Source organism: Nycticebus coucang, chromosome 9, assembly GCF_027406575.1.
Source record: "Nycticebus coucang isolate mNycCou1 chromosome 9, mNycCou1.pri, whole genome shotgun sequence".
Classification (NCBI taxonomy): domain Eukaryota; kingdom Metazoa; phylum Chordata; class Mammalia; order Primates; family Lorisidae; genus Nycticebus; species Nycticebus coucang.
The window spans coordinates 134,600,485-134,744,663 of NC_069788.1; the positions used below are offsets into that span (position 1 = coordinate 134,600,485).

At 38.9% G+C, this 144,179-nt stretch overlaps 2 protein-coding genes and 1 non-coding gene across 3 annotated transcripts; 2 read left to right on the top strand and 1 right to left on the bottom strand.

The window, feature by feature from the left end:
- Nucleotides 1-1,024: 1,024 nt before the first annotated feature.
- On the bottom strand, nucleotides 1,025-1,960 carry LOC128594397 (olfactory receptor 7D4-like). Its single transcript, XM_053603159.1, has one exon. It carries the CDS (start codon nucleotides 1,958-1,960, stop codon nucleotides 1,025-1,027), a length of 936 nt encoding a protein of 311 aa, XP_053459134.1.
- Nucleotides 1,961-34,114: 32,154 nt separating this feature from the next.
- Nucleotides 34,115-104,803, top strand: LOC128594206 (POTE ankyrin domain family member B-like). Its single transcript, XM_053602795.1, has 13 exons — nucleotides 34,115-34,194; nucleotides 34,353-34,467; nucleotides 34,627-34,800; nucleotides 38,510-38,616; nucleotides 39,975-40,109; nucleotides 47,368-47,426; nucleotides 66,333-66,472; nucleotides 72,713-72,791; nucleotides 73,387-73,448; nucleotides 76,090-76,183; nucleotides 78,277-78,347; nucleotides 101,816-101,909; nucleotides 104,579-104,803. Exons 2-13 carry the CDS (start codon nucleotides 34,402-34,404, stop codon nucleotides 104,767-104,769), a joined length of 1,272 nt encoding a protein of 423 aa, XP_053458770.1. The 5' UTR covers nucleotides 34,115-34,194; nucleotides 34,353-34,401; the 3' UTR covers nucleotides 104,770-104,803.
- LOC128595081 (U6 spliceosomal RNA) lies at nucleotides 42,873-42,979 on the top strand. Its single transcript, XR_008382769.1, has one exon. It is a non-coding gene; the product is annotated as a U6 spliceosomal RNA (small nuclear RNA).
- Nucleotides 104,804-144,179: the final 39,376 nt, after the last annotated feature.

Consider the following 144,179-nt stretch of genomic DNA (forward strand, 5'->3'; position numbering starts at 1 on the left):
AGGCTACGTAGTATTCCATGGTATACATATACCACAGTTTATTAATCAATTCATGGGTGGATTGACACTTGGTCTTCTTCCATGACTTGGCAATTATTAATTGAACTGCAGTGAACAATCTGGTGCAAATATCTTTGTTACATAGTGATTTTTTGTCTTTTGGATATACACCTAGTATAGGAATTGCAGGGTCAAATGGCAGGTCTACTTTTAGATCCCTAAGTGTTCTCCAATCTTCTTTCCAAAAGGAATGTATTAGCTTGCATTTCCCCCAAAAGTGCAGAAGTGTTCCCTTTTATCTAAATCCATATGTTTCTGACAAAGGTTTGATAACCAGAATCGATGGAGAAATCAAACTTATTAATAAGAAAAGAACAAATGATCCCATTTCATTGTGGGCAAGAGACTTGAACAGAATCTTCACTGAAGAAGAAAAGTGCATGGCCTACAGACATATAAAAACTGCTCATCATCTTTAATCATCAGTGAAATGCAAATCAAAACCACTTTGAGATATCATCTAATTCCAGTAAGAGCAGCCCACATAACAAAATCTCAAAGGCATGCTTTTAGAATTATTTTCATACATGTAAAGCAACAAGCAGAATTCTAGTAGAGGAAGACTACAGCTTTCAGTATTGTCATTTTTATTACATTTATTTCATAAATAGCAAGAGCACATATAAATTAGAGAAGAATAGTAACAGGAAAGAGGATAATTTTTCAGAAAACTGCACCAGTATCCAATATGAAATCCTTTTGTCAAGTTATAAATCTCAGGAATGGCTCTATGAAAACTTAATAAAATTAGCACTTTAAGGCCCAGTTATAGACGAGAGATATTAAATTACTGAGTCATTTGTTTAACAAAAACAAAAATGTAAAAAAGCAGAGAACTGGTTGCTTTGGCAAAAAAACAAAAGAACCATATCATTAAAAGGAGAAATACAACAAGGATATGGAAATTCACATTTGCTTTTGAGGACCACAATGTCCACTGAGTTCTGAACCAGTGATCTGTGTGTCACAGGCAAGAGGCTGTTCTGATGAGAAGTCTTCCCAGGGGCCCCTTCACATGCTTATTACTCAGGCTGTAGATGAAGGGATTCAGCATGGGGGTGACCACTGTGTACATCACTGAGGCAATAGAAGTTCTCTGGGAAGAATTTGTCCCAGAAGAACTCAGGTAGACCCCAAGTCCTGTTCCATAGAGCAAGCAGACCACACAGAGGTGAGACCCACAGGTGGAAAATGCTTTATACTTGCCTGCCATGGATGACAACCTCATTAAGGAGGAGAATATCTGAAAATAAGAGAATAGGATCCTCATGACAGGAAACACCCCCAGAAACACATTTGACACATACAATATGATGGTATCAATGAGGGGATCAGAGCAGGTCATCTTGAGGAGATGAGCCATTTCACAGAAGAAATGTGGAATTTCAGTGCCTACAGAGGTCAGTCTTGTGATCAGTAGAACATGAACCGTGGCAACCAGAGACATGATGAATAAAGGCATCAGAACCAGGAGGCCACAGAGGTAGGGGTTCATGATGACCATATAGTGAAGAGGGTGGCAGATGGCTACAAACCAGTCACAGACCATCACAGTCAGCAGGAAATTATCCAGTCCACCAAACATCATTACAAAATACATCTGAGTGAGGCATCCTATGTAGTAGATGTCTTTGCTTTGCGTTTGGATGTTCCCTAACATCTTTGGAATCGTGGTGGAGGTAAAACAGATGTCAGCCAAGGAAAGGATGGAAAGGAAGAAGTACATGGGGGTGTGCAGGTGAGAGTCAGAGCATATGGGCAGGATTACAAGCAGATTCCTGAGCATTGTGACCAGGTACATGGATTGGAACAGCCCAGAGGGAAGGGGCTGCAGTTCAGGATCTTCTGAGAGGCCCATGAGGAGGAATTGTGATACTTCTGTGTGTTTTTCTGCTTCCATGTAGCTAGTAGTGTGTCTGTCAGGGAGGAAGATAAATGGAACATTTTATAAAATGCCAGGTTACACCTTGGCTAGTTATCACAGTATAATGATTCTTCACAGTCAGTAGAGTCTTTTCAAAGACTGTATTTACTTTGTTGAGCAGGCGGCCACTTGTATTTGAAATGTGAAGAATTGCTTAGACTTCCTTCCAATTAGCAGCAATCCCTCTATTTTCTCATCTATTCACTAGATTTGATTCTCATATTAAACCTCTTGTCATTAACCGATTTCTTCCTTGATAGAATCTTTCAAGTTATTGCAGACATAGCGCATCTTTTTTTTTTTTTTCATAATCCATTTTTTCAGAATCCTTTTATTCTACTGGGTCTCCAGTGGTGATTATCACATGGATTTTCAACTCACTCCTTTTTCTGTTATGTGACATTTCCTATTGATATGAAAGTAACCTCTTAGGATCTTGTTATTTTTCTAAATATATGATCATTAGTATACCTCATGTGTGAGGTTTAAGAGTAGTTTTTTGTACAAATAATCTCAATAAATAATACTTGTCATTGTTATTATTAAAGTTTTCTTTTTAGTAAAATTATTTTAGATATTTTAAGTTTTCCATCATACAGGATAATAATAATGAAAAAAAGTTTTAATTAGTCAGTCTTTCTAGAGATAAATATTTATAGAACAGCTTACTAAGGAGTGACCTGAGAAAGTTATTTAAACTATTATCTGCAGGTACCTCACCTCTATAGTAGGAGCAGTAAATATATCCAATATCTATCAAAGAATGAAATTAAACACGGTGGGATAGTTATCATTTTTCTATTCTGGTTACTGAATCTTCCATTTTTAACATAACAATAAATCTGCCATTCATGCCTATGTTTTATATCAAGACCCCATATACAAGAATCAACCATCAGGATGTATTTCCTCACTGTTCCAATGCCTTAAGGATGTAATTCTGATCATTCTGAAAATATCAGGTCAGGTCTCTTACCTGTTTTGATTGCCATATAGTACTTGTAACTAGTGAAGATCCTTATATCTCCTTCTTTCAGAATATGCACACCAAGTGAATTCTCCAAAGAAGAAAAAATGAGTAGACCATATACATAAAAGGAGGGAATTAAAGCACACAAACAAATTGAAATAAAATACAAGGTATATGTCAGAAGTTTTGCTCATGTGGATATTCTCTCAGTAGGAGATGTATTAGAATCAGCAAAGTTAGTCACCAACATATATAACTGATAGATTCAATTGAAGGTTTCCAAAATGTGTATAAATTTAATCATCTAGAAAAACCAAAAGCCAAATTTGATATTTTAAAGTAATTTTTACATCTTGATGATAGAACAATATTCTGTGTTACATGTTATGACTCATAGAGTGGGTCACTAAATTAAAAGCAGAAAAAAAATCATGAAGAAAAATTTAGATGGGAATGTTGTGAAGGCAGGAATTCTCTGATATATGTATATATGATCTGAAAGAGGAAGTGTGGGTCAGAGTTAATCAAGGGAGTAAGGACAGAATAAACTTCCTAGGCAAGAGAACAGGATGCTACACACATATGGTTCGGTGAGTATTGTAGTGGGAATTTGAGGGTGAGTGAAATGGAGAGCAAAGGATGAGTGTCATGAGGGCAGAGGTGTGAGGCCCACAGCAGAGTATCCTGTGATATCTCTTAAAGTTCATTTCATGTTGATAATTTTATGTTTGTTTGAAGTCTGAGGCTGTGACAGTTTTTTCTCATTATTTTTCTTTCCAGGCATGTTGATACACTTTGTGCCTGTCATGTTGTCAGGGCCCAACAAATACAAATCTTGCATGTGTAATAATGAGTGAGACCAAATGTGTAAAAGCAACATGAACAGAAATCTTGAACCTCATTACATGCCTGAATATAGATTCAAAGTGGAGTGGTAAGGTTAAATAAAATACATTCATTTCCATTTTATAGGACTAATAAATAATGAGCAGGTAACACTTTAGTAAGGGGAACGAAGTTTGTCTTATAATGTTTGTTAACATAGAATAGCACACATTTTCATCACAATGGTTAACATAGCCTTCTCAAATGGTCTATGAAGCGAGTGTATGATGCCCCATGATCATATCAATGTATACAGTTATGATTTAATAAAAAAATAAAATAAAAAAAAGAATAGCACACATACAGGTTCATAAGTAGATTCACAATCACAAGGAAAAAAATGTGTTTGAGAATATGGAATAACCATTTCTGCAGTTAGCAGGCAGGGCAGAGAATCTTCAGACATACACAAAAGTACACAGGCAACTTCTGAACCAAGTAAAGAATGGTGATTTAAAACCCACAGGTAACATTATATCCTACATTAACATATTAGAACAATTGTGCAACATTTATGATTAGGGAAACGCGGACTACTTTAAATTATATTACTCAGTATTCTCCCAAACATTTAAAGAGATTGGTGAATGGTGAACGGAAAGTGGCCTGAGTGCCAAGTGTCAAAAATAAGTATATTATTTCCATCATATTTTGCACACTTTAATAAAAACTGATGATGACAACGTATAGGAACTATTCAGTGATTTTAGTAATAGGGAAGTAAATTTAAAAATGTGATCAAATTGAAAACACCACATACAATACCTGGTGAATAAGAGGTCCTTAAACAGTAGTTAATGAATGAGTGTTTGGATCAAGGAAATCTAGCAGGAACCTACAATGTTTAGGAGACAGGAGAAGCTCTAAAGACTGTCCAGGAAAAGATACATTCTAGAATTGGCCATTTCTAGCTCTTACTAGAAAGAGATTCTATTATCAATTCCATAAAGAAAGAACAGGAAACTGAAGGAGAGTGGGAAAAGACCAGTCTCAAAGTATCTTATCTTCTAAGGATAGAGATTGTACCCTCATAGATTAAATACCTGCAGAACTGTCCCCATCTCATTGCTGTAAAGGCAAAGCCTGTGCCCACTTTTCTTTCTTTTTTCTCCACCAGCCCCCCTGCTCACACTGACTCTCTCTGCTGGTGTCACTGAAGATTTATTTTTCTCCAGAGTCTTTCCCTGGGAAGCCCTCCTGGGTTTTCACAAAATCAGAAATCAAAGAATTACAGGTGGGGGCCAGCAGGGGCATGTTTAACATTTCTTGTGTCTCAAGAGTTGCATTCCCAGAGTGACTCATTAAATGAATTGTTCTATTGTCTCTGCACTCTGCAAACCGTTTGGCTCCCTTAGGATACAAAGGTGACAGCAGAATTCAAACTTTCCAGTCAATTTTGTGTCTACAAAGACCGTAATAGAGAAAGCTGGATGTATTTCCCCTAAAGAGTAACTCTTCTTCCTTTGGTTTTATTTAAAAGTCACAAGGTTTCCCCTAAGGAAAGTTTAATTTCTATAAGCAACAAAACTCAGGAATCATCTCTCTGTTATGCTATGCTTTGGAAAAGGTTATGTAATATAGGTACTGGTTCCTTTTTTGAAGGTTTGGTAGAATTGTGATCTGAAATCATTTGGTCCTGGACTTTTATTTTTTGAGAGATTTTGTATTCTTGATGTTATTTCAGCACTGGATATAGGTCTATTCCAAATTTGTAATTTTTTCTACTTGAGTCTAGGAAGGTGGCAGATTTCCTTCAGATTTTCATATTTCTGAGAATAGAGTTTTTTGTCATGAACATTGAGGATTTTTTAATTTCTGTGGTATCTATTCTTATGTCCCATTTATCATTTCTGATTGACATTATTAGAGACTTTACTTTTCTATTTCTGGTCAGGCTAGCCAAGGATTTATGAATTTAATTAATCATTCCTAAAAGCAGCTTTCCGTTTCATTGATCTTCTGAATGATTCTTTTGTTTTCAATTTCATTTAACACAGCTCTAATTTTCATTATTTCTTTTCTTCTGCTGGGTTTTGGCTTGGATTTTTCTTCCTTTTCCTGTTGCTTGAAATGACCCTTTATGTTGTTGAATTTCTCACTTTCTGTTTTCTTGATGAAGGCTTCTAAGTTATAAATTACTCCTCTAAGACCTGTCTTTGCAGTATCTCACAGGTTTTGATAATTTGTGTCTCCATTATTACTTTGTTTCAAAACTCTGATGATTTCCTTCTTTGTCTCATGTTTGACTCAGCTATCATTCATCCTAAATTATTTATTTTCTATTTTGTTTGAGTATAAAGACTTCTGCTGTTGAGTTCAATTTTTATTCTGCAGTGGTCTGAGAAGACACAAGGAATAATTTCTATTCTTTCAAATACGTTGAAGTTAGATTTTTGTCCTAAAATATGATCAGTTTTGGAGGATGATCTGTGGGTTGAGGAGAAGAATGTTCAGTTTTATTAGAATGAAACGTTCTCTAAATGTCTGTTAAGTCCATTTGTTCTAATGTCAAGTTTAAGTCCATTATTTCTTTGATAAATTTCTTCTTGGAGGATTTATCCAGAACTGCCAAACGAGTGTTAAAATCTCCAACTATTATAATGCAGGAAAATATCAAAATTTTCATATCTGTTTTATAAATTGAAGAGCATTTAGGTAGAACACACAAATGTTAATTATTCAAATCGCTTCATGTTGCTTGTTTCCCTTGAGAAATACATAGTGACAAATACATAGTGCTTGTCTTTCCTTATCTTTGTTTGTTTAAATCCTATTATATCTGCAAATAAAATTTCTATCCCTGTTTCATTCTGATTTCCATTTACTTGTATTAGAGATGCTTATCCCTTCACCCTGGATCTTGTTTTATACTGTAAGGTAAGATGAGTCTCTTGTAGGAAACAGATACCTGGCTTGAGTTTTTTTATCCTTTAGACAACCTGTGTCTTTCAGAGGAGAATATAAGCCATTCACATTAATTGACAGAATTAATAAGTGTTGTAGTGTTCTGGCTGTCCTGTTTTTCAAAGGTCCACTGCATATTTTTTAACACTTTCACCAATGTAGAATTAAGGTTTTTTGTTTAAATTCTCGGTGACTTTACTTTGCTGGTAAACCTTTGTGCCTGTAATTGTGGGAAATGGGTCTGAGTATTTCCTGGGGAGTTGGTTTAGTTTTGGCAAATTTCTCAAAATGTTGATGTGTCAGATATTTGATTTCTCCATCACAAATAAATCTCAGTTTAGCTAGATACGGGATCCTAGGCTGAAAGTTGTTTTGTTTTAGAAGGTTGAAGAATATGACCATCCTCTTCTAGCCTGAGATATTTCAGCTAAAATATATGTGGACATCCTAATATTTCTCCCTTTGTAGGTAATGTTTTTCTTATGTCTGGCTGCTTGCAGGATTTTCTCCTTCATATTAACTCTGGCAACCTTAATTACAATGTGTCTATGAGATATTTTGCTTGAATTGAGTTGTGCTGGGGGTTGTGAAACTATCTACTATCTGATTTTCTGTAGGTCTTATAATGCTTCAGAAATTCTCCTCCATAATATCTTGGAGTAGAACATCTGTGCCTTTAGGACCATCCTCTTCTCTTTCAGGAATCCCTACAATTCAGATGTTTGAACTTTTGGAATGATCCTACAACTCTCACAGTTAATGTTCTGCTCTTGTTTTCCTTTTTTCTGCCTCTTTTAATGCTTGGTATTATTTAAAACCCCTGTATTCAATTTCAGAAATTCTTTCTTCTGCTTGCTCAACTCTACTGTATTTTGAAGCTCCTTGAATAACTTTTTCACTTCCTTGAGCTCTGCTATCTCTTTCACCACAGCCACACGGTTAATTGTCCATCCTTCCATCAGGTGGCTGATGCAACCTTACATGGCTCAAGAAGTGCTTACCTGTTTTTCCAATCATCTTCTATGACTTAGGAAACCAAAAAAAAATTCATGTTTCTTGTTTTTTTCCTCCATGTCCTCCCATGCCTGTCTCCACTCTTCTATTCATTTATGTTCAAAGCCCTTGACCAGATGGCCTTGCCACCTTAATCCACTTTTTCTTGTACACAAATTGGATGACCAGATCTCCTGCTTGCAATTCCAGTCATATTAGATACAGTTCATGTGTCTTTCATTCCAAGGATACCAAGGATGTTTATAATGAATATGTGGTCCAATTTTGGCTTTATCAACACTCCATACCAATCTATATATGAGTCAAAGTCAAAAATTTTTATCCTCTGTATTACTGGTACAGGATACCTCTTGACCCGAACAGAAAATAGGTTCAGACTAAAATAGTAATGTTGATTTAGTAATAGTGGATGATTCTAACATCTGCACTATCTGGTCATGTGGCTCACACACACCTCAGTTTGATATCTAATGGACCATTAACTCCATATAACAGTACTATATCTATCTGAATTTATGACTTAGTAAAATCAGTCATTAGTGCATAAGTGCACTAATTAGTGCATAGTCCACTAATTCATCTCAGAATTAGAATGGGCAGTATGGCCATGAAGCCAGTCTTGTAATGGTATGTTTTGGAAATGAGGTTACTGGGTACCCTGTGGTTAAACACCTCACATCTATATGACTCAGTAACAAACCAGGAACTAGTTCTCCATGACATATGAGCATTCTTTTTTTTTTTTCATTATTATTATTTTTTTATTGTTGGGGATTCATTTAGGGTACAATAAGCCAGGTTACACTGATTGCGATTGTTAGGTAAAGTCCCTCTTGCAATCATGTCTTGCCCCCATAAAGTGTGACACACACCAAGGCCCCACCCCCCATTCTTTATGGAGAGAATAGCCTTGTTATAGAATCCCTGGGGTCTGTATTGTGATTCTTCTCCTAAGACATTCCATAGATCCACATTGAAGGTGTTTTCTCCCATGTCATTTAATATCATAGATCTGGAATTTAATATGACCCATGCAATAGGGGTGTATCACAGCAGAAGTGGAGACAGTTCTGGCATGCAGTTGATTCATCTAGGCACTGATGATAGTCTGTTTCTCAATTTTGACAATAAATGGTGAAATGTAGCAGCCATAATATGAAAAGAAAATGATGTATTGACCAGGATCAGAACACTGAGAACAAGAACAAGCTCCACCTACTGTGTCAATCATACCCACTAGCAGAGGTTATGCAGGGCTGAGTGGCATTGAGAGCAGGCAGTGGAGGATGAAGACCATATTTCAGTGTGATCTTGAGATGATCTTCAGGAGAAGAGGCTAAATTCTGACCTATTGTCAGTGCTCTAAGAAGTATTTCATCCTATTGACCTTTCTTCCCTAAATAATGACCATGAAGTTGCCACTCCCTGAACTTACATGAAGAAGTACATCCAAATGGCCAAAGGGGTGGAGTGTAATGAATGCTGTGCTGCATAGTCCACTAATCCATCTCAGAATTAGAATGGGTGGTATGGTCATCTGACAGCCTTCAGCCTTTGCCTTCTTAGAGAATATACTTCAGCTAAAGGAGACTGCTTCACCCAGGGTCACAACACTCAGAGGTCTGTGGGAACTGTTACACCCCACACTGTATTGGCACTTCTGCAAACACCAGGCTAGCAGAGACCCGAAGCACTAAGTTCCCATGTGGCTTTCTGGAACTAACATTATGCAAGGACCCTTCTACTTCCAACCTTTTTTTGTGTGTGTGTGGAACTATGTATTCTGTATAACCAATTTGCACTATATTATGATATTTCTTTGATTCACAGTATATATAATTTTTTGAAAAACGTGGGACTGGTATTTCCTCACTGTTCCAGTGCCTTCATTTATTATACACATTCTCTTTGAAATTAATCAGGTCTCCATATATTCAATTTAAACACTTTCTGTAAAGCCATTCAATGTATTTCATAATGTGTGTACAGTATGCTTTATCTTTCCTCTTTCCATCTCTGAAAAACTATATAGTTTGTTTATATTTCTATTCTATATTTCATTAGTATTCACTATTCAACTCACTCTAGCTAAATTATTATTTCCCATCTTTCTCATTAGAGGTGATAAATGAAGCCCTAATATCAACAAATGTTCCTCTGTCTCCAGCAAATGTCAAAGATTTTCCTGTGCACCTTTTGTTAGTCATTTCAAAGGAAGAAAAAGCTATCCAATTTGCTTCCCTCAAGAAGAACTTCTTTTAAAAATTTATTTCAGATTATTATGAGGGTATGAATGATTATGTTATATTTTTTAGATGTTATGTAAAGTTCAAGTTATAGTTGAGACTTTCACCCAGGCTACAGTATATCCTTCAATTATCTCTCAGCACATCAGTCCTCCTCCCTCCTCTCTCCCCCGACCCTTCTCTCCCTTATCCCTCCATTTGAGTTTAATTGTGTTTTTCTCTCCTATAGGTATGCAGTTGTTTATGTATTGATTTCATATTAGTATTGAATACAATAGAAAGAGATGCTCTAGTCCAGAGTCTATTGGGCAAGAGACCAGAAACTCCATTTTTTGTAGTTGTTCTTCCTCCTCAGCAAGCATTAGAACCTGCAGGACTTGTTAAAGACCAATGCATGGATGCCCATCCAATGCAGTTTCTGATGCAGTAGATCTGGGTCAGGGCCAAGGCTTGCTTTCCTAACAAGTTCCTGCTGCTGCTCAGGCAGAGACCATATTTAGAGAATCATTTTTGTAGAATTCATGTGTATTTCAGGGCTTGTACTCTTTTTTTATTGTTAAATCATAGCTGTGTACATTAGTGTAATCAAGGGGTAAAATGTGCTGGTTTCATATACAATCTGAAATATTCTCATCAAACTGTTCAACGTACCCTTCGTGGCATTTTATTAGTTATTGTATGCAGACATTTGTATTCTGCATTTAGTAAGTTTCACCTGTACCCATTCTAAGATGCACGGTAGGTGTAGCCCCACCCATTACCCTCCCTCCACCCTAACGTCCCCCCTCCCTTCCCCTCCCTTAGCCCTTCCCCATATTCTTGTGCTATAGTTGGGTTATAGCCTTCATGTAAAAGCTATAAATTAGCTTCATAGTAAGGCTGAGTACATTGGATACTTTTTCTTCCATTCCTGAGATACTTTGCTAAGAAGAATAAGTTCCATCTCCATCCAGGTAAACATGAAAGAGGTAAAGTCTCCATCTTTCTTTAAGGCTGCATAATATTCCATGGTATACATGTACCACAATTTGCTAGTCCATTCATGGATTGATGGGCACTTGGGCTTCTTCCATGACTTAGCAATTATGAATTGGGCTACAATAAACATTCTGGTACAGATGTCTCTGTTATATTGTGATTTTTGGTCTTCTGGGTATAAACCTAGTAAAGGAATTATAGGATCAAATTTCAGGTCTATTTTTAGGTCTCTAAGTATTCTCCAAACATCCTTCCAGAAGGAACGTATTAGTGTGCATTCCCACCAGCATGTAGAAGTGTGCCCTTTTCTCCACATCCACGCCGTACACACCCTGCCTGTCTGGTGTCCTGTGGCCTGGTCAGTCTCTCTGTACACACCCTGCCTGTCTGGTGTCCTGTGGCTTGGTCAGTCCCTCTGTACACAACCTGCCTGTCTGGCTTCCTGTGGCCTGGTCAGTCCCTCTGTATACACCCTGCCTGTCTGGTGTCATGTGGCCTGGTCAGTCCCTCTGTACACACACTGCCTGTCTGGTGTTTCATGGCCTGGTCAGTCCCTCTGTAGACACCCTGCCTGTCTGGTGTCCTGTGGCCTGGTCAGTCCCTCTGTACACATCCTGCCTGTCTGGCATCTTGTGGCCTGGTCAGTCTCTCTGTAGACACCTCATCTGTTTGCTGTCATGTGGCACTGCTACTTTTTGTTGCTGTCGCTGTTCTTGGTTTTTAGCTTGCATTTACCTGATACCTTTCTTGCCTTTTCGTTTTAAGTGTTCTTGTAAATCATATTTTTGAGTTTTGATTTTTTTAACCCTGTTGTCTGGTCTGTTTCTAATGTGAGCATTCAACCTGTCTTGATTCAGTGACATGTGAAGTGCTTGATCTGCTCCTGTGCTTGTTGCTTCTTGGTTGCTGTGTGTCACTTGTGCTGCCGTCCATGCTGTCCCTGCTGCGTGTCCTGGTGCTGCCGTCCCTGCTGTTGTCCCTGCTGCATGTGACTTGTGCTGCTGTCCTGCCGTCCCTGCTGAGTGTCCCTGTGCTGCTGTCCCTGATGTGTGAAGCGCTTGATCTGCTCCTGTGCTTGTTGCTTCCTGGTTGCTGCGTGTCACTTGTGCTGCCGTCCATGCCATCCCTGCAGCTGTCCCTGCTGCGTGTCCTGGTGCTGCCATCGCTGCTGCTGTCCCTTCTGCATGTGACTTGTGCTGCTGTCCTGCCGTCCCTGCTGAGTGCCCCTGTGCTGCTGTCCCTGACGTGTGAAGCGCTTGATCTGCTCCTGTGCTTGTTGTTTCCTGGTTGCTGCATGCCATCCCTGCTCCCATCCCTGTTGAGTGTCCCGGTGCTGCTGTTCCTGCATTTCAGCTTCACTTGTTCTGCTCTGATCAGCCTATTACTCATCATTTCTCTCTCACTCTCCTGTTCCACAAAGGGTTATCTTCCCTTCCCCATTCTCATAATTAGGAACATTTTCCTTCAGTATTTATTTGTTTCTTTACCATCTTTATCACCAAGATGCATTATTTCCATCACTAATTTGCTCTATTTCCCCTTCTTCTGCCCCTACCCCCAATACAGTAAGATATGATCTTTGTAATACTCTATCCCCTCTCTTGGTTTGGGCCAGTTTAGTGTTTTTAGTTCTAGACTCTTATTAGTACCTTAGAGTGGCCACACCCTCCCCCCAAGTGCAAGAGCCCTTAACAGCCATCAGGGTGCAATTTGCCTTCACGTTTTCTCTCCACTCCAACCATGCTCAGTGGGAGTCAGTTCCTCTGTAGACTGGCATCCTGTGGCCTGGTCAGTCCCTTCCTCACATCTGTCACTGGATGGACTACACTGGTGGTGGACTTTTAGCTTCTGGCTTATGCTCAAGCATCCCTCCTCGGTCCTTACTGTGGAGCGAGATCCTGGCACATCTCAGTGCCGTAAACATTACCCTGTCTCTGTTCCCTGTTGCGGACAAGGTGCTAGGGGCTGCCAGACTCTTCTCCCTCCTGGGGAGGTTGTTCTGTGCCTGCTGCAGAGCCCAGGGCCTCATCTGTGGGTACAGCCCCTCCTCAGAGCCCCCTTCTTCCATCTGTCCATTGCTTTCATCTCCTCTCCTTGGTCTTCTGCTCATCTGCTTGGTCTGGCCTTGTCCTTGTGAGTTCTCCCTCATGGTCTCCTATAGACTTGAGATGTTCTTGTGCTTCATCTTCCAGGCTTCTAGCTTGGGTTTTAAGAGTGACCTTCCTATTCTTTTATCTGCTGAATGGTTTTAGAAGGGAATTTATTTTTTTTCTCAAAAGCACCTTTCTCATTCTCTCTTTTAGTTAGTTTCACTTTGATCTGTTTGGTGCTATACCTAAATTCCTGGGACCTTGTCAACTTTCCCTCCTGGATTTCCAGTAGAGCTCCAGCCTTCACCTCTGGCTGGACTCAGAAGTTGTCAGATCAAGATGGGCTTGGGACTCAGAGGGAGGAAAGGAAGCCATACTTGGGTTTTCAGGTACTCAGAGCTGCATGGTGACTTTGGCTGCCCTCCCTTGGTGCCAAGGACTGCTATGTCCCAGGCACAGGCCACATGTCAAGTGGGTTGAGACCTAATGAACTAGGCCCTTTGTTGTTTCACTCAATCTTCATAGTCCTGTGAGGTTAGGGTTTTCTGCGTGAAATCTCCAGGCTGTGTGCTGTGTGCAGGGTCACATACCCAGGTGAGGGGTTCCTTGGTGTCCTCTGCTGGTGAGTCAAAGCTGGGCTTGAAGGAAAGCACATTTTTCTGGTCTGTCGTCTCACTGGCCTCTGGAAGGGCTGCTGAGGGCAGGAATGGTCTTGGCCACTCTGTTTCTGTTCCCTGTCCAGGCCTGGCATGGAATGCCTATGTAGGGGGCAGAATAGAAAGAACTCAAGTGTTTGCATGCAGTCATGCCTTGTTCTCATGAAAGCTCAATTCATTGTCATTCATAGGTTAGTTTCAGTCTTGATTTTCCCCTACCTTGAAAATATTTTTTTCTTGAAATAATGTTTTTTTTTTTTTCATTAAAAAATATGTGCTGATTAAACTAAACTTGGAAAATGCAAAAGACTGAAAAGCAGAAGTGCGGTCCCTTTGTGATTTCCCCACCTGAACATGGCTCTGGACATAGACGTCTCCCCACTTGCTACAGAGGGTAATAGCAAAGAGCTGAGCCGGGGCCGCTGTCCATGGCAGACTCAGCCGCACAGGGGCTGCCTACTGGGAAATGCTGTCCTGGGTACCTGCACCCAGCCCAGAATGCACTGGTGGCCCAGGATATACTGGCAGGATGCTGGCCTGACTTTCCCCATTTCCTCAACAAATGGCCCACGCCACATGGCTCTGTGGCTCTGAGGACACTGGCTGGTCTGCCTGTGAGTTTGCTGGGTCTGTCCCAGAGTGTGAGTGTGAGTTGAGTGGTTATGCTGGCTCCCTGCAGGCAGGACAGAATAGTCCTGCTATCTGGTGCCCCTGCCCTGGCGCTTCATCGCACATGGTCACACCAAGGAACTTCTGTGGCTCAGGGACCCCATGGAAGGTGTGGTTTTGTGCAAATATGGTGACAAGGGAGGGTGTGTGCTATGTGGGTGCAGGCAGATGAGTGCGTGGGACATGGCTGGCCAGACACAGAAGGCAGCATTCTCACTAGGCCTTTGTTGTGGCAGGCACCAACTAGCTCTTACTGTACGGCTGGGGACTCCCTTGGAGGACTTGCTGCTCCCTCACTGCCAGGTGCAGTGGCCATGGGGGTCTGCATGCTCCTTTCCCCCCTTCCATGGGTGGCTATGCATGTGCTGAGGACATGTCATGTGGCTTCTGGCTGGCCTTCAGAGTGAGCTGAGTCAGGGCTGAGCATGAGTGTAACTCTGATGTTCCAAGTGACTGCAAGTGTCAGGGGCTATGAGTGCATGGCTCAGTCTGTGGCCCTGTGTGGCTTTGTCCCACATGGCCTGCTCTGTGCGTCTGCCCCCTCTGCACCCTGCTCTGCTCCTCTGAGGATGAGTGCGTATGCATGGCCATGGTGGGTCAGCTCTGACTAAGTGACTACTTCCAGTGAGGTCTGGATGTGGATGGTGTGAGGCTCTGCCTTGGCTTTACAGAAAGAGGGCTGTGGGGATGGTGTTCTGTGCATTTGCATCCCAAGCACTAAGAATCCACCCTTAGGGCTCTGCAAGGACACCCACAACTGGCTTGTGGTCTCCTTTGGACCCTCTTGCTGGGCCCGAGGCCACCTATGACAGTGTCTCCCTGTGTGTCTGACACAGCTGCTCAGCTTGTGGACGTGTCCCCCTGAAGGCCTCAGAGTCTGTCTTCTCCAGCCCGCTGAGTCTCCATTGTGCTGAGCGCCTGGGTGTGCAATGCACACATGACATGCGCAGAGTGCTCACAGCGATACACTCACACACCCTGTGTCTTCACACAGGGTTTGCACCCCGAGAGGCCCTTGGCTGGGCACAGCTGTCTGTGTCACGGACACAGTGGCCAGCCCATGCTGCACACGTCGGGCAGTTCCTGCACAGGCTGCTGCAGGGACACGGCCAGCCCTAGAGGCACACACAGCATCCCAGGCACGATGGAGGCCCTGCCCCACTCACCATGCTTTGCCAGAAGCCTTGCCATCACATGGTAACAGAGGCATGTGGCCCCTGTCCTCTCAGAGCTCAGGGGCTTTTGCGGGAGCTGGGCACAGAGTGGGTCAGTAAGCAGACACAGTGACAGGGGCAGTTTAGTGAAGACCACTGCGAGTGGAGCCAAGGACCCACTTTTGAATGAAGCTCCTGGAGCAGGAGTTCAGTGAGGATGCTGGACCAGCTGTGACAAGAGAGAGCTAAGGGAGACATCCCTCTCCCAGGCAGCCATGAGGGGCTGGGCAGAGCAGAAGGGAGAGTGTGTGGAAATGCAAGGAGGCCACATGGTTGGATGTGAGGAGGGGAGAGCTGCAGGCATTGGATCAGAGTAGGGCTTGAGGCTTGGTGGGCAGGAGGCATGGGCCACATATGCACAGTGAACTTGGCTGTGCCCTAGGAAATTGGGTAAGAACAGGTGGCCCCTAGCTGTGAACCCTGAGCCACTGGGAGAGAGGGAGGGCCAGGTGCTGCAGAATTCCTCAGCCAAACTGATGAGGTGGGATTTGGGGAGATTTATGTCTTGGAGGTGCAGAAAGCTCGGGATACCTGCAGACAGTGTCAGGGTGCTGGGACCAGAGACAGTGGCAGTGGATCATCTAGGCCCAGTCCAACACTCCCATCTGGCACCCAGTAACCGTGGAGATCACTGAGGCCTTCGGCTCCCTCACTAGCAAGATGGGGGCCACAGAGATAATCAGCATAAGTATCTGTGACTGGCTGGGCTAGGGGCCAGTGTCCTCAAGGGTGTGTCTGTGAGAGTGTGCCATGGGAGTGTCAGGTGTGTGTCCTGAGGCCTGCTGGTCCCCCACACCCTCAGCAAGTCCCCTGTCCCCCAGGATCTCCCTTTGCCCGTGCCAGCCTCAAGTGCGGGAAGACAGAGAGCTCATCATAATTCCGGAGGAAGGAGAAGCTGTTCCGGTTCTTCATCCAGCGTGTGGTGAAGGCTCAGAGCTTCTACTGGGCGGTGCTGTGTGTGGTGGCCCTGAACATGCTGTGTGTGGCCATGGTGCACTACAACCAGCCACAGCGTCTCACCACGGCGCTGTGTATGTATGTGGCTGGGCCCCTTCTGCTCATGGGCAACTTGGACGTCTCCTGTCCCTATCTACCTGGGATCCCTCACAGGATCCCTGTGTTGCCCAGACTGTCCCACAGACATGGGCAGCCCCCAGGGGCTCTGCTGGAGGCTAGAATGTGTCTGGGACCTGAGGTGGCCTCCCCATCCCTGGGCTGCCCAGGTCCTGTGAACCTCTATTCCTCAGCATACTGTGAAATGGGACGAGAGGCCTGGGCCCCCAGGGGAGAAGGTATGTGGGGTGGCCAGGGCCAGGCCAGGCCAGAGAGACCTTTATCCTCCTTTGGAGGGCTTAGACCTACAGACTTGGGCCTCAGTGCCATGGTCCTTCCTGCCACAAGGCTGTTGCCCCTGCCCTGGGCAGCTGTTCTGGTTGCTACCTTTGGGGTTATTTCCATTTTCCTATGTGATTGGTTGGCCCTGGATGCATCCCTGCCCCCTGTGACTGGAGCCTTGCAATGGGTAACAGGGATTGAAGTCATGACCTGTCTTGGCCCTGGCCATAGCCCCAGGGATGAGAGAGGAAGATGACTGGGGGTGGGGACCTTGGTCCCAGTGCCAGCCCTCCACACGTGGGACTCTGTGGCCTGTGGAGTCGTCCAGCTCCGTTGTCTTCCTCACAATGAGGATTAAAGACAAAAAACTCACCTGAGGCCGTGGCTCACACCTGTAATCCTAGTGCTCTGGGAGGCTAAGGTGGGAGGATCATCTGAGCTCAAGGATTCGAGATCAGCCTGAGCAAAAGCGAGACCCCATCTCTACTAAAAAGAGAAAAACTAGCTGGTTGTTATGTCAGGCACCTGTAATCTCATCTACTGAGGAGGCTGAGGCTGTAGAATCACTTGGGCCCCAGAGTTTGAGGTTGCTGTGAGCTGTGATGATGCCATGGCACTCTACCCAGGGCGACAGAGTGAGACCACAAAACACAAAGAACCCACTGATGTCTTCTGTCCTGTGGTTAGTGCTTCAGTCTCTCCATTCTCCAGGGGTCAGCTGTGCTCACCCTGCTTGGCGTCTGCAGCTGAGCTGGGGATGGGGCACTACTGGGACTCCCACATGGGCCTTGCTCTCTCTTGAGGGCCCTGTGTGCCTGAAGCCACCTAGGCTGCCCCAGGAGAGCCTCTTCTGACTTCAGAGAAGAATGGTCCTGGCCCCCAGCCCTGTCTGAGTGTTCTGCTGTGTTGATGGGCTGGCCCAGACTCTCTCCAGGGGCCACTGACCCAGCCTCCACCTGCAGGGTTTTCACAGGCCTAGGAAGACATGGGTAGGATCCTAGGCCACAGTTCCCCAGACTTCATACTGAAATCTCTTCCTGCTCTAATAGGAAAAGGGGGCAGAAGGATCCAGGGAGCTTCTGGAAGGCACCCTGGCTCCCATTCCCAGGAGGGTGATGTCCAGGGAGGGATGTATGCTGAATACCTTCTCTGGTTCCTAATTCAGGAGTCCTGGGGCCCATAGTTTGCTATCTTGGAACTTTGCTTAGCACTGGGTTCAGGGGTTTGCTTGAGTTCTCAGCTCAAGCAAAGGTGAATGTGGTGGGGCTTCCTCCCAACCCAGCTAGCCAGGCCCATCCTTCTGTGAGAGGACCCCAGCAGTGCCCAGGCTTGGGAGCAGGTGGCTGCACAGTCTGGCCACACATCCCACATGCACAGAACAGGCTGGAAGTGCCCAGTGCTGGAACCTGCACTAACTGCTCGGTCATCTCCATGGTTTCCAGCTTCACTTGTATTACAGGGGGACAGTGGCTGGAGGTGGGTGGGCATTTGCTGTGACTGAGTGTCTCTGTCCTTCACCACACATGAGACTAAAGGAGGCTGACTCAAAGGGCAGGGTGTATTGGCCTGAGGTGGGTTTCCTGCGGTTACTGTGCCTAATTTATAAGTTAAACTTTATCATATGTATGTATAAATAGGAAAAAACAGTATTTTGAGGGTTCAGTACTATCTAAGATTTTGGTCATGCCCTGGGGGTCTTGGAATGTAGTCCCCAAGGGTAAATGGGGATGACTGTATTTGCTGTGCTTAGCAGAGTGGATGAGGCAGTACTGTTGTCTTCAGAAGCTGAAGTCTTGAGTTAATTTTTATATGTAATGTGAGATAAGGATTGAAAGGGTTTCCCCCCCCCCCCTCTAATGGATGTCCAATCATTCCATTACCATTTTTTTAAAGGATTATCATTTTCCCATTTTATTATTTTTGGCACTTTTGTCAAAAATCAATTGATAAGTATTATTTTATTTCAGGAAAAAATTCTGAGATTATTGTTACAATTGTTAGTTCCATTATGCTGTATTATTTTTGTATTTCAGACATTCCAGTTGTGCAAACTTTGGCTCTCTGTTGTCTGTCTTGTCTATAACTTTATTTCTGATCCTTTGGATAGCTCATTTCATAGTATCCTCTTGGCTCATCTCACACCTATCTTCCTTTTCTGTTGATAAACTTTCAGTCCTATCTGTTCTCCCTTGGACTCCTTGTTCTTTCTGAGATAATTTTGTCTTTCTCTTTAATTTTCTTTCTGAGATGATTTCGTCTTCTTTAATTTCTCTTTAGTGCTCATCCCACATCTTCTAGTTGTCCTTCCATTTTATTTTGAGCTTTTGAATCTGATTTGTAGTAATCTTTCCTATTAGCACTGCTTGCTCAATTATATTTAATTCATATTGAAAAGTTATATTAGTTTTCCTCTACTTTACAGGGGGGTGTTTTGTAAAATTTTGTTAGCTGAAAAGTTTTTATCCTTCCTTTCTACTTGCTTCTTATAGAAGCTTTTTCACATAATGATAAACTGTGTAAATTTTCCTGGACCAGCAATTACATGTGACTTTGTGGAGGGTAGGGTAGAGGTCTGGGTAACTTACTTGCTTTCTAGTTCAAGAATATCCTCCTTTGGGGAAGGGAGTAGAGTCTTACTCTGTTGTTGTTATTTCCACACTTACATGCAGGCTAAAGCTTATGGTTTCTTGTTTCTCATATACTACAGGGATAGACTGTGGATAATTTTGTTCTTTCTCTATATTGAGAAATAGAGGGTATGGGGAGAAATTTGAGTGTAGGTAACTGCCATTATCTACAGGCACTAGTTTCTTACTATCTTTTTATTTTCTGCTGGATTTGTAGTATGGCCACTTATAATTGCCTTCTTACCTTTTCCCCCTCCCTCCTTCACTTGAAAAACTCTTTTCCCCTAATGATTTGTCAATTTAAACGGTTTACCAGCATCTCAATCTTTGTCTTTCTTGATCTTTTCTGTTGCATCTTTGTTTTCTGTTTCATTAATTCTTGTTCTAATTTATTATTTCCTTTATTCTACTTACTTTATCCATACTGTAATATTCTTTCTCCAGTTCTTTATTTGAATATTTAGCTCATGGAATTTGAGGTGTGTTTAAAGCTTTAATTTTCACTTTGAGAATTATTTTAATTGCATATTATAAACTTTGAAATATTGGTTTCTTGTTTTAAGTCTTTTTTCCAAGTGTGATTATGATTTCTTAATTGATTTATGTGTTATTTATAAGTATGGTTTTGAATTTCCAGTTGACAGGTTTTTCTATGTTGATTTTTTCTCCCTTATTTTTGCTGTTGATTTCATTATTCCCTCTCATCTTTCATCACTTCTATTTCAGATCATCCAGTTTTTTTTTTCTTTCTTTCTTTTTCCCTTTTGCTTGAAGAACATCTTTCCTAACTTTGTTTAGATTGAGTGGTGGTAAATTCTCTCATTTTGCCTGAGTGGTCTTTGCCACTGTTATTAATTCTACTTCACATGGAATTCTAGTTTGCTATTTTCTCTCAGGATATTGAGACCGTTCCACTGTCTTCTGCCTCTGTTGATTCCTTTGAGAAGCCAGTTGTCAGTCTGAATTGTTTCTCCTTTTTATGGCTGTGTCTTCTCTCTGTAGCTGCTTCAATAAACCATATTTATTGTGGAAGTTGAAATACATGGGGAGGCAGAGACAAGGGCAAGTGGCTTCTGCCATCAGCAGCTGCCCACGCCTTGCCAATCTTGTTCACTTACACTTTCTCTTGCTTTCTTGTGTATCATTTTTAGGTATAAATATGCCAGTAAGCATCTTTAATAATTAATAGCCACAGTAGCTCTTTCATTTTTTTTTTTTTTTCTGAGACAAGTTCTCTCTCTGTTGCTCAGGCTGGAGTGCAATGCTGCAGCCTCCAAATCCTGAGCTCAAGGGGTCCTTCTGCCTTGGCCTCCCAAAGTATGGGGATTTCAGCCCTGAGCCACTGCACCCGGCCATTTTGTTATTATACTTTACAATATTGGTAATGGTTCCTTGCTAACAACCAATCTATTCTAGGTTCAAACTTTACTGGCTATCTCAAAAATAACATTTTACAGATGGTTTGTTTGAATAAGAGTCCAAACAAGGTTTACTCCTTTGACTTGCTTCATTTTGAAAACGTCTCTTTTATGTTATGATGATTTTCTCTTTTCTTTATGCCATTTGTTTGTTGAAAAAACATACCATTTGTCCTGTATAATTTCTCACATTGTTAATTTGGTTGACTGCATTGTGGTGTCATTTAGTAAATTCCTCTGTCCTCACTATATTCTGCTACTGGTAATTAGACCTAGGACAGAGCTGCTGAGCTGTGGCACCACTGAAATTCTGTTGTTGGCAGCTGTCCTGAGCATCTCAGGGTGTGTACAGCAGCCTGGTCTGCACTCACCAGATGCCCCAGATGGTACCAAAGTCACCCATTTGTGAAGCGCAGATCTAGAGACTTGGTTAGAAAGAATTGAGGCCATTTCTTTTGTAAGCATCATATGTGGTATTGTGCACTTGCTGTTGTGTTTGAAATGTGCAGCGTAGTATAAAAACAACCTAGAATATTACTAACCATCTATTATGTAGTATGTACATTTCTAAAATAGTGACTATGTGTTTCTCAATTTCTTTTGTAAGAGCTTATTTCTTGCTTTCTTTAAAAAACTTTCTACTGGGGCGACACCTGTGGCTCAAAGGAGTAGGGTGCCAGCCCCATATGCCAGAGGTGGCAGGTTCAAACCCAGCCCCGGCCAAAAACTGCAAAAAAAAAAAAAAATAGGGCAGTGCCTGTGGCTCAAAGGAGTAGGGCATCGGCCCCATATGCTGGAGGTGGCAGGTTCAAACCCAGCCCTGGCCAAAAACTGCAAAAAAAAAAAAATAATAATAATAATAGTAATAATAATAAATAAAATAAAAAATAAATAAAAATAAAAAACTTTCTACTGAAATATATATAAGCAGTTATCTTCTTTTTCTTTTCTTTTTTTTTTGTGACAGAGTTTCACTATGTCGCCTTTGGTAGAGTGCTATGGAGTCACAGATCACAGCAACCTCAATTCCTGAGCTCAAGCAATCCTGCTCCTTCAGCTTCCCAAGTAGCTGGAACTACAGAGGAACTACACCACAACATCTGCCTAGTTTTTCCATTTTTAGTAGAGATGGGGTCTCACTCTTGCTCAGACTTGTCTCCAACTCCCGAGCTCAAGGAATCCTCCTGCCTCGGCCTCCCAGAGTGCTGGGGTTACAGGTGTGAGCCACCGTGCCTGGCCAGTCCCCTTTAATTCTAGTGATTTTTGTCTCAATGTGAATATGGCTCCCTGAGCTTTTTTATTTTAGGTAAGCATTTGCCAAGTATATATTTTTCCATCTTTTGACTTTCAGCCTTTATGTGGCCTTCTATTTTGGGCTTATTGTTTGGAAACTACATATTTTATAACTGTTATTTTATAAAATCTTGCTGAATCTTTGTCATTTAATTGCCCAATTTAGTCTGCTCATAATTATTATGACTAGTAATTTACTTGGACTTTCTTCATCCATCTTAGATTATGACATTTATTCCATTTTTCATATGCTTTTTCCTTCCTTTTTAATACTAACTGATTTTGATTGTTTATTTGCTTACATGTCCCACTTTGCCTTCTCCTGGTTTAAAAACTATAGATTCTATTTCTGTTCTTTTAATGATTAAATTTGTAATTTTACCTGTATTCACAGTAAAAATCTATAATCGTTAACTTCCCTTTTAATAATACTAAGACCTTAGAATAGTAACTTAGTCCCATTTTTCCCAACTTCTTTGTTACTGTTGTATAGCATTCCAGCTCTTTTTTAAAAATTCTGCCCAGTAGAGGGCAGCGCCTGTGGCTCAGTGAGTGGGGCGCCGGCCCCATATGCCGAGGATGGCGCGTTCAAACCCAGCCCCCGCCAAACTGCAACAACAAAAAAAATAGCCGGCGTTGTGGCGGGCGCCTGTAGTCCCAGCTGCTCGGAAGGCTGAGGCAAGAGAATCGCTTACGCCCAAGAGTTAGAGGTTGCTGTGAGCCGTGTGACGCCACGGCATTCTACCCAAGGGCGGTACAGTGAGACTCTGTCTCTACAAAAAAAAAAAAAAATTCTGCACAGTAGATATTATTATTGCTTTGTACATGATAGAGACCATGTTTATTTAGATTTGCCAGTTTTAGATTTCTCACTGCTCTTTGGCTTACCTTTTAGTCTTACAGCTCAAACTTCCATTTGCTATGATTCTCTTTCTTCCTAAAGTTCAGACAGTCCTGTGTGACCTGACACGTGCACTCCCGAAAATGCCTTGCACTAGAAATCGTAGAGGTGTAGGAAGAGTAGAGTTGGGCCCAATGACTCAAGAGTTGTTTAACTCTTTAACCAGAAACTAAAAAACTGGAATGGTCCTGATAAAAAATAATAGCAAAGTTTAATTTCTTTTGTGTGTGTGTGTGTGTGTAGAGACAGAGTCTCACTGTACCGCCCTCGGGTAGAGTGCCGTGGCGTCACACGGCTCACAGCAACCTCTTAACTCTTGGGCTTACGCGATTCTCTTGCCTCAGCCTCCCGAGCAGCTGGGACTACAGGCTCCCGGCATAACGCCCGGCTATTTTTTGGTTTCAGTTTGGCCGGGGCTGGGTTTGAACCCGCCACCCTCGGCATATGGGGCTGGTGCCCTACTCACTGAGCCAGAGGCGCCGCCCGCAAAGTTTAATTTCTATTAGCATTTATGGTCAGTGTCAAAATTTCTGCAGCCTTAAACGCTGAGACTCAACCCTGTTTTCCTGTGAGATGAGGATCCTGGTGGGCATTTGCTTTCAAGGAACAGCCTGGCTCAGTGCCATAGCTCAGTGGTTAGGGTGCCAGCCACATACACCAAGGCTGGTGGGTTCCAGCCTGGCCCAGGGTCTGCTAAACAATGACAACTGCAACCAAAAAGTAGCCAGGTGTTGTAGTGGGTGCCTGTAGTCCCAGCTACTTGGGAGGCTGAGGCAAGAGAGTCACTTGGGCCCAAGAGTTTGAGGTTGCTGTGAGCTGTGACATCACAGTACTCTACAGAGAGTGACAAAATAAGACTCTGTCAATAAAAAAAAACAAAGTTCAGCCTTGGCCTGAACTCACATAGCTGTGATGTGAAGGGAATTCTTGAGTCCCAATTGGGTCTTTTCTCCTGTTGTGCGTTGCTGTTACTGTGAAAGAAGTGTGGCTTTAAATAATAAGTATTCCTTACTTTAAAGGTGATATGTAGATATCCAAGCCCTTTGCACTGCTTCTAGAACTCATGATGGTAATGCTGAATGTTTGCTGTCTAGTCTTCCATTGCCATGTGTCTGGGTACCCAGTGCCCATCTGCAGCTGTCTCTGTCTTACTGGTGCAGGAGCTGGGTCCACCATCATCCTCCCAGAGCCTCCCCTTATAAGCATAAATAATATAAATGGGTACAGGATTCTGGCCACAGCTGTAGGCAGACTCAGCCTAAAATAAATCCCTGATTGAATTAAAGTGATAAATCCTTCATCCTATCTGCCTAATAGACAAAAGGGTACTTCCACTGGTGGAAGACATTATCTGGAGCATTTGTTTCATTTATATACCACGTGCAGCATGCAATAAAAAATTATGAGACATGCAAACAAGCAGGACAAAAGAAGTGTAATAAAACAAAAAGTATGATCTAAAAGCCCTTCTGAGGTCACAGCTAACATTTTGGTGTTATTTCTCTCCTTGCATGGGTGTTATTTTCTACAGGTGGGGCTCATGTAGGGTATACAAGTATGTGGCCTGCCTTTTTTTTTCTTTTAACTTACCATGTCATAAATTTCCTCTTACATCTCTGAAGTCATTTTAAATTTAATTAATCAATTTATTTATAGAAATGGGGTTCTCATTATGTTTCCCAGGCTAGACTTAAACTTGAGGTCTCAAGTGACCTTCCTCCCACATTGCTGGGACAACAGGTGTGATTTTTTTTTTTTTTTTGTAGAGACAGAGTCTCACTGTACCACCCTCGGGTAGAATGTCATGACGTCACAAGGCTCACAGCAACCTGCAACTCTTGGGCTTACGTGATTCTCTTTGCCTCAGCCTCCCAAGCAGCTGGGACTACAGGCGCCCACCACAACGCCTGGCTATTTTTTTGTTGTTGTTGCAGTTTGGCTGGGGCTGGGTTTGAACCTGCCACCCTTGGCATATGGGGCCAGCACCCTACTTAGCCACAGGTGCTGCCCAGGTGTAAGCTTTTTTAATATTAATAGTATGGTGCTTCATATAAACATTTCATATTTTACTTAGTCAAACTATGGTTATATGTTTCATAAATTTTGTTACTGTAAAAGAACTTATAACAAAGTAAATACAGATTGCTGTGTGTATGCTTGATTGCCTTAGCAGATAATGTCTTAGATATTAATAGAGTATTTTAAGCTTTAATTAAGTATTGTCAGATTTCTTTCTCAGAGGTCTGTGTATTTAATAATTTATGTTTTCAGCAGAGAAATTTGATGATACCCATTTCATAAGTGGTCACTATAAAACTGCCTATGCCTGTGGGTAGGGGAGCTGGCTGCCCAGTGCCATGTCAGCAGTTCTCACATGCCACACAAGGCTCTTTTTTCTGTCCCAGCTATTCTCTGCAGGACTTCAGAGTGGTCAGTGGCCAAGGAGGGCTTGGAGCTTGTTCTCTACAGCAGGCTGTAGGGATAAGCACCTTCATTTTTGTTCTTAATATCCTCTTTGCTTTTATGTTTCTTTAAAGAAGTAAAAAGGAGATACAGCAGGTGGGGGGGCTCCAAGTCACTGCACTATCTTCTTTGGTGTCCCTGAGGTCTCAGGAACTCTGTCACCCACAAGAGTTGAACTATATGTTAGGATAATTAAAGATGCAGAGTTGTGAGCAAAATGCATGAATAGCAGGCTTTATCTGACATATCAGGTTATGGCCATCTCAGTCCTGGGCAGTTTGGTTTGTGGGAACAAAATTGGGCAGGGCTGGAGTACTCATTCAGCAAGCAGAGGGTGGGCCTGGGGAAGGTCGGGTGCTGAGTGGGGGCCAAGTGAGGACCCATAAGGACCCAAGGAAGAGCGAGCTGTGAGCAGAGACTGGTCAGCAAATCCTTCCTGGGTCAGTGGGTCCTTCTGACCTCCCTATCATTGTGAGTCCTTATCTAGAATCCTGAGGGAGAAAATGCCAGGTCAGTTCAGACTGGACAATGGTGGTCAGGGAGCTCCTGTGGGATTCTGAATCAGGGCCAGCCCTGCCTGTCCAATTTCACTGCTCCAAGGGTCCTGTAGAGGCCGTGGGGAGGCCTGGCTGGCTTTGCTCCTTTTGGAGCATGCACAGCCTAGTAGGCAGCATGGGCTTGAATCTGTTCCCACCCCAGCCCTGCCAAATCAAGATGCAAGGAGGGGCCGGCTTATCGGAGTCTCTGCACACACAGCTCAGGGACTTGGTTGTGGCTGTGGCCTGCCATCATCCCCTCAGCCATGTCTGCGAAGCCTGCCTGGCCAGGCCTGCCTGGTGGAGAGATCATGTGATGTGGGCTGTGTGCACACCACACCCTTACCTGGTGGCTCTGTACTCTCACAGGTGGTAACGTGGACCCGGAGAGCCAAGTGGAGGGGAAGAAGGAGGTGGAAGCCGATGACGTGATGAGGAGCGGCCCCCGACCCATTGTGCCATATAGCTCCATGTTCTGCTTAAGCCCCACCAACCTGTGAGTCCCTCGTTGCCCCGGCATGTGGCTGTCTCTCTTTTCCATTCATCATGACCTGCAGAGACACAGGAACCAGCATGGCCTGTAGGTGCCCTGAGGGTGCAATTGCACCCTATGCTACGTGAGCTTCTTTGGTCACTGCCATAGTCCCTCGAGACACATGCCCATGACTTTTCATGTAGACGAGGACACAGACGGTTCTGTGCTACGTGCCCTGATATAGCAGTCTTGGTGATGCAGGGTTTGAACCCAGCAGCTGTAGAGCTGCTGCTCAGCCCTACATGCTCACTCTCCTCTGCACACAGGGGCCCATCTCCCTGTGTGCACGCAATTTTTATGCACCCCCTTCCATTGCACCTGTCACCCGCATGTGTATGCATGCATGCAGTATCTGTTTACTTGTTCACCTGTGTGCCTTCCCATGTCTGTCCGGCATGCATTTGCCATCCACTCATCAGTCTGGTGCTCTCATCGGTCCAACTAAAGTCCACATGGTAGACAGCACTCTAGGCACTGGAGGTGCTCAGGACCAAGGCACTGTCCTTGCTGAGCCTATGTGCCTGTGGGAGTGACAGACACCAGGCACAACAAATAAGTAAAAGACGTAATAAGACGTCCAACAGTGCATAGTGCTGGAGGAAGCACAAAATGGGGTGGAGATGCTGTCCAGGTACTAAGTTAGATGGAAGGTTGGGAGTGGAAGGGAGGGTGTACAGGGGGAGCAGGGGATGTAGACAGGCAGTCCAAGGGCAGCAAAGGCAGGTTGGCCTATACCCCGTTTGTTGCTGGTCTGCCCGGCCACTCCTGTCCCAGCAGCCAGTGGTGTCTGCACATGGCTCTCCAGCACCCAATCTCCCTGCCTCCTCCCTCTCTGTTACAGCTCAGCACGTGCAGAGGCATGGTCCCTGCCACAAGGGGCAGGGAACATCCAGTAAGTTCAGCATGAAAATATCTCAATGGAGAGATACTGGCATTGGGGATCAGGTGGATTGTTAGTAAAGCTCTCCTAGCAGAAGAGGCACCTGTGCCAAAACCCGAAGGGCAGAAGCTCTGGGGCGGAGGAAGGATGTAGGAGGTAGTGGGCTAGGACAGAGGGTGGACATGGGAGGCAGCAGGCTGCAGGCAGTATGGGCAGCGCCAAGATGAGAAGAGCTTGACTGCTGGCATCCTTTGGGGATGGACAGCACTGAGAGGTGGACATGCTCGACCTGCACCTCAGCAAGATCCTTCAATGGGGAGAATGCACAGAGATGCCGGGTGGTTGAAGTGTTAGGAAGAAATGGTGGTGGTTTGACTGGAGTAGTAAGAATGGAGAGGTTTGGAAGTCAGTTCTTGGAAGAAATTTTGGAGGCATAATCTGCAGAATTTGATGATACTTGTACTATGTGGGAGAGGAGGGGTTGTTAAGGACAGCACCAATCTCTGCTGGATGCTGGGCAGAAGGTAGTGTGCTCACCAAGACTAGCAGTGCTGCTGAGAGTCTGGATGAGAAAACCTAAGGCAACTGGAGACATCTAGTAGCCAAGTAGCCTGGAGTCTAAGTGGTAGAAACCCAGACACAGGCTGCTGAATTAGAAGGAAAAGTGTCTCTTTTAAGGAGGGAGAAATGCCATGGAGTGAAGGACTAGCAGGCTGTTGGTAGACCTGGGGGGCAGATCCATGGGTGTGAGGGTAGGAGCCAGGTGAGGATAAAAAGATGTGCATGGGCTCCCTCCAGAGAAGAGAGAGAAGGGGGTCTTTGGATGGAAGGTCTTGGGATGTCAATGTTAGAGGAGAGACTGGAAGGGCTAGAGGGGCAGAGTGTGTGCCTGGGATGCAGGAGGTAGAGGTGGTGCTCCTAGAGCATGTTCCTTGTGTTGGCACGAGAGACAGTCCACTCCACCTAGCCCATCTATTGCTGCCCCTTCTGTCCGCTACTCAGAGATTGGCTTTCCAACCCCCTGAGCACTTGTCCGCACCAGTCTCCTATTTCTGTCCACACTGTTTGCTGCTGTTTTCCTGCCAGAATGGGACTTCCTGAGGTGGAGGACTTGCCTGCCTCAGGTCAGGCAGGCGGGATGGACAGGGACTAGGCTGCCAGCCCGCTGCCACCACAGCCGGGGCTGCAACTCGTTGTCAGGTGCCTGCAGTGACTGTCCAGAAATCCCAGATCTCGCGACGCCCTCAGCAGCACCAATGCAAGGGCGGGGGCCTCAGCCTGCGCCAAGCCGGGCGGTGGGCCCGGCACTAGCAGCAGCACTCAGGGGCGGAACAGGCTGCACCGCTGAACCCTGAGGTCGGTGTGTCCAGCGCTCAAGGACTCGTGTCCAGCATGCGTCCCAAGGGCCCTACCGACTCCGTGGGCCAGCTCCTGCTGGGCCCACGCTGGGAGTATGGGGTCCGCGCCCAGACTGCCTGGCTGAGCGGCTGCTGCCAGGTCATTGGCCAGGCTTGACTGCAACTGAGGTGTCAGGTACCTTGTTCCTTCCTTCTAGGAGCGCGGGCAGGTTCCTAGTTGCAGGGCTGCTCCCCACAGTCCCTGGCCCTGTCCAAACAGCAGCAAGGACAGGAAATATCTGCCTGAGCTGAGAGGGTACAGAACTCCCTAGATCCCTCCTGCACGCACCATGTGCAGCAGGTGTGCCAGGCCTGGCGGGCAGTGTACGAGGACCCTGTGCACCCAGGGAGCCCCGAGGTCCAGCTCTGTAGCCACGCCCTGCACGCCCAGGCACCAGCTGCACACAATTTCCGGACGCCAGCGTAGGTCTTCCTGCGCACGCGCACTGCGGTTGCTAGCCTTCGGTTGTACTGGTCTGACCACGGAACCGCCAGGCTTGTTTCCTGGAGTTGCTGCCAGACCTGGTTAGGACACCGTCCTAGGGCTACGCTGAGCGAGAAAGCGGAGGGGAGGGGGTGGGGGAAGGGAGTCTACGGAGCCAGGAGCTCTATCTAAAAGAAATTGTTAGCTGCAGGTGGAGATGGGCAACTCAGCCTTGACCCCTTTGGTCCACCAGTACTGGGACCAGAATCAGGACCCAGTCTTCTCAACGGCCGGGTATGAGGTCAAATTTAAGGACCTCAAGACTCTCCACAGAGCTGCCTACGAGGGCGACCTCTACGACATGATGGACCTGGTCCATCTGAAAAGAAATAAGTTAAATGCATATGACAAGAAGAAGAGGTAATAGGAACAGGGAGCCGGCTCGGGCTGGGGCGGGGGGCAGGGGTTGGGTGGGATGGGGTTGGGGATGGCGGCGTGGGGGGTGAGAGGTGGGGTGACCAGGTGTGAGGGATGAGGTGTGAGGGGTGTGAGGGGGGAGACGCCCTCTTTCATGGGCTCCCTGGGCCAGCCCTCCTGTCGCCAGGGCTCCTTAGAAACTGAGATGGGGAAGTCTGGGAGAGGTCCCGCGCCCCACTCGGGCCACCACTATGGGCAGCAGAGCAAAAGCTGAACCTCATCTGGTTTCCATTCCACTCCAGATTCCCCTTATACAGCTCTGTATTGAGCTTTTTTGTTTGTTTGTTTTTTGGAGACAGAGTCTCACTTTTTTGCCCTGGATAGAATGCTGTGGCGTCATAGCTCCCCAACAACCTCAAGCACTTGTCTTGTCTCAGCCTCCAGAGTAGCTGGGACTACAGGAACTCGCCACAACACCTGGCTATTTTTAGAGATGTGGTCTCGCTCTGGCTCAGGCTGGTCTTGAACCTGTGAGCTCAGGCAATCCACCCGCCTCGGCATCCAGAGTGCTAGGATTACAGACGCGAGCCCCTGTGCCCAGCCTGTATTGACCATTTTAAAGTAATTTAACCAAGAAAATTAGGTATAACCGCATTTTATTTTTGATGTACACATTTTAGAACATAATGTTCTGTATATTATGGAAAAGTACATAATGAGAGAATTCCTACAATATGTCCACCTCTGAGCTAACACATCTTTAGATCAAGTCCAATTTCCATTTTATATCGAAGTGCAGCCGTGGGTTTGCGTTCTCTACCGAGGGGGTCTTAGAAAGCAATTTTAAAGTGGTAAGATGATTGCATGTGCTTGAGTAGGAAGACTTATTTTCCTGAAAATGTGGGCTCTTTCCATGTTTATTAATTTTAAATCAGCCAAATAAAAATGCCAAAATTTTTCAATTTTTGAGTTGCATATGGTATCCGTCTTTTGTTATTGTCATGATATTAAGAAACATTTGTAATGGTGTGAATAAAGACTTGCCTATTTAGACATCAAAATGTGCTATTAAGGTCCACAAATTTTTTACTAACATTTGAAAAGACACATGAATGAATGGCACAAAATATAAAATCCAGATAGACCAAATGTATAGGAGAATTTAGAACTTGATAGTGGTGACATTTTATATTATTAGCGAACAATGAATTTTTCATAACTGAGGTGTCTGTTAGCTGGAAAGAAAGTAGATAGATTTTTAATTCACAAAAGTAAGTTCAGGGCTGGGCACCGTCAGGTCAGTGGTTAGGACACCGGCCACATACACCGGGGGGTGGGGGTGGGGTGGGGTGGTGGGTTCCAAGAACAGCATGCTAAAGAAAGACCACTACAACAAATATATAGTCAGGTGTTGTGGGGGCACCTATAATCTCAGCTACTTTGGAAGCTGAGGCAGGAGAATTGCTTAAGCTCAAGAGTTTGAGATTGCTGTGAGCTGTGACCCCACGGAACTCTACCCAGGCCAACATAGTGAGAATCTGTCTCAAATAAATAAATACATAAATAAATGTAAGTTCATAATAAAATACATATTAAAAGTTTTAAATATACCAAATGAGGAAAGTACTGGGAACAAACCTAAATGCCTATTGAGATAGATACATTTTTATGGTAAGAAGCCCTTCCTGAGAATGACCTCTGAAGCAAGCTTTCTGAAGATTGTTTCAGCAAAATAAACGTTAAAACCCTCCGTATATGAGGGGAAAAAATTAACAAAACATGTTTACAAAATATTTGCAACACATCAAATGAAAATATATCTTAATTTGGGCAGCACCTGTGGTTCAAAGTGTAGGGCACTGGCCCCATAAACCAGGGGTGGCTGGTTCAAGTCCGGTCCTGGCCAAAACTGCAAGAAAAAAAAAAAGAATTCTAAAATTCTGCAAAGTACATTTTTCTCTACTGATCTACAATTGATCTATGGACCTGGGAAAAACATTTAGTGTTCTTGATAAGACAAGGACCTTAAATTAAAAAGGGAATACTTTTTTTTTTCTATCCACAAAGTTTATAAAGATGCAATGTGGTGGTACTTATGCTTTTATGTGCTTATGACCTTTTAGATAGACTCCAACAAGTCATAATAAAATATTTTTATAGAGTAATTAGAAATTCATAAAATTCGACTTTCTCAGCTCTGCTTAAAGTAACACTGTATTAAGGAGAACCTACATAACATGCCTGTGGCTCAGTGAGTAGGGCGCCGGCCCCATATGCCGAGGGTGGCGGGTTCAAACCCAGCCCCGGCCAAACTGCAACAACAAAAAAAAATAGCCGGGCGTTGTGGCGGGCGCCTGTAGTCCCAGCTGCTCTGGAGGCTGAGGCAAGAGAATCGCGTAAGCCCAAGAGTTAGAGGTTGCTGTGAGCCCTGTGACGCCACGGCACTCTACTGAGGGCAGTACAGTGAGACTCTGTCTCTACAAAAAAAAAGAAAAAAAAAAAAAAGAAACTTCAATGCATCCATAGGGTAGTACAATATGTGACAGAATCCTAATCTGGCAGAAGCAGCCACTTAGGTAAGAGTGGCATATGAAGGTGGCATATGAACAGGTAGGTGTCAGCTGTCATGTGGAGGTGAACTTTTAAGATATACAGTGAGGAAAATGTCAATTTGCTGATATGTACACATGGACTATGGCAATGTGTTAGCTGAAAATATGTAAAAAGTTTGACAAAAGCAGTTAGTGTTAGAAATTGGTATACGACTACGATTTTTCTTTTTTTCCCTGTGATTTCTGCAGTGAACCTGTATAAGTTTTAGTAGCAGCTTATTATTAATGAAATAATCCGTTCACAAGGATTATGGGATATGAATCTTACACAAGAAAAATAATTTCCCACTTTTTATTAATTCATTTATTTGAATTAGTATCTTCTGCTAACTTGTAGTCTCTTCAAAATGAATCTTTTTACCTGTATCTGTGCATGTATATTCTGTTGCATATACATTTTATTATGCACATTGTTTTCATCATATGTATTTATTATATATACAAATAATTATAGATTCATCATTTTATTTGTGCCCTTAAGAAAATAAAGCTGGCAAATATAAATGATTATTAATCTTGCAAAAGTATTGCTTTACTTCTTGAGTTTTTCTTTTTCCTTTTAATTGAGCTCCCTATCCATCCTTTGAATCCATTTATTCTCCAAACATAAGCTGGAAACCTCTTTGGTAGGAGACATATACTATAGCCTTTCAGGACCGTTCCATCCCAAACCATCATGTTTACCTGAGCAGCCTGAGGAAGATGAGAGGTTTAAAATTGTTGCATTAGGACTTGATCTCACATGCAGTTTTTCCTCCCTCCTGTTAAACACAGATAAAAAGATTCCTTTACTTTTGAAGAGAATAAAAGTTAGCATAAAAATAATTCCTAAAGTTAAACAATTATTTAAAAAGATATTTTAGTGACCTTTGAAATTTTATAACAGTCTTAATGACTAATACTAATCACTGGAAGTATCTCCTTTACATGTCAATCAATCTAAGCACTGAATAATGAGCCACACTTTCCATTTGAATTCTGCATTTCTTTTGTTTTAAATATTTTTGAAATCAAAATGAGAATTAACTTTCTTTTGAAAATTGTTGTTAATTCAGCCATCTTTTTGTCCTAGTACATTTAAAAACTAAAATTTATTTAAATGTCATTCATATAAAAATAAATGCTAGAGACCTGTGTGTGCCAAATCTCACTCACTGTAAAGCCACCATGGAATGTGCTATGCCCCATTATCTTAAGTTCAATACTGTAATTTTTAAAATGCTGTCAATTATACTTATAATCATGAATTACAAGTGGCATTCCTAAATCAGAGATGTTATAATGGAAAAAAAAAAGAAACATTATAATACAGTTGTATTTCTAATCTTTAAAACATACCACTGAGTAGATATGATTGTATCATTTTACTTTAATCAGAATGTCATCTTTCTTAGCATTCATAGTAATAGTTATAATAAACAACTGTTATTTGTGCCAGGAACTGTTAAAAATGGTCAGCATCACAAGGGTATCCTGTAAAGTGTCCTTACTATTTCTTTTCTTTTTTTTTTTTTTTTTGCAGTTTTTGGCTGGGGCTGGGTTTCAACCCACCACAACTGGCATATGGGGCTGGCGCCCTACTCCTTTGAACTACAGGTGCCGCCTGCTCTTACTATTTTTATTTCCATTTTATCGATGAGGAAATTAAGACACAGAAAAGCTAAGCCAAAGTGTGTCCCAAACTGAAGTTACTGAATCCAAAGGCCAATGTCTTTGGATTCCAATAGGCTGTTCTTTTGTTACACAGTGAGTGTTAATAAATATCGTTCTGTCTTCACAAGAAAATTAAGGATTTGTTCTGAAAACAGGAATAAATGAAACTTAATGCTTACAGCTACGTGAATGATTACATGTTTTTAGTTAGTGTGCTACAATTTTTTAAAAAGGCTCTCTCAATTTTGTAGAAGTGCTTTGCATTTGGCTTGCGTAAGAGGCTATGCCAAGGTGTCCACTATGTTGATCGACAAGGACTGCGATCTGAACATCAGAGATGCTGAAGAGAGGACACCTCTGATAAAGGTATATAGTAGCCAGATTTCAGCTTGAGATGGATTTTATTTAAACCCATAGAATAAAATGAATTTATCACAATTGAATATAACTAATAAGTGAAATCTGTGAAAGGTTTATATTGCATTCCTAGAACTTATGATCTATTTCTTGGTGTAAAACTGACAGGCCGTGCAATGCGAGAGACCGCAGTGTGTCACTCTCCTCTTAGAACGTGGCGCAGATCCCAACATCACGGATATCCACGGTAACTGCGCTCTCCACTATGCTGCCCACAGCGGCAATGTAGAGATTACAACAAAACTCCTTGAACATGGTGCCGCTACAGAGATAATGAACAAGGTATAGATTAACTGACTTTATTTTGAAAATATCGGAAATACATTTGTTTTAACATTGACATATGTAAGGGTTCAATTTTCCAAGTTTGGAAACTTAAGCATTCCCTAAAATAAAATATTTTGAAATAGCTCAATTGTCAAAGGTTTCTGTTTAAAAATTGGTACTTTCGAAGGAGCATGAGAGAGTACATCTTCTTTTATGCATTTATGTTAAATATTTGAGATAACACTGAATTTGTTGAAGGTTAAATTATTTTTTCAATTTTTTTACCATTCTGCTGTTTCTTTCTAATTATTGTAAAATAGCACAGAAAAGTCAATTTATCCTAGAAATAGGCTTTATCTTAAAACTTCGACAAAAGGAATGTATTTTACAAGAAATAGAAATCTTGCTGTTGACAGGTTTCTTAAAAAATAATTTCTAGGAACATGATTTGCCTCACATAAGCAAGGAGTAAAGAGGAAAATGGGGAAAAGGGAAAGGAGACTGATCAGAAACACACAGGCCAGTTTAAAAACTGCATGATTGGGTAAATGAGGTGAAAGCTATGTTGATTAGTATGATGTAAGCACTTCAATTTGTTCAAATAATCAACACACTGAAAATGGCATAAATGTTTTTATGATCTATATACAAAAGACTTAATAAAAAATCATTAAAAAAATACATAACTGCAGGAAATACCAATAAGAGGGGGTTTTGCATGTTTTGTCCAGTTTTTTAACATTTAAACCAGAATCTCTTTATTTTGAGGGATAATAACTCTCAGTTTGAGAGAGTTAGTGAGAGGTAGACTTGTCTAGGCATCAATTTTAGGAGAACTCCGAGAAAACCAGATTGACAATGAGTATGATGAATTAAGAAAGAAGGAAGAACAAATAATTAACTGATCATCCTAATTTGGCAGAAGCAGCCACTTTTAGGTAAGAGTGTAAACTCTACTCTCAAGACCAGAATGTCTTGATGGGAAGGTGGGGGAGAAGGACCTTTTCCGTAGCAAAATCAAGGTGCATGTTCAGTTCACTAGTCCCTGTTCTCCCCTTCCCTAGAAACATTAAATGGAATTTTCAGTAATGACTCCACCTCTTACTCTTTCTTCTTTTTATCCAAATTCCCAAGTGGTAACATAATTGTCCATGTAGGTAGACAATGAGACAAAAGTGGTTTTCTGTTGCATTAGTTCTCCACTAGAATTGTGCAACACAATGAACTGGGGGGAATGTAAAAGAATAATTTAGAAGTCTAGGCTCTGTCCCGAAGATTTTGATTCAGAAAATATAATAAGGTCCAAGCACGTATATTTAAAAATATTTCCTTGAAGGCAGGTACATGTTTGAGGGAGAGGGAGATTGAGGTAGGAAGGATCAGTCAATCTCAGGAGTTGTTTTTTTTTTTTTTTTTTTTATTTTTTTGAGACAGAGTCTCATTGTGTTCCCCTGGGTAGAGTACCTTGGCGTGACAGCTCACAGCAACCTCCAACTCTTGTTTAAGCAATTCTCTTGCGTCAGCCTCCCAAGAAGCTGGGACTACAGGTGTCTGTCACAATGCCGGGCTATTTTTTTGTTTTTGTTGTAGTTGTCATTGTTTGGCAGGCCTGGGCTGGCTTAGAACCTGCCAGCTCAGGTATTTTTATATGGCCAGTGCCCTAGCTGCTGAGCTACAGGCACTGAACCAACCCAGGATTTCTTGACACTTTCTCTGACACTGTCCCTAAGAACAACACAATTTCTTCAAGACTCTGATGCACTGAGCACTTAAGTGTAATTATGAATTCACATGTATCAAAAATGTAAGAAATTTCTAGAGGCACTATTTCTCTTTCAATCTCTGCTTTCCAGTAATATTAGACTGATGTTTATGATGTCTTTTACTGCTTAAGAGGGTAAAAGGAATGTTACTGGCAGTATCTGTTAGCTTACAGAGCACCTTCTTATCCTTTTCAACCATCAATCATTTACTGTTATTGAGAGGGATTTTAGAAATTTACTTGTGTATAGTCTTTCAATAAGTGCAGACTGACCATTTTAGTATTTCCTCTTTGTTATCATTCAGATGATTAAGTCAACAAATGTTTTTTACAAGTAGAGTTTTCTCAATCAGAATAGTAGTGAATCCTTTACCTTTTTTTTTAGTTGAAGCTGTAATATGAACTGTCTTAGCACATCTTTTAGGGCCACAGAGCTTCAGCATAATCAGGATCTCAGTTTGAAACACTGAAAACCATGAAGTTAGAATACATATAGGAATTTTTTTAAAAAAAATTATATTAGTCCTTAGTGATGGGGTCATATCTTAGAACTTAAAAAATGGCTTTTAAAATCTCTTTGTCTTTGCATCTATCAAATAATTGTTTTCCTGTTACAAAACCTATAAGCCTTTTTAAGTTAATCATGGTTGTAGTTGGATAGATGATGACATATGTTTTGCCTCAGCACCATCCCTTAAAAATGAAAATGATTTAGTGCCTTTACTTAGGCTGTAAACAATTCATGTAAGTCAGTATTAGAACTTCTATTAAGAAACCATTATATTTCTGCTTTATATTTTGCCGAAAAAAACATAATTTAAAGAGAAACCAGAAAAAAATGGATTAGAAAGTTAAATATGCATTAGATTTCCATATACCATTTTCATCGAGAATAATGTTTCTCAGTGAACTTTCTAACAGCTGAGATAAAAATCGGTAATCTTTTTTTGTTGTTGTTGTTTGTTTTGTTTTGTTTTGTTTTGAGACAGAGTCTCACTATGTCACCCTTGGTAGATTGCCATGGTGTCGCAGCTCACAGCGACCTCAGACTCTTGGGCTTAAGTGATTCTCTTGCCTCAGCCTCCTAAGTAAAAAATTGATAATCTTATAACAGGAGACATCCCATGGGCCATTTAATGATAAGCAAGAAAAGTTCATTTGAAGTCTAGCTTTTTTTCACTCAGAAAACCTTAGTGAACCATTCGCAACAGGAGTGACAGACCAATTGGCATCTGGGGTCTTGTCACCATCGATAGAAGAGAGTCCTGAGTTGGTATACCTGGTGAAATCCTCCCCCTTTGTTGGAAAGCTTTCAAGGATCACGGAAACTCTAATTTCTCAAATGTTAGGGTTTGCCCCAAAAATGTATTGCCAAAGAGGGTTTAAGCAAATTCAAGAGATTGCTTTAATATTGGATATATAATGGAAAGTTTGGTAATATTTGTTATGCATAGATGATCATGGAAACTTTGTGTTGGGGGTACATACTTGTAAGTAGTCTTTGAAATCCAGTGTAAGAAATACTGATCTAGGGGTAATAATTTAGATCATTAACTCAATAAAAATACTGAAAATAGTTACTACTATATCTTAGGGTAGGGGGATATAGAGATATTAATAATAGATACTGCCTCTGCCCACAAGAAGCTCTTGGTTTAGATGAGAAACAAGAAAGTATTATACTGTGGTAAATGCTGTGATAGAAGCAAAGATTCTTCAAAGCATTAAATGTCTGAACTGAGTTTTGGAGGTAACCTGAGTTGATGTGAAGAGGCAGATGAGAGGTGTTTCCAAGGGAAGGAGTGTCACATTGGAAAGCACAGAGTAATGAGAAGGAAGGGTCTACTTTTTATTTATTTTCTACATTATGTGTACAATTTTAGGACCTTATATAAAGTTTTCCACTTATAAAAGTGTATAATTTTGTCCAATATTGTATTAATTGTTTTTGCTGTATTGCAGAAAGACACCACACCACTCTTCCTTGCTCTGAAGGAAACCCATTCAGATGTGGCGGAACTTTTAATTAAGCATAAGGCAAATATACATCTAGTTGATGGATGTAGGAGGTATAGTAATTCGTTCTGTTTTTAAAACCTGAGTGGTATTCTAGAGTGGCAATAGTATCTCTCCTCAGAAATGTTAAATGAACAATAACGTTACCTCATAATTGTTGTATAGTGAAAAATATCCACACAGATCTTCAGTTACGCAGAAAAGCAGTTATTTTGACTGAGAAATATGAAGGACAGTATACAGAAGGATTTACCTTTTTTTCAATATTGACTGATATTTGTTCGTAATTTGGTGTTTTGGTGATATATTAGCTGATAGGCTTTAGTTAGTTGTATAAAATGTGGACTTAAACTTGTAGTTTACTTTATGACTTAATATGAAATTCTTCACTCTTTCATAGTATTTTTTAACAACTGTTGCTTACATGGTTTTCCTTTAGAATGTTCTGTGTCCCATAAATAGGAGCTGGGATTCATTTTCTCTTTTGAATGACTTAGTGAGTCTTTAAGTTGTTTTCTTTAAAGAATATTGACGTTAGATTATCCTTAAGTGACTATTAATTGCTATTACCAGATCCTGTGGGTTCATCAGCTTTTTTTCCATTTTTACTTCTAGTGTAGTTTGATGTTTTAGTTTTAATTGGCATGGGCAGAAGGATGAAAACTTTAACTGGATAAACTTTTCCTTGAATAAAATAAGCCATAGGTGGGTGATAAAGTGTAAACAGAGAGGCTTTAGATTCCCCGAAGCCTGGGTTGGATTCCTGGCTTTTCCACTTGCTAGGTGTGATGTTAGGAACATCATTTATCATCAGATGTGTTTTTTGATCTGAAAAGGAGCATAATCTGCCAAGGCTTATGGTGTGTAAAGTCTTATATGTACACACACAGAGACATATACACACATACACACAGATACATATATATATATACACACACACACACAATAATTTAATGCAGTTCCTAGCACATGAATATCAGCATCAAAATCTGTAAGTACTCTGACTAAAATTATTACCATTATTATTGTTATTGGAAGCCTGCAAGTAGCTCTTACTTATTTGACCACTATCTGACTTTGAATGAAAATATATTCTATTTAGATAGGGAAGGAATGGAGAATTCTACATCTAAATCTTGCACTATGTAAGATAAGTGATCTCAGCATAGTTTCTTGACCATTAAAGCCCTATAAATTAGCAACTTGTACTGTGTTATACCAGTGGTTAAGAGGCTTCCTTTTAGCTTCAGTGGAAATTGGCTAAAATGAACATTTCAGTACCCAAGATGTTCATGTCTGTAAGAACATTCTGCACGGACAGGCAGGATATTGAATTGGTAAAGTATATCCAATTAGTACTATAAATAACTTTTTTCAAGTTTGTAAGTGTGGGTTATCTTTCTTATTTTAGAACAGCGCTCATGCTTGCTGTACTTTGTAATTCGGAAAGCTTAGTGGATCTTCTTTTGGAGCAGAATATTAATGTCTTTGCGGAAGATTTATTTGGACGGACTATAGATAATTTTCTTCTTCCTGACTCTGAAAGGTAAGTGTACACGATAAAAGACTACTTAATGCTGGGTGGCACCCGTAGCACAGTGGTTAAGGTGCCAGCCATATGCACTGGGGGTGACAGGGTTGAACGGGGCCTGGGTCTGCTAAAACGACAATGACAATTGCAACAAAAAAATATCCAGGCATTGTGCAGGCACCTGTAGTCACAGCTTCTCAGGAGGCTTAGGCAAGAGAATTGCTTAATCCTAAGAGTTTGAGGTCGCTGTGAGCTATGATGACATGTCACTCTACCCAGGGGGACAAAGTAAGACTCTGTCTCAAAAAAAAAAAAAAAAAAGAAAAAGAAAAAAGACCAGTTAATGTTAAATTGAGGTGTAAAATAATTATAACTATTGCAACTTGTACATCAGTTGAAATTTCATGGTTTGTTTCAGAAAGTTTTAGAATGGAAATGAGATAGCCGGAAGAAATCCAAAGGATGGAGGTGTTACAAGTAGTAATGAGTGCAGGGTTCTGAAGACTTTTAAGACCTTTGCGCGGCGCCTGTGGCTCAGTGAGTAGGGCACCGGCCCCATATGCCGAGGGTGGCGGGTTCAAACCCAGCCCCGGCCAAACTGCAACAAAAAAAATAGCCGGGCGTTGTGGCGGGCGCCTGTAGTCCCAGCTGCTTGGGAGGCTGAGGCAAGAGAATCCCATAAGCCCAAGAGTTAGAGGTTGCTGTGAGCCGTGTGACGCCACGGCACTATACCCGAGGGCAGTATAGTGAGACTCTGTCTCTACAAAAAAAAAAAAAAAAAGACTTTTAAGACCTTTAACCTTACGGATTTCAGTTTTATTTTGTTTTATTACAAGTACAGCCCCTATGCGTGGGATAAAGACAGTGTCACAACTCTGCTTTTTCTGAGTAGTTATATGGGTCATGAAAGGTCCACTTTAGTAGAAGCTGTTGTACCATTCCCTGTTGTACTGTTGTGCTCTAGACCTTCCTCCTTGAAATTTTCAAGAACTGAACAGGTTTTAAAGTGCAAGAAAGGCAATCCTCTTTTATAAGGCAGAAAGGGGAGAAGAAGGACTTTGTACTCGTTCTGTTTCCCCTGATTGTGTTGCTGCATTGTTGCCTGGAAACTGGTCCTGCAGTCTGGTAATTATGCTACTAGGAAGTCTTTGCTGATTCAGATGCCTCAGTCTCCATGGTCAAACACACTTAAACTTCAAAGTAATACTTTTTGTGGTTCACTTACATTTGCTTATATGCTTGTCCATTGTTCCCAAAAGCACTAGCATCATTCTCTGCTCTGGCAGCTAGGCCTCTGACCTTTAGCCACACAAACACACAGTGAGCAAAGAGATCCCTTCCCCTACTTATATAGAGCTTATATGGAGCTCACATTTTAGTTTAGACTTAGCCTAATCCTTTGTACATTCTCCTTTAAAGTCCTTTTGTCTAGCAAATAGTAGCTGAGATTGTTCTAAACTGTCAGAGAGTTCCAAATAATGATGCAGGAAAGGAATGGAGTTCCGTTTTTTCTTTGTTACCAGATCTATGCCCTGAAGCCTACTTATAGCCTGTGCAGCACCTTTTCTTAGGCTGTAAAAGATCCCATGTCCTTCTCTAGTAGTGGACACCAACTTGTCCTTGGCCCTCAAATGATTTGTCCTCCATAATTATGAAAATCTTTGAAGCTACTTGGTTCTCTACCTCAAAATTTAAGAATGTTTTCAAATTCTATGTCAAATTCTAAGAATGTAGCTGCTGGATGTAAACCTCTGAATCTGAACAGGTTAGTTGTATTTACATGACAAATCAATACCAAAGCAAATAGACAACCTACCCAATAAGAAGATATATTTGCATATATTGAATTAGATAAAAGATTAATAACTAGGATCTACAGATAACTCAATAAACACAAAAGAACCAAGAATCCTTTACAACATAGAGCAAGAGAGATGAATAGAATCTTCTCTAAAGAAGGCAGATGAATGGCTAACAAACATATGATAAAATGCTCATCATCCCCAATTATCCGAGAAATGCAAATCAAAACCACCCTGAGATATCACCTAAACCCAGTGAGAATGGCCCACCTTATAAAGTCTCAAAACTACAGATGCTGGCATGGATGTGAAGAGAAGGGAACACTTTTGTACTGCTGGTGGGACTGCAAACTAGTACAACCTTTTTGGAAGGAAGTATGGAGATCCCTCAAAGAACTCAAACTAGACCTCCCATTTCATCCTGCAATCCCATTACTGGGCATCTGCCTAGAAGGAAAAAAAAAAAAAACAAAAACAAAAACATCTATTTACTTTAAGGACACTTGTGCTAGACTGTTTATCACAGCTCAATTTGCAATTGCTAAAATGTGGAAACAGCCTAAATGCCCACCCACCTAGGAATGAATTAGCAAACTGTGGTATATGTATACCATAGACTACTATGCAACCACTACAAAAGATGCAGACTTTACATCTTTTGTATTAACCTGGATGGAAGTGGAAGACATTATTCTTAGCAAAGCATCACAAGAATGGAAAAGCAAGAATTCTATGTACTCAATTCTAATATGGAAAAAAATTAGTGACCTGGCACACAGTGTGGGGGTTGAGGATGGGGAGAACAGAGAAAGGAAGGGGGTGGGAATCACAGGGGGTGGTACACGTTTTGGAGGTGGAACACTATTATTGGAAGGTCTTTATCTGACAAAAGCAATCAATGTAACCAGGTTCTTTAAATCCTCAATGAAGCCCCCAAAATAAAAAAAAAAAAAGTTACATACAAAAGTAGAACATTGTGCTTGCTTTGGCAGCACGTATAATAAAATTGAAACAATACAGAGAAGATTAGCATGACTCATGTGCAAAGGTCACATACAGTTTCTTGAGACATTCCATATTTTGTGTAGTTCTTGAATGGTGACTGAATTGTTTGACAAACTCTAATAGTATGAGTCAAAGCAAAATGGGCAGCACCCAATAGTGAAACTGTGATGTTCTCTAAAAAAAATTTTGTGTAAGATGATCTATGAAATGAGCATGGAGCTGAATAACACTTGGGATGTTGTGTGCAAAGTGTTGTTGATGTATTTCAGAAATGAGAAAGTATCAACATGGATCTCGCTCCTTCATGGAATTTAAAGAAGCAGGAATTTTTTGTCGTCTACATCAATTGGAGATGAGCATGGAGATTAAATACCATTCTAACAAAGATCTACTGGTTCAGAGTCTGACTAGGTACTAGGTAGAGAGAGAATAGTAGGAATCCAAACCAGGTCTTGACGTCTATTAGTTTTCTACCATTATAATGGGGGACATTTACTTTATGTTATCTAATTTAGTGGGCTAATGTCTTACAAATAAATTTTGTTGAAAACTATGAAACAGCTGAGATGACCTTGTTACTGGATGAAGAGAGTTTGGCCACCTGTCACTGTCAGCCAATATGCAGAGATGGGGATAGATGCACCAAACTTTATTTGTCAGAAGTCCATCAATTGTGGAGAAGATGAGAGCGTCCTCTCCAAGACTGTCCCGTTCTTCTATTTAAAATAATCACATTTTTTTATTGTTGGGGATTTATTGAGGTTCTTCATTCAAAGAACCAGGTTACACTAATTGCATTTGTCAAGCAAAGTTCCTCTTATAAATGTGTTCCTCCCCCAAGAGGTGTGCCAAACACCGTGACCTCCCCTTCTTCCTTCTCTCCACTCCCCCATTCTCTGACCCCCCAACATGTACTAGGTTATCAATTGTCCTCATATCAAAATTGAGCACATTGGATTCTTGCTTCTCCATTCTTGTGATGCTTCACTAAGAAGGATGTATTCCATCTCCATCCAAATTAGTACAAAAGATGTATAGTGTTCATTTGATTTAGTAGCTGAATAGTATTCCACGGCACACATATACCACAACTTGTTAATCCACTCCTGGGTTGGGGGGCATTTAGGCTGTTTCTCCATTTTTTTTTTAATTGTAAATTGAGCTGCAATAAACAGTCTACTGCAAGTGTCCTTATGGTAAAAGGATTTTTTTTTTCTTCTGGGTAGGTACTCAGTAATGGGAGGATCAAATGGGAAGTCTAGTTTGAGTTCTTCGAGGGTTCTCCATACTTTCTCCTAAAAGGTTGTATTAGTTTGCAGTCCCAGCAGAAGTGTACAATAACTAAGAAAATGTCATGAAGGCTACGTTGAACGGTTTGATGAGAATATTTCAGATTGTATATGAAACCAGCACATTGTACCTCTTGATTGAACTAATGTACACAGCTATGATGCAACAATAAAAAAATAATAAAAACAAACAAACAAAAAAAGAAGTGTTCCCTGCTCTCCACATCCACACCAGCATCTGTAGCTTTGAGACTTTGTGATCTTGGCCATTCTCACTGGGGTTCAATGATATCTCAGGGTGGTTTTGATCTGCATTTCTCGAATAATTAGGTATGATGAGCATTTTTTCATATGTTTATTATTTTTCCATTCATCTGTCTTCTTTAGAAAAGGTTCTCTTCCTCTCTCTGGCCAATTGACAGAAGGGATTTTTGACTCTTTTTCTGTTGCTTAGTTTGAGTTCTCTGTAGATCCTAGTTATAAATCTGTTGTCTAATTCATAGTATGCAAGTATCTTTTCCCATTCTGATGACTGTCCATTAGCTTTGGTGATTGTCCCATTAGCTGTACAGAAGCTATTGAGTTTAATTAAGTCCCATTTGTTTATTCTGCTGTTGCAGTTGCCACTGAAGTCTTCTTCATACAGTCTTTTCCCAGGCTGATACCTTGAAGTGTTTTACCAGTATTTTCTTTAAGGATTTTTATTGTTCTGTGCCTTAGATTCAGATCTCTTATCTATCGTGAATAAATTTTAGTGAGTGGTGAAAAGTGCAGATCCAGTTTCAAGTGTTTTATGTATGGTTATCCAGTTCTCCCAGCACCATTAACTGAATAGGGATTCTTTCCTCCAGTGTAGGTTCTTGTTTGGTTTATCAAAGATTAGGTGGCTGTAAGATGTTAGTTTCATTTCCTGGTTTTCTATTTGGTTCCAAAATGTCTATATGTCTATTTTTGTGCCAGTACCATGCTGTTTTGATCAATATGGCCTTGTAGTACAGCCTAATATATGGTAGACTGATTCACTCAGGTTTGTTTTTATTACTAAGGATGGCCTTAGCTAGACAGGATTTTTCCTGGTTCCATACAAAACAAAGAATTATTCTTTCCAAGTCTTGAAAGTATGATGTTGGTATTTTAATGGGGATTGCTTGAATCTGTAGAATGCTTTTGGAAGTACAGACATTTTAACAATGTTGATTTTCCCCAGCAATGAGCATGGTATGTTCTATCATTTGTTAATATCCTCTGCTATTCCTTTTCTTAGGGTTTTATAATTTTCTTTATAGAGATTCTTCACCTCTTTTGTGAGGTATATTCCTAGGTATTTCATTTTCTTTGAAACTACTGTGAGGGGAAGGGTGTCCTTGATTGTCTTCTTGTCTTGGCTGCTGTTATTGGTGTATACAAAGGCTACTGATTTGTGGACATTAATTTTATATCCTGGGACCTTACTGTATTTTTTGATCACTTCCAGGAGTCTTGTGATTGAGTCTTTGGGGTTCTCTAAGTATAATATCATATCATCAGCAAAGAGGGAGAGTTTGACCTGCTCTGCCCCCATTTGGATGTCCTTTATTTCCTTCTCTTGCCTGATTGTATCGGCTAGAACTTCCAGCACTATGTTGAATTAGTAGTGACGATAGAGGACAACCTTGTCTGGTTCCATTTCTAAGTGGAAAAGATTTCAGTTTTGCTCCATTGAGTATAATACTAGCTGTGAGTTTGTGGTAGATAGCTTTGATCAGTTTAAGAAATGTGCCAACTATACCTGTATTCTTCAGTGTTCTAATCAGAAAAGGATGCTGGGCTTTATCAAATGCTTTTTCTGCATGTATTGAGAGGATCAGGTCTTTGTTTTTGCTTCTTTTGATATGGTATATTCCAAAATCAGTTTTATATGTAAATGTTAAAAGAAAGAATCATACTAACCCTTATATTAAACAGCAGTAATAATACTTATTTTAAATAACAATAATCACCATAACCAATGATCTGTAACAAACAATAATTGACATAACCCATGATCCATATAACAACATTCCAATCCAGAAGTTAATCTCTTTAATACATTGCCTTAAGCTATTCAAGATATACAATGTTAGGTTAAACCCATATTTACAAGACAACAAGGATGGGAGACATGAGGCAAAGGTCACATAGGACATACTCAGAGGTCACATAGGACCTAACCATCTAGACCGTCTGTGTCATCTCAGCCCTAGCCTGACTAACTCCATCTTATTCTCGCTTTGTGTGCTATCAACCTGATTTATAAGCCACACAGTAGAAAACAACCAATATCCAAAAAAGTAGGACTTAATGAACATGTACTGGAAAATGCAACATTAGAATATTACAACCTGTGGGGCAGCACCCATAGCTCAGTGGGTAGGATGCCAGCCACATACACCAAGGCTGGCCAGTTGGATCCCACCCAGGCTAGCCAAAATGACAGTGACAACTGCAACAACAACAACAATAATAGTCGGACATTGTGGTGGGAACCTGTAGTCCCAACTACTTGGGAGGGTGAGGCAAGAGAATCACTTAAGCCCAAGAGTCTGAGGTTGCTGTGAGCTGTGACACCATGGCACTCTACCCAGGGTGACTTAGTGAGACTCTGTCTCAAAAAAAATAAATAATAAAACAATTACAACCTGTGAAAAATGCAGATGGTATTTTATGTGGGATTCTATGACAGTTTCAATAATAAATTTTAGGAGCAATGTATTCCATTGTATTCCTGTTTCTCTGAGCATTTAAAAATTTTGTCTCAGTAAAGCATCATAATAACCTAGTTAAAGATGGTCATAAAATCCTTATTTTTAGAAAAAAAAAATAATCCTTAAAGAGGCAGTTTTGGCACGAACAATTAGCTATTTGTTGTAGAGGTAGAACTTATTCTGAGTTCAGGAAGTTTTCCATTTTTTCAAGCTAATTCTAATTAATGTAATGAGCTGTACTTCCCTCAATTCATGAGTACTTCACCTTGCTTTTTTTCTTTATTCTTTAGAAGCTGTATAATAAATTCATAGAGCTTACAAATTTGATCTGTTTGGGATAACATTCTGATGTCAGCTCTTATGTTTTCTGAAATAGTCTAATAATTTAATATATGTGGTAAATATATTTCACATCAGTATTGAAACTATAATTCTATTTACTCTTTATACATAGCATTCAACAGAAAATTTTGGAATACAAGGCAAAAATTAAACCTATAACTCCTGCACAAGGTAAGACTTCTGGTAGTGAATTACTCTGGGTTGACCTATTATAGTAAGAGTAGTAAGTTCTGAACACAAAGGAGCAGTTACCAAAAAAATTGTAAATTTTATGTATTTTTTCTTCATTTGTTCCTTCCAGGCCTACAGTTCAGAATTGTTTATTAAGTCAGTTGCAGATAACTTAGAATCCAATATAATATTGTCCGAAAACAATTCATTTAATTAGTTATGGCCTCTAAAATCTTATATGAGATTTTTGTATAAATGAGAAAATAGATGTGCAAGTTGGAATGTTCAAAATGTCCTCCATCATCACACTGTAATGAGTTGAACTTGTTTATAAAATAAATCCTCCATTTACTTTTTGTAATAAGGGATTTACATTCATTTAAAGAATATTAATTACTGTTTACCCTCAAAAAATGTGTGGTTTGTAGTCAAACATTTACATACCACATTTTTTGGGGGGAGACAGGATCTTCCTCTGTTGGCCAGGGATGCATCAACCATAGCTCACTGCAACTTCAGACTCCTGGGCTCCAGTAGTCCTCCTGCCTCAGCCTCCTGAGTAGCTGGGAATACAGACATATACTACCATGCCCAGCTAATTTTTAAAAATTTTATAGAGTTGGAGTCTTGTTTTCTTGTTCAGGTTGGTCTCAAACTCCTGGTTTCAAGCAATCCCCCCATCCTTTCAAAGTGCTAGGATTATCCACCTATGTATAATGTTTGGCTCCCTACAAACTATTAATAGCCTATTGTTGACTGAAAACCTTAGTGAATGAAACAATCAATTACCACATATTTTTATGTGTGTTATCTACCTGATTCTCACAATAAAGAAAGAATCTTCTATTCTTACAATAAAGATAGAGGAAGGAATTCATTAAGAAGAAAGAAAGAATTGAAAAGTATATTTACTGTTCATTAAGTGGAAGTGGATCATTGTAGAGGACTTCCACCTCCTGGTCTTCACATGGGCTGAGGAGGAGGGAGGGGAGAGATTGGTTTTGCTGTCTGCAGGTGGCAGAGGTGAAAGAAAATCTGCACGTAAGTGGATGCTGCAGGCAACACCCCTGTTGTTTAAAGGCTAACTGTATTACATAGTGCTATCTGTCTCTAAAGACATACTGTCTTTAAACCTGGGAACTCAACAATAAACAATACCTCTGTGGTACCATAAATAGGCATAAAACTACGAAACATATCCAGTGTGGGCTAACACCAATAAGTGAATATTTCTTTTTTTTTCTTTTTTTTTTTTTTTTATCGTTGGGGATTCATTGAGGGTACAATAAGCCAGTTACACTGATTGCAATTGTTAGGTAATTTCCCTCTTGCAATCATATTTCTTAATGGTATCTTCTGAGTAGGCGAGTCAGAAGGGCAATCCCTGTTGAGAAGCACAAGTTATATATTCTTATACCAACAAGACCTTATTATTATTGACTTCATTAACCAAAAATTGTAATTGAATAAGATATATTTACCTGGTTAGAATAAGGTGTGTTCTTCTGTGTGCTAGTTAACTATCATGGTAACCATAATTGTGGTAGAAGAAGATACTGTTACCATTCGCTAGAGGTTTTGCCTCATAGATATTCCAAATGCCCAACTCTGAGTAAACAAAGTATAATAAAAGTACAAAAATGTTTCATAGTAACAAAAGTGCTATTAGGCTACCTCAATGTGACATATATATACAATCTGAAATATAATGTTGTGTATCTGTCTAAAAGAATTTCTGTATCAGGTTTCTCAAGTTGTAGAAAAAAAAGATGGAGTAGACTGGGCTCACTAGCTCATGCCTGTAATCCTAGCACTCTGGGAGCCTGAGGCAGGCAGAATGAGTGAGTTCAGAAGTTCAAGACCAGCCTGAGCAAAAGCAAGACCCCATATCTACTAAAAATAGGAAAACTAGCTGGGTGTTGTGGTGGGTGCTTATAGTCCCAGCTATTCAGGAGGCTGAGGTAATAGGGGGAATGGAGAAAGGGAAGGGGGGAGGTGGGGAGAAGGAGGGGGCTTGGTGGGATTACACCTGCGGTGCATCTTACAAGGGTATATGTGAAACTTAGTAAATGTAGAATGTAAATGTCTTAATACAATAACTAAGAAAATGCCAGGAAGGCTATGTTAACCAGTGTGATGAAAATGTGTGAAATGGTCTATAAAACCAGTATATGGTGCCCCATGATTGCATTAATGTACACAGCTATAATTTAATAACAAAAAAAAAATTAAAAAAAAGGATGGATTGAACCCAAGCATTTGAGGTTGCTGTGAGCTACAACACCATGGCACTCTACCCATGGTAACAGAGTGAGACACTGTCTCAAAGAAAACAAATGGAATACACAGTTTTGGCCTGTAAGGTGCTCCAAATAGATCATTTCCTATTTAATTCTTGAGGTTGATGAACAGAATTGTTAAGGAAATAATCTTTATTCCTTTGCCCATTTAACAAATAACTATTAAGTGTTTTTTATGTACTAAGCATTTTGCTAGTGTTATAGAAGACAAATATTTTAAAAAATACTATCAGAAGCTAGTTGAAGTTTTTGTTGTTGTTGTTGTTTGTTTGTTTCGAGACAGAGTCTCCCTAAGTCACCTTGGGTAGAGTTCCGTAGCATCACAGCTCACAGCAACCTCCAATTCTTGTGCTTAAGCGATTCTCTTGCCTCAGCCTCCCAAGTAGCTGGAACTACAGGCACCCACGACAATGCCCGGCTATTTCTTTGTTGCAGGTGTGATTGTGTAGCTGAGTTTGAACCCACCAGCGTCTGTGCATATGGCTGGCACCATAACCACTATGCTTTAGTGCCAAGTCAAGAACTAGTTATTATCATTGTCATTTTAATTATTTGCTACTATCTTCAGTGTTTACTGTGTGTGAGCACATGCTTATATCATTCCTTATGTATTTATTATGTTATGTTTATGCCAGCCACCTTAAGTCCATGCAAAGAAATTAAAGCTTTAAGGGAATGAATAGGATATAAGGTAAGCAGGTAGAGTGAACAGCAGTCTTCCAGTGAAAGAGGCAAAATACTGATGCTTGTAGAAGGAATATCTAACCAGATTACATATTTGTCAGAAGGAAGAGGAAGTGTAAAATCTGATGTTCATAAATGGCGTTGCAGGATTTCTCAGAGGTTCAGTTATGCTGGGAATGAGGTGAATACCTGGCTCACGCATGCTCATGAAAACCTTTTTATTAGTATAGAAATGAGTAGGTCTTATTCTGTAGGTCATGGGCATTTTTTAAAAAATCATTGCTGTGTACATTAATGCCATTATGGGGTACAATGTGCTGGTTTTATATACCATTTGAAATATTTTCTTTTTTTGTTTTATTGTTGGGGATTCATTGAGGGTACAATAAGCCAGGTTACACTGATTGCAATTGTTAGGTAAAGTCCCTCTTGGAATCATGTCTTGCCCCCATAAAGTGTGACACACACCAAGGCCCCACCCCCTCCCTCCTTCCCTCTTTCTGTTTCCCCCCATAACCATAATTGTCATTAATTGTCCTCATATCAAAATTGAGTACATAGGATTCATGCTTCCCCATTCTTGTGATAATTTACTAAGAATAATGTTTTCCACGTCCATCCAGGTTAATACAAAGGATGTAAAGTCTCCATTTTTTTAATGGCTGAATAGTATTCCATGGTATACATATACCACAGCTTGTTAATCCATTCCTGGGTTGGTGGGCATTTAGGCTGTTTCCACATTTTGGCGATTGTAAATTGAGCTGCAATAAACAGTCTAGTACAAGTGTCCTTATGATAAAAGGACTTTTTTCCTTCTGGGTAGTTGCCCAGTAATGGGATTGCAGGATCAAATGGGAGGTCTAGCTTGAGTGCTTTGAGGTTTCTCCATACTTCCTTCCAGAAAGGTTGTCCTAGTTTGCAGTCCCACCAGCAGTGTAAAAGTGTTCCCTTCTCTCCACATCCACGCCAGCATCTGCAGTTTTGAGATTTTGTGATGTGGGCCATTCTCACTGGGGTTAGATGATATCTCAGGGTTGTTTTGATTTGCATTTCTCTAATATATAGAGATGATGAACATTTTTTCATGTGTTTGTTAGCCATTCGTCTGTCGTCTTTAGAGAAACTTCTATTCATGTCTCTTGCCCATTGATATATGGGATTGTTGGCTTTTTTCATGTGGATTAATTTGAGTTCTCTATAGATCCTAGTTATCAAGCTTTTGTCTGATTGAAAATATGCAAATATCCTTCCCATTGTGTAGGTTGTCTCTTTGCTTTGGTTATTGTCCATTTGAAATATTTTCATCAGACTAGTTAACATAGCCTTCAGCTCATTTTCTTAATTGTGTTAATACATTTATACTCTATACTTAGTGAATTTAACATGTACCCTTGTAAAATGCACCGTAGTTGTGTTCCCACCAATTACCCTCCCTCAATCCATGCTGAAGATGACCTAACCAATGTTGGCTACAACCACAGAAAACAGAGTTGTTTTTTTTTTTTGGGGGGGTCAGTGCGCATCCTCAGCATCCCCCTTGTTGTCCCCCTTTCTGCTGTGCTGTTGCTTGTGTTTTGTTCATGTCTCCTTTTGTGCTTGCCTAATTAGCAGTAACTCCAAACATTGTGTTCCCGTAAGGTGATGTCTCATGGTTGGAAGGCCTGCTTTTCTTATGTTTCAGTTAAATGGAGAGAAAACTCACATGCTTGCAGGGGACTTCCTGTTAGATTTTGTTGGCTGGGGTACATCATATGCTCATCCCTAAACCAGTCACTGGGAAAGCAGATTAGCTTAGAATAATTATTTCTGGTTTTGGAGCCTGGGAAGGGTTTTGGGTTGATAAATATCCAAATAGGATTGTGTTCCTCTAGCAAGAGGGAACATGGAATGGCTATTAGGTATGGAGCCAGTAAAGTTTACTGTAGGGATTCATTGGTGAATTTAGAGCAAGGAAGTCACAGGTCAGATTTGAGTATTAGAGAGCTCTGTTTATGGGTAAAGCAGGGACTTGCAAAGTTTTTATTCAAAGGGCCACACAGTAAATATTTTAGCTCAGCTGGTTATCTCTGTCACATCTACTCAACCCTGTCATGGTTCTGTGAAAGCAGTCATCAATAATATGTAAGCAAATAGATATGAATTTATTCCAATAAATGTTACTTATAAAGGCATGCCAGGATGAATTTTTATATGTTGTCTGTAGTTTTCTGAGGCCTCTTGTAGGGGATAGGAGGAAGGTAACCACATGAAGCGATTAGGAGACAAAGGAAGCTTTTTTGGTAGTCAAAACCACAGTTACCTTGGCACCAATTCTTGCTCTCAATCTATTATGAGGTTTTACCCATCTATGGTAACATATAGAAAAATAGGGAGCTTAGTTGTTGTTTTTTTTTTTTTTATTTTAAGTGTTGGTCTTTTTCTTGGCATTATGACTTTTTTATTTGTTTGTCTTAAAGTATTTTTTTCATTTATGAAATAACAGTGATAGTTGGTAGTTTGTTTTCCCTATGAGAATGATGCATTGAGAGCACACGCTAAACTAGGAATTATCAATGTATTTTAATGTATTAATATTTAACCCTGCAGCATTAGTAGAAATATGCAGAAGAAGAAAAGACATATAGTCAACATGATTTAGTGATTATTGAATGTGAAACTCTTAGGGGGCAGAGAGATATCTCAGATAATCCATAGATTTCCATGCTGTACCCAAATCTATTCAAGAGAATTTTTGAGTAAAACATCCATGGTATCACCAGAGATCCAGACATCTAGATACAAGATGGTCATCAAACTCTGGAAAGTCTCATAGCATATGCTACATCTCTGAGACACATGATAATCAACTTGGCCAAAGTCAAAATGAAGGAGAAAATTCTACAGGCATCTAGGTGTAATCTATAACTGACCTGCAAAGGAAAAGCCATCAGACTAACAACTTACTTATCAGCAGAAATCTTATGAACCAGAGGGATGGAGTCTTCTCTTTAATCTTTTTAAACAGAACAACTACCAGCCTAGAATCTGGTATCTTGAAAAACTGGGTTTCATATTTGATGTAGAAATTAAGCTTTTCCAGACAAGCATGGGGGGAATTTGTTATGACCAGGCCTGCCTTGCAGAAAGTAGTCAAAACTGCATTATACATGAATCAGCACAATTGATAGCCACCAATGTAAAATCACCCAAAAAAGTAAAGCTCACAACTCTTATAGAACAATAGCACAAAAGGGCAAAAAAGGTACAAGGTATTACCCAACACTATGAACAGAAGAGCATCCTACATATCAATTGTATCTCTTAATGGTTTAAATGCACCACTCACAAGGTGTAGTCTGACTGAATGGATAAGGAAACACAATCCAAGTATCTATTTTCTCCAGGAAACATATTGGAGCCACTGAGGATACATACAGATACAATGTGAAAGTGTGGTAAAAAGTATTCCACACAAATTGAAACCAAAAGAGAGCAGGCATAGCCATTCTCAAATCAGATAAAACAGATTTTAAATTAGCAAAGGTAAAGAAAGCCAAAGAGGGTTATTTTAAAATGGTAAAGGGAGAACTTCAACAAGAAATTACAACAATCCTGAATACAGTAGAACCTCAGTGACTTGAACAGAACACCCAAGGGACTGTAAAAAACCGGTCAACTGGTCAAGAACTAGACCTGCTGTACTGACATGTACATGTGGTGCATGTCCAGTCTATGAAAATTAAGTCAACTTAAGGAGGGTCAGTGTAGGGAGTTGGTCAACTCTGATGGTTCTACTGTATGTATGCACCTCAAATAGCAGCTTCCAGATAAATAAAGCAGACCTGCCATTGGATACTGCAATTCCTCTACTAGGAGTGTATCCAAAAGACCAAAGTAATTTTGCAAGTTACTTTGCAAAAAAGATATTTGCACCTGATTATTCATTGCAGCTCAATTTATAAAAGCCAAGTCATGGAAGAAGCCCAAGTGCCCATCGACCCATGAATGGATTAATAAACTGTGGTATATGTATATCATGGAATATTATGCAGCCTTAAAAAAGATGAAGCCTTTACCTCTTTTGTGTTTATATGGAGGGATCCGGAACATATTCTCCTGAGTAAAATGTCTCAAGAATGGAGGAAAAAGTATCCAGTGTACTCAGTACTTCTATGAAACCTACTTATATTTACTCACACTTTCTTTTAGATGGATAAAGGACTTAAATTTAAGGCATGAAACAATAAAAATTCTCAAAGAAAGCATAGGAAAAACACTGGAAGATATTGGCCTGGGGAAAGACTTCGTGAAGAAGACTGCCATGGCAATTGTAACAACAACAAAAATAAACAAATGGGACTTCATTAAACTGAAAAGCTTCTGTACAGCTAAGGAGACAACAACCAAAGCAAAGAGACAATGTACACAATGGGAAAGGATATTTGCATATTTTCAATCAGACAGAAGCTTGGTAACTAGGATCTATAGAGGACTCAAATTAATCCACATGAAAAAAGCCAACAGTCCCATATATCAGTGGGCAAGAGGCATGAACAGAAACTTCTCTAAAGATGACAGATGAATGGCTAACAAACATGTGAAAAAATGTTCATCATCTTTGTATATTAGAGAAATGCAAATCAAAACAACCCTGAGATACCATCTAAGCTCAGTGATAATGGCCCACATCACAAAATCTCAAAACTGCAGATGCTGGCATGGATGTGGAGAGGAGGGAACACTTTTACACTGCTGGTGGGACTGCAAACTAGTACAACCTTTCTGGAAGGAAGTATGGAGAAACCTCAAAGCACTCAAGCTAGACCTCCCATTTGATGCTGCAATCCCATTACTGGGCATCTACCCAGAAGGAAAAAAGTCCTTTTATCATAAGGACACTTGTACTAGACTGTTTATTGCAGCTCAATTTCCAATCACCAAAATGTGGAAACAGCCTAAATGCCCACCAACCCAGGAATGGATTAACAAGCTGTGGTATATGTATACCATGGAATAGTATTCAGCTATTAAAAATAATGGAGACTTTACATCCTTTGAATTAACCTGGATGAAAGGGGAAGGCATTATTCTTAGTAAAGCATCACAAGAATGGAGAAACATGAATCCTATATACTCAATTTTGATATGAGGACAATTAATGACAAGGTTATGGGATGGGGGAGGAAAAGCAGAAAGAGGGAAGGAGGAAGGGGGGTGGGGCCTTGGTGTGTGCCACACTTTCTGGGGGAAGACACGATGTCAAAAGGGACTTTACCTAACAAATGCAATCAGTATAACCTGGCTTATTGTACCTTCAATGCATCCCCAACAATAAAAAAAAAAAAGAAAGAAAATGTTTTGACTTCAATTTAGCTAAAATTGTACACTGCATTTAAAAAGCTGTTTTATAACACAGTAAAACTGTGTTATAGTAAGTGAAGTCTGTCTTTGTCTTAATTAGCTTTTAACTAGTGTATTTCAATATTAATATGAAGTCAATACAGAGTTAGTGGTATGGTATGGTATGGTATGTTATGAACAAAAGAGATAGGACTATTTTTAAAAGGAATTCTCAAGTAACCAGAAACTACATTTATCTGGAATATACCATCCCCATGGGTTCCAGAGAGCAGGAAGATTACTGTGGCAGGATTGTGTTTACTGGGGACTTTAACACCTAACTGTCAGAGATAGACAGATCATAAAAGCAGAGTATAAATAAATGCAGACTGTAAATCAAATGGGCCTAAGGACATTTTCAGAACATTCTACCTCAAAACTATTGAATAAGAGATTCTTCTCTGCAGCGCATGAGATATTCTCTGAGATTGATCATGCCTTAGGCTACAAAAAGGCCTCAAGAAGTTAAAAAAAAATGAAATCATACTATGCATCTTCTCAGACCACAGTGGAATGCAACTAGAAGTGAATCACTAGAGAAATACTCAAACCTTTGCAAAGTCACAGAAATTAAACAACCTGCTGCTGAATGATTATTGAGTCAAAAATAAAATTAGGATGGAAATCAAGAAATAATTTGAAAAACAGGGAAACATAGGTCATTCCCTGTAGCCACTGCCAGCTGCCCCTGTACCTGCTGCTTGGACACCGTCTTGGGTGGCATCTCTGATGGGTGGGAGCGAGGCACTGATGACTACGTGGAACAGCAGCACCCTGGCTTGACCATGGGGCTGTCCCGTGGCACCTGGATGCTCTGAGAACATTTCCATTTTGATCTGAGGATGCACAGTGGGATTCTAAAAACACAAGGTTTTACTCCCAGGGACATTTGGGACCAAAATATGTATGAGGTTTCTTCTGAAGGGAATAATGCCTTCTATGTTGGGATTTTGGGGAAACCCCAAAAGTAGCGAAAAGCTTCTTCTGTCACTCCATTTTATGCAGTCAAATGTCGTGACAGCAGAGTCATTGTGAAGATCCTCACTTCCATGGGGACCGGATCTGACTGTGCTAGCATGACTGAAATACAATTGGTGCAGAGTGTCATGTACCTTTAGAGAGGATTATCTATGCAAATCCCTGTAAACAAGTTTCTACAATTAAGTGTGCTGCCAATAATGGAGTCCAGATGATGATTTTGGACAGCACAGTCAAGCTGATGAAAGTTGCCAAAACACAACCAAAGCCAAAGTTGGCTTTGCTGGTTGCCACTGATGGTTCCAAGGCAGCCTGTTGACGCTGCTAAATTTGGTGCCATGCTCAAAACCAGAAGATTTCTTGTGGAATAAGAAAAAGCACTAAATATTAATGTTATCAGCATTATCTTCCATGTAGGAAATGGCTGTAATGATCCTGAGCCCTTCATGCAGGTGGTCTCTGGTGTCTGCTGTGTCTTTAACATAGGAGCCGAGGTTGGTTTCAGCACGTACTGCTTCATATTGATGGTGGTTTGCCTGAATGTGAGGATGTGAAGCTGAAAGTGGAAGAGATCATCAGTGTAATCAGCCCAGTGTTGGACAAGTGTTTTGCATCAGACCCTGGAGTGAAAATCGTAGCTGAGCCAGGCAGATAGTATGTTGCATCACCTTTCATGCTTGCAGTTAATATTGTTGCAAAAAAAGTCATGTTGAAGGAACAGATAGGCTCTGATGATGATGATGATGAGTGCAGTGAATAAGTCTGTCTGTGTTATGTGAAGACGGGGTGTAGGGGTCATTTGGTAACATCCTAATGATTATGTGCATGTAAAGCCTCTTCCGCACAAGAGTCCTAAATCAGATGAGAAGTAGTATTCATCCATCTACTTCTGGGGATGAGTATGTGATAGCCTTGATAAGATTGTTGAGTGCTGTGACCTGCCTGAAATGCATGTGTGTTTCTGGATGCTCCTTGAAATCCTGGCTACTTACACTGTAGCTGCTGCTTCTACTCGACTGTCTACTATATGATGTCAGGACTGATATGGCAACTGAACAAATCCAGAACCCTGACGTCCTACCTGAAGTAGAAGAGAGGGATGTCAGCATTCTGTCTGTGTCTTGTACTTGGGAAAGTGAAATGAAAGGTCACCCAGCAGTGTGTCCTTCAGCCATTAATAATGTGTAGACATCATTCTGTAGCTGTTAACTGTGAGTTTAGCTGGCATTAGGGATTTTGGGGTACACTTAACTGAATCACTACTAGTTTTGAAATGTTTTTGTAAAAGTAGGGTTGGCACAGATGAAGTAATTCAGAGGATTAGGATATGGGGTTACCTTTATCTGTGTTCCTATAGAAAAAGCTTAAATATTTGTTTTATATGGACTTTTGTTCACATTTCAGACATGCTATGAAAGAGTGCCCTTCAGCTGCTGAGCCAGCATTTAGAGCTTGTACAATAGCAGAATGCACCGAAAGCTTGGTGTTGTGATCTACTTTAAAAAAAATTGTGAAATAAGGAAAAAACAAGGGGACACAAGCTTTTATAATCTATGGGACTCAGCCATAGCATTCTTTGGTGGGAAATCAATAACCTTAAAAGCCTAAATCAAAAAGACAGAATGATCACAATTTAATAGCCTGACTTAAAACTGGGCATAAGGACGGAATAAGAAGTTTTTAGGTCAATAAAGAGGAGGTTACCAGGTATTGCCTTTACTATTCAACATAGTGCTGTTTCTAGCCAATACAATCAGGCAAGAGAAGGAAATAAAGAACATCCCAATGGGAGCAGAGGAGGTCCAAGTCTCCCTCTTTGCTGCCGATATGATCTTTTACTTAGAGCACCTCAAAGGTCAACCACAAGACTCCTGAAAGTGATCCAAAAATACAGTAATGTCTCAGGATATAAAACCAATGTCCACAAGTCAGTAGCCTTTATGTATGCCAGTAACAGCCAAGGTGTGAGGCTAATTAAGGACAGAACCCCCTTCACCATAGCTGCAAAGAAAATGAAATACCTAGGAATATACCTAACAAAAGAGGTGAAGGACCTCTATAAAGGAAATTTCGAAACCCTAAGGAACGAAATAGCAGAGGATATTAACAAATGAAAGAACATACCATGCTCATGGCTGGGAAAAATCAACATTGTTGAAATGTCCATACTTCCCAAAGGAATCTACGGATTCAATGCCATCCTTATTAAAATACCAACATCATACTTTCAAGACTTAGAAAAATAATTCTTTGTTTTGTATGGAACCAGAAAAATCCCCATATATCTAAGGCACCTCTTAGCAGTAAAAGCAAAGCTTGGGGCATCAGCATACCAGACTTTAGGCTGTACTACAAGGCCATAGTGTTCAAAACAGCATGGTACTGGCACAAAAATAGAGACATAGACATTTGGAACCGAGTTGAATACCAGGAAATGAAACTAACATCTTAAAGCCACCTAGTCTTTGATAAACCAAACAAGAACATACACTGAGGGAAAGAATCCCTATTCAATAAATGGTGTTGGGAGAACTGGATAAGGACCAGTAAAAGACCGAGACTGGAACCACACCCTTCTCGACTCACAAAAATTGATTTAAGATGGATAATAGACCTAAATTTAAGGCACAAAACGATAAAAATCCACAAAGAAATTATAGGAAAAACACTTGAAGTTATTGTCCTGGGGAAAGACTGTATGAAGAAGACTTCTGTAGCAATTGCAACAACAACAAAGACAAACAAATGGGAGTTAATTCATCTGAAAAGCTAAGGAGACGACAACCAAAGCAAATAGACAACTTACACAATGGGAAAGGATATTTGCATTTTTTGAATCAGACCAAAGCTTGATAACTAGGATCTATAGAGGACAAAGGGAAGCCACAAGTCAGTCTGCTCCCTCCCCTGCTCAGTGTAGACCTGGTGTAGACCAGTGAGGGTGCACCTCAGAGTTAAGGGTGCTTCCCAACAGTGCCTGTTTTCTGTTGCATGGGTTCTGCACAAACTCCAGGCGGTATCCCATCTGTGCAGATAAGAGGTCTGTGAGGGTGTTGGGTGCCATCGTGCAGTTCAGGCCATGCTGTGCTGACATGGTTCTTTCATAATCTAATCTACTCTTCCCCTCACATTCTCTAATCTTCTTAATGTGTCACCTATCACCTTTTCCCCCCACACTGAGTGTACCCTGTTCCTTCTCTGTGATTTCACAATGTGGCTTCAGAGACAAGTGATCCGTATGAAGGCAGCTACCTGCAACTCCACTTTCCCCATGAGTGGCACATTTGTAGTCTGTCTCTAGTCTGCCCTGCAAATGTTTTCTCCTATATACACATATCTATGATAGTTTATAAATTAGGCACAGTAATAGATCAACTACAATAACTAATAATAAACGAATAATTTTAACAACGTGCTATACTGTAAGTGACGTGAATGTCATCTCTCAAAACAGTTTATCATACTCTCCTCACCCTACTTCTCCTTGCGATGACAGGGGCAGATACAGTGAACGCGACTGGATGAGGGAGGTGGGTGAGGCAGGCACTGTGATGCAGTTTGGGCTGCTGTTTATATTCCAACTGCATATTAGAAGGAGGAGAACATCTCCTTCCAGTGATCCTGGATCACCAAGCTGAGGGCTGAATGTGAGGACAGAACATATCAATGGCTAAGGGAGAATTTGGGGAACAGCACAGACAGTGTGGTTATACCAGAAGAAGGATGATTGACATCCTGGGCAAAATGGAGCAGAATGGTTTGAGATTTTTTATCACACTACTCAGAAGAGTACATAATTTAAAACTTATAAATTGTTTATTTCTGGAGTTTTCAATTTAAGACTCAGACACCATTTTGACTATATGTATTGAAACCACAGGACACAAAGCCAAAAATGTGATACTTGATCTTGCACCCCATTTCCTGGCATACAACTTCTAAAATCCTTAGGATCTCCAAAAGAGATAGCTTTGTGTGTGGTTGATGGCCTGATGTCCAGCAGTTCCTAGGCAGCTTCAGAGTAAGGCCTGGTCACCTGAAAGACTATGGTAGGATTAGAAGTTTGGGACTTCTAGACCCACTTCCCAACCTCCAGGGAGGGGAGAGAGACTGGAAGTTTGTTTGACACCAATGGCCAGTCCTTTAGTCAGGCATGCCAAGTAATGAATCTTTCATAAAACCCCAAAGGACAGGGTTCAGAGAGCTTCTAGATAGCTGAATATATCGAAGTTCCAAGGGGGTGGTGCCCTTTGGAGGGTCTGGAAGCTCTGCATCTCTTCCCCATACCTTGCCCTATGTCCCTCACCATCTGTATCCTTCATAATCTCCTCCATAATTAACCAGCTGGCAGAAGTGTCTCCTTGAGTTCTGTGAAACATTCTACTGAATTTATCGAACCCTAGGATGGGGTTGTGGGAACCCCAGCTTGAAGGCTGTTGGTCAGAAGTTCTGGTGTGGGGAGGGGCAGACGAACCCTGTGGGGTCTGATACTGTCACCAAGGAGATGGTGCTGGGATCAAAAGGGAGGACACCCAGCTGGTGTCTACTGAAGAATCGATTGTGGGATTTTTGGAGTGAAAAAATATTCCCACACATAGGTCACATAAATCCTCTCTGTTGATTAGTGTCGTGGTGGTGTGAGGACAAAGAAAAAACAGGTTGAGTGTGTTTTTTCTCACAGAAGTAACAGATAAGGGGGAATGCTTTATACTGTATTCTAAGTGCTCCTCATCCATTTCAGAAATCAATCTTTTTAAGTTTGAGACTATACTCACGTGATACTGATTCTGCAAATGATAGCATTTTCTGTCAGTGTGGTAGGGTTTTTTAGGATTATGATTATTGCAAATAGTAGCTCCTTACAAGTATCAAATAATTTTGATAGATCTTGTTCTTGTTTACATTTTATAAACAAAGGAAGGGAAGTAAGAGTTTCTTTCTGCAGTAATAGCCCACCAATAGTATGACTATTAATTCTACTCTGGTATTCAAGTATGATCCCAAAGGAATACTTTGTAACAATGTATCAGTCTTCGTTTTTAGCAAATTGTAAATCATACACAAAATGTGCATTTTTTTCATGATCTATCAGCTAGACAGCTATGATTTAATATTAATAAAAAAGAAACTAGAATAAGAGCTAATGAAACTTAAAGTGACCAAAAGAAAGGAAATAAAAATTAGAGCCAAAATCAATCAGAATAAAAAGTAAAAAAATCAAAATCAATGAAATCAAAATGTGCATTTTTTACTGTTTGGAATTCATTAAGGGTAAACAAAGAATTAGGTTACACTGATTGCATTTATTAGATAAAATCCCTCTTATACTTGTGTTCTGCCCCCAAGAGGTGTGCCACACACTGTGTCCCCCACTCCCCTTCTACCTCTGCCTCTCCCCGCTACCTTGTTCTGCTACCATACCCCTTGAATTAGATCATGTATTGCCTTCATATTAGAATATAAATATACACATTGGATTTTTGCTTCCCCGTTCTTGTGATAATTTACTAAGAACAATGTTTTCCATCTTCATCTGGGTTAATATGAAAGATATAAAGCCTCCATCGTTTTTAGTGGCTGAATAGTATTCCATGGTATATATGTACCACAGTTTGTTGATCCATTCCTGGGTTGGTGGCCATTTAGGTTGTTTCCACATTTTGTGATTTTAAATTGAGCTGCGATAAACGGTCTAGCGCAAATGTCCTTATGATAAAAGGATTTCTTTTTCTTCTGTGTAGATGCTCAGTAATGGGATTGCAGGATTAAATGGCAGATCTAATTTGACTTCTTTGAGGATTATCCATACTTCCTTTCAAAAAATTGTATTAATTAGCATCCCCAGCAGCAGCGTAAAAGTGTTCCCTTCTCTCCACATCCACACCGGCATCTGCCACTTTGAGACTTTGTGATGTGGGCCATTTTGGGGCTAGGTGATATCTTATGGTGGGTTTGATCTGCATTTCTCTGATGATCAGGGATGATGAGTATTATTTCATATGTTTGTTAGCTATTCATCTGTCTTTAGAAAGGTTCTATTCATGTCTCTTGCCCTGTGATATATAGGATTCTTGGATCTTTTCTAGTTGATTAATTTGAGTTGTCTATACATCCTAGTAATCATTGTTTTGTCCAATTCACAATATGCAAATGTCTTTTCCCATTCTGAAGGCTGTCTGTTTGCTTTGGTTATTGTTCCCTTAGCTGTATAGCAGCTTTTCAGTTGAATTAAGTCCCATTTGTTTATTATTGGTGTTGTGGTGACTGCCACGGAAGTCTTTTTCATAAAATCTTTCCCCAGGTTGATATCTTCAAGTGTTTTCCCCACACTTTCTTTGAGGATTTTTATTGTTTCGTGCCTTAGATTTAGATCTTTTATCTATCCTGAATCAATTTTTGTAAGTGATGAGAGATGAGGGCCCAGTTTCAGTCTTTTACATATCGTTATCCAGTTCTCCCAGCACCATTTATTGAATAGAGATTCTTTTCCCTAGTGTATGTTCTTGTTTGTTTTATCAAAGATCAGGTAGCTGTAAGATATTAGTTTCCTTTCATGGTTTTCTATTCAGTTCTAAATGTCAGTGACTATTTTTGTGCCAATACCATGCTGTTTTGATCTTTACAGCTGAAAGTCTGGTAGTGATATGCCCTGGCTTTGTTTTTATTACTAAGAATTGCTTTGGCTATAACATTTTTTTTTTTTGGTTCCATACAAAATGCAGAATTATTTTTTTTCCTACATTTTGAAAGTATGATGATGGGATTTTAATGGGGATTGCATAAAATCTGTAGAATGGTTTGGGAGTATAGAAATTTTAATAATGTTGTTTCTCTCCAGCCAAGAGCATGTTATATCCTTCCATTTGTTAATATCCTCTGCTATTTCTTTCTTAGGGTTTTGTAAGTTTCTTTATAGAGGTCCTTCACCTCTTTTATTAGGTATATTCGTAGGTATTTCATTTTTTTTCTGAGGCTACTGTGAAGACATTTGTGTCCTTGATTAGCTTCTCATCTTGGCTGTTATTGGCATATACAAAGGCTACTGACTTGTGGAGATTAACTTTATATCCTGAGACCTTAGTGTATTTTTTGATCACTTCCAGGATTCTTGTGGTTGAGTTGTTGGTGTTCTCTAAGTATAAGATCATCATTGGCATAGAGGGAGAGTTTGACCTCTTCTGCTCCCATTAAGATGCCCTTTATAGTCTTCTATTGCCTGGTTGAATTGGTTAGAACTTCCAGCACTATGTTGTACAGTGGTGGTGGTAGAGGACAACCTTGTATTTGTTCCAGTTCTAAGTGGAAAAGTTTTCAGTTTTACTCAATTTAGTATAATACTAGCAGTGGGTTTGTCATAGATGGCTTCAATAAGTTTAAGAAATATGCCACCTATGCCTATATTTTTAAGTGTTCTTATTAGAAAAAAGATGTTGAATTTTATTGAATGCTTTTTCTGCCTCTATTCAGAGGATCATATGGTCATTGTTTCTGCTTCTGTTGATATGGTGAAGTACATTTTTTGTTTATTAGGCTTGCATCTCTGGGATGAATCCTGCGTGATTGTGATTTTATTTTATAATGTGTAGCTGTAATTTTTTGGGTAGGATTTTATTGAGAATTTTTGCATCTATATTCATTAGTGAAATTGGTCTGAAATTCTCAATTTAGTTGGATGTTTTACTGGTTTTGGCATCAGGGTAACGTTTGCTTTGTAGAACGTGTTGGGAAGATTCCTTCCTTTTTCCTCTCTCTCTTTTTTTTTTTTTTTGGAATAATTTCTGCAATATGAGTATAAGCTTTTCCTTGAAGGTTTGATAGAATTCTGGTGTGAAGTCATCTGGACCATGGCATTTTTTATTGGGAAATTTTTTATTTTTTCTTCAATCTCAGTGGTTGAGATTGGTCTTTTCAGAAGATCTATTTGTTCTTGTTTAAGTCTAGGGAGAGGATATTATTCTTGTTATTGATCCATTTTCTCCACATTATACAATTTCTAGGCATAGAGTTTCTTGTAGTACTCAGAGATAATCTCTTGTGTCTCTGTGGCATCTGTTGTTATTTCCTGTTTATTGTTTCTGATTGATGTGATTAGAGATTTTGTTTTCTGTTTCTAGTTAATCTGGCCACAGGTTATCTATTTTATTTATTTTTTCAAAAAATTAAATCATTTGAGGGGGCACCTGTGGCTCAAAGGAGTAGGGTGTCAGCCCAATATGCCAGAGGTGGAGGGTTCAAACCCAGCCTTGGACAAAAACTGCAATAAATAAATAAATAAATAAATAAAATAAAAAATATTTTTTGTTTCATTAATTTTTTGAATGATTCTCTTGTTTTTAATTTCATTAATCTCTGATTTAATTCTGGTTAATTCTTTCCTTCTGCTGGTTTGGGGATTAGATTGTTGTATTTTCCAATTCCATAAGATGGTTCTTGAGTTTGTCAATGCACTCCCTTTCTGTTTTTCAAATGTGGGCATCTAATGTAATACATTTCCCTCATAGGAGGGCTTTCACTGTATCCCACAGGTTTTTAGAACTTATTCCTTCATTGTTGTTATGTTTGAGGAATTTAATGATTTCCTCTTTTATCTTTTCTTGAACATAACTCTCATTTAGCTAAAAGTTACTTAATTTCCATGTCTTTGTGTAGAGATGTGCATTTTAGTTGGAGTTGAGTTCCACCTTTATTGCCTTGTGGTCTGAGAAGGTATAAGGTACACTTTCTATTGTTTTAATTTTGCTGAGGTTTGATTTGTATTCTAGGATGTGGTCAATTTTGGAGTATGTATGATGGGCTGAGAAAAATGTATATTCTTTTGCTTTGGGATGTTGTGTTCTGTATATGTATATTAATCCCTTTTTTTCCAGGGTCATATTTAAGTCCCTTGTATCTTGGTTAGTTTCCATTTATAGGACCTGTCCAGTTCTGTCAGAGGGATGTTAATGTCCCCAGCTATTATGGTGTCTTTGGGATGTCATATTGCTCAGACCCTTCATGGTCTGTTTCATAAATATGGGCATATTAAAGTTGGGTGCATAAATATTGAAAATTGATATGTTTTCATGTTGTATTGTACCTTTGACCAGTATAAAGTGTCCATCTTTGTCTTTCTTTTTTTATTTTTATTTTATTTATTTATTTATTATTTTTTTTTATTGTTGGGGATTCATTGAAGGTACAAATAACCAAGTTACACTAATTGCATTTGTCAGGCAAAGTCCCTCTTATAAATGTGTTTTTTCTCCAAGAGGTGTGCCAAACACCATGACCCATCACCCCCTCCCTCCTTTCCTCTCTTCCATCTTTGTCTTTCTTAATTTTAGTTGCTTTAAAACTGCTTGTATCTGAAATTAAGATTGCAACCTCTCCTTTGTTCTGGTTTCCTTTTTCTTCCTTTTCCGTTTCCTTTTGGGTTTCCAACCCAGATTTTAAAAGTCTATAGACTGCTTCTCAGACATGCAAGGAAAATTATAAGCTTTTTGAAGACTGTCTCTTCTTCTGTTATTTATTGATTATGAACTACCAATATTTTTATGTATTCTTTACCTTATTTTTACTGTAGCAAGAGCAACTTTGGTTAAGGACAGGCGTTCTGTTTGTCAAAAAGAAGAAATGGCTGAAAACCATTTTTCCACCTTCACTTTAGTCCAGCCATTCATACCAGGTCCTCGAATGGCCTTTGTCAACCATTGTGATACAGAGGTAAGTTGTCTTCATAAAACCTTTTTTAAAGGATATTTATTTATTATTAAATCATACCTGTGTACATTAATGCATTTATGGGATACAATGTGATTTTTTTCACATACCATCCCACTGATTCTCATAATAATAAGAAAGATCTAACAAAAAAAGTCCTCATAATCATAAGAGAAATCATATAGTGTCAAGCCAGAGATGTGCTTAGCATTGAGCATTAGGAAAACTAGTGGAGCAAAGCTTAAGCTTATCATTATGGAAGGAAAGTACTATAAAGCAACCAAAAAACCCCAGCTCAACAAACATGGAGAGGAAGAGAGTGATGAAGGGAAAGAATTGATTGAGGAAGGGCAAGATAAATATAAACATTGAGTAAGACAGTCTAAATGAGGGAGATTATTATGAAAACACAACAGATAGCCAGGTGTTGTGGTGGGTGCCTATAATCCCAGGTACTCAGGAGGTTGAGGCAAGCGTATCACTTAAGCCTGGGAGTTGGAGGTTTCTGTGACCTGTGATGCCATGGCACTCTACCATGGGTGAAAAAGTGAAGCTCTATCTCTAAAAAAGAAAAGTAATAAATAAATAAATAAAAACACGATGGAAATAGTGGAGTTAAATGGCAGCATGATCTCTGTATAAGATATAATAGAAATTATTTTAAACATAACTTAGAAAAAGAAAGCCAGGTAATGAAAACGTGTTCAGATTTATCTGAATGACTTATAACTGATGTTAATAAGGAACATAAAGAAAACTTAATGATGGCTATAGTAACATTAATCTTGTATACATTTACAAATAACTAGAAGATATTTCATAAGTTCCTAGCATGAATGAAAGATAAATATCTAAGGTCATGGTTCCTCAGCCACAGGCTGGGAGGCCGTGATTGGGAAGCCTGGGTTAGGGTCCCTTGTGGATGATGGCCATGGCTGGACAAGCATTAAGGACGGCAGTGATGAGAGTGGCACAGGCAGGAAGAGTATTAGAAGGAAAGTGGACACAGATGCAGAGGGTGTTTGGAACCCAGATACTGAGCAGAGCTTGGCCATCTACCTGTTCTATGGTTGTCAGAAAATCATCTTGTCCTTTGAAGGCAAGATGTATGGTTAGAATGAAATGATTACCTGCTACATCAAGCTAAGATTGGAGAAGGTCTGAACTTGCAACCAGGTCTCTAATCTCATCCAGGTTTCAACTTGAAAGTAATCAAGAGAAATCTAGTCCAAGCTAAAGGACCAGGTTTCCAAGAACAAGGCTTTCCTAACCATGGCTACCACGTTGTTGGCCCAGCTCACCAAACTGGGTCCTGGTGGTCCTCAAGCCTCTGAGCTTTTCCAGTTTTGGCCTGGGGCCCTAGACCCCTGTGCAAGTTTCAGATGTGAAGCCATTCTTCTTGTCATTGACTCCCCCATCTATTGACCAGGGTAAGGGTTCACTTAACCCCTCTCACCCCTGTCTGTACTTGCTCCATTATCCCCAGCCTGGCAGGCTTGGGCCCTGGGCTCTTCCTGGTTGCAGCTAGTAGAGTTCTCTGCCTGTGTGGAACTGCCAAATGCAACTGGCTCATACCAGAGGCACCTGTTTGTACACATCAGCCAGCATTGCCCCAGCCCTGGAGTACCCCCACTCAAGAGTGTGGATGTCCAGCAGATCAATTACAAATTCTCTGAGAAAAGGGTGGTGTCCAGGAACTGATGATCATGGCCTCCTCCCCCTGTCTTTTTCCTGTTTAAGTTTTTGGCAGAACTGAACTGGGGCCCAAGTGGTGAGAAGACCAGGGCTAGCAGTGGTGGAAGCAGCAACAGTGGTGCCTTATACAGAGTGAGCAGCCAGTATGAGAGCCTGGAGCACATGACCCTCATGTGCTCCTCCAAGGCCTGCTCCTTTGGCAAGCAGGTGGTGGAGAAGGTGGTGACAGAGCGGGCCCAGCTGGAGGACGGAGATTTGTGTACTGCCTGTTTTGCTCACCCCTCTAGGAGTACCTGGTGAATTTCCTGCACAAGTTGTAGTAGCTGGCTGAATGATACATGATGAAAAGCATCGTTGAAAACTCCACCATCCTCCCGGTGGTGACAAACAGAGACACCCAGGAATTGCCGGGTGTCTTATTGGAATTACTGTCCTGCCTATGTCTTTGAGGTCTCCACCAATGAACACAGGGCCCAGCACCAATTTAATTCATGGTCTGGGACTGAGGGGGGACCCCCAAACTGGCTGACCCCTGGAATATACTCCTGGCAGGAAGGACCCTTGAGGTCTCCTCATGCTTTGTATTTAAGGAGAGGGCTGTGATTTAAAGGGGATGACTTCAGAGGCCTAAGCAATAGGGGACACCAAAACTTGGTTGGTGAGCTAAATAGGTGGGTTCCAAGAAAATAATAGACTCTGAGAGTGGAACAGGCGGGTGTCTGAAAGGACAGATCACTCAAGAGCATCAGGGATTGAGGACAGGAGTGAGACTACCTCCAGGAATACTTCTCAGCCAATGACAGGGCCCCCTTGCCCCTCTCTTCTGGATGTTTGCGAGAGCCTTCATTACACATTGGGTTGTCTTCCAGCTACCAGCCCCCCAAATTTCTGCCCCCAAAATATCACCCTTTTTACTACAGAGATTAACCCTATTTGTGTAGGAGCAGAGCCAGGTGGGCCCTGGAAATATTTTTAATATAATGATCTATTTATAAGGGTTATGGCTTTATCTCAGCTGCATGAGAAATGGGGGAAGGCTTTGTAACACATCCTCCTTCTTCTCAGTGAGCAGCGGGTTCTACTGTTGTGTTTCCTCACTTGCCAACATCAAAGTCTGTTGGTTTGTGTTATGACAGAGGATAAAGCTATTTCCCCCCAAAAAAAAGTATATATAAAAATGTATATGTTTACATATTTAAGATGATGAATATCCTTATACCCTGAGTTGATGATATGAATGTGTGAAATTATCATGTGTACTCCCCAAATATGGACCCCTATTATGTATCAATTACAAATATTAGAAAATGGCTGGACACCCGTACCTCAGTGTTTAGGGCGCATGCCACATACATCCGATCTGGTAGTTTCAAACCTGGCTTGGGCCTGCTCAACAATGACAACTGCAACAATAAAATAGCCAGGAATTATGGCAGGCCCCTGTAGTCCCAGCTACTTATGAGGCTGAGGCAAGAGAATCGCTGATGCCCAAGAGTTGGAGGTTGCTTGGAGTTGTGACGCCATGGCACCCTACCTAGGGGGACATAGTGAGACTCTGTCTTAAAAATAATAATAATAATAAAGGAGTTTTATTTTATTTTTTAGAAAAAAACATGTTTATTCTGTGTGGTTATCTTTTCTTTTTTCGGGTATTCCATTTATGAACAACCCCCCAAAGTTATCTTTTCCTTTGATTGCTTATGACAGCCTGAACATCAATCTTCTTTTTAAGGTCTATTCTCTATTTTTTGGTAGTATTTCTAAGAAAGGAAATTTAGTCTGTATTATTTATTTTCAATTTAATGAAATGTCATCTCATATTTAATCTAGTCAAACCTATGCTCACAGATTATACAAAGTGAAACCTCTTTTAGGCTCTATTAGAATTATTAAATGAATTATTAGTATTTGGCTCTTCTGGCTTTTGTTTAAGTTTTCTAACAGTGTTTAGTATATTCTCAACTTAACTAATTTATCTTACTATTTGATGTAATTTCTTGGTAGCTGAACTTTTTGAAAATAAGGCAAAATAAATAAACATTTATAGTTTTGTTAACTAAAATTAAAATTTATGTATCCATTAAATGTGAAAAGATATTTTAAATTCAAACCTCTTAAACAAATTAATCAGTTGTGTGTTTTGGTGTTTTTCTCATTCATCTTGTGCTCATGAAATCTCTGTAATGGACACAGATGTTCACACATCCAGTAAATGTAGTCAGATTTGATTAAAGAATCATCAAATAAACTACACAAAGTTATAGAAGCATACAGCAGTAAAGACTGCCAAATAGTATACAAAATTATCTCTGGAAGGTCATTTCTTAATTTGACAAATATGTCCAGAATGTGAACATTTTATTATTCTAAAGAAGCATTATTAACTTTAGTATTCATGCTTGTCAAACCTTGTACACGATGTCTTTTATCAGTAAAAGACAAGAGTCCTGTGGGCCCAATGTTTTAGTCCATTTCTTCTTTCCTCATGTGAGTATCGGGTCCTGCTGGACAATCATGGATATACTGGGAGATTTCTAAATCTTCAACATGTATAATCATAGGGTTTTTTAAATTCTAGATCCTTTCTTCAGTTTTTGTTGTTGTTGTTATTGTTGAGGTTTCCTTGAGGGTACACAGATCTAGCGTACATTGATTGCTTTGTTAGATAAGAACCCTTGTCCCCCTATTCTTAGGTTGTAACTGGGTTATAGCTTTCATGTGAAAGCCCTAAATTAGTTTCATAGTAGGGCTGAGTACATTGGGTACTTTTTTTTCCATTTTTGAGATACTTACGGGGAAGGGGGAAAGGGAGGGGAGGGGGATAAAGCAAGGGGGATAGGTAGGATTACACCTGTGGTGTATCTTACAAGGGTATATGTGAAACTTAGTAAATGTAGAATGTAAATGTCTTAGCACAATAACTAAAAAAACGCCAGGAAGGCTGTGTCAACCAGTACGATGAAAATGTGTCAAACGGTTTATGAAGCTAGTATATGATGTCCCATGATCATATCAATGTACACACCTATAATTTAATAATAATAAAAAAGAACCCTTGTCCCACCCATAAAAGACATACCACACCCCTTTTCTTTAACTTTTAATGACCATTCTATCAGGTATCAATAGACAGAGTTATTAGTACGTTGTTGACAGAAGAATAAGAAAAACATGTGAAATTTAAACTAGGGTTTTACATTTCTTTCTTACATCATAGTAGTACTTAAAATGCCCTCGTAATTCTCTTATCATAACAGCATTTTTCTTCTACAAGTTAAAATTTGTAGGGATAATTATTGAAAGAGTTTTCTTGTAGCATCTTGAATTTTTTTTTTGAGATAAACATTTTCTTCAATTTTAAAAATGGACACAATAACAAGAAATAAATATTTGCATATATTAATGAAAGTGTACTTTTCTTCAAAAATGTTAAAATATAAAATTTGAATCCTATGGTTTTATTTTCTCCTCTTGTTCTCATTTTCCAAATGTCAGAGTTCTGTTGGATTTGCATTACATAGGTGTGCCAGTTTAGAATATCTTACACATACTTATGTTCTTAACACCATATTCCTTTCATGAGTAAGTAATCTCTTCCTAAAGTACGTATCCAGATTTATCTCCTATGTCCTTGTGTGCTTCATAGTTGACATATTGGACTTTAAGGACTGAAGACACTGTCCTTATCCCTTCCCTTACTTCCTTGACTCTTGGTGCCCTATTTTGTCATCTGATTTTTCTTTTCTAGTAAATAACATCTAGTAAGTAGCACTGAAACATTAAGTTAGTGTAAATCTTGTACTTTATCTCTCCTGCAGATCACCAATCCAGTCACTCACCATTACCAGTGTTCATAGCTTGTTACCAATAATTCTCTTTCTGATCTATGATTTTGAAAAGCTCTTTTCTGATTTTGTCAGGTGTTCATCTATTTTCACATTGCTACCAAGGTGACCTTTTGAAAATATGTTTGTGGTGGCCTGACTTACCTGCTTATTGAGTGGATCCCATTACAGGAAAGGGAAAGTTTGCACCTCTTCTGCCACCTGTCTTTGGTAGCTTGGCCTGATTCTCCCATTTCATCTCTGAAACCTGTTCCTTATCACAAGGTTGCAGTTTTACCGCATTACCTTCATAGCCCTCATATGCCCTGTGGTTCCATTCCTCATCCTTTTGCCCCTTCTCCCCTGTCCAAAAGCCCTTCACACTCTCACTGTGTACATCGTTGTCTTTGAAAATACGCCTCTATCTTTGCTGCATTTCCTAAGCTTCCTGGGTAGAACTGACTCTTCCTCCATTGTATCCTTTGTGTAATTAATTTACTGTAATTACAGACTCATGAATTACCTTTCTTATTTGTTTCCATATATCTTTGCCACACCCACTTAAATATAGGACAGACTCTGTCTTCTGTTTCTATGTTCAAATTATTCTCCCAGGTAGTGCGTATGCTTGATAAACATAGTGAATGTGTGTTATTTTGCTAACAGATTGATGTGTGAGTGAATCAATACATTTCCTGAAGTTGACTTTTCTTTTTCTCAATAGGAAGGAGCAAGAGAGTCAGAAGTTGGAGACAATACCAACACGATTGGTATTGTTGAAAGTGCTACACAAAAGCAAATAGGTAATGACAATTTTATTTTTGTGAAAATAAATTATAAGAGGTGGTAATCTTATAATTAGGGGAAACATCTAAAATTTTTAATTACATGCTATTACGAAATAAAAACCAATAATGGGTATTGGTTTAATTTCCATTCCTTTTATTTATTTTATTGTTTTTATTAAATCATAACTATGTACAGTAATGTATTTATGGGGTATGATGTGCTGATTTTATATACAATTAGGAATGCTTAAATCAAGCTGGGTCACATAGCCTTCACCTCACTTACTTAATTGTTGTGTTAAGACATTGATACTCTACACTTCATAGATTTGACCCTTGCAATGTACCCTTGCAATATGCACCATAGGTAAGGTCACAAGTAGATAATGTCCATTCCTTTTAAATATACTGTCCATTCCTTTTAAGTACGTTTCTTTTGCCACCTTTTTTATACTATAAACTTTATCCTGAAACTGCTTTGACCTTCTGAAATTCTTTTGGCTATGAGTTTTATTTTACTCAAATAGTCACAAATGGAGATACATTTGTATATGTTTTGAAAATGCAGTAATATTTTTATCATTAATTTATCTTAAATAACATTTTATAGATAAAATCTCTGTACTGTTATCAGGACACGACAAACCAAAAGAACCAAGTTTGTATTTGGAGGTACTGTCTTTTCTTATCATTACTTTAAAATATAAGCATTGACAACTTTAAAACATAAAAGGGATGCTTTTAATTACCTTTTCTCAGCTGCGTATGTTCCCACAAGGAATTATTTTCTTACATTATCAGGCCATAATTAATAAAGTAATTATGTGGAAAGAATGAGATGCTGAATAGTAAAATTCTGCTAATTTGCAAGATTCCTTTAAAAAGACAGTGTAATATAATACAAAATGATAAGGCTTAGAAGTTATAAGAATACCATTTGGATTTGAAGTTAAGTTTATTTAAAAATTAAAGAATTATTCCAGATTCATCTATAGCCAAATGCATGAGTCTGTGGTAAATATGGATGTGTAATAAAAGGCCTAATGAAATTCAGGGAAAAGCAGTTTGGAGACTTGATTTTTATAACTTGGAACATGTAATGACAAAATCTGGCACTCAAAACTGTTACTATGTTTGAATTGGCCAGTCTAGATCATCAAGGAACATTTTAAGAGAAAAAAAAAAAAATCATGGGGAGTAAGTGAACATGTTGGGCTGTAATAGTAACTATTTGATTTAGTGGAGTTTTAATAAACAAAAATCATTTTCTAAAATAGAACACATAGAATACTTTTGTGGCAGCCATGCTTCTGATACACTGTAGGTATGAAATACTGACAATTTATTCGGAAGCAGAGCTCAGGTAGGAAGACATGGGAAAGGCTGACCTCTTGGAAGCAGTGGTTGGGCAGCAGCACCAGCATCAAATGGATGTCAAAAGACATGTTATTCTGGATCTTTGACTTTCTATGGAAACTGAGGAAAATTATTTAATTAATTTTGAATGTCTGTGACCTAATTCATAGACATGGCACTAATATCAACCTCTTAGGTATGTGTAATGAACAAATATAGTATGAAATCTGGAAACATTTTTATAGTCTGAAAAGTATGCATGCAACTGTAAGAAATGTTCACAGTTTTATTTAATGATTTAATAAATATGGGAAGTAGTTAAAAAAAAATCCTTCAGACAGTAGTGTCAAGGAAAAATGGAAGTTAAGCAAGTTAGAACTGGCATGAGCCTTTCTAATTTGGGGTATAATAAGTTTTGGGAGACTATTGTGGCAGATATCCTGTAAGAATAGTGATTTTGTGCTTACGACCTTCCCAATGAGATTTGTATATGTTTGACCTTGAAAAAAAATATGTATATATTTATATATATATTTTTTTTGAGATAGAATCTCATTCTGTGCCCTGGGTGGAGTGCTGTGGTGTCATAGCTCACAGCAACCTCAAACTCTTGGGCTTAAGTGATCCCCTTGCCTCAGCCTCTGAAGTAGTATCTGGTACTATGAGTACCAATTATGTGCTAAGTAGTTAGACATTGAATGTACAATAGGATGACTTACGGTATTGTAGTATCAATAGAAAGCCAAACAGCCAAAAAATCCGACTTACTATGTGGGCTTCATATAAATATTGTAGTATCAACAGAAAGCCAAACAGCCAAAAATTCTGACTTACTATGGGGGCTTCATATAGAGAAAATAGAGAATATCAGGTTAGACAATATAGAGGAAGATTGCAGTTAATGCGGAAAGGACTGGGGTGGAAATCTATAGTCAGGAAAGATCTTTCTGAGTGTGATTTTCAAGCTATCAGCTAAAGGATGAGAAGGAGCCAGCCATGTGAAATTGTGGGAGAAAGATAGGAAAGAAAGCAATGGATCACATATGTATCATTTTTTACTCTAAACATCCTGGGAACACCAGGAAGCAGAAAGTAGGGTAGTCGTCATCATCATCATCATCAGTCAATTTTATTTTTATCATTATAATGCATAGAAATGAAAATGTGCAAATACATGTCTGGGATACCTTAGATGCTTCAAAAATAAATGTTTGTATTCTTTTATATCGAGGTTTTCTATAGTTCCTAATTTGCTTTTTGTTAGTAAAAAGTTACATACTATATCTAGTGTTTGTTTGATTTTATTTAAACATGACAAAACAGTTATTTTTAACTGCGGTATCCTTTTATTCAATCATAAGTAAAAACTCTACAAAACATATTTTAGATTTTTCTAACCTTTTGTTTACCTAAATAAAGCAGCTTCAGAAATGTTCTGTTTAGGTACACTTATGTTAATATGAAATAAAAATGAATGTTCAGTTTATGCCCAATATGACATATACAAAGTTTATTAGAATTCTGTGTGTCAAATTTTCATGCTAAAATTCCATTAAGAAATATTTTATGTGTTTAATCGGTAAGTATTAGAGCAAGTGTATTTTGTTTTAAAAAAAAGTTCTCTTATTCCTTGTGGTGAGTACAAAGTAATCGGTTATTTTCAATCTTGTTCCATGTTGAAACATGCACGAGTTCATATTTTTTTGTGAATATGATTCATTTTGGCCTTTCATGCTGTGTTTACACACCGATATGCACATAAAAGATGAGCTTGAGCTAGACAGCATATATGAAGTTCTGTATTGAAGTGTTTTGGCTTTCAATACATGTTTCTCTTAGTTTTATATGTAATTGCTTTTACCAAAAAAAATTCAGTTGTTTTTGAAGAAAATGATTAGCAAATATTGATGTAACTTATTATTTTTAACTTAACTCATATTGATATTAACTTTAACAGAGTATTTCAGAGACTCTTTCAGAGAAGGATCTTAGTCATTCATCTCAGGATGCCAATCAAGAAGAAAAAAACAGAGTAAATGCACAAGTAGAAGGTAAGAATTGTATTTTCCTGTAAAAGACAATTTTTATAGATGGGATTTTATTCTTGCTCAGGCTAGTCCTAAACTCCAGAGCACAAGCATCCACCTGCCTTCGCCTCCCAGAGTGTTGGGATTACAGGGTCGAGCTACTGCTCCCTCTGTGTTTCTAATATGTTCTCAGGTGACTCCAATGCTGCGGGTTCTTGGACCACACTAAGTAACAAGACTATAGACATCCCTGTAGAGAAATATATAGGAAGAGCTGTTGGAGAACATCTCCAACAGAAGGATCAAAGGAGGGCATTATTTTGCTTTTACATGTATTTCTGAACATGTTCCTAGCCAGATGGGATAAAGAAAAAAGTGAACAATTCCAAATTATAGATATGAACTATTACTAGTAATTGAAGAGGAAATAAGGGGCATAAATGATCCCTGAAAAGAATGGTGACAAGAGATCCGAAAAAAAGGTTCATGAGCAGGGAAAGAGGGAAGGAATAAGTTGTACCCGTAATGTTGCAGTTAATGATGAAGAAAACCGAGAGAATGCTCTTGTATCGATTCAAGAAATTTGCATTTACACAGAAGATTAAGATTACTTCTGCCACAGAGATCACTGGAAGCAAGAGAGTGTGCTAGAATTATAATGTGGAATTTGGAAGGATAGGATCCGGTATTTGAAACTATTTCTGTTTGAATTCTCCAGTCTGGATATTCAAGGAACATTTTGGGAGAAAAAAAAAAAATTGTGGGGAATGGTGAATCTGTGGGGCTATAGCAGCAATGCATTTCTCCTCCTGTAAGTGTTAGGCATCAGAGATATGTGCTATATGTATATTAATTCATAAAAATAGATTAACTCGAATATAAAAACACTGGTCATTTTTAAAAATATTCTTTATTAAAATAGGTGTTTTCTAAAATCAGAAAGAGATTAATGTAATATCCCCACAGAAAATAAAGTCAAAAACCGTAAATTTATAGAGCCCATTCCATGACTTTTCTTAATATTTTCAATGAATATGAAACTGATTTTTAAATGTAAAAATTAGTTAATATGTTATAATGATGAGGTGAATCAATTTGTTTCCTTTTTTATAAATATGTCATATTTAGAGTGAATATGCATAATTACTTAGATGTATCTTACAAGGCTTTTGAATGAGTGGAGGAAGACATATTAAGATGGGAAAGCTAGAGGATACAGTGTACACCTAATCTGTAGTCTGCAGGGTGCTCCATCCCGTCCTGCTCTCATTTTTTCTTGGCCTCTCCAACTTTTCACCTTGCTCATCTCACCCTTTCCTTCTCAGCTCACACGAGCTCTGGAAATGCCAACCTTGATGCATCTTTTTCATTTTCCTTTAACTGCATTCCATAATTATCAAGTAAAATAGGTAAAAACTGTTTGCCAATGATGCTATGGAATATTGTGAGCCTTGAGATCTGGGGAATAGAAATGGAAATAAATAACTTACAGTTGAGGTGGGGAAGTTGCAAAGGAGAAATCCTTAGAGTATTGAGGCCTTACTGAGGGAGGATATGCCTGTTTATCCAGGGAAAGAGCCATAATGAATGGAGTCCTCACGTAGCAATCTGTGTAAAAAAAAAAAAAAAAGGAAAGAAGATTGTCAGCATATGAGCAGAAAGCATTTCACATATATATCACCCGGCATACACTGATGAAGGTATAAAAAGTAACAACAACTTGATGATTAACATGTACAACGCGTTGAAGGTTCTAATAGGAGGTAGACAGGAGTACATAGGTTACTTGATATGTTTTTCTGGATTGATAAAATTTTCTTTGTTTATGATGGCTTTGTCATTTATGTTGTATGGAAGAATTTGTGAGTGAATCTGTGATCTTCATATGCCTTCTACCTGGTGACATCTAGCAGCCCCTTCTGAGTGGTTTTTCAAGTATTAGATGATTAGGAGTAATTTTTAAAGAGGTATATAGTTTGCTAAAGACTTAAGTTCATCTAAACTCTCAATTTATAAGATAAAAATAAATTTAGGTTTGTATACATTTTTATAAAGCTGAGAGATTTTATCACATCATTCTAAGCAATGTCATTTAACTTAATATATGAAATTTACAGGACACAAAATTTTATCAAAATCAGTGAAAGAGGAAGAAGAACCTAAAGGAAGTGAAAATAACCAGCCACAGGTATCAACAAATTTAAATTTAAGTTCCTGGTTTAATGTTGTTTTCTTTACATGAATGATGTGACGTAGTCCAAGGGACATTTCCTACTGGAATGGCATTTTAGAATTCATATGTGGTTAGCTAATATTTAATTTTAAACAGGTTTTTTTAACTAGTTATAAAACTTAAACCTTCCTAAAGTAAAGAGTGACTTACAGCTAATCTTTGTCCTTGGAATCCAGGCAGACGATTTTGGTGTTTTTCTGGTTCTTCAGTTTTGTAACCTTACATGATAAGGACGGTAATGCCAAGTACAGAATCATATTACTAAGCAAGAGAAATTACGAGCAATTTCTTTTTTTTTTTTTTTATTACGAGCAATTTCATCATGATGACCACTGAGTTGGACTCATGTTCAAAGAGTCATTATTCCCAATTGTACCAAACCGTAATGTAGTTTTTATACTGCACATCAGTCGTGCCAGGTAGAGTGTTTCTTCCACCTTGTGGCCTCTAACTCAGTTCAGTGTGTGTGCTGAGAGAGGGAATTAGGTCATTAGACTGTGCCTATGTAGGAAATCCGACCTTGAAGAAAGGGACTTTGATGTGAGGGTACGGCAGCAAGTTGTAACTGACATAGCTTCAGGAAATTATTAAACGGTACCAAGGTTCCTTCACTCACTGTCTTATGAGGACATTAGAAAATATTAAATGTGGGGCGGCGCCTGTGGCTCAAGGAGTAGGGCGCCGGTCCCATATGCCAGAGGTGGTGGGTTCAAACCCAGCCCCGGCCAAAAAAAAAAAAGAAAATATTAAATGTGGGCTTAAGCCGACAGTCTGTTTCAGAAAATAGCACTGTCATATTGTGCTATATCATTTAAATTCACATTTGAGAATTGGCTTTTCTTTCTGATTGCTACTGATTTTGTCTTGTGATAATGTAAAATTTCCCAGGCTTCAGTTATCAATTTTTAAACACAGAACGGAAATAAGCACGTTAATAGTGCATGTGTTGTACTCATGCTACCTGAAGAAAGACTCAGGTATACCCACTCTAGGTATAAATCAGATAGTGATTTATATATATATACACCCGCGCAGGCCTGTTTTTGTCCAAAGGGCAAACGGCCCCAAGGCGAGGATCAAGCTGATTTTTATACCGATTTTGTGCTATGTGGCAAGCCAAGCAAAAACAGGCAGGTGGTTAGCTCAGGGGCGGGGTTACAGAGTTGGCTTAGGGGGCCAAAAGCATGTCGGTTTTCACAAGGGTGGGGTTACAGTGAGTCAGGGGTTTGGCACTGGTTACAGTGAGTCAGGGGGTTGCATTCTGGCAGCTGGCATGGGGATAAAATTGGATTGGGAAATTTTACTCGAGTAAGCTTTCCATCATTGTTTAGCCATTGCTAGGGGGTTGTGGTAAGTTGCACCATTGTTTTACCTGTGTCTAGGAATCTTTGGGCACTAAGGGAACTTCCTGTTCTTTTCTGAAACCTGTTTTGGGAATTAACCCAAGAGGGGGTTTAGATGTGCAGGGAACTCAGGATGAGACAGGGGCCTTTAGGGGTTCTTTGAATGGGTACTACACATGTTTGCATATGGAAACATGTCTCCTGACTAGGAATGAATGAGGACTGATAGAATGTATCTGTACATTCAGAACTTCCTTGCGTTCAAAAGTATAAGCAACTGTGCATCAAACAAGGCAAAGTGGAATGGGGAAGTAAATAAAAACACCTGAGAAATGAGTTGAAACAGAGTTCTGGTTAAAACTGTGAATAATACAAAATTCCTGCTTGTCCTTTAGTTGAGTTAGTGTAAGGAAGGAGCAAAGTTCTGAAAATTCACCATCTAATGTAACAAACAGTATACCAGACTGTGAGGGGAAAGATGTACCTGAAGTGTCCACTCTTTAGTGTTTGAGGCATTTTCTCAATAAAAAGGCCTCAGTCACAAAAATATGTCCCATCTCATGCCTACTTTGTGTTCCTGAAGTATAATCTCTACTCACCTCCTAAAGTTCATTTAAATGAAAGAAAAAGGTATACTGTAAAAATGCTAACAATGCACACGGACACTCGGCATGCATTTGACACAGGTGAGTAGAAATGTGAAGATAATACAAACACAAAAACAAGCAAGGAAGTCAGAAGTTATTGTCGAAATGAAGGGACACTGAGAGTTTTTTTTTTATGAAGTTCTTATTTTTATATCACTTTTTTATTGAATCATGACTGTACATTACTCCTTTTATGGGGTACAAGGTGCCGATTTTAGACATAATTTGGAATGCTTACATCAAACCGGTTAACATAGGGTTCACCTTACTTAATTATTTGTTGTGTTAAGATATTTATACTCTACTGTTAAAAGATTTGACATGTACCCTTGTGATATGCACTATAGGTGATGTCCCACTGTTTACCTTCTCTTCACACAGCTTCCCCCTTCCCCTATTCTCCCCCGTCTTCCCTCTTTCATTCTTTGATTCATCATTCATGTAAAAGTATGGGGGATTATATATTTGTTTCATAACAGTACTGAGTATAGTTTTTCTTAGATTCTTGAGATATGTTACTAAGAAAAATATGTTCAAACTCCATCATGTGAACATAAAAGGGGCAAAGTCTCCATCTTTTTATGGCTGCACAACATTCCATGGTATACATATACCACAATTTGTTACTTCATTCAGGGGCTATGGGCACTTGCGCTTCTTTCATGACTGGGCAATCACGAACTGGGCTGTAATAAACATTCTGGTGCAAATATGTTTGTTTTAAAATGATGATTGGTCATCTGGATTTATTCCTAGCAGAGGCATAGCAGGATCAAATGGTAGGTCTACTTTTAATATCCTAAGTGTTCTCCAAACCTCTTTCTAAAAGGGACATATTAGACTGCATTCCCACCAGCAGTGCAGAAATGTTCCCTTCTGTCCACATCCACACCAAAATCTGTAGTTTTGTGATTTTGTGATGTGGGCTACTTTCCCGGAGTTAGATGATGTCTCAAAGTGGTTTTGATTTGTATTTCTCTGATGATTAAAGATGATGAGCAGTTTTTCATGTGTCTGTAGGCCATGCGCCTATTTTCTTCAGAGAAGCTTCTGTTCAATTCTCTTGCCTAAAATGAAATGTGATCAATAGTTCTTACCTTACTAATTAATTTAGGTTTTCTGTTTAATCTAATTATCAAATCGTTGTTGGAAACATAACCTGAAAAAATCTTCTCCCATTCTGAGGACCGTGTGCTTGCTTTACTTACTTTGTTCTTTGCTGTGCAGATGTTTTTTCGTTTTATCAGATCCCTGTAATATATTTTTGGTGTTACTTCAATTGCCTGGGGACTGGGGTCCTCCTCATAGCATATTCTTCCAGGCCAATTTTTTCAAGTGTTTTCCCTGTCCCCGCTAATAGTATTTTTATATTTTTTTGTCTTAAGTTTAAACCGTTTATCCAATGAGAATCAATTTTTGTTAATGGTGAAAGATGAGGGTCCTGTTTCAGTCTTCTACAAGTTGCCAGCCAATTCACCCAGTACCATTTGTTGAATAGGGAATGTTTTCCCTATTTATGTTTTTGATACGCTTATCAAAGATCAAATGATAGTAAGTGCCCGGCTTAATCTCTTGGTTCTCTATTCTGTTCTACACATTTACCTTGGTATTTTTGTGCCACTATCATGCTGTTTTGATCACTATAGATTTATAGTATAGACTGAAGTCTGGTAGGCTGATTACTACTGCTTTGTCTTTATTTCTGAGTAATGTCTTGGCTATTGAGCGTTGCCTGCATTATAGATGACCATCCCTTCACCCTGAGTCTATATTTATCACTTAAGGTAAATTGAGATTCTTATATGCAGCAGATATATGACTTAAATTTGTATATCCAGTCAGCAAAACTGTGCCTCTGTAGAGGACAATTTTAGCCATTCACATTAATTGAGAATATTGATAAGCCTGGTAGTATTTTGTGTATCAATTTTTTTAAAGTCCAGTAGGCATTTTTAATCCTTTTGCAACAGTGGAAGTTGGATTTTGATCAAAAGTTTCTGAGTGAGTTGACTTTGCTGGTAGAGGATTGTGCTGGTCACTATAGAGGATAGGATTGAGAATATCCTGGAGAGGTGGTTTCTTTATGGAAAATTTCTTCAACATGTGAATGTCATTAAAGTATTTAACTTCTCCATCATAAATGAACCTCAGTTTAGCTGGATACAGGATCCTGGGTTGAAAGTTATTTTGTGTTAGGAGGTTAAAAGTTGATGACCATCCTCTTCTAGCTTGAAAAGTTTCAGTAGAGAGATCTGAAGTCATTCGAATATTTTCCCCCTTGTAGGTTATGGCTGTCTTACATCTGGCTGCTTGCAGAATTTTCTCCTTCATGTTAATTTTGGCAAAGTTAATTATTATGTGTCTGGGTGATGCTATATTTGGGTTGAGTCATGCTGGGGTTCTGAAACTGTCTTCTTTCTTCATTTCAGAATCTCTTGCCATGTTTGGTAAGTTCTCCTTGATTATCTCTTGCAGAAGAGCATCTTGGGGCTTTCAAAGCAACCTCATCCCCTTCAGGAATTCCTATAAGGCAAATGTTAGTTTGCTTTGAAGTGTCCCAGACCTCTCTGAGAGAATGATCCATTTTTGCTCTCCCTTTCTCTTCCACGTTGAGCATTTGGAAGCATTCAAAAGCTTTGTCTTCATTGTCAGAAATCCTTTCTTCTGCCTGCTCCATTCTGTTACTGAGGGATTCTACTGTATTTCTCAGATCTTTGAAGGCTTCAAATTCTTGCCTCAATGTGTCAAAACTTTGTTGATTTGTCTTTGAATTCATTGAATTCTTGAGACAACTCAATTCTCACAGAATTTGCATTTTGTCCTGGCTTTATTGCTCTATTGGCCAGGCACTATTTGAGTTCACAGAAACTATGGCTCAGTCCCACCCTGTGTTGTTGCTGCTGCACCTATACTCATGTAGCTGGCATCTCTGACTACACTGCACTCTATGTTGGGGCGGGTTCACTTAGTGCTCATAAATGACTCTCAGTTTCAGCCCTTCCATGGGCTGATGCTGTTGCCCTGCCTGCTTTTGTCCCGGCTAAGCTCCTGGGGAACACTTGCATCTTGGGCTCACAAATGTAGCATTTCTGACTCAGCTCTGCCCTAGGAGTGTGCCGTCTCTGCATGCACGTGGATTCTATTCTCTGTTCCTGCCATGCCACTCCAAGGCAGGTATCACCTCAGGCATATCCTTTGCTCAGGGGGCCTGTGTGTCCATCCCACATCTGTTTCACCCATGGCCGCCACCAGAGCAAAGGCCCAGCTGCCTCTGCTTGCTAAGAGAGGTGGAAAATGTTTCTCCAAAACATCACCAGGGGCATGAGCCCTATTGATCCCACCACTGCAGCTGCTGGGCTGCCATGTGGAATGCCATCTCTCTCTCTCCTGTATGGCTCCCATGATCCACAGTCCCCAGTTTCCACCCATGCCTCCATTTCAGCACAGACTTGTAACAGCCCACACCCTGTCCACACTTCTCGAGAAAATGCCCAAGAATATGGACTCCATGGGGGACAGGCTTCCAGACCACAGCATGAGAGTGGAGGGGAGTGCTGGAAGTTCAGAATTGCAGGTAGAGTCTATGTTCAGTTTTATGCCTGGAGGGAGAGTGCCATGGCACACTAGTGAGTCCTCTCTTGGGAAGGAGTTCTGGTTTATAGAGTGTCTCTCCCATGGGATAAAATAGGAAGAGGTATGAACTCTGCTTGCTTGCTTGTGGAAGGGATGCTTTGATATGTGCTCTTTAGTCTTCCCTCTTGGCTCAGCTCTAAACCATCAGCTTACTTGCTAAACTTCTGTCCTTTAACTCTCCTTCTGGATGGATGCCTCTGTGGAAATCTGGTTCCAATCAGCCATCTTGCCTCCTCCCCCACAGTGGATATTTTCAATCATTTCACCATTGAGGATATTAGGTTTTATTCATTTTCTGGGTGAATTTACTTTAGTGGTAGACCATTAAGCTGATCATGATGGAGGATGAGTCTGAGAATTTCCTGGATAGCTGGCTTAGTTATGGCAAATTTCTTCCACATGTGTATGCAGGTGAGGTATTTGATTCCTCCATCACAAATGAAACTCAGTTTAGCTGGATACAGGATCCTGGGCTGAAAGTTCTTTTCTTTTCAGAGATTGAAGGTGAATGACCATCCTCTTGTGGCTTGAAAATTTTGAACAGAGATATCTACAGTCATTCTAATATTCTTCCTCTTGTAGGTTATACTTTTGTTATGTCTGGCTGCTTGCAGAATTCTCTCCTTCATGTTTACTTGGGTATAGTTAATTACAACATGTCCAGAAGATGCTTTATTTGGATTGAGTTGTGCTGGTGTTCTGACACTATCTACTATCTGAATTTCTGTATCTTTTGTCATGCTTGGCAAATTATCCTCCGTTATATCTTGGAGTAGAGGATATAATTTGGAATTATCCCCTTCTCCTTCAGGAATTCCCATTAGGTGAATGTTTGGTCTTCTGAACTGGTCCCACAACCCTCTCACCAAGTGATCCATTTTTGCTCTCTACTTCTCTGCCTCTTTGAGTGTTTTAGAGCCTTCAAAAGCTTTCTATTCAACTTTGGAGATCCTTCCTTCTGCCTGCTTCACTGTATTACTGAGGGATTCTACTGTATTTCTCAGTTCATTGAGGTCTTCATTTTTTGTCCTCCTTATGTCTAAATCATTGCATATTTTGTCTTTGAATTCATTGATTTCTTGAGACAACTTTTGAACTACTCCTTGTATTTCTAATTCCAACTTTCATTCCATTCTATTAATCTTATTTGCCATCCATATTGTGAATTCCTTTTCTGACATTTCAACCATTTGTTTATGAATGGCATATTCTATTGTGTCTTTTTTGTCATTCCATGGGGTTGTTAATCTACTCTGAGTATTCATATTACCAGAGTATTTCCACTGGTTCTGCCCAATGATTTTTTTTTTTTTGCAGTTTTTGCCCATGGCCAGTTTTGAACCTGCCACCTCCAGTACATGGAGCCAGCATATACTGCATATACTTGTCCTTGAGCCACAGGCGCCACACCAGCCAATGGTTATTTTTCACATTTTGCCTGGAGAAGCTGCTAAAGTGAAAATGGTTTGAGGGATCCCTGAGTTGTAGTTCACCATCCCTTTATGAAAAAGTTGGAACTAGTGACTGTGGCTTTTTTCCCTACAGCTTTACAAAGGTCTCTTTCCATCGTGCATCCTGAGAGTCTGGGGACATGGTAGGTGTGATGGGGCTAGGTGGCTCTGTTTTGTATTCAGCCAGCCTTTATCCATTCCTAGGGAATCAGTGGCTTTTGTCTGAAATCTTAGCTGGGGAGAGATAAAAGCAACTAAGACACCAAACCCCCAAGCAGCAACAACTTGAAGAGGAGAATCAGTCTCTCCCATTTCAACCCTACCAGGGTTCAACCTTGGAGCATCCCCAGGTAGCCAGCCCAGGTCAGGAGTTCTAAACTAATTGTCCTGGGCAGCAGAATCGCTGTTCAGGTGGGAGAGTTGAAAATGTCTCCAACAAGCAGACAGCAGGGGTCCACTGGCAGTTCAAATATGACTTGTTCTGGTACTCCATGGAGTCAGAAAGGCCTACCCAGCAAATGAGTTAGTGCAGGGAGGTTGGAACTACTTCCCCACTTTTCACATCTGCCACGAGCAGTCAATGTTAATCCTGAGGGTCTGTTGCCGAGTTCCCTCCAATGAGCAAATGTGCCAGGGTTCTGCACCTTCCAAATTCAAAGGGGAGTCAATGATTCCTTAACCAGGCCGTTGCATTCTGCCACCAGCACACAAAGGGAGCTGAATCCTGACACCCTTTGGTGCTCATTGGAAACTGGGTCATGTTTTCCCTGAGTCTGCTCCAAGCTGGGGGTTGACTCAGTGTGTGTTTTACTCCCTCAGAGAATGCAGCTCTCACACAGCCACACTCCTCCTCTGGTACCGCTGTGGGGCGAGGTTGGGCTCCCTCTAGTGGTCCATAGAAGTGGTGAGATGGCTTCCCAAAATTTTACCATGGAGGGAGCAGGGTACCATCACTGCTGCTTTTCCACCACATAGGTCCCCAAGCCTCTGGCAGCCGCTACTATTACTTGGTGGCACTGGGCCAGTCCTCCACCCCTTGTATCTCTCCACTTCTTCTCATGTCACATTTTTAGCGCGCCTGTCCCATGGCCCATACAATGCCCAGCCCTAGCAAAGAACCACCAGAAACTCTGAGCTCTGCAAGGGTTAGACTTCCAGACTTCTAGGCCCGGGGAAAAGATGGACTGAGAGTTCAGAATAGCAGGGAAAATACTTGTCCAACTTTTATGCCAGACAAGAAAATGGCCATGCTCACAGCTTTATTGGGTTTGTTCTGACTATTATCATTCTTTCTTTGTGGGAGCTTATGCTGAAAGCTGTCTCCGTAGAGAAGTGGCAGGAAATGGGAACCCCAAAACCATTAATGTGAAAATAGATATCAGAACTGTGCTTCAGTCTAGTGATGCAAAATTTGTAACTTGATAACAGCAAAGAAATGAAGTGTGCCTCATTCAAGCAAAAGGGCACACTGCTTCTGCTGCTATGGGCACTTATGATGAAGGAAAAACAGTACATGCTGAACATGTTTGTGAGGCATTAGATGAGTTCAGCAAATCTAAGAAGTATAAATCATGAAACCTGAATCAGAAAATGTGTATTTCTCCCCACCACCTAGAGACAGATCATCAAAAGCATATGTGTTTATGAAGCAAACAATAGAGCAAATTATGTAAACAAATCAGAATGAGGAAGGCCGGTAGAACTCTGACCTTCCAAAAAGAAAAAGTTCAAGTTCCAAACGAGGTAGATGGTTCCCTTCCCACTGCTGCTTTTTCCTTTGTCAGTTGTCTGGTCCATTCTGATTTTCCAATTTTGTATGTTTCGTTAATCACATTTATTCACCATTTTACTCTTACCTCCTACAATGAACAGAAAACAGAACTGAGGGTCACCATCTTCATCATGATTTTTATGTTCATTAGTATAATGTGTAGAAAAGAAAATGTACAAGAAAGTGCAGAACACTTTAGGAGATTCTAAGAAATGTCTTCTCTGTTTTCATCCTTCACTTTTTATTTTATTTTTTTGTAAATGATTTTTTTATTTTATTATTTTTTATTGTTTTTTAATTTTTGTTATTAATACTAAATCATAGCTGTGTACATTAGTGTGATCATGGGGCACCATACATTGGTTTTATGAACAGTTTGACACATTTTCATTAGACTGGTTAACATAGCCTTCCTGGCATTTTCTTTGTTATTGTGTTAAGACAATTACATTCTACATTTACTAAATTTCACAAGTACCCTTGTGAGATGCACCACAGGTGTAGTCCCACCTATCACCCTCCCTCCGCCCATCTTCCCCCCTCCTTCCCCTGCCTCTCCCCATTCCCCATATTCTTAGGCTATAACTGGGATATAGCTTTCATATGAAAGCCAAAAATTAGTTTCATAGTAGGGCTGAGTACATTGGATATTTTTTCTTCCATTCGTGAGATACTTTACTAAGAAGAACATGTTCCACCTCCATCCACGTAAACATGAAAGAGGTAAAGTCTCCATCTTTCTTTAAGGCTGCATAATATTCCATGGTGTACATATACCACAGTTTATTACTCCATTCATGCATCGATGGGCACTTGGGCTTTTTCCATGACTTAGCAATTGGAATTGGGCTGCAATAAACATTCTGGTACAAATATCCTTGTTATAATGTGATTTTTTGTCTTCAGGGTATAAACCTTATAAACCTAGTAGAGGAATTATAGCATTGAATAGCAGGTCTATTTTTAGATCTCTAAAGGTTCTCCAAACATCTTTCCTAAAGAAATGTATTAATTTGCATTCCAACCAGCAGTGCAGAAGTGTTGCCTTTTCTCCAAATCTACGCCAACATCTCTGGTCTTTGGATTTTGTGATAGGGGCTAATCTTACTGGAGTTAGATGGTATCCCAAGGTAGTTTTGATTTGCATTTCTCTGATGATTAAAGGTGATGAGCATTTTTTCATATGTCTGTAGGCCATGCCCCTGTGTTCTTCAGAGAAGTTTCTCTTCAAGTCCGTTGCCCAGCCTGCGATGGGATCACTTGTTCTTCTCTTGCTAATGCGTTTGAGTTCTCTGTGGATTCTGGTTATTAAACCTTTGTTGGAGCCATAACCTGCAAATATCTTCTCCCATTCTGAGGGCTGTTTGCTTGCTTTACTTACTGTGTTCTTGGCTGTGCAGAGCTTTTTAGATTGATCAGGTCCCAGTAGTGTATTTTTGAAGCTGCTTCAATTGCCTGGGGTGTCCTCCTCAGAAAGTACTCACCCAAACCGATTTCTTAAAGAGTTTTCCCTGCACTCTCTTCTAGTATTTTTATCGTCTCATGTCTTAAGTTTAAACCTTTTATCCAGTGACAGTCTATCTGAGTTAATAGTGAAAAGTGTGGGTCCAGTTTCAGTCTTCTACATGTTGCCAGCCAGTTCACCCAGCACCATTTGTTAAATAGGGAATCTTTTCTCCACTGAATGTTTTTAACTGGCATGTCAAAGATCAGATAACAGTAAGTGGCTGGATTCATCTCTTGGTTCTCTATTCTGTTCCAGACATCTACTTATCTGTTTTTGTGCCAGTACCATGCTGTTTTGATCACTATTGATATATAGTATAGTCTGAGGTCTGGTAACATAATTCCTCCTGCTTTGTTTTTATTTCTGAGTAATGTTTTGGCTATTCGAGGGTTTTTTGGATTCCATATAAAACTAAGTATTATTTTTTCAAGATATTTAAAGTATGACAGTGGGGCTTTAATAGGGATTGCATTAAAATTGTACATTGCTTTGGGTACTATGGACATTTTAACAATGTTGATTCTTCCCAACCATGACCATGGTATGTTTTTCCATTTGTTAATGTTTTCAGCTGTTTCTTTTCTTAGAGTTTCATAGTTCTCTTTATAGAGATCTTTCTCATCTTTTGTTAGATATACTCCCAAATATTTCATGTTCTATGGCACTACTGTGAATGGAATACAGTCCTTAACTGTTTTTTCAGCTTGACTATTGTTGGTATGTATAAAGGTTAATGATTTATGAATGTTGATTTTGTAACCTGCGATGCTGCTGTATTCCTTGATCACTTCTAAGAGTTTTGTTGTAGAATCCCCGGTGTTTTTCATATATAGAATCATATCCTCTGTGAAAAGCATAAGTTTGATCTCTTCTGACCCTATATCGATACCCTTGATCACCTTTTCTTCCGTAATTGTGATGGCTAAAACTTCCATCACAATGTTAAAGAGCAGTGGAGACAATGGGCAGCCTTGTCTAGTTCCTGATCTGAGTGGAAATGATTTCAGTTTAACTCCATTCAATATGATATTGGCTGTGGGTTTGCTCTATATGGCCCCTATCAATTTAAGAAATGTCCCTTCTATACCAGTTTTTTAAAGTGTTCTGATCATGAAACGATGCTGGATATTGTCAAAAGCTTTTTTCAGCATCAATTAAGAGAATCATGTGGCCTTTGTTTTTTATTTTGTTCATACAGTGAATTATATTTATAGATTTATGTATGTTAAACCAGCCTTGAGACCCTGGGATAAAACCGACTTGGTCATGATGTATAATTTGTTTGATATGTTGCCGGATTCTCTTTGTTAGGATCTTGTTGAATATTTTTGCATCTATATTCATTAGTGATATTGGTGAATAATTTTCTTTTCTTGTTAGGTCTTTTCCTGGTTTGGGGATCAGGGTGATGTTTGCTTCGTAGAACTTGTTGGGTAGTCTTCCTTCTTTTTCTACGTTTTGGAACAGGTTGAGTAACATAGGTACTAGTTCCTCTTCAAAGTTTTGGTAGAATTCTGACGTGAAGCCATCTGGTCCCAGGCTTTTCTTTTTAGGGAGATCTCATATGGTTGATGCTATTTCAGAACTTGATATTGGCATGTTCAACAGTTCCACTTGATTCTGGCTAAGTCTTGGAAGATGAAGTGCTTCCAAGGATTGGTCAATTTCCTTCAGATTTTCATATTTCTGAGAATAAACTTTCTTGTAATATTCTTTAAAATCTTTTGAATTTCCGAGGAGTCTGTTGTTATTTCGTCTTTGTTGTTTCTGATTGATAAAATTAGAGATTTTACTCTTTTTTTGCTGGTGAGGTTAGCCAAATGTTTATTTTATTGACATTTTCAAAAAACAACTTTGATTTATTGATCTGTTATATAATTCTTTTGTTTTAAATTTCATTTAATTCTGCTCTAATTTTGGTTATTTATTTTCTTCTACTTGGGGTGGGAATGTTCTTCCTTTTCCAGTTGCTTGAGATGTCCCATTATGCTGTTAACTTCCTCTCTTTCCGTTCTCTTGAGGAAGGCTTGCAGTGCTATAAATTTCCGTCTTTGGACTGCCTTTGCGGTATCCCAGAGGTTCTTACAGTTTGTGTCTTCATTGTTGTTTTGTTCCAAAAATTTGGCAATTTCCTTCTTAATCTCATCTTTGACCCAGGTATCATTCAGCATAAGGTTATTTAACTTCCATTTTTTATATGAGTGTGCAGATTCCTGTTGTTACTGAGTTCAACTTTTATGCCACGGTGGTCCGATATGATGCAAGGAATAAGTTATATTCCTTTAAATTTACTTAGGTTAGACTTGTGACCTAAGCTGTGATCGATTTTGGAGTATGTTCCATTGGCTAATGAAAAGTATGTGTATTCAGTTTTGTTGGGATGAAATGTTCTCTAGATGTCTGCTAAATCCAAATGTTGGATGGCTGGGTTTAAATCTAAAATTTCTTTGCTCAGCTTCTTTTTTTTTTTTTTATTGTTGGGGATTCATTGAGGGTACAATAAGCCAGGTTACATTGATTGCAATTGTTAGGTAAAGTCCCTCTTGCAATCATGTCTTGCCCCCATAAAGTGTGACACACACCAGGGCCCCACCCCCCTCCCTCCTTCCCTCTATCTATTCCCTCCTGATAACCATAATTGTCATTAATTGTCCTCATATCAAAATTGAGTACATAGGATTCATGCTTCTCCATTCTTGTGATGCTTTACTAAGAATAATGTCTTCCACTTCCATCCAGGTTAATACGAAGAATGTAAAGTCTCCATTTTTTTTAATGGCTGAATTGTATTCCATGGTATGCATATACCACAGCTTGTTAATCCATTCCTGGGTTGGTGGGCATTTAGGCTGTTTCCACATTTTGGCGATTGTAAATTGAGCTGCAATAAACAGTCTAGTACAAGTGTCCTTATGATAAAAGGATTTCTTTCCTTCTGGGTAGATGCCCAGTAATGGGATTGCAGGATCAAATGGGAGGTCTAGCTTGAGTGCTTTGAGGTTTCTCCATACTTCCTTCCAGAAAGGTTGCACTACTTTGCAGTCCCACCAGCACTGTAAAAGTGTTCCCTTCTCTCCACATCCACGCCAGCATCTGCAGTTTTGAGATTTTGTGATGTGGGCCATTCTCTATGGAGTTAGATGATATCTCAGGGTTGTTTTGATTTGCATTTCTCTAATATATAGAGATGATGAACATTTTTTCATGTGTTTGTTAGCCATTCGTCTGTCGTCTTTAGAGAAGGTTCTATTCATGTCTCTTGCCCATTGATATAAGGGATTGTTGGCTTTTTTCATGTGGATTAAGTTGAGTTCTCTATAGATCCTAGTTATCAAGCTTTTGTCTGATTGAAAATATGCAAATATCCTTTCCCATTGTGTAGGTTGTCTCTTTGCTTTGGTTATTGTCTCCTTAGCTGTACAGAAGCTTTTCAGTTTAATGAAATCCATTTGTTTATTTTTGTTGTTGTTGCAATTGCCATGGCAGTCTTCTTCATGAAGTCTTTCCCCAGGCCAATATCTTCCAGTGTTTTTCCTATGCTTTCTTGGAGGATTTTTATTTTTTCATGCCTTAAGTTTATGTCCCTTATCCATCTTGAATCAATTTTTGTGAGTGGGGAAAGGTGTGGGTCCAGTTTCAGTCTTTTACATGTAGACATCCAGTTCTCCCAACACCATTTATTGAATAGGGAGTCTTTCCCCTAAGGTATGTTCTTGTTTGGTTTATAAAAGATTAGGTGGTTGCAAAATGCTAGTTTTGTTTCTTGGTTTTCAATTCGATTCCAAGTGTCTATGTCTCTGTTTTTGTGCCAGTACCATGCTGTCTTGACCACTATGGCTTTGTAGTACAGACTAAAATCTGGTATGCTGATGCCCCCAGCTTTATTTTTGTTACAGAGAACTGCCTTAGCTATACGGGGTTTTTTCCGGTTCCATACAAAATGCAGAATCATTTTTTCCAAATCTTGAAAGTACGATGTAGGTACTTTGATAGGAATGGCATTGAATAGGTAGATTGCTTTGGGAAGTATAGACATTTTAACAATGGTGATTCTTCCCATCCATGAGCATGGTATGTTCTTCCATTTGTTAATATCCTCTGCTATTTCCTTTCTGAGGATTTCATAGTTTTCTTTATAGAAGTTCTTCACCTCCTTCGTTAGGTATATTCCTAGGTATTTCATTTGCTTTGAGAGTATGGTGAAGGGAGTTGTGTCCTTAATTAGCTTCTCATCTTGACTGTTATTGGTGTACACAAAGGCTACTGACTTGTGGACATTGATTTTATATCCTGAAACTTTACTGTATTTTTTGATGACTTCTAGGAGTCTTGTGGTTGAGTCTTTGGGGTTCTCTAAGTATAAGATCATGTCGTCAGCAAAGAGGGAGAGTTTGACCTCCTCTGCTCCCATTTGGATTCCCTTTATTTCCTTGTCTTGCCTAATTGTATTGGCTAGAACTTCCAGCACTACATTGAATAGTAAAGGTGACAGAGGACAACCTTGTCTGGTTCCAGTTCTAAGAGGAAAAGCTTTCGGTTTTACTCCATTCAGTAAAATATTGGCTGTGGGTTTGTCATAGATAGCTTCAATCAGTTTTAGAAATGTGCCACCTATGCCTATACTCTTCAGTGTTCTAATTAGAAAAGGATGCTGGATTTTATCAAATGCTTTTTCTGCATCTATTGAGAGGATCATGTGATCTTTATTTTTGCCTCTGTTAATATGGTGGATAACGTTTATAGACTTGTGTATGTTAAACCAGCCTTGCATCCCTGGGATGAAGCCTACTTCATCATGATGAATGACTTTTTTGATGATAAGCTGTATTCTATTGGCTAGGATTTTGTTGAGAATTTTCGCATCTATGTTCATGAGTGAGATTGGTCTGAAATTCTCCTTTTTGTTTGGGTCTTTTCCTGGTTTTCGTATCTGGGTCATGTTTGCTTCATAGAATGTGTTGGGGAAGATTCCTTCTTCCTCAATTTTTTGGAATAATTTGTGCAGTACAGGAATAAGCTCTTCCTTGAAGGTTTGATAGAATTCTGGAGTGAAGCCATCTGGACCAGGGCATTTTTTGGTTGGAAGCTTTTTTATTGTTTCTTTGATCTCAGTGCTTGAAATTGGTCTGTTCAGGAGGTCTATTTCTTCCTGGCTGAGTCTAGGGAGAGGGTGTGATTCCAAATATTGATCCATTTCCTTCACATTGTCAAATTTCTGGGCATAGAGTTTCTGGTAGTATTCAGAGATGATCTCTTGTATCTCTGTGGGATCAGTTGTTATTTCCCCTTTATCGTTTCTGATTGAGGTTACTAGAGATTTTACTTTTCTATTCCTCGTTAGTCTGGCCAATGGTTTATCTATTTTATTTATTTTTTAAAAAAACCAACTCCGTGTTTCATTAATTTTCTGAATGATTCTTTTGTTTTCAATTTCATTGATCCTTGATTTGATTTTGGATATTTCTTTTCTTCTACTGAGTTTAGGCTTAGATTGTTCTTCTTTTTCCAATTCCATAAGATCTCTTGTGAGATTGTTGATGTGCTCTCTTTCTGTTTTTCGAATGTAGGCATCTAAAGCGATGAATTTTCCTCTCAGAACTGCTTTTGCAGTATCCCACAGGTTTTGGTAGCTTGTGTCTTCATTGTTGTTATGCTCAAGGAAGTTAATAATTTCCTGTTTCATTTCTTCCTTCACCCATCTGTTATTCAACAGAAGATTGTTTAGTTTCTGTCCCTTTGGGTGGGGTCGAGCATTTTTGTTAGAGTTGAGTTCCACCTTTAGTGCCTTATGGTCTGAGAAGATACAAGGTAAAATTTCAATTCTTTTGATTCTGTTGATAATTGTTTTGTGTCCCAGGATATGGTCAATTTTGGAGAATGTTCCATGGGGTGATGAGAAGAATTTATATTCTTTATCTTTGGGATGGAGTGTTGTATATGCGTCTATCAAGCACAGTTGTTCTAGGGTCTCATTTAAGTCTCTTATATCCTTGTTTAATTTCTGTTTAGAGGATCTGTCCAGCTCTGTAAGAGGAGTGTTAAGGTCCCCTGTTATGATGGTTTTATCAGATATCATATTGCTCAGACTGAGTAAGGTCTGTTTCAAGAATCTGGGAGCATTTAAATTGGGTGCACAGATATTTAGAATTGAAATGTCTTCATGTTGTATTTTTCCCTTGACCAATATAAAGTGACCATCTTTGTCTTTTTTGACTTAAATTGCTTTAAATCCACATGTATCTGAAAATAAGATTGCAACTCCACTTTTCTTCTGAATTCCATTTGCCTGAAAAATTGTCTTCCAATCCTTGACTCGGAGCTTTAATTTGTCTTTTGAAGCCAGATGTGTTTCTTGCAGACAGCAAATGGATGGCTTGTGTTTTTTAATCCAGTCAACCAATCTGTGTCTCTTCAGTGGGGAATTCAAGCCATTAACATTTATAGAGATAATTGATAAGTGTGGTAGTATTCTATTCGTCTTATTTGGTGAGAGTCCATTGCTTAGTTTTGTCTTTTGCATCAGTGTGGAGGTTTGGTTCTGTCCTTTAATTTCTGAGTTCTTACTTTGCTGCTGATCCATTGTGGTGGTCCGTGTGCAGAACAGGTTGAAGTATTTCCTGTAGAGCTGGTCTTGTTGTGGCGAATTTCCTCAATGTTTATATATCCGTAAATGATTTGATTTCTCCATCAATTTTGAAGCTTAGCTTAGCAGGGTACAGAATTCTGGGCTGGAAATTGTTCTGTTTAAGTAGATTAAAAGTAGATGACCATTGTCTTCTTGCTTGGAAAGTGTCATTAGAGAAGTCTGCGGTCACTCTAATGGATTTGCCCCTGTATGTCAAGTGGCGCTTACTCCTGGCAGCTTGCAGAATCTTTTCTTTTGTCTTGACTTTGGACAGGTTCATCACAATGTGTCTTGGAGAAGCTCAGTTAGAGTTGAGGCGACCTGGGGTCCGATATCCCTCTGAAAGCACTGTGTCAGAATCTTTGGTGATATTTGGGAAATTTTCTTTTATAATATTCTCTAGTATGGCTTCCATTCCTCTGGGACATTCTTCTTCCCCTTCTGGAATTCCTATAACTCGTATGTTGGAACGCTTCATAAAGTCCCATAATTCTGACAGTGAACGTTCTGCTTTCTCTCTCTTCTTTTCTGCCTCTTTTACTATCTGAGTTACCTCAAAAACTTTGTCTTCTACCTCTGAAATTCTTTCTTCTGCATGGTCTAACCTGTTGTTGATACTTTCCATTGCATCTTTAAGTTCCCTGATCGACTGTTTCATTTCCTTCAGCTCTGCTATATCCTTTTTATATTCTTCATATCGTTCATCTCTGATTTGATTCTGTTTTTGGAGTTCCTTTTGGTTAGTTTCCACTTTGTTAGCAGTTTCCTTCATTGTTTCCATCATTTCTTTCATTGTTTTCAACATGTGTATTCTAAATTTGCTTTCTGTCATTCCTAACATTACTGTATAGGTGGAATCCTCTGCAGTAGCTACCTCATGGTCCCTTGGTGGGGTTGTTCTGGACTGGTTCTTCATGTTGCCTGGAGTTTTCTGCTGATTCTTCCTCATGGGTGATTTCTTTTATCTGTTTCCTTGCCCTAATTTTCCCTTCATTTCCTCTTGCTCTTTAAGTTCTCGTGCCTGTGGACTGTGGTCTCAGCTGCTTGGGAGGCTGAGGTGGAAGGAATGCTTGAACCCAGGAGTTCAAGGTTGCAATGAGCTGTGAACACTCATTGTGTGCACTCCAGGCTGGATAACAGAATGAGACTCTGTCTCTCAACCGTTGAGGATTGGAGGTCCCAGTTCCCCAAACCCAGCTGACCTGGTTCAATTACTTGGCTGAAACAAGTCTCAGGGCAGCAAAGAGAGATTTTATTTAGGAAGAACGAAGAGAAAGTTTAGAGCACTTCCAAAGAGAGTTAGAAGTCTGCTCAGCTTCTTAATGGCGGATCTATCCAGCACTGCCAAAGGAGTGTTGAAATCCCTGACTATTATGGAGCTGGAGGAAATCAAGTTGCTCATGTCTTTTAGAGTTTCTCTTATAAATTGAGGAGCATTCTGTTTGTGTGCATAAATATTCATAATTATAATCTCATCATATTGAGGATTACCCTTAACAAATATGTAGTGACCATTTTTGTCTTTCTTTACTTTTGTTGGTTTAAAGCCTATTGTGTCAGCAAATAGAATTGCAACACCTGCTTTTTTCTCATTACCATTTGCCTGAAATATGGATGACCATCCTTTCACCCTGACTCTATATTTATCTTTTAAGGTAAGATGTTACACTTATATGCAGCAAATATCTGACCTGACTTTTTGTATACAGTCAGCTATACTGTGCCTCTTTAGAGGACACTTTAAGTCGTTCACATTAATGGAGAATATTGATATGTCTGGTAAAATTTTGGGTATCAAGTTTTTTGAAAGTCCAGTGGACAATTTTAGTCCTTTCTCCACTGTGGAAGTTGGAGTTTGATCAAAGTTTCTGAGTGAGTTCTTTTTTTGGTAGAGGATTGAGGTGTCGCTATGGAGGATAGTTCTGAGAATATCCTGGAGTACTGGTTTGGTCATGGCAAATTTCTTCAACATATGAATGCCATAAAGGATTTAATTTCTCCATCATAAATGGAACTCAGTTTATATGGATACAGGATCCGGGGTTGAAAATTATTTTGCTTTAGGAAATTAAAGGTCGAGGACAACCCTCTTCTGGCTTTAAAAGTTTCAGCAGAGACATCCTCCGTCATTCTAATATTCTTCCCTTTGTGGGTAATAGATTTCTTGCATCTAGCTGCTTTCATTATTTTCGCCTTCATATTGACACTAGTGAAGTTAATTATGACATGCCTGGGGGATATCTTGTTTGGATTGAGTTGTGCTGGGGATCTGAAACTGTCTGCTATCTGGAATTCAGAATATCTTGACATATCTTGAAAATTCTCTTTCATAATTTCATGAAGAAGGGCCTCTGTGCCTTGCAAGACCTCTTCATCACTTTCAGTGATTCCAATGAGGCGGATTTTAGCCTTCTTCAAATTATCCCAGAGCTCTCTGAGAGAATGATACATTTTTGCTCTCCATTTCTCATCTTCTTTGAGAGTTTGGGAGTGTTCAAACACCTTGTCTTCAATGTCAGAAATCCTTTCTTCTGCCTGCTCCACTCTGTTACTGAGGGATTCTACTGTATTTTTCAGATCTTTGAGGGCTGCAAATGCTTGCTTCAGTGCATCGAAATCTTTGGTGGTTTTGTCTTTAAATTCATTAAATTCTTGAGACAATGTTTTAATTTCTCCTCAAATTTCTAATTCTGACTTTTGAATTGCTCTTCGGATTTCTAATTCCAGATTTTCCTCCATTCAATTAATCTTGTTTGCAATCCAAATTCTGAATTTGATTTCTGACATCTCAGCCAGCTGTTTATCAATGGGATCTTCAGCTACATCTGCCATATCTGTCCTTTGGGAGTTGTTGATCTATTCTGGTTATTCATGTTACCAGAATTTTTCCGCCAATTGTGCCCCACGATTACTTTACACCATTTGATTTTTCCTCTGGAGCCTTGTCGAGGACCCGTGCAGTGCTACAGCCTGAGATGTTGGGGATCTATTTGATGTGGTGGGGCTAAGTGGTTCTGTATTGTTTTCAGCTGGTCTCTGTTCACCCCTAGTGAAACAGTTACTCTGGGTTGAAGTATCAGCTGTGGAGTATTACCAGCAATTAAGTCACCCTGCCCTCCACAGGCAAGAATTGGAAAAGAAAATCAAACTTTCTTACAACCACACACCCAGGGCACCATTAGAATAGTCCTCAGGCAATTGGCTCAGTTCAAAAGGTCCAAATCAATTGTGTCAGTCAGCACCTGCCTCAGGTGGGAGAGTTTAAAAGGTCTCTGGCAACTGGAACGCAGGGGTCTGGTGACAACTCAAATATGACTTGCTCTGGTGCTCCGTGAATTCTGGAGGACCCAACCAGCAAACAGATTAGTCTGGGAAGTTTGATACCTTCTTCCCCATCTTGAAGTTCTGTCACACCCAGTCACTTCTAGCCCCGCAGGGCTGTGACCCAGTCAGTTGTCTCCAGTGAGCAGATACTCCAGAGGTTTGCACCTACCTACATCACAAGGAAGTCTGTGTCTGCTCAGCCACGCCGCTGCTCTCTGCCTCTATCCATTAGGGGGTGGTGAGACCTGTCAAACTCGGGCGGTTGATGGAGGCTGGGGGGTGTTCACTTTGTTCCAGCCGCGCCCTAGATTAATGTTACTGGCCTAACAGAACAACCTTGTTGGAGTTTGTTTCTGTCCCAGCTAAATTCCTCTGCAGAGGAGGGGCTGATTTGAATTCCCAGAACCTGTGCCTCAGGCCCTGTCTTTACTCCTGCAGGTTTTTATTTGCAGCACGGTCAGCTGTCAGCTCTAGCCTCCTGTCCTCCTTTGTCTATAGGCTGATGATCCCCTGAGGGCCGGGTGTGTCTTATGCTCAGTAGAGTGGTCCTCTTGGTCAGCCCGCTCTGGGAGTTTCCTTGTTCTGCGCGTGCTTTTTCTAATCCTCGTGTTCCACCCAGGCCAGTACCGCCTCAGGCAAACCCTTTACTCATGGGGCCTGTGTTTCAGTCCCAAATCTGTTCTGTGGTGGTTGCCATCTGAGAAGATGCCTGGCCTCCTTTAGTTGCCCAGGGAGACAGGGGGAGTTGCTTTGGGAAATCTGAGGGTTTGCCTTTTTGTTGCTAAAGATGACTGCTGCTCTGTGCCTCGGGGCACTGCCGCTGCGGCGTGATTCCCTCTCAGCTGACCATCGTCTCCTCACTCCCATGCCACAGAATCAGCTCTGACCAGCTGCAGTCCAGGTCCTGTCCACACCCCTCGAGAAATCACACAAGACTCTGGACTCCTGGGGGACAGGCCTCCAGACCTCAGAGTGAGAGTGGAGGGAAGTGCTGGGAGCTCAGAATTGCAGGTCGTAACACGAAACTCATTGAGACCAAATGATCACATAAACATATACAAAGGCTACCAGACACACGAGCCCGTAGATGCACAGACAGAGATAGATAGACATACAGACAACACCCACGACAACAGCAACAAAAAACAACTACAATAAAAATAGTGATAAATGTAAAATAATTGAAAAAAAAGAAAAAAAGTGGTGTTCATAAAAAAGTTAAAGAAATAAGAAAGGAGAAATTAAAATTAGAAAAAAAGGAAATAAAAATATGTCTATAAAAATCATAAAAAAATAATAATAGTTCCTCCAAGAAAATGGTGAGAAAAAAACAGAACAAAAAAAAAGAGAAAAAGAAAAAATGGCACCAATCACAAAAATATTATTCTTGTACATATGTAGAAATATACATCTGTATGTATGATGTAGGGATCAATTTTCGTAGGAATATATTTATAATGCAGTATACTTTCTGGACACCAGGAGGCGCTGTGAGTAGTTTCCAGGCTTATACCTGATTCAGTTTATACTGTTACCACCTAAGCACCCTACCTGGCCGATCGCCATTTTGGAGTTTTGGTCAAAGTTTGTCACCTAAGTATTGCGCAACCTCAGCTGCTCTGTTCCAGATGGCACTCCTGTCCGACCTCCCAACTCGTTGCAGCAGTCCACGCTTCACAAATCTTTCCACTCTGCTCCGACGTTCTCCTACAAACTGGCGACTGCAGTCGGCTGTTGGGAAGGGTGTTGGCTGCTGGTGGCTCCCGTGGCTGCTGACAGGTCCCGTGGCTGGGTTCGGGGACCTTATTCTCAGTGTTGTGGTTCAGAGTCTCCCTTTTGAATTGGGACTTTTCAGTCCAGCCACCTGCCAGTTTGCCATGCAGCCTGAACTGCCAGCCCCCTCCAACATTCCCCACCAGGGATGCTCTGGTCTATTTAATCACTCCTGTTGTTCTGGGGGAAGGCGTCTGCCATTTTGGATAGTTCAAAATGTCTGTTTCCCAGGCGGTATCCCTTCCCTTCAATTTTCCATTGGGTTGCCGAGCTCTCTGTGGTTTTGAGTGGCTCTCCTTTCGGGTGCCATCCTTAGCTCAGGAGTACATTTTCGTAAGTTGGGTTTTGCCAGTAATTGGAAGCTGCTGTCCCCCGTAAGGGAGGGGCCTGCCAGCCAGCATGGCCAAGCAGGGAAAAATCTCTACAACAGTCTGTGGTTTTAAATTACTCCTCATATACAGCAATCTGCCAATTTGCTGAGTGTCTCCAGCTGTCAGTCCACACCAATAATCCACGCGTGGGAAAGGTCCAGACCACTCTTCCTCTCACATGATGACTTGGGAGAGGTCGGCTACACGTCCGCCCCATCTGCCATCATGCTCCGCCTCCATCCTTCCCTCTTTATTAAGGCTTTCCATACTTTCTTGAAGTTGTTTCCTAATTGGGAAGGAGTTGCACAGTGTATGTCCTGTTTACTTGCTTTTACTTAAACATAAACATAAGGTAAGTTGTTCTTATCAGAGGATATCTTTTTCTTCAACAATTTTTCCTATCAGTAAATATTTTATCACAAAACATTTTGATGTCTTCAAGGCCTTGTTTAGCTAAATGAAGCAGCATTGACATTTTTGAGCTCATACTCGACATGATGTACTCCCAAGTTGCCCATTATGCCAGTATCTAGTGTTATCACTGACATATTTCTAGAGTGGGAAATATTTTAAGGATGTAATGCCAGAAGTATGATATCCCATGTATTATATTTTTCACAATGTTGATCTGTGTTTGGTGGAGAATGCAAAGTAATGTTATGGAAGGTGAAGTAAGTTCCTTGTTGCTATATAACATGAGTTAATGTTTTGTCTTCGAATATGTTTCCTTTGGCTGCCTATGCTCAATTTACAGAATCAATAGCCATACACAAGTGGAAGGTAAGGTTCATCTCGAGAGCATATGTATAGCTGCAATGCTTTGGTTTTTAAGACATTCTTCTTTCTTTAAAGGTTAAAAAACTTTGATCTTAGAGTAGATAATTCAAATATTTTTGACAAAAATGATTAGGAAATGTTGATACCACTTATTTTAATTATAAAGTACTTTAAACTCAATGTTGATGTTAATTTTAACAGAATTTATCAGAGAATCTTACCAAGGAGGATCTTAGTGGTTCTTCTTGGACTGGCAATTCAAATGGATACAAGACAGTACCCAAACAAGTAAAGGGTAAGCACTACAACTTACGGGAAATGTCATGTGAAATAATGTTTATTGAAGAACGTGAGCACCAAAAACCATCTTGGCTTTTAGATATGTATGGTAGAAAAAAGAAAAGATGAAGCAAAACAGTGATAAATTGTATGTCTTCTCAGGTGTCAGCAACAGATGATGAAATCGAGAGTATCACTTAAGGAACTGAATCTTTAGTTCCATCTCAGTATAGTGCGAGAGCTGAGCAAAGACAAGAAATCAGGAAGAGGACAGCTTTACAAAAGGGGATGAAGAACTGGGAAAGCAGACAGTACAGAAAGTACATGGAGAGAAAAGGAGCAGATGGATGTAATGTCAGGGTGGTCCAATAAAATATTTCTTAAGTAAAAGGTAGATTAAAGTGTTAGGTGGGAAGAATGTAGTAAAGATGAAGATCTTCCAGTGCCAAAATGAGTGAGACAAGTAGCACCAAAATCCTTATTCTCCCTGTGTTTCTCACTGTTTGGAAGCTATTAAGGGCTGAGGCCCCTGTTCATGCAGAGCTGTTTGATGGAGTGTGGAGCTGTTACGTGTAAGCAATTTCATGTCATATAAAGTGATGTTTCTTCATAGCATATGGTTCAATTTTATGGAAGTGGATAGAAGACAATGGGGTTATTCGTGGAGAGGTCAGGAAAGCTGTAGCCCAGTAACATTCCATTAGAAACATGGTGATTTTAAATGCCATTTCAGTGTGGAATATGTGACTGGGAGAAACTGGAGGCTGTATTCCAAGGGCTATTTTTAGGTAAAGAAATGTGGACTAATACTCTTTAAAGACCAGATATTCTCAAACATTAAGAAATCAATGGGGACCATGTTAAAGATGCACATCGTGATTGAGCAGGTTTGTGATTCTACAGTCGTAATGCATTCTCATTTGTTTCCAGTACTGTTGGTCCTCAGAACGCCCTGAATAACTAGGGCATAGAGTTCTCTGTAGAGGAATGTGTAGGAGGCGCCATTGAAGAGCACTTCCAACCTAGAATGAAAGGAAAGCATTATTTTGTTCTTATTTCTGAGCATTTTTCTAGCTGGAGGATAACACTGAATGATAGAGATATTGAAACACTAGATATATGATGTTTTGCTAAATAAAGAGGAAAGAGGTGGTGGAAATAATCTATCAAAAGAATGCAGATGGCAGATTGCAAGATTTTTTTTTTTTTTTGGCAAACGAAGAGGGCTTGTGAGTGGGCATAGAGGAAAGAAGTTTAGCGAGGTAATTTCTCAGTTAGTGATGAGCAAACATGACAGAACTCAGTTCAGGTGGTTTCAGGAAATTTGCACACACAGAGAAGATTTGATTACTGCAGCTGCAGAGATGACTGGAAGGAGGAGGAAGTGCTGGATTGGGGCAGAACACAGGGAGGCATTTCTTTTCTCCAGAAGGATCAGGCATCTGAGATATATGTTGCATTGATACTAGTTAATCAGATCAGGTTACTTTGAACAAAGATGGCTGGCTTTTTTTGCAAATGTTATTTTTTTTTTCTATAAAGTAGTTGTTTCCTAATTCCCTTAATGTGAGATCTTCAAGAACACTAATTTTAGAAACAGTACACTTAGCATTTGATTCAATCTGTATAAAAGTAAAGTATGCAAGCAAAATATGTATCCCCAAATATTCTGAAAATTTAAAAAAAGCCTAAAAGCTTATTTTTGCCTCTTATGAAATTTAATGTCATGTTCAATGAATATTCTAGTGATTTTTGAATATAAAAATTCATTAACATCTAGTAATTATTTTTTAAAAACATTTTAACTTTGTTTTTTTTGTGTGTGGTTTGTAGGTCCAGGGCTTGGTTTGAATCTGCCACCTCTGGCATATGGGGCCAGTGCCCTACTCCTTTGAGTCACAGGAGCCACCCAACATCTAATAATTATATGGCCATTCAGTGTTTCCTTTTTGATAAATAGTTCACCATAGATAGCTCAGTATATGTAATTTCTCACATACCTCTTATATGAATTGAGGAAGAAAATTAACAGCACAAAAGTAGAGGACCTAAGAAATATTGGTATACTTGTGTCTCTTGTGGGTATGGAGAAGATCAAATTTCTAAAACTGCTATTCTACAAGGGTCTAGCCATGCAGATCGATTGAACCCTTTCTCTAATGAGAAATGGACTATGCCCTCATCTGAACTGTCTTCATAGCTGTGTTTCTTCCTAAATGACATCCACAAACTGAAGAACTTGGCACTTAATTGCAGCCTATTGTACAAATGATGTTTTGGGTTGTAGTAAAGGCATGCTGTAAGCTTCTGCCATCGGCCTTGCCTTTTATGCTCTCTGGGTCATGATTTGCTCCTTCAAATAAAGACCACTCTTCACTCTTCTGTATGTGCACTTTTCTATATGAGTGATTTTCATTTGAAACATAATCTCACTTTTGAAGTTTTAACTGTATATTATATTAAACTTGTATTCCTATTGTCTTCAGTTTTTGTCTGTTATGCTCCTGTCTGCCCATAAATCAATCAATCCACCAATAAAAGAGAGAAAAAGCAGCCCGAAACCTAAAGTATTTATTTTCTAAGCACAGCTTGGGGGTTCAGCTCAATAGGAACTCTCCTCCACTGTATGTTTGGCTTTGTCATATTTACATTTACACTGATTTCTATGTTCTCTTTTTTTTTCAGTGCATGTTAAGACACAACCTCAGTATCAGGTAACAATATTCATTCAGGAAATTTGCACACACAGAGAAGATTGGATTACTGCAGCTCCAGAGATTACTGGAAGGAGGAGGAAGTGCTGGATTGGGGCAGAACACAGGGAGGCATTTCTTTTCTCCAGAAGGATCAGGCATCTGAGATATATGTTGCATTGATACTAGTTAATCATATCAGGTTACTTTGAACAAAGATGGCTGGCTTTTTTTGCAAATGTTATTATTGTTTTTTTTTTTTTTTCTATAAAGTAGTTGTTTCCTAATTCCCTTCATGTGAGGGAATTATTTTCTGTACATTGTGTGAAATTGTGCTTTACTTATGATACAATTTGTTTCAAAGCTCACTGTGCACGATGCTGACATAAAACCTCCTACTCCAAAAAAAGGAGTACAAAGGATTAAAGTTAAACCAGCTGCAACAGGTAATTTTCTTTTGTTGTTGTTGTCATTCTGCCTCCCATTGTTCTCTTATTTGGCATCCCTGTCCTTGTTAGGGAAATGACAGAGGTGAATTTGGTGACTCCACAACTTTCCAAGTGCTTCTTGGAATTCAAATCTTTACTTAGAGGAGCACTTCATGTTAACATCTCAGTCATGTTTAACTTTAATTATTCCATCTTACTGATTTTACACTGATGATAACAAAGGAAGTCAGATGATCCAATTAGTAGAGTATATTTGTGTGAGAGGGTATCCTTATTAGTAAAATAATTAATCACTCCTTTATGAATTTTTTTTTTTAGTTTTTAGTTTTTCATTTATTGAGAGACTTTTTTTGGTAGTACATATTTATTTTGGTGAAATATATAAAGCAAGTCTGGCAGAATTGCAAGAGAAAGTTGCGAGTCTACAAACAAAGTGGGAAACTTTTTTAAATGAATTTTTTTTTCTTTTTTTTGTTAAATCATATCTGCGTACATTAGTATGATCATGGGGCACCATACACTTGGTTCATAGACCATTTGACACATTTTCGTCACACTACTTAACATAGCTTTCCTGGCATTTTCTTAGTTATTTTCCATTATGAATATTTGGTAGACACAGTCTTAAAACCGTGATCCTGAAAGGTTAATAGTACAAAATAGTCCTTCTGTACTATTTACGGAATATTACACAGAAATAATGAACACCTGGAATTGTCTGTACATTATTTCCAAGGACTTTCAAAGTTTTGACAATGTATGAGTCTAGTGATAAATATTGCTGAGAATTAGTTTCTGGGTCATAAAATTGCACACAAATGGTATACATTGTATATAACATTCAGCAACTTCTTCATTTGCTCAATATTACATTTTTTTGGATCTGCTGAGAATGACACTAGTATCTTTGTTTAGTTTAAGCTCTCTGTGCCATTCCAACATATGTGTACCACACTGAACTGAACACTGAATGCAGATTAAAAATGTAAATGTGATTGGGGATCCATAGGATCTTTTGTATACAGTAGGTTGTAAATATTAAAACTTACTATACTAAGCATTAAAATGGAAAAAATTATAATGCAAAACCTAGATTCTTTTATTTATTCCATAAAAATCTACATTACACTTGAGGCTGACACTTTGTGAATCATTTCTGGAACCATTCATATATTTCAGAAGTGCATTTATTTTGCAATATGGCCTGTAAGTCATCTTCTGTTTATTCATGTGTCCCTGGAATTTATCTTCCCTACAGTATTCACTGTGGTCCCTCTCTAGGGCCATTAGGATGATTAAGTGGTCCTTGAATTGGTAATATTGTAGGACCTTAGGTCTCACATGGGGCTTTCACAATCTGACTTTTTCTCAACTCTTCATTTTAGCCCATACCCTGTGTGCCTGCCTTTTCACTAGCATTACTGAAATACCTCTGGGAGTGCCCTCTGAGCCAATTCCTCTTTTTTGGACAAATGCACATCCTCTTTCAGGCTTCTCTTTCCTCCTGCTGCTTCCTGTCCTGCTCTCCCTTTCTCCTGGCCTCTCCATCTTTTCACCTTGCTCATCTCACCCTGTACTTGTCAGTTCAGACATGACCTCTAGAAAAGCCAATCTTGATGCATCTTATTCATTTTCCTTTAATCACAGTATAATTATCAAGTACATAGATAAAAACTATGTGCCCAACATTGCTGTGGAATATTGTATCCTACAGCCTTTGGATCTGGGGAATAGAAATGGAAATAAATAACTTATAGTTCAGGTGGGGAAGGTGCAAAAGAGAAATCCATAAGTCCTGAGGATGAGAGTAGATTCAGTGAGAGAGTAGATTCCTGTTTAACCAGGGAAAGAGCTGTAATTAACAAGGTCTTCACATAGCAATCTGTGTCCAAAAATAAAGAAGGAAAGAATGAAAGAAGAGAGAAGATGGAAAAAGAAGAATAAAAGAAGAGAAAAGAAAATTAAAAATTGAATGAAGATTGTCAGCCTATTAGAGGGAAAGCATTTCACACGTAAGTCACAGGGCATACACTGATTATGGTATGAAAAGTAACAGCAACTTACAGAATAACATATGCAATGCTTTGCAGGTTTTATTAAGAAGGAGACAGGCGTACACAGGGATACTTGATATGTTTTCCTGGATTGAAAAATTTTTCTTTGTTTATGATGGCTATGTCATGTATGTTGGGTGGATGAATTTCTGCGTGAATCTGTGATCTTTGTGAGCCTTCTACACACTGATGCCTAGTAGTTTTCTGAGTGGTTTTTTAAGTGTTAGATAATTAGGAATATTTTTTAAAGAAGTATATAGTCTGCTAAAGACTTAACTTCATCTAAACACTCAATCTATAAAATAAAAAGAAATTTAGCTTTCTATCCATTTTTATAAAGCAGATAGCTTTTACCACATCATTCTAAGAAACTCATTATTAGATTAACTAGGAGTACTTTTTAAGGAAGTATATAGTCTGCCAAAGACTTCATCTAGAAATTTAATTTATAAAATAAAAAGAAATTTAGCTTTCTATCCATTTTTATAAAGGTAATAGCTTTTACCATCATTCCAAGCAACTCATTATTAGATTATTTAGGAGTATTTTTAAAAGAAGTATATAGTCTGCTAAAGACTTAACTTCATCTAAACTCTCAATTTATAAAATCAACATAAATGTAACTTTCTATCCACTTTTATAAAGCTGATACCTTTTATCACATCATTCTAATCAGCTCATTTAAATAAATATATGAAATTTACAGTATACAACTTTGTTACGTCAGAAGAAGAGGAAGAAGAGCCTGAAGGAGTTGAAAATGACCAGCCACAGGTATAAACAAATTGACACTTATGTTCCTGGTTTCATACTACTTTTTTACATGAATAATGTGGCATAGTCCAAGGGACATTTCCTACTGGAATAGCATTTTATAATTCATATGTTGTAAGCTAATATTTAAGTTGAGGAAGTTTTTTAACTAGTTATAAAGCTTAAACCTTCCTAAAGTGAAGAGTAACTTATAGCTAATCTTTGTCCTTGGATTCGAGGCAGAGAATTTCTGGTGTTTTCCTGCTTCTTTAGTTTTATAACCTTACATGATAAGGTCATGCCAAGTACAGAATCATATTACTAAGCAAGAGAAATTACAAGCAATTTCATCATGATGGCCACTGAGTTGGACTCATGTTCAAAGAGTCACCATGCCTAATGTCCCCAACTGTAGTGTAGTTTTATACTGCCAGTCATTTGTGCCAGGTAGAGTGGTTCTTCCAACTTGTGGCCTCTAACTCGGTTCGGCCTGTGTGCTGAGAGAGGGAATGAGGTCATTAGACTGTGCCTATGAAGGAAATCCGACCTTGCAGAAAGGGACATTGATGTGATTGTGTACAGCAGCAAGTTGTAACTCACATAGCTGTATGAAATTATTAAATGGTATCAAGGTTCCTTTACTCACTGTCCTAAGAGGACATTAGAAAATCTTAGACATAGGCTTAAGCGGATAGTCCGTGTCAGAAAAATAGCACTGTCATATTCTGCTGTATCATTTGAATTCACATTTGAGAATTGGCTTTTCTTTCTGATTGCTATTGATTTTATCTTGTGATAATGTAAAATTTTCCAGTTTTCAGTTATCAGTTTTTAAAAACAGAATGGAAATAACCATGTTAATTGAGCATGTTTGCATATGGAAACATGACTCCTGATTAGGAATGAATGAGGACTGATGAAATGTATCTGTACATTCAGAACTTCCTTGTGTTCAAAAGTATGAGCAACTGGGCATCAAACAAGGCAAAGAGGAATGGGGAAGTAAATAAAAACACCTGAGAAATGAGTTGAAACAGAGTTCTGGTTAAATCTGTGAATGATACAAAATTCCTGCTTGTCCTGTAGTAGAGTTAGTGTAAGGACGGAGCAAAGTTCAGAAAAAGCACCATCTAATGTAACAAATAGTATACCAGACTGTGAGGGGAAAGATGCACCTGGATTTTCCACTCTTTAGTGTTTGAGGCATTTTCTCAACAAAATGCCTCAGTCACAAAAATATTTTCCATCTCATGCCTACTTTGTGTTCCTGAAGTATAATCTTCACTCACCTTCTAAAGTTTATTTAAATTAAAGAAAATGTGTACTGTAAAAATGCTAACAATGCACACAGACACTCGGCATGCATTTGACACAGGTGAGGAGAAATGTGAAGATAATACAGACACTAAAACAAGCAAGGAAGTCAGAAGTTATTGTCAAAATGAAGGGACACTTAAGATTTTTTTTTCTGAAGTTCTTATTTTTATATCGTAAATTTTTTATTGAATCGTAACTGTACATTACTGCTTTTATGGGGTACAATGTGCTGATTTTAGACACAATTTGGAATGCTTACATCAAACTGGTTAACATAGGGTTCACCTTACTGAATTATTTGTTGTGTTAAGACATTTATACTCTACTCTTAATAGATTTGACATGTACCCTTGTGATATGCACCATAGGTGATGACTCACCATTTACCTTCCATTCACATGGCCTCCCTCTGCTCCTACTCTCCCCCTCTCTTCCCTCTTTCATTCTGGGCTATAGTTATGATTTATCATTTGTATAAAAGTGTGGGGGATTAGATATTCATTTCACAATAGTACTGAGTACATTGGACAGTTTTTCTTCCATTCTTGAGATATGTTACTAAGAAAAATATGTTCCAGCTCATTATGTGAACAAAAAGGGGCAAAGTCTCCATCTTTTTGATGGCTGCATAATATTCCATGGTATACATATACCACAATTTGTTACTCTGTTTAGGGCGTCTATGGGTACTTGGGCTTCTTTCATGACTGGGCAATCATGAATTGGGCTGTAATAAACATTCTGGTGCAAATATGTTTTGTAAAATGATGACTGGTCATCTGGACTTATTCCTAGCAGAGGCATAGCAGGATCGAATAGTAGGTCTACTTTTAGTTTCCTGAGTTTTCTCCAAACCTCTTTCTAAAAGGGACATATTGGCCTGCATTCCCACCAGCAGTGCAGAAATGTTCCCTTCTCTCCACATCCACACCAAAATCTGTAGTTTTGTGACTTTCTGATGTGGGCTACTCTTCCTGGAGTTAGATGATGTCTCAAAGTGGTTTTGATGTGTATTTCTCTGATGATTAAAGATGATGAGCAGTTTTTCATGAGTCTGTAGGCCATGCACCTATTTACTTCAGAGAAGCTTCTGTTCAATTCTCTTGCCCAGAATGAAATGAGATCACTTGTTCTTTCCTTGCGAATTAATTGGGTTTTCTGTTTATTCTAGTTATCAAACCTTGGTTGGAAACATAACCTGGAAAAATCTTCTCCCATTCTGAGGACCGTGTGCTGGCTTTACTTTGTTCTTTTTACAGGGTTTGATCAGATCCCTGTAGTACATTTTTGGTTTTGCTTCAATTGTTTAGGGGCTGGGGTCCTCCTCATAACACATTCTTCCAGGCCAATTTTTTCAGGGGACAAGTATTTCCCTTGTCCCCTCTAAAATATTTTTTATAGTTTTATGTCTTATGTTTAAACTGTTTATCCAATGAGAATCAATTTTTGTTAATGGTGAAAGATGAGGGTCCAGTTTCAGTGTTCTACAAGTTGCCATCCAGTTCACCTAGCACCATTTGTTGAATAGGGAATCTTTCCCCCAATTTATGTTTTTGATATGCTTATCAAAGATTGAATGATGGTAAGTGTCTGGGTTAATCTCTTGGTTCTCTACTCCGTTCCATACATTTACCTTGGCATTTTTACCATGCTGTTTTGATCAATATAGATTGCTAGTATAGGCTGAAGTCTGGTAGGTTGATTGCTATTGCTCTGTGTTTATTTCGGAGTAATGTCTTGGCTATTCAATGTTTTTTTCTGATTCCATATAAACAAAGTACTAGTTTTTCCAGTTGTTTAAAGTATGATAGAGGTGCTTTAGGGATTGCATTAAATTTGTATATTGCATTGGGTAATATGGACATTTTAACAATGAAGATTGTTCCCAGCCATAAGCATGGGGTATGATTTTCCATTTGTTAACATCTTCAGCTTTTTTCTTTTCTCAGAGTTTCATAGTTCTCTTTATAGAGATCTTTCATGTCCTTTTTGAGGTAAATTCCCAAGTACTTCATCTTCTTTGGTACTACTGTAAAAAGAATATAGTCCTTGACTATTTGTTCAGCTTGACTATTGTTGGTATATGTAAAAGCTACAGATTTGTAAGTATTGATTTTGTATTCCTAGATGTTGCTGTATTTTTTTTATCACTTATAAGAGTTTTACAGTTGAGTCCCTGGGTTTTTCCAGGTAGAAGATTATATCATCTGCGAAGAGTGAGAGTTTGTCTCCTCTGACCAAATTGGAATACCCTTAATCTCCTTCTTTTGCTTGATTGCAATGGCTAATACTTCCGTTACTTTGTTCAATAGCAGTAGAGGCTATGAGCATCATTGTCTAGTTCCAGATCTGAGTGGAATTTTTTTCAATTTTCTTCCATTCCATATGATATTGGCTGTGGGTTTACTGTAGTGAGCCTCTATCAGTTTAGATATGACCCGTTTCAGCCTATTTTCTTCAGTGTTCTGATCATGAAAGGATCCTGGATGTTATCAAAAGCTTTTTTGCATCAGTGGAGAGAATCATATGGTCTTTGTTTTTTATTTTGTTTATGTGATATATTACGTTTATAGAGTTAGTCATGTTGAACCAGCCTTGTGACCCTGGGATAAAACCAACTTAGTCATAGTGTATACATTTTTTGATGTGTTGTTGAATTGTTTTTGCTAGGATCTTATTGAATATTTTTGCATCAATAGTCATTAATGATATTGGTCTATAACTTTAATTCTTTGTTGGGTCTTTTCCTGGTTTGGGATCAAGGTGATGTTTGCTTCCTCAAATGTATTGGGAAGTATTCCTTCTTTTTCTGTTTTGAAGATGGTTATGTAATATAGATACTGGTTCCTCTTTAAAGGTTTGGTAGAATTATGATGTGAAGCCTCCTCTTTCTGGACTTTACTTTTCTGGAGATTTCATATAGTTGATGGTATTTCATTGCTTGATATAGGTCTGTTCAACACTTTCAATTCTTTCAGCTATGTCTAGGAAGTGGTGTGCTTCCAGACATTGCCATTTTCCCACAGATTTTCCCATTTCTGAGAATAGAGTATTCTGCAGTTATCATTAAGGATTTTTTGCATTTTCTGAGGTGCCTTTTGTTATTTCTTTTTTATCATTACTGATTGATGATATTAGGGATTTTACTTTTCTGTTTCTGGTTTGGTTAGTCAAAGTTTTCTCAATTTTGTTAATCTTTTCAAAAACCCAACTTTTTGTTCGTTGATCTTCTGAGTGATTCTTTAGTTTTCAATATCATTAAATTCTGCTCTAATTTTGGTTATTTATTTTCTTCTGCTTGATTTGGGGAAGGGATGTTCTTCCTTTTCCAGTTGCTTGAGATGACCCACTAAGTTGTTGACTTCCTCTCTTTCCAGTCTCTTGGGGAAGGCTTGCAATGCTATAAATTTCCTTTGTAGGACTGCTTTAGAAGAATCCAACAGTTTTGATAATTTATGTCTTCATTGTCATTTTGTTCCAAAAATTTGGTAATTTTCTTCTTAATCTCATCTTTGACACAGCTATCATCCAGCATAAGGTTATTTAGTTTCCTTGACTTTGTTCCAGTATGAAGATTCCTGCTGTTGTTGAGTTCAACTTTTATTCCGGATGGTCCGAGAAAATACAAGGAATAATTTATATTCTTAAATTTGCTGAAGTTAGATTTGTGACCTAAGATGTGATCAATTTTGGAGGATGTTGCATGGGATGATGAGAAGAATGTGTGTTTGGTTTTATTACAATGAAATTATCTGTAGCTGTCTGTTTAGTCCATTTGTTATAGGACCAAGTTTAAATCTATTATTTCATTGTTTACATTCTTCTTGGAAAGATCCTCCTTCTTGGAGGATCTATCCAACATAGCCAAATGGTAGTTAAAATCTCCACTGTTATAGTTCAGGATGATATCCAATTGTTCAGTGTCTGTTAGTGTTTTCCTTTATAAATAGAGAGGCATTTTGTAGGGAGCATGAATATTAATAATTGAAATATCTTCATATGGAGTGTTTCTTTTCACAAATATGAAGTGTCCATCCTTAACTTTCCTTACCTTTGTTGGTTTAAAGCCTATTCGTATCTGCAAATAAAATTGCAACCCCTGATTTTTTTCTGATTTCCATTTGCCTGAATTATAGATGTTCATCCCTTCACACTCAGTCTACTTTTATCATTTAAGGTAAGATGGGATTCTGGTATGCAAGATATATCTGATCCGAGCTTTCGTGTACAGTCAGCTAGCCCATGCCTCTTTAGAGGACAATTTAAGAAACTCAAATTAATTGAGAGTATTGATAAACATCATAATGTTTGGGATGCCATGTTTATCAAGTGTCCAGTGGATATTTTCTTTTTTTCTTCATCTTTTTTTTATTAAATCATAGCTGTGTATATTAATGCAATTTTGGGGTACAATGTGCTGGTTTTATATACAATTTGAAATGTTTTCATCAAACTGGTTAAAAAAGCCTTCACCACATTATCTTAGTTATTGTGTTAAGATATTTGTATTCTACTCTTAGTAGATTTAACATGTACTCTTATAAAATGCACTGTAGGTATGGTCCCTCCAATTACCCTTCCTCCACCCATCCTCCCCCTACACCTTCCTTCCCTCTTCTTTTTCCCCTTCACCTTGGGCTATAGTTGGGTTATAGCTTTCATATGGATGTGTGGGTGCTTATAAATTAATTTCATGGTAGGGCTGAGTACATTGGATACTTTTTCTTTTATTCTTTAGATACTTTGCTAAGAAGAAAATGTTTCCGCTCCATCAATGAAAATATGAAAGAGGCAAAGTCCCCATCTTTTTTAAGGCTGTATAATATTCCATGTTGTATATACACCACAATTTATTAATCCATTCATGAATCGATGGGCACTTGGGCTTCTTCCATGACTTATCAATTATGAATTGGGTTCCAATAAACATTTTGGTGCAATTATCTTCATTATTAAGTGATTGTTGGTCCTCTGGATATATACCTAATAGATAAATTGAAGGATACAATGCAGGTCTATTTTTAGATTTCTATGTGATCTCCAAATATCTTTCTAAAAGTAACATATTAGTTTGCATTCCCACCAGCATTGCAGAAGTGTTCCCTTTTCCCAACATCTATGCCCACATCTCTGGTTTGGGGATTTTGTGATGTGGGCTAATCTCTCTCTCTCTCTCTCTCTTTTTTTTTTTTTAATTAAATCATAGCTGTGTACCTTAATGCAATCATGGGGTACAATGTGCTTGTTTTATACACAATTTGAAATATTTTCATTGAACTGGTTAACATAGCATTCATGGCATTTTCTTAGTTATTGTGTTCATACATTTATATTCTGCATTTAGTAAGCTTCACCTGTACCCTTCTAAGATGCACCATAGATGTGGTCCCACCATTTACCCTCCTTCCAACCATCCTCCCCTCTCCCCTCCTGTCCTTTGTCCCTTTCCCCATATTCTTGTGCTGTAATTAGTTTCATAGTAGGGCTGAGTACATTGGATACTTTTTCTTATATCCAGAAGACCAAAAATCACTAATGTACACAGCTATGATTTAATAGTAATAAAAATCACATTATAGCAAAGATATTTGTACCAGAATTTTTATTGCAGCCCAATTCATAATTGCTCAGACGTGGAAGAAGCCCAAGTGACCATCAAGCCACGAATGGATCAATAAATTGTGGTATCTGTAAACCATGGAATTTTATGCAGCCTTAAAGAAAGATGGAGACTTTAACTCTTTCATGTTTACATGGATAGAGCTAGAAAATATTCTTCTTAGCAAAGTATCTCATGAATGGATGTGGGCTAATCTTCCTGGAGTTAGATGATATCTTAAAGTGGTTTTGATTTGCATTTATCTGATGATTAAGGATTATGAGCATTTTTTCATGTGTCTGTAGGCTGTGCACCTGACTTCTTCAGAGAAGTTTCTCTTCAAGTCTCTTGCCCACCCTGAGATGGGATCACTTGTTTTTTTTTTTGTGTGCTAATACGTTTAATTTCTCTGTGGATTCTGGTTGTTAAACTTTTGTGGGAGACATAACCTACAAATATCTTCTCTCATTCTGAAGGATGTCTGTTTGCTTTATGTACTGCGTCCTTGGCTGTGCAGAAGCTTTTTAGTTTGATCAGATCCCACTAATGTATTTTGGTGTTGCTTCAATTGCCCTGGGGGTCCTCCTCATAAAATTATTTCCCAGATCGATTTCCTCAAATATTTTCCCTGTACTTTCTTCTAGTATTTTATAGGTTCATATCTTAAGTTTAAATATTTTTAATTAAATCATAGCCGTGTACATTAGTGCAATCATGGGGTACAATGTGCTAGTTTTATATACAGTTTGAAATAATTTCGTCAAACTGGTTCACATAGCCTTCATGACATTTTCTTATTTATTATGTTAAGACATTTATATTCTACACTTAGCAAATTTAACATGTACCCTTGTAAGATGCACCATAGTTGTAGTCCCACCAATTACCCTCCCTCCTCCCATCCTCCCCCTTCCCTACCCTTAATCTCCCCTTTTCCCTTGTTCTTGGGATATAATTGGGTTATAGCTTTCATATGAAAGGTATAAATTGATTTCACAGTAGTGCTGAGTACATTGGATACTTTTTCTTGTATTCTTGAGATACTTTGATAAGAAGAATATGTTCCAGATCCATCCATGTAAACATGAAAGTGGTAAAGTCTCCTTCTTTTTTACAGCTGCATGATATTCTATGGTGTATATACAATTTATTAATCCATTCATGGTTCGATGGACACTTGGGCTTCTTCCATGAATTAGCAATTATGAATTGGGCTGCAATAAACATTCTGGTACAATTATGTTTGTTATAACGTGATTTTTGTCTTCAGGGTATATACCTAGTAGAGGAATTGTAGGATCAAAATAAATCAAAAAGTTAGTTTTTTGGAAAGGTCAATAAAATAGATAAATCTTTGGCTAACCTAACCATGAAAAAAGACTAAAATCTCTAATTTGATCAATCAGAAATGGTAAAGATGAAATAACAACAGACTCCTCAGAAATTCAAAACATGCCTTAATGAATATGACAATAAACTCTTTTTTCAGAAATATGAAATTTTAAAGGAAATAGGCCAATGCTTGGAAGCATGCCACCTTCCTAGATGTAGCCAGAATGAAGTGGAACTGTTGAACAGATCTATATCAAGTTCTGAAATAGCATAAACTATACAAAATCTCCCTAAAAAGAAAAGCCCTGGACCAGATGGCTTCACAACAGAATTCTACCAAACCTTTAAAGAGGAATCAGTACCTATATTACTTAACCTTTTCCAAAATAGAAAAACAAGGAGTACTACCCAACACATTCTATGAAGCAAACATCACCATGATACTCAAACTAGGAAAAGACAAAACAAGAAAAGAAAATTATAGACCAATGTAACTAATGAATCTTGATGCAAAAATATTCAACAAGATCCTAAAAAGTTAATCCAGCAACACATCAAACAAATTATACACCACGACCAAATGGGTTTTATCCAAGGCTCTCAGGGGTTCATTATACATAAATCTATAAATATAATTCATCAGATAAACAAATTAAAAAACAAAGACCTGATGTTTCTCTCAGTTGAAGCAGAAAACATATTTTGATAATAGTCCAGCATCCTTTCATGATTAGAACACGTAAGAAAATTGGTGTAGAAGGGACATTTCTTAAACTGATAGAGGCCATCTATAGCAAATCCACAGCCAATATTATATTGGATGGAGGTAAATTGAAATTATTTCTACTCAGATCAGGAACCAGGCAAGGTTCCCCATTGTCTCCACTGCTTTTTAATATTGTAATGGAAGTCTTAGCCATCACGATCAGGCATGAATAGGCGATCAAGGGTATCCATGTAGGGTCAGAGTATATCAAACTTTCACTCTTTGCAAATGATATGATTGTATATCTGGAAAACCCCAGGGACTCTACTACAAAATTCTTAGAATTGATCAAGGAGGGGCGGTGCCCGTGGCTCAAAAGAGTAGGGCTCCGGCTCCATATGCTGGAGGTGGCAGGTTCAATCCCAGTCCCAGCCAAAAACTGGAAAAAAAAAAAAAAAGTGATCAATGAATACAGCAACGTCTCAGGTTATAAAATCAATACTCACAAATCTGTAGCCTTTATATATACCAACAATAGTCAAGTTGAAGAAACAGTCAAGGACTCTATTTTGTTCACAGTAGTACCAAAGAAGATAAAATATTTGGGAGTTCACCTAGCAAAGGCTGTGAAAGATCTTTTATAAAGAGAACTATGAAACTCTGAGAAAAGAAATAGCTGAAGATGTTAACAAATGGAAAAACATACCAATCTCATGGCTGGGAAAAATCAACATTGTTAAAATGTCCATACCACCCAAAGCAATATACAATTTTATTTTTTTATTTTTTTTCCTTATTAAGCACCACTGTCATACATTTCACCATTAACTAAGATAGACTTGCTCCCATTCTGAGGGCTGTCTGTTTGCTTTACTTACTGTGTTCTTGGCTGTGCAGAAGCTTTTTAGTATGATCAGGTCTCAGTAATGTATTTTTGTTGTGGCTTCAATTGCCCTAGGGTGTCTTCCATATAAAATATTGTCCCAGGTTGATTTCTTCAAGTGTTTTCCCTGCAATTTCTTCTAGTATTTTTATAGTTTCATGTCTTAAGTTAAATTCTTTAATCTTAAGATAAAGATATGTGCACGTTATGTCTCTGACAAAGGTTTAAATCTTTGATCTTAAGATAAAGATATGTGCAGGTTATGTCTCTGACAAAGGTTTAATAACCAGAATCCACAGAGAACTCAAATGTATTAGCAGGGAAAGAACAAGTGATCCCATGTCAGGGTGGGCAAGGGACTTGAAGGGAAACTTCTCTGAAGAAGACAGGCGCATGGCCTATAGACATGTGAAAAAAATGCTCATAATCCTTAATCATCAGAGAAATGCACATCAAAACCACTTTGAGATATCATTTAACTCCAGTAAGATTAGCCTCCATCACAAAATCCCACAACCAAAGCTGTTGGTATGGATGTTTAGAAAAGTGAACACTTTTGCCCTGCTGGTGGGAATGCAAACTAATGCACTACTTTTGGAAAGATACTTGGAGAACACTTAGGGATTTAAAAATAGACCTGGCATTTGATCCTACAATTCCTCTACTAGGTATATATCAAGAAGTTTAAATCTTTAATACAGTAATCTGGTATATTTGTTAATGGTGAAAGCTGTGGTCCCAGGTTCAGTCTTCTACAAGTTGCCAGCCAGTTCACCCAGCACCATTTGTTAAATAGGGAATCTTTTTCCCACTGAATGTTTTTAATTGGCTTGTCAAAGATCAAATAATGGTAAGTAGCTGGGTTCATCTCTTGGTTCTGTATTGTTTTCCATACATCTACATGCATATTTTTGTGCCAGTACCATGCTGTTTGGATCATTATCAATTTATAGTATAAAACGAGGTTTGGTAGTATGATTCTTCTGATTTGTTTTTATTTCCGAGTAATATCCAGCTATCTGAGTTCTTTTCTGATTCCATGTAAAATGAAGTATTATTTTTTTTAGGTCTTTAAAGTATGACAGTGGTGCTTTAATAAGGATTCCATTAAAATTGTATATTGTTTTGGGTAGTATGGACATTTTAACAATGTTGATTCTTCCCAACCATGAGCAGGGTATGTTTTTCCATTTGTTAACATCTTCAGCTATTTCTTTTCTCAGAGTTTCATAGTTCTCTTTATAAAGATCTTTCACGGCTTTTGCTAGGTAAACTTCCAAATATTTTATCTTCCTTGGCACTTCTGTGAACGGAATAGAATCCTTGACTGTTTTTTCAGCTTGACTATTGTTGGTATATATAACGGCTACAGATTTGTGAGTATTGATTTTGTACCTAAGATGTTGCTGTATTTCTTGATTACTTCTAAAAGTTTTGTAGTTGAATCCCTGGGGTTTTCCAGAAATACAATCATATCATCTTCAAAGAGTGATAGTTTGATCTCCTCTGACCCTACATGGATACCCTGATCGCCTCTTCTTACCTGATTGTGATGTCTAAGACTTCCATCACAACGTTAAAAAGCAGTGGAGACAATGGGCAACCTTGCCTGGTTCCTGATCTGAGTGGAAATGATTTCAATTTTCCTCCATTCAATACAATATTGGATGTGGGTTTGCTATATATGGCCTCTATCAATTTAAGAAATGTCCCTTCTATACCAGTTTTTTTAAGTATTCTGATCATGAAACGATGCTGGATATTGTCAAAAGATTTTTAGAGCATCAATTAAGAGAATCATGTGGTCTTTGTTTTTTATTTTGTTCATGCAATGCATTATATTTATAGTTTTATGTATGTTGATCCAGCCTTGAGACCCTGGGATAAAATCCACTTGATCATGGTGTACAATTTGTTTGATGTGATACTGCATTCTGTTTGCTAGGATTTTTTTTTTTTTTTTTTGCAGTTGTTCACTGGGGTTGGGTTTGAACCTGCCACCTCTGATGTATGGGGCTAGCACCCTACTCCTTGAGCCACTGGCACCAACCTGTTTGCTAGTATCTTAATGAATATTTTTGTGTCAATATTCATTAGAGATATTGGTCCATAATTTTCTTTTCTTGTTGTGTCTGTTCCTGGTTTGTGGATCAAAGTGATGTTTTATTCATGGAATGTGTTGTGTAGTATTCCTTGTTTTTCTATATTTTGGAAAAGGTTAGTGATATAGGTACTAGTTCATCTTTAAAGATTTGGTAGAGTTCTGATGTGAAACCATCTGATGGTGGTCTTTTTGGGGAGATTTTGTATTGATCTTTTCAGTAAACCAACTTTTTGATATATTGATCTGCTGTATAAACCTTTTGCTTTCCATTTCATTTAATTCTGCTCTAATTTTGGTTATTTCTTTTCATCTGCTGTGTTTGGGATTGGAATGTTCTTCCTTTTACAGTTGCTAGAGATTAGTTTGTTAACTTCTTATCTTTTTGTTCTCCTGAGGAAGGCTTGCAATGCTTTAAATTTCCCTCTTAGGACGGCCTTTGAGGTATTCCAGAAGGTTCTGGTCATTTGTGCCTTCATTATCATTTTGTCCGAAAATTTGGTAATTTTCTTCTTAACCCCATCTATGACTCAGCTGTGATTCAGCATAAGGTTATTTAGTTTCCATGTTTTTGTATGAGTATGCAGATTCCTGTTGTTACTGAGTTCTACTTTTATTCCATGATGGTCTGAGAAGATGCAAGGAATAATTTCTATTCTTTTAAATTTGCTGAGGTTAGACATGTGACCTAAGATGTTATAAATTTTGGAGGATGTTGCATAGCTAATGAGAAGAATGTGTATTTAGTTTTCTTAGGGTGGAATCCTCTTTAGATGTCTGTTAAATCTGATTGTTGAATGGCTAAGTTTAAGTCCAAAATTACTTTCCTTACTTTCTGACTGGAGGATCTATCCAGCATTGCCAAAAGAGTACTAAAATCTCCTACTATTATGGTGCTGTGGGAAATCAAGGTACCCATGTCTGTTGGACCCTCTCTTATAAATTGATGTGTATTCTGGTTGGGTGTATAAATGTTAATAACCTAAATCTCATCATGTTGACTGTTTTCCTTAATAAATATGAAGTGACCATCATTATCTTTTCTTACTTTTCTTGGTTTAAAGCATATTATATCTGCAAATAGAATTTTAACACCTACTTCTTTCTGATTTCCATTTGCCTGCATTATATACAACCATCCCTTCACACTGAGTCTATATTTATTTTTGAAGGTAAGAGGAGATTCTTATATGCAGCAGATACATGACTTAAATTTTTATATCCAGTCAGCCAACCTGTGCCTCTTTAGAGGACAATTTTAGCCATACACATTAATAGAGAATATTGATAAACCTGACAGTATTTTGGATATCAAGTTTTCAAAAGTCCAGTATGCATTTTTAATCCTTTCAGCACTGTGGAAGTTGGAATTTGATCAAACGTTGCTGAGTGAGTTGACTTTGGTAGTAGAGGATTTTGCTTGTCATTGTGGAGGATAGGACTGAGAACATACTGGAGAGCTGGTTTAGTTATGGCAAATGTCTTCAACATGTGAATGTCATTAAAGTATTTAACTTCTCCATCATAAACGAACCTGAGTTTAGTTGGATACAGAAACCTGTGTTGAAAGTTGTTTTGTTTTAGGAGGTTAAATGTCGATGACCACCCTCTTCTACCTTGAAAAGTTACGGTAGAGAGATCTTCACTCATTCTAATATTCTTCCCATTGTGGGTTATGGTTTTCTTATATCTGGCTGCTTGCAGAATTTTCTCCTTCATATTAACTTTTACTAAGTTAATTATAATATGTCTGGGAGATGCTATAATTAGGTTGAGTTGTGCTGGGGATCTGAAACTGTCTGCTTTCTTAATTTCAGAATCTCCTGCCATGTTTGGTAAGTTCTTCTCGATTATCTCTTGCAGTAGAGCATCTGTAACTTTAGATGCAATCTCATTGCCCACAGGAATTCCTATAAGGCGAAAGTTAGGTTTTTTGAAGTGTCCCAGAGCTCTCTGAGAGAATGATCCATTTTTGCTCTCCATTTCTCTTCCTCTTTGAGCATTTGGAAACATTCAAAAGCTTTGCCTTCATTGTCAGAAATCCTTTCTTCTGCCTGCTCCATTCTGTTCCTGATGGATTCTACTGTATTTCTCAGATCTTTGGGGGCTGTAAGTTCTTGCCTCAATGTGTCAAAACTGGTTGATTTTGACTTTGAATTCATTGAATTCTTCAGACGACTTTTGAAATGCTCCTTAAATTTCTAAATCCGACTTTGCTCCATTCTGTTAATCTTATTGGCAATCCAAATTCTGAATTCAATTTCTGACATCTCAGCCATTTGTTTGTGAATTGGATCTTCTGGTGTGTCCACCTTTTCGTTCCTTGGGGATGTTGATCTACTCTTACTATGCATGTTGCCAGAGTTTTTCTGCTGATTCCACCCCATGTTTATTTTTCACCATTTGGCTAGATGAGCAGATAATGTGAAATTGGATTGGGGGCACCTGGAGTAGTGATTAACCAGCCCTTTGCCCAAGAGCTGGGACTGATGACTGTGGGTTTTCCCCTACTGCTTTGCAAAGGACCCATTGTGGCAGCTAGCTAAGTGATACATGATGAACCTCATTTTTGAAAAGTTCACCATCTTCCAGGTGTAGACAAACAGAAACGCCCAGGAATTGATGCTATGCACCACTTATGTTTTTTATGTCTCCACCAGTGATCATGGGGCTCACCACCCCATTTACTGCCTGGTTTGGGACTGAAGGGGGACCTTAAACTGGCTGGTCCCTGGAATAGCCTCCTGATAGGAAGGACCCTATGAAGGCAAAATGTATGGTCAGAATGAAATGATTACCTCCTATATCAAGCTGAGAATGGAAAAGGTCTGAACATGCAACCAGGTCTCTAGTCTCATCCAGGTTTTACCTTGAAATAAATCAAGGGAAATGTAGTCCAAGCTAAAGGACCTGGTTTCTAAGAACAAGGTTTTCCAAACCATGACTACCATGTCCTCAGCCAAGCTCACCAAACTGGGTCCTGCTGGACCTCAGGTCTCTGAGATTTTCCAGTTTTGGTCAGGGGCTCTAGACCCCTCTGGAATGTTTCAGATGTGAAGCCATTTTCCTTGTCATTAACTCCCACATCTATTGACCAGGGTATGGGTCTGCTTAACCCATATTACCCATGCCTCTACCTGCCTCATTACCCCCAACCTGGCAGGCTTGGGCCCTGGGCATTGTCTGCTTGCAGCTAGTAGAGTTCTCGGCCTGTGTGTAACTGCCTAATGCAGCTGACTCATACCAGAAACACCTGTTTCTACAGATCACCCAGCATCCCCTTAGCCCTGGGAACCCCCACTCAAGAGTGTGAATGTCCAGCAGATCAATTACAACATCCCTGAAAAAATGTGATCTCCACTACCCCCATCTTTTGCCTGATCAAGTTCTGGGCAGACCTGAACTGAGGCCCAAGGGGTGATAAGCCAGGGCTAGCAGTGGCAGCAGCAGTAACAGAGTGAGCAGCCAGTATGAGAGCCTGGGACACATGACCCTCACATGCTCCTACAAGACCTGTTCCTTTGGCAAGCAGGTGGTGGAGAAGGTGGAGACAAAGCATGCCCAGCTGGAAGACAGAGATTAGTGTACTTCCTGGTGTGCTTGCCTCTCTGGGATTACCTGGTGAATTACCTGCACAGGTTGTGGCAGCTGGCTGAGTGATATATGATGAACAGCATCCTTGAAAACTTCACCGTCCTCCAGGTGGTGACAAACTGAGACACCCAGAAATTGCTGCTGTGCACTGTCTATGTCTTTGAGGTCTCCAACAGTGAATATGGGGCCCACCACCAAATTTACTGCCTGGTCCAGGACTGAAGGGGAACCCCAAAACTGGCTGACCCCTGGAATATCCTCTTGGCAGGAACGGCCCTCCAGCTCTCCTCATGCTTTGTATTTAAGGAGAGGGCTGTGATTTAAAGGGGCTGATTTCAGAGGCCTAAGCAATTAGGGACACCAAAACTTGGTTGGTGAGCTGAATAGGTGGGGACCGAGGGAAGAATAGACTCTGATAGTGGAACCTCACAGGTGGTGTCTGAAAGGACAGATCACTCAAGAGCATCTGGGATTGGGGACAGGAGTGAGACCACCTTCAGGAACATTTCTCAGCCTCTGATAGGTCCCCCTTGTCCCTCTCTTTTGTATGTTTGGGAGAGCCTTTGTTACACATTGGCTTGTATCCCTTCCTGTTTTCCACCTACCAGTAAACCAAATTTCTGCCTCTCTCACCCTTTTTACTACAGAGATTAACCTTATTTGTGTAGGAGCAGAGCCAGGTGGGCCCTGGAAATATTTTTAATATGCTTATCTATTTATAAGGGTTATGGCTTTATCTCAGCTGCACGAGAAATGGGGGAAGGCTTTGTAACTCATCCTCCTCCTTCTCAGTGAGCAGCGTGTTCTACTGTTGTGTTTCCTTACTTGCCAACACCAAAGTCTGTTGGTTTGTGTTATGACAGAGGATAAAGCTATTTTACTACCCTCAAAAAATGTATATATAAAAATGTATGTGTATATATATTTAAGGTGTTGAATACCTTATACCCTGAGTTGATGATATGAATGTGTGAAATTATCATGTGTACACACCAAATATGGACCCCTATTATGTATTAATTACAAAGATTAAAAAATAGCTAAGCACCCACAGCTCAGTGCTTAGGGCACTGGCTATATACATGGGGTCTGGCAGGTTTAAACCTGCTCAACAATGACAACTGCAACAATAAAATAGGCAGGTATTGTGGTGGGTGCCTGTAGTCCCAACTACTTATGAGGCTGAGGCAAGAGAATTGCTGATGCCCAAAAGTTAGAAGTTGCTTGGAGCTGTGACGACACGGCACTCTACCTAGGGGGACATAGCGAGATTCTGTCTTAAAATAATAATAATAATAATAATTATTATTATTATAACAACAAAGGACTTTTACATATTTTTTAGAAAAATCATGTTAATTCTATGTGATTATCTTTTCTTTTTTAGGTTATTCCATTTATGACTAACCCCCAAAAGTTATCTTTTAATTTGATTGCTTAAGACAGCCTGAACATCAAACTTCTTTTTAAGATTTATTCTTTTTTCTATAGTATCTCTAAAAAAGGAAACTTAGTCCTTATTATTTCTTTTCAATTTAATGAAACATCGTCTTATATTTAATCTAGCCAAACCTATATTTAGATATTATGCAAAGTGAAACCTCTTTTAGGCTCTATTAGAATTATTAAATTAATTATTATTATTTGACTCTTCTGGCTTTTTTTTAAGTTTTCTAACATTGTTTAGTATATTCTCAACTTACTTAACTAATTTATCTTACTGTTTGATGTAATTTCTTGGTAGCTGAACTTTTTGAAAATAAAAAGGCAAAATAAATAAGCATTTATAGTTTTGTTAACTAAAATTAAAATGTCTTTATCCATTAAATGTGAAAAGAGGTTTTAAACTCAATCCTCTTAAACAAATTAGTCACTTGTTTATTTTGGTGATTTTCTCATTCATCTTGTGCTCATGGAATCTCTGTAATGGACACAGATGTTCACACATCCAGTGTATGTGATCAGATTTGATTAAAGAATCGTCAAATAAACTACCCAGTGTTACAGAAGCATAAGGCAGTAAAGATTGCAAAAGAGTATATAGAATTATCTCTGGAAGGTCATTTCTTACTTTGACAAATATGTCCAGCAATGCAGAGATTTTATTATTCTCAAGAAGCATTATTAACTTTAGTATTCATACTTGTCAAACCATGCACATAACATCCTTTATCGGTAAAACCCAATAATCCTGTTGGCTCAATATTTTAGTCCATTTCTTCTTTCCTCATGTGAGTATCAGGTCCTGGTGGACAATCATGTATATACTGGGAGATTTCTAAATCTTTAACTTGGATAATCTTAGAGTTTTTTTAATTCTAGATCCTTTCTTCAAATTTTTTTTAATTTTTTTTTTTTTTGCTGGGGATTCTTTGAGGGTACAACAAACTAGGTTACACTTACTGAATTTGTTAGTCAAAGTTCCTCTTGCAATCATGTCTTGCCCCCAAAAGTTGTGACACGCACCAAGGATCCCCCCTATTTCCTCCTTCCCTCTCTCTGCTCTCCACTTCCCCCACCCTTACCATGTCCTTTTCATTAATTGTCCTTATATCAAAATTGAGTACATAGGATTCATGCTTCTCCGTTCTTCTGATGCTTTACTAAGAATAATGTGTTCCATGTCCATCCAGGTTAATACAAAGTAGTTAAAGTCTCCATTTTTAATAGCTGAATAGTATTCCATGTTGCACATATACCACAGTTTGTTAATCCATTCCACACTTGGTGGGCATTTAGGCTGTTTCCACATTTTGACGATTTTAAATTGAGCTGCAGTAAGCAGTCTAGTGCAAGTGTCCTTATGATAAAAGGATTTTTTCCTTCTGGGCAGATGCCCAGTAATGGGATTGCAGGATGAAATGGGAGGTCTAGCTTGAGTACTTTGAGGTTTCTCCATACTTCCTTCCAAAAAGGTTGTGCTAGTTTGCAGTCCCACCAGCAGGGTAAAAGTGGTCCCTTCTCTCCACACCCACACCAGCATCTGCAGTTTTGAGATTTTGTGATGTGGGCTATTCTTGCTGGGGTTAGATGGTATCTAAGGGTGGTTTTGGTTGGCATTTCTCTAATAGATAGGGATGATGAACATTTTTTCATATGTTTGTTAGCCATTCGTCTGTCTTAAAGAAGGTTCTACACATGTCTCTTGCCCATTGACGTAGGGGATTGTTGGCTTTTTTCATAGGTATTAATTTCAGTTCTTTTTTTTTTTTTTTTTTTTTGTGTGTGTGTGTGTGTGTGTGTGTGTGTGTGTGCTTTGGCCAGGGCTGGGTTTGAACCCGCCACCTCCGGCATATGGGACTGGCGCCCTACTCCTTGAGCTACAGGCGCCGCCCTTAATTTCAGTTCTTTATAGATCCTAGTTATCAATCTTTTGTCTGATTAAAAACAAGCAAATATCCTTTCCCATTGTGTAGGTTGTCTATTTGCTTTGGTTATTGTCTCCTTAGCTGTACAATACCGTTTCAGTTTAATGAAGTCCCATTTTGTTTATTTTTGTTGTTGCAATTGCCATGGCAGTCTTATTCATGAAGTCTTTCCCCAGGCCAATATCTTTGTTTTTCCTGTGCTTTCTTTGAGGACTTTTATTGTTTCATGCCTTAAATTTAAGTCGTTTATCCATCTTGAATCCATTTTTGTGAGTGGAGAAAGGTGTGGGTCCAGTGTCATTCTTTTACATGTGGATATGCAGTTCTCCCAACACCATTTATTGAATAAGGATACTTTCCCCCAAGGCATGTTCTTGTTTGGTTTATCGAAGATTAGTTGGTTGTAAGATGTTAGTTTCATCTCCTGGTTTTCTGTTTGATTCCAAATATCTATGTCTCTATTTTTGTGCCACTACTATGCTGCCTTGACCACTGTGGCTTTGTAGGACAGCCTAAAATCACATATGGTAATGCCCCCAGCTTTATTTTTATTGATAAGAACTGCCTCAGCTATATGGGTGTTTTTCTGGTTCCATACGAAATGCAGAATTATTTTTTCCAAATCTTGAAAGTAGGATGTTGGTATTTTAATAGGAATAGCATTGAATAGGTAGACTGCTTTGGGATTTATAGACATTTAACAATGTTGATTCTTCCCAGTCATGAGCATGGTATGTTCTTCCATTTGTTAATATCCTCTGCTATTTCCTTTCTGAGGATTTCATAATTTTCTTTATAGAGGTCCTTCACCTCCTTTGTTAGGTATAATCCTAGGTATTCTATTTTCTTTGAAACTATGGTGAAGGAGTTTTTGCCCTTTATTAGCCTCTCACCTTGACTGTTATTGATATATTCAAAAGCTACTGACTTGTGGACATTGACTTTATATCCTGAAATATTACTGTATTTTTTGATGACTTCCAGGAGTCTTTTGGTTGAGTCTTTGGGATTCTCTAAGTATAAGATCATGTCGTCAGCAAAGAGGGAGAGTTTGACCTTCTTTGCTCCCAGTTGGATTCCATTTATTTTCTTGTCTTGCCTAATTGTATTGGCTAGAACTTCCAGAATTACATTGAATAGTAAAGGTGACAGAGGACAACCTTGTCTGTTTCCAGTTCTAAGAGGAAAAACTTTCAGTTTTACTCCATTCAGTAAAATATTAGCTGCGAATTTGTCATAGATAGCTTTGATCAGTTTCAGAAATGTGCTACCTATGCCTATACGCTTCAGTGTTCTAATTAGAAAAGGATGCTGAATTTTATCAAATGCGTTTTCTACATCTATTGAGAGGATCATATGGTCTTTATTTTTGCTTCTGTTAATATGATGGATAATGTTTATAGACTTGCGTATATTAAACCAGCCTTGCATCCCTGGGATGAAACCTACTTGATCATGGTATATGACTATTTGATCATAAGCTGTAATCTGTTGGCTAGGATTTTGTTGAGAATTTTTTCATCTATATTCATTATATTCATTAGTGAAATTGGTCTGAAATTCTTTTTAATTGGGTCTTTTTCTGGTTTTGGTATCAGGGTGATATTTGCTTCATAGACTGTGTTGGGAAGATTCCTTCCTCCTCAATTTATTGGAATATTTCTGCAGTACGGGAAAAAGCTCTTCCTTGAAGGTTTGATAGAATTCTGGTGTGAAGTCAGCTGGACCAGGGCATTTTTTTGTTGGAAGCTTTTTTATTGTTTCTTTGATCTGAGTGTTTGAAATTGGTCTGTTCAGGAGCTCTATTTCTTCCTGGCTATGTCTAGGGATAGGGTGTGATTCCAAATGTTGATCCATTTTCTTCACATTGTCAAATTTCTGGGCATAGAGTTTCTGGGAGTATTCAGAGATGATATCTTGTATCTCTGTGGCATCAGTTGTAATTTCCCCTGTATCATTTCTGATTGAGGTTACTAGAGATTTTACTGTTCTATTTCTACTTAGTCTGGCCAAAGTTGTTTTTTTCTTTTTTCTTTTTCTTTTTCACCATATTCAGTTTATTCCTCTGAAGGTAATCCTCTTTATTTATTTTTTTTTATTAAATCATAGCTGTGTACATTGATATGATCATGGGACATCATTCACTAGCTTCACAGACCGTTTACCAAGTTTCACATATAACCTTGTAAGATGCACCGCTGGTGTAATCCCACCAATCCCCTTCCCTCTACCCACCTCATTTATACTATTCTCTAGTATGGCTTCCATTCCCCTGTGGCATCCGTCTTCCCTTTCTGGGATACCTATCACTCGTATGTTTGAATGCTTCATAAAGTCCCATAATTCTGTCAGTGAATGTTCTACTTTCTCTCTCTATTCTTTTCTGCCTCTTTAAATATCTAAATTATCTCAAGAGCTTTGTCCTCTACCTCCGAAATTATTTCTTCTGCATGGTCTAATCTGTTGTTGATACTTTTTATTGCATCTTTAAGTTCCCTAATTGACTGCTTCAGTTCCTTCAGCTCTGCTATACACTTTCTGTATTCTTCATATCGTTCATCTCTTATTTGATTGTTTTTGAATTTCCTTTTAGTTATTTCCAACTTTATCAGCAGTTTCCTTCGTTGTTTCCATCATTTCCTTCATTGTTTTCATCACCTGTATTCTAAATTACCTTTTTGTCATTTCTAACATTTCTTTGTAGGTGGAATCCTCTGCTGTTGCTACCTCATGGTCCCTTGGAGGGGTTGCTCTGGACTGGTTTTTTATGTTGCCAGGAGTTTTCTGCTGATTCTTCCTCATGAATGATTTCTTTTATCTGTTTCCTTGATCTCATTTTCCTTTCACTTCCCCTTGCTCTTTAAGTTGCCATGCCTCTGGACTAGGGTTTCAATGAGTCCTTTTGGTATAAGATCAGAAGGATGAGAAGGTTGAAGAGCAAGAAGGGATAAAAGAAAAAAAAAAGAAGAAGAAGGGATGAGTAAAAAGTAATATTTAAAAAATAAGAGAGACACAGAAAGAGTGAGACAGAGCAACATAGGTGCACAGTAGGGTACTTTGACCTAACCTAAAAATAATAATAATAAAAAAACATCTGGGGGCACCGGGTTGGGTGGTTCCCTTACTAGCCTGTTAGGACACAGTACCTTACCTACACCAAGTAGAGAGGAAAGACAAAAATGCTATAAATCAAACCAAAACAATAAAAAAATAAAACTTACAGGATAAAATTGGGGGAAAACCAAATAGGCATAGAAACAGTAGCAAAAATGAAGTTCTAATTATAGAAAAAGGCAACAATGGGAAATAGTATTTAAACTAGACAAATAGTGAAAGAAAAGAAAAAAATAAATAAAAGAAAATTCTATGGGTAAAAGATTGAAATTAAAAAAACAAAACAGCAACAACAACAACAAAAATAAAATAAAATAACAAAACCAAGGACAAAGCAGTATATATATCTTGCTGAATATTGTCTGGGCAACAGGTGATCTTGGGTATAAGATGTTAATCACAATGCTGATACGACTGGAGGCCTCTGCCTATTTCTCAAATCCCTCAGGGTGGAGACCCAAATATCCCCTCAGCTCTCTTAAAGGGCACTTTAAACTGCTAAACTTGGCTATGCAGAAGCTTTCCCAGGAAAGCACTTGTTGCTTGGATCACTGCTGAAGTGGCTATCCAGTGTGCCAAAACCAGTCTCACTGTGCCCCTGAGGTCTAAGGCTGTAAGGCAGCTCTGCCCCACCTTTAGGCTGCTCAGTCACTAGATTACTAGATCCCACCTGATCCTTGCTCTGTGACCCTGAGGGCAGAGCTTGCCTGGGCAGTTCTCTCACAATGACTCCCCACGGCCCACAGCTGGACACTGTTAGCTCCATTCAGCTCAGTGGCCCTGGACAATGCCCAAATTTCTCCACACTCCTGTCCAAGCTCTCGCAAGAGAGTTCAACTGAGTGCCAAGTCCAAAAACACCAAAACAGCTCACAGGTGAGATTGCCCCTTTGCAATCTCACTGCTGCTGTTCTTACAGCTGTCAGCATGATTAGACTGAACAAACACACACAACCACTTTCCAGTTTTACACTGCTTTTGTCCTCCTCTTGTGGTCAAGAAGTCTCTCGCTGACTCCCTCTGTCCTCAAAGGGATAAATATAAGCAGATCCCACCAGCCGGAGATGCCTGTGGTCTTGTCTCCCCAGACTCACTGTGTCCAGTTTCAAGGAAGCTGTTACTCGGCCACCATTTTCCAGATTACCCTCTTTTTTTGAAGGTACATAGAACTAGGTACATTGATTGCTTTGGTAGATGATGAGGACCCTAGTTCCATCCCCAAAAGGCATACCACATGCCTTGTCCCCCTACCTTTCCTTAACTTTTAATGACCATTCTATCAGGGGTGCGTCAATAGACAATCACAGTTATTCATATGTTGTTGACAAACGACTAAGAAAACCATGTGAAATTCAAACTAGGGTTTTACATTTCTTTCTTACATCATAGTAGTACTTAAAATGCCCTCATAATTCTCTAATCAAATCAGCATTTCTCTTCTACAGGTCAGAATTTAGGGCTAATTATTGAAAGAGAGCTTTCTTGTAGCATCCTGAATTGGTGTTTTAGAGTTAAATATTTTCATCCATTTAAAAAATGCACATAATAATGAGAAATAAAAGTTTGCACATGTTAATAAAAGTATATTATTTCTTTCAAAATGTTAAAATATAAAATTCAAATCCTTTTGTTGTCATTTTCCAAATGTCAGAGTTCTGTTGGATTACATAAGGTGTGCCAGTTTAGTATAGCTTACACATACTTATGTTCTTAACACCATATGCCTTTCATGAGTAAGGTAATCTCTTCCTAAAGTATTTACCCAGATTTACCTCCTATGTCCTTGGATGCTTCATAGTTGACATATTAGACTTTAAGGACTGAAGACACTGTGCTTAACCCTTCCCTTACTTCCTTGACTCTGTTCCCTATTTTTTTTTTTTAGTCCTCTTTATTTTTAATTTTTTTCCAGTTAATTTTTTAAACAAATCTGATATTATACATCTTTTCTTAGGTTCTTCATATATTACCATTTAAGTTTAGTTTGTTAAAAGACAAACTTTGAATCTGAAATGAAAAGCTAGGGACTTTTACTTTTTTTTTTTAAATAATAAAACAGCCATATAAACATGGTATCTCACGTGTTGCAAAAGAGAAAAATCAGTAGGGAAACTAGGTCAGGTCTAGAAAAAACATTGAGAGAGATGAGAGAGACATTAAGAGATGTAACAACCAAATGTAATGTGTAGACCTTACTAGGATTCCAGTTGAAATGAATAGCAGAGAAACATCTTTAGAGAAGTTTAAATATAAACTGGTTATTAGATGATATCAAGGAACTACTGTGGATTTTGTTAGGTGTGATAATGGGGTTAGGTTAACGAAATTCCTCTTTAGACAATACGTACCTCATTGAAGTGATCACTCAGCTCTACCAATTATCAGTATCTTACCAGTCTTGTAATGTCTATTTCCTCGAGTTTATTTTCTTTTTCTTTTTTTTTAAAGAGATAGGCTCTTGCTTTGTTTGCCCATGCTGGAGTGCTGTGGTGCAGTCACAGCTCACTGCAGCTGGCACACACCAGCACACCACCATCCTGGAGAGCCGGGATGAGACTAGCTGCCCAAGCAGTCTTCCCACTTCAGCCTCCCAAAGTGCTGAGATTACAGGCATGGTCCACCCAAACCAACCCTATTTTCTTCAATTAATTAGCCCCAGCTAGATATGTCTGTTCCCTATTTTGTCATCTGATTTTTCTATTATGTAAATAACACATAGTAAGTAGCACTGAAACATTGTTAGTGTAAATCTTGTACTTTAACTCTCCTGCAGATCACCAATCCAGTCACTCACCATTACCAGTGTTCATAGCTTATTACCATAATTCACTTTCTGATTTATGATTTTGAAAAGCTCTTTTCTGACTTTGTCCTGTGTTCATCTATCTTCACATTGCTACCTTTTGAAAATATGTTTGTGGTGGCCTGACTTACGTGCTTATTGAGTGGATCCCATTACAGGAAAGGGAAAGTTTGCACCTCTTCTGCCACCTGTCATTGGTAGCTTGGCCTGATTCTCTCATTTCATCTCTAAAACCTGTTCCTTATCACAAGGTTGCAGTTTTACCGCATTACCTTCATAGCCCTCATATGCCCTGTGGTTCCATTCCTCATCCTTTTGCCCCTTCTCCCCTGTCTAAAAGCCCTTCACACTCTCACTGTGTACATCGTTGTCTTTGAAAATATGCCTCTATCTTTGCTGCATTTCCTAAGCTTCCTGGGTAGAACTGACTCTTCCTCCATTGTATCCTTAGTGTAATTAATTTACTGTAATTACAGACTCATCAATTACTTTTCTGATTTGTTTTCATATATCTTTGCCACACCTCCTTAAATGTAGGACAGACTCTATATTGTGTTTCTATGTTCAAATTATTCTCCCAGATAGTGTGTATGCTTGATAAACATAGTGAAGGTGTTTTGTTTTGCTAACAGATTGGTGTGTGAGTGAATCAATACATTTCCTGAATTTGGCTTTTCTTTTTCTCAATAGGAAGGAGCAAGAGAGTCAGAAGTTGAAGACAATACCAACACGATTGGTATTGTTGAAAGTGCTACACAAAAGGAAACAAGTAAAGACAATTTTATTTTTGTTATAAAAAATAATAAGAGGTGGTAATTTAGGGGAAATATCTCAAAAATTTAATGATTACGTGCTATTATGAAGTCAAAACCAATAATGGGTATTGGTTTGATGTCCATTCCTTTGATTTATTGTATTGTTTTTATTAAATCATAACTGTGTACATTAATGTATTTATGAGGTATGATGTGCTGATTTTATATACAATTTGGACTGCTTAAATCCAGATTTTTTTTTTTTTTTGTGGTTTTAGGCCCGGGCTGGGTTTGAACCCGCCACCTATGGCATATGGGACCAGTGCCCTACTCCTTGAGCCTCAGGCGCTACCCTTTTTTTAAAAATCTTTTTTTTTTTTTTTTTTTGTAGAGACAGAGTCTTACTTTATGGCCCTCGGTAGAGTGCCATGGCATCACACAGCTGACAGCAACCTCCAACTCCTGGGCTTAAGTGATTCTCTTGCCTCAGCCTCCCGAGTAGCTGGGACTACAGGCGCCCACCACAACGCCCAACTATTTTTTGGTTGCAGTTCAGCCGGGGCCGGGTTTGAACCCGCCACCCTCGGTATATGGGGCCGGCGCCTTACCGACTGAGCCACAGGCGCCGCCCAAAATCCAGATTGTTCACATAGCCTTCACGTCACTTACTTAATTGTTGTATTAAGACATTGATACTGTACTCTTCATAGACTTCACATGTACATTTGCAAGATGCACCATAGGTGAGGACACAAGTATTTAATGTCCATTCCTTTTTAATATCTTTCTTTTGCCTTTTTTTATACTATAAACTTTTTCCTGAAACTGCTTTAACCTTGTGAAATTCTTTTTGCTATGAGTTTTATTTTACTGAAATAGTCACAAAGAGGTAGATTTGAATATGTTTTTAAAATGCAGTAATACTTTTGTCATTAATTTATCTGTAAATAACATTTTATAGATGAAATCTCTGTACTGTTATCAAGACAAGACAGACCAAAAGAACCAAGTTTGTATTTGGAGGTAATGTCTTTTCTTATCATTACTTTAAAATATAAGCATTGACAACTTTAAAACATAAAAGGGATGCTTTTAATAACCTTTTCTCAGCTGTGTATGTGCCCACAAGGAATTATTTTCTTACATTATCAGGCCATAATTAATAAAGTAATTATGTGGAAAGAATGAGCTGCTGAATAGTAAAATTCTGCTAATTTGCAAGATTCGTTTAAAAAGACAGTGTAATATAATACAAAATGATAAGGCTTAGGAGTTATAAGAATCCCATTTGGCTTTGAAGTTAAGTTTATTTAAAAACTAAAGAATTATTCAAGATCAACCTATAGCCAAATGCATGAGTCCGTAGTAAATATGGATGTGTAATAAAAGTCCTAATGAAATTCAGGGAAAAGCAGTTTGGAGTGTTGATTTTTATAACTTGGAACTTGAAATGATAAAATGTGGCACTCAAAACTGTTACTATGTTTGAATTGACCAGGCTAGATCATCAAGGAACGTTTTAGGAGAAAAAAAAAAAAAAATCATGGGGAGTAAGTGAACATGTGGGGCTGTAATAGTAACAATTTGATTTAGTGGCATTTTAAGCAGAAGTCATTTTCTAAAATAGAACACATAGAGTACTTTTGTGGCAGCCATGCTTCTGATATACTGTAGGTGTGAAATACTGACAATTTATTCGGAAGCAGAGCTCAGGTAGGAAGACATGTTAAAGGCTGACCTCTTGGAAGCAGTGGTTGGGCAGCAGCACCAGATTCAAATGGATGTCAAAAGACATGTTATTCTGGATCTTTCACTTTCTGTGGAAACTGAGGGAAATTATTTAATTAATTTTGAATGTCTGTGACCTAATTCCTAGACATGGCACTAATATCAACCTTTTAGTTATGTGTAATGAACAAATACAGTATGAAATCTGGAAACATTTTTATAGTCTGAAAAGTATGCATGCAAATGTAAGAAATGTTCACAGTTTTATTTAATGATTTAATAAATATGGGAAGTAGTTCTTTTTTTTTTTTTTTTTTTTTTTTTTTTTTTTTGTAGAGACAGAGTCTCACTGTACCACCCTCGGGTAGAGTGCCGTGGCGTTACGTGGCTCACAGCAACCTCTAACTCCTGGGCTTACGCGATTCTCCTGCCTCAGCCTCCCGAGCAGCTGGGACTACAGGCGCCCGCCACAACGCCCGGCTATTTTTTTGTTGCAGTTTGGCCGGGGCTGGGTTTGAACCCGCCACCCTCGGCATATGGGGCCGGCGCCCTACTCACTGAGCCACAGGCGCCGCCCGGAAGTAGTTCTTTTTAAAAAAAAACAAACAAAGCAAAACCTTAAGACAGTAGTGTCAAGGAAAAAATGGGAAGTTAAGCAAGTTAGAACAGGCATGAGTCTTTGTAATTTGGGGTATAATAAGTTTCAGGAGACTATCGTGGCCAATATCCTGTAAGAATAAAATCACTCTAGTGATTTTGTGCTTAAGATCTTCCCAATGAGATTTGTACATTTTTTGACCTTGAACATGTAGAGACATGTACATGTACATGACCTTGAACATGTAAAGACAAAATCTCATTCTGTGCCCTGGGTGGAGTGCTATGGTGTCATAGCTCACAGCAACCTCAAACACTTAGGCTCAAGTGATCCCCTTGCCTCAGCCTCCGAAGTAACAGGGACTATAAGTGCCAATTATGTGCTAAGTAGTTAGACACTGAATGTACAATAGGATGCCTTATAGTAGTAGCAAGAGAAAACCAAACAGCAAAAAATTCTGATTTACTATGTGGGCTTCATATAGAGAAAGCAGAGAATATCAGGTTTGACAATATTGAGGAAGATTGCAGTTAATGGGGACGGGACTGGGGTGGAAATCCACAGTCAGGGAAGATATTTCTGAGTGTGAAGTTCAAGCTACCAGCTAAAGGCTGAGGAGGAGCCAGCCATGTGAAATTCGGAGAGGAAGATAGGGCAGAAAGAACAATGGATCACATATGTAAATCATTTTACTCTGAACATCCTGGGAACTCCAGGAAGCAGAAAGTAGGGTAATCATCAGCAGCAGCCAACTTTAATTTTATTATTATAATACATAGAAAAGAAAATGTGGAAATATATGTCTGAGATACCTTAGATGCTTCAAAAATAAATGTTCTTATTCTTTTATATTGAGGATTGCTATAGTTCTTGAAATTGATTTTTATTAGCATAAAGTTACATACTATATCTAATATTTGTTTGATTTTATGTAAACATAAAAAATAGTTATTTTAGCTGTGGTATCTTTTTATTCAACCATAAGTAAAAACTCTATCAAAACATATTTTAGATTTTTCTAACCTTTTGTTTACCTAAATAAAGCAGCTTCAGAAATTTTCTGTTTAGGTACACTTACATTAATATGAATTAAAAATGAATATTTGGTTTATGCCCAATATGACATAACAAAAGTTTCTTAGAATGCTATATCTGAAATTTTTATGCTAAAATTTCATTAAAAATATTTTATGTGTTTAATGCATAACTATTATAGCAAGTGTATTTTGTTTTTTAAAAATGTTCTCTTATTCCTGGTGGTGAATGTGAAGTAATCATTTATTTTGAAGTTCGTTACATGTTGAAATATGCACATTAGTTCATATTTTTTGTGAATATGACTCATTTTGGCCTTTCATGCTGTGTCTACACATCGATATGCAGATAAAAGATGAGCTTAATCTAGACAGCATATGTGAACTTCTCTACTGAAATGTTTTGATTTTCAATACTTGTTCCTCTTTTGTATGTAATTGCTTTTACCAAAATAAATTAAGATGCTTTGGAGAAAATGATTAGCAAATCTTAATGTAACTTATTATTTTTAACTGAACTCATATTGATATTAATTTTAATAGAATATCTCAGAGACTCTTTCAGAGAAGGATCTTAGTTATTCATCTCAGGATGCCAATCAAGAAGAGAAAAACAGAGTAAATGCACAAGTAGAAGGTAAGAACTGTATTTTCCTGTAAAAGACAATTTGATTTGACATATCCAGGACTTTCCACTTCTTTTTTTTTTGGAGGCAGTGTCTCACTCTGTCACTCTCAGTAGAATTCTGTGATGTCATAGCTCACAGCAACCTCAAACTCTTGGGCTCAAGTGATCCTCTTGCCTCAGCCTCCTGAGTAGCTGGGACTACAAAAACCAATCACAGTGTCCACTCATTTTTACAGATGGGATCTTACTCTTGCTCAGGCTAGTCCTGAACTCCAGAGCACAGGCATCCACCTGCCTTGGGCTCCCAGAGTGCTGGGATTACAGGGTCGAGCTACCGCTCCCCTGGGACTCTGTGTTTCTTATACTTCCCAGGTGACTCCAATGCTGCGGGTTCTTGGACCACACTAAGTAACAAGACTATAGACATCCCTGTAGAGAAATATATAGGAAGAGCTATTGGAGAACATTTCCAACAGAAGGATCAAAGGAGGGCCTTATATTGCTTTTACATGTATTTCAGAACATGTTCCTAGCCAGATGGGATAAAGAAAAAAGTGAACAATTCCAAATTATAGATATGAACTATTACTAGTCATTGAAGAGGAAAGAAGTGGCATAAATGATCCCTGAAAAGAATGGTGACCAGAGATTTGAAGAAAGATTCATGAGCAGGGAAAGAAGGAGGGAATAAGTTAGCCATGTAATGTTGCAGTTAATCATGAAGAAACCCGAGAGAATGCTTTTGTATCGATTCAAGAAAGTTTCCTTTACACAGATTAAGATTACTAAGATTACTTCTGCCGGGCAGCGCCTGTGGCTCAGTGAGTAGGGCGCCAGCCCCATGTGCCGAGGGTGGCGGGTTCAAACCCAGCCCCAGTGAACTGCAACGAAAAAATAGCCGGGCTTTGTGGCGGGCGCCTGTAGTCCCAGCTGCTCGGGAGGCTGAGGCAAGAGAATCACGTAAGCCCAAGAGTTAGAGGTTGCTGTGAGCCGTGTGACGCCACGGCACTCTACCCGAGGGCGGTACAGTGAGACTCTGTCTCTACAAAAAAAAAAAAAAAAAAAAAAAAGATTACTTCTGCCACAGAGATCACTGGAAGCAAGAGAGTGTGCTAGAATTATAATGTGGAATTTAGAAGGATAGAATCTGGTACTTGAAACTATTTCTGTTTGAATTCTCCAGTCTGGATATTCAAGGAACATTTTGGGAGAAAAAAAAATTGTGGGGAATGGCGAATCTGTGGGGCTATAACAAAAATACATTTCTCCTCCTGTAAGTGTTAGGCATCAGAGAAATGTGCTATGTCTATATTCATTCACAAAAATAGATTAACTTGAATATAAAAACACTGGTCATTTTAAAAAATATTCTTTATTAAAATAGGTGTTTTCTAAAATCAGAAAGAGATTAATGTAATATCCCACATAAAATAAAGTCAAAACCCATAAATTTATAGAGCCCATTTCATGACTTTTCTTAATATTTTCAATGAATATGACACTGATTTTTAAATGGAAAAAATAGTTACTATGTTATAATGATGAGGTGAATCAGTCTGTTTCCTTTTTTTATAAATATGTCATATTTAGAGTGAATATGCATAATTACTTAGATGTATCTTACAAGGCTTTTGAATGAGTGGAGGAAGAAATATGAAGATGGGAAAGCTAGAGGATACAGTGTACACCTAATCTGTAGTCTGCAGGGTGCTCCATCTCATCCTGCTCTCATTTTTTCTTGGCCTCTCCAACTTTTCACCTTGCTCATCTCACCCTTTCCTTCTCAGCTCACACATGAGCTCTGGAAATGCCAACCTTGATGCATCTTATTCATTTTCCTTTAACCCCATTCCGTAATTATCAAGTAAAATAAGTAAAAACTGCTTGCCCAATGATGCTGTGGAATATTGTGTCCTACAGCCTTGAGATCTGGGGAATAGAAATGGAAATAAATAACTTACAGTTAAGATGGGGAAGTTGCAAAATAGAAATTCATAGAGTCTTGAAGCCTCACTGAGGGAGGATATGCCTGTTTATCCAGGGAAAGAGCCATAATGAATGGAGTCCTCACATAGCAATCTGTGTCAAAAAAAAAAAAAAGAAAGAAAGAAAAAATGGAAAGAAGATTGTGAGCACATGAGCGAAAAGCATTTCACATATATATCACCAGGCATACACTGATGAAGGTATAAAAAGTAACAGCAACGTAATGATTAACATGTGCAATGCATTGAAGGTTCTAATAAGAGGTAGACAGGAGTACACAGGGCTACTTGATATGTTTTCCTGGATTGAGAAATTTTTCTTTGTTTATGATGGCTTTGTCATTTATGTTGTATGGATGAATTTGTGAGTGAATCTGTGATCTTTGTATACCTTCTACCTGGTGACATCTAGTAGTCTTCTGAGTGGTTTTTCAAGTGTTAGATAATTAGGAGTAATTTTTAAAGAAGTATATAGTCTGCTAAAGATTTAACTTCATCTAAACTCTCAATTTGTAAGATAAAAATAAGCTTAGGTTTGTAAATATTTTTATAAAGCTGAGAGATTTTATCACATCATTCTAAGCAACTCATTTAACTGAATATATGAAATTTACATGACTGAACATTTTATCAACATCAGTGAAAGTGGAAGAAGAGCCTAAAGGAAGTGAAAATAACCAGCCACAGGTATCAAGAAATATAAATTTAAGTTCCTTGTTTGATATTGTTTACATGAATGATGTGACATAGTCCAAGGGACATTTCCTACTGGAACAGCATTTTAGAATTCATACGTGGTTAGCTAATATTTAATTTTAAGAAGTTTTTAAAACTCGTTATAAAACTTAAACCTTCCTAAAGTGAAGAGTTACTTATATAGATAATCTTTGTCCTTGGAAGCGAGGCAGAATATTTCTGGTGTTTTCCTGGCTCTTTAGTTTTATAACCTTACATGATAAGAAAGGTAATGCCAAGTACGGAATCATATTACTAAGCAAGAGAAATTACGAGGAATTTTATCATGATGGCCACTGAGTTGGACTCATGTTCAGAGATTCCCAGTGTCCCAAACTGTAGTGTAATTTTATACTCCCAGTCATTAACGCCAGTTTGTTTACTTTTTCTGCCTTGTGGCCTCTAACTCAGTTCAGTGTGTGTGTTGCGAGAGGGAATGAGGTCATTAGATTGTGTCTATGAAGGAAATCCTACCTTGCAGAAAAGGACTTGGATGTGAGGATATAGCAGCAAGTTGTAACTCACTTATCTGCAGGAAATCATTAAAAGGTATCAAGGTTCCTTCACTCACTGTCTTATGAGGACATTAGAATATATTAGATGTGGGCTTAAGCATATAGTCTGTGTCAGAAGACAGCATCATTTGAATTCACATTTGAGAATTGGCTTTTCTTTCTGATTGCTATTAATTTTACCTTGTGATAATGTAAAATTTCCAAGTTTTCAGTTATCAGTTTTTAAAAACAGTACAGAAGGTATATGTGAATCTTAGTAAATGTGGAATGTAAAGGTCTTAGCAAAGTAACTAAGAAAATGCCAGGAAAGCTATGTTAACTAGTGTGGTGAAAATGTGTCAAACGGTCTATGAACCAAGTGTATGGTGCCCCATGATTATACTAATGTACACAGCTATGATTTAATAAAAAAAATAAAAAGATAAAAACAGTACAGAAATAATCACATTAATAGTGACTGGGAATGAATGAGGACTGATAGAATGCATCTACATATTCAGAACTTCCTTTTGTGCAAAAGTATGAGTGACTGTGCATCAAACAATGCAAAGTAGAATGGGGAAGTAAATAAAAACACCTGAGAAATGAGTTGAAACAGAGTTTTGGTTAAAACTTTGAATAATAGAAAATTCCTGCTTGTCCTATAGTGGAGTTTGTGTAAAGAAAGAGGGAAGTTTTGAAAAAGCACCATCTAATGTAACAAATACTATACCAGACTATGAGAGGAATGATGCACCTGGAGTGTCCACTTTTTATTGTTTGAGGCATTTTCTCAATGAAAAGGTCTCAGTCACAAAAATATTTCCCATCTCATGCCTACTTTGTGTTCCTGAAGTATAATCGGCACTCACCTTCTAAAGTTTATTTAAATGAAAAAAAAAAGTATACTGTAAAAATGCTAACAATGCACACAGACACTCGGCGTGCATTTAACACAGGTGAGGAGAAATGTGAAGATAATACAGACACTAAAACAAGCAAGGAAATCAGAAGTTAAAAGTTGAAATGAAAGGACAATAAGTTTTTTTTTTTTCTGATGTACTTATTTTTATATCATAATTTTTTAACGAATCATAACTGTACATTAATGCTTTTATACACAGTTTCGAATGCTTACATCAAACTGGTTAACATAGCCTTCACTTCATTTGATTATTTGTCGTGTTAAGACATTGAGTCTCTACTCTTAATAGATTTGACATGTACCCTTACAATATACAACATAGGTGATGTCCCACCTTTTACCTTCCTTCACACACCGCCCCCCTTACTCTCCCCCTCTCATCCCTCTTTCATTCTGGGCTATAGTTGTGATTTATCATTCATATAAAAGTGTGAGGGATTATATATACCTTTCATAATAGTACTGAGTACATTGGATCATTTTTCTTCCGCTCTTGATATACTGTACTAAGAAAAATATGTTCCAGCTCCATCCATGTGAACATAAAAGGGGCAAAGTCTCCATCTTTCTGATGGCTGCATAATATTCCATGGTATACATATATAACAGTGTTTTACTCCATTCAGGGGTCTATGGGTACCTGGGCTCCTTTCATGACTGGGCAATCATGAATTGGGCTGTAATAAACATTCTGGTGCAAATATGTTTGTTGTAAAATGATGATTGGTCATCTGGATGTATTCCTAGCAGAGGCATAGCAGGATCAAATGGTAGGTCTACTTTTAGTTTCCTAAGTGTTCTCCAAACCTCTTTCTAAAAGGAACATATTAGCCTGCATTCCCACCAGCAGTTCAGAAATGTTCCCTTCTCTCCACATCCACATCAAAATCTGTAGTTTTGTGATTTTGTGATGTGGGCTACTCTTCCTGGAGTTAGATGATGTCTCAAAGTGGTTTTGATTTGTATTTCTCTGATGATTAAAGATGATGAACAGTTTTTCATGTGAAAACCATGCACCTATTTTCTTCAGAGAAGCTTCTGTTCAATTCTCTTGCCCCAAATGAAATGGGATCACTTGTTTTTTTCCTTATTAATTAATTTGGGTTTACTGTTTATTCTAGTTATCAAACCTTTGTTGGAAACATACCTGGAAAAATCTTCTCCCATTCTGAGAACCGTGTGCCTGCTTTACTTCCTTTGTTCTTGGCTGTGCAGAAGTTGGGGTTTGATCAGATCTCTGTAATATATTTTCAGTGTTGCTTCAGTTGCCCAGGGGCTGGGATCCTCCTCATAACATATTCTTCCAGGCCAATTTTTTCAAGTGTTTCACCTGTCCCCTCTTAAAGTATTTTTATAGTTTCATGTCTTAAGTTTAAATCTTTTATCCAGGGAGAATCAATTTTTGTGAATGGTGAAAGATGAGGGTCCAGTTTCAGTGTTCTACAAGTTGCCAGCCAATTCATCCAGCACCATTTGTTGAATAGGGAATCTTTCCTCCTATTTATGTTTTTGATACGCTTATAAAAGATAAATGATAAAATGATAGTAAGTGTCCATGTTAATCTCTTGTTTCTCTATTCTGTTCCATACATTTACCTCGGTATTTTTGTGGCACTACCATGCTGTTTTGATCACTATAGATTTCTAGTATAGGCTGAAGTCTGGTAGCCTGATTGCTACTGCTTTGCCTTTATTTCTGAGTAATGTCTTGGTTATTCAAGGTTTTTTCTGATTCCATATAAACAAAGTACTAGTTTTTCCATGTTGCTTTGGGTAATATGGACATTTTAACAATGAATATTCTTCACAGCTGTGAGCATGGGGTATGTTTTTCCATTCGTTAACATCTTCACCTTTTTTTTTCTCTCAGAGTTTCATAGTTCTCTTTATAAAGATATTTCATGTCCTTTTTGAGGTAAATTCCCAAATATTTCATCTTCTATGGTACTACTGTAAAAGGAATCTAGTCTTTGACTATTTTTTCAGCTTGACTGTTGTTGGTATATGTAAAATCTATAGATTTGTAAGTATTGATTTTGTATCCTGAGACATGCTGTATTTTTTGATCAGAGGTGGGTGTTTGCAACAGAATAGAGAACCAAGAGAGAACTCAGCTATTTACCATTATATGACCTTTGACAAGCCAACTAAAAACATTCAGTGGGTAAATGATTCCTTATTTTACAAATGCTGCTAGGTGAACTGGCTGGCTACATGTGGAAGAATGAAACTGGACACACACCTTTCAGTATTAACTAAGATGGACTCACACTGTATTAAAATTTACACTTCAGACATGAAACTTTAAAAATACTGTAAGAAAGTACAGGGAAAATACTTTAAGAAATTGACCTGGGTGAATATTTTATGAGGAGTACCCCCTGGGCAACTGAAGCAACACCAGAAATACATTACTGTAACCTGATCAAACTAAAAAGCTTCTGCACAGCCAAGAACACAGTAAGTAAAACAAGCAGACAGCCCTCAGAATGGGAGAAGATATGTGCAGGTTATGTCTCTGACAAAGGTTTAATCACCAGAATCCACATAGAAATCAAACATATTAGCAGGAAAAGAACAAGTGATCTCATCTCAGGGTGGGCAAGGGACTTGAAGAGAAACTTCTCTGAAGAAGACCG

Coding starts and splice junctions, on each gene's coding strand:
- LOC128594397 (XM_053603159.1), bottom strand. CDS start 1,960: ATGGAAGCAGAAAAACACACAGAAGTATCACAATTCCTCCTCATGGGC.
- LOC128594206 (XM_053602795.1), top strand. CDS start 34,402: ATGTTGATCGACAAGGACTGCGATCTGAACATCAGAGATGCTGAAGAG. Junction 38,617..39,974: donor CTAGTTGATGGATGTAGGAG/GTATAGTAATTC, acceptor TTCTTATTTTAG/AACAGCGCTCATGCTTGCTG. Junction 40,110..47,367: donor CTTCTTCCTGACTCTGAAAG/GTAAGTGTACAC, acceptor CTTTATACATAG/CATTCAACAGAAAATTTTGG.